Source organism: Phyllobates terribilis, unplaced genomic scaffold (genome assembly GCF_046119375.1).
Source record: "Phyllobates terribilis strain yellow unplaced genomic scaffold, ASM4611937v1 Scaffold_4__5_contigs__length_816908805, whole genome shotgun sequence".
Taxonomy (NCBI): domain Eukaryota; kingdom Metazoa; phylum Chordata; class Amphibia; order Anura; family Dendrobatidae; genus Phyllobates; species Phyllobates terribilis.
Genome location: NW_027362764.1, coordinates 596,394,548 through 596,538,726, shown reverse-complemented (window position 1 = coordinate 596,538,726; position 144,179 = coordinate 596,394,548). Strand labels below are relative to the sequence as shown.

Genomic DNA, 144,179 nt, shown 5'->3' with positions numbered 1-144,179 from the left:
ATTTTAGGCAATCATCTTGGTGATCTCATACATAAATTTGACTTGCAACTATTTAGCATATGATTACGCATTTGATTATGCAGATTCTTGTCATGTCACTGCATTGTTACTGCTTTGCTCCTAAAAATTTAAATGTTCATTTTTATTATTTTGTAAGGATTTTGTAAATCCACCTGTGAGGAGCTGCCCATTTACTAAAGACTTTTTCAGCACAGAACACCCATTTTCGTCGATCTTATTGTTGTGTTTTGTTAGAAATTTGCTTGCTGTGTTTTATTAGTGATTTGTTTGCTCATCAGGTTCAACCTCATGTATCAATGCTTCCATTCAGTGCCCTTATCTCAGGAGAATTAAACCATTGTTCTCTGAGAGGAGCCATCACCACAGGGGTCACCAGTGATGGGCATCTGAAAGATTTTTCATTCTTACAGCTAAAAGAGGGGGAGGTTTTTCAAGTCCCCAAGTACGGCCAGCATCAGGGCAAAGAGGGTTAAGCTGCCATAACTGTGGATGCATAGGACATTTTGCCTGGGAAAGCCTGGAAGGTTCCAGTTCACATCGCAGCCTAGGAGCAGGATTGGTGCGCCACTGGGCCAATGTCGTAACCCGAAGCCAAGGATCGGTTCACAATGCGTCAGACGAAAGGGAAAGGAGCAATTTCAACATGCCAATGACTAACCCCTTGCCAGCTGTAATACACAAAATTCAATGACTGTTACCATGAAGGAATGTGACCTGGAGGAGGTAAATTACATCAAGGAGGATGCCCAGGGACTTCGGGACACTAGTTCTACCATCACCCTGGCCAGCCCAGATATTGTGCCCCCAGAACACTATTTACCTGGCCCGCCAAGTGACCATCCCCCGAGCTGGGGGTCAACACTCTGGGGTTGATCGCAATGGATACAAGTTTCTCATTGGGTACGTGAGGAGTTTCCCAGAACAATCCAGGGATCAGGGGGAGGATCTGGAGGACCCATGGGGAGGTACAGACCCCTGTTCCAGAGAAATAAATACAGTCCTCATCTCAGGGCTTCCCCCATTGGGGAGTTTGCAGGATCTGAAAGATCATATAAGAGAAGCTGGAGATGTCTGTTATACTGATGTATACCAGGGTGGAATGGTGACATGGAATATGCTTTGAGGAAACTGGATGATGCAAAGTATTTCTCATAAAGGTGAGACCGCTTACATTCGTGTCCGTGCTGAAAAAGTGGGGGAGGTCTGTGAGGAGCTGCCCATTTACTAAAGACTTTTACAGCACAGAGCACCCATTTTTGTTGATCTCATTGTGTTTTATTAGTGATTTGTTTGCTCATCAGTTAAACCTCAGATATTAATGATTCCATACAGTGACCTTATCTCAGGAGCCTTAAACCAGAGTTCACTGAGAGGATCCATCACCACAGGGGTCACCAGTGATAGACATTTGCTTTTAACTGTAACAATGAAAAATCTTTCAGATGCCTAAGGGGGTGCTGATCCCTGGGAGGGAGAAAAGAGAAGCCACTTGTTTTAGTCGAGGAGTTGTGTTGAAGGACATTGAAGGAATAGAATCGAGACTGAGGACCTGGTCAATGAATGGATCAATGGTATATGGAGATCAGTACCCACTGGGCTTGATAAATGTGCTACAGATTGGAGATATGCTGTTGGAATTTAAACTTTCTTAAAGGATTGTACTACTGGATACCTGTGCTTCCATCGTTTTATCTGTCATATGGAGGATTGTGAACTGAGACAAATGCATTTTGGACATTTACCTGGAATTACTGTAGTACCATGGATGTAAGGAATAAAATATTGTTGCATCTTTAACCTGCCTAAGTGATTATTAAAACCCACAATCTCAGATCTTTACCCCACCTTTGCTCTCAACACTGCCTGAATCCTTCTGAGCATGCTCTTGATCAGATTCAAGAATGTCTCAACCAAAATCCGATCCCAGGTCTCCTCTACACATTCCCAAACTTGATACATACTGGACACCTCACTTGGGTGTATGCACAGTTTTTCTTCAATTCTGCCCACAAGTGTTAGATTGGGTTGAGGTCTGAGTACTGTGGGGGCCAATCCAGAATCTCTTCATCACTGAACCATTTCTTTGCCTATCTTGACATATGCTTCAGGTTATTGTCCTGCTGGAACACTATGTCATCCTATTTACACCTATAGTACTAGAGTGTACCAAGTAACTCATCTTGTAGGAAACTCATATATAGCTTATGCTATAGGCTTCCTCCAACGAACTTGACAGTTCCTTCAATTTCTCGATCAGTGAGCCCCTTTTACCCTTGTTTCTTCTAGAGTTATTTGCACCCATCATAGCCTAGTCTATTGACTTTCATCTCATCCTTCCAACTCACCCGTTTCCAATTTTCTATTGGCCACTTTTCGTATTTTCATACTTTTTTGGAAACTCGAGCCAATGCTTCTAATGACAATATTGAAGTTGAGGTTTCTTCACCTTTTTTTCTGGCCAAGATTCCAGACTTGTGCAAAGTGGACGTCTATGATCTCACCATTACGAAGCGCATATGAGCCACCTCCACAGCAGTGTTTGTCATGCCAAAACTGATAGACCTTCTGATGATTCGACTTGTTGACTCCAATATTTTGCCTGGACTTCCACCTCTTAGCTTTTGAATGGATGTATGGACACACTTTATTTTGTATTCTTCCAACTGTCAGGGCACTCACATAATGCAGTTTGGCAATTTTCTTGGCCGAGTGACTACTATTGATGAGCTGGATGATGCTGTTTCTCTTTGCTTGAGAAATCTTCATGGCTGCTCCTCGATTCGAAACAGTGACCTTTCATTTGGGAATCAGCATAATAACACACTGAGCTGGGTGAGTGGCATCAGACTGGTATCTAATGGGTAACATTTCTCCTTGCAGAGAGCGACATGTTAAGCATGTCACGGTGAGGAGACTTTTAAAGCCACAATGGTCCTCTGGGAAATATGCAAATTGTCTCTTCAGAAAGGAAGAGAACCAGAACTCTAGTGCCACCTACTTAAAAGTCAATAATGACCCTTTAACGAGCCTTATCACATGACTTAGGATATAAGCCAGAACCAGAAACTCTATTGACAGACACTGTGTTTCGGGGTACTGCATGCAAAGTGTGAGTTCTGGTCTGGCTGGGTGAGAGGTTCTCTTCCTGGTCCTCTTCCTCTCTGAAGAGACAATTTGCATATTTGCAGAGGAGCATTGCGGCTTTAAAAGTCTCCTCACCGTGACATTCTTAACACGTCGCTCTTCGCAAGGAGAAATGTTACCCCTTAAATATCGGTCTAACGCCACTCACCCAGCCAGACCAGAACTCATACTTTGCATTGACAAGGGGTAGTACCCCGAAACACAGTGTCTGCACACAATTTCTGGTTGTGGCTTATATCCTAAGTCATGTGATAAGGTTCGTTAAAAGGTCACTATTGACTTTTAATATTGCTACTTCCTGTAGGTGGCACAAGAGTTCTGTTCCTCTTCCTCTCTGAAGAGACAATTTGCATATTTCCCAGAGGAGCATTGCAGCTTTAAAAGTTTCCTCACTGTGACATATGAATCTGATGACAGTAGTAGCCATCAGCTAATGCCTGACCAGTGGTAACTTAGCCACCGCCAGTCACAGCCGCTAGCTCACATGCTGTCCTCTGCGTGACAGCGTGGGAACACGAAGCTGTCCACAATATCCAGCGACTGTGACCGGCGGTGACTTCAGTAGGTTTTACCGCTGGTCAAAGCTGGTGTTCCCCATTATGTCACACAGATGACAGCGTGGGAACCACCAGATGTTTGGGCCACCCATTCACTTAAGGATCAAACTCGGTACTGCTCTGATACCTGAACCAAACTTTTTTATAAAGTTCGGCCGAACCTGCCGAACCCGAACATGCACGGGTCTACCTTTCCCCACTGTTCATCAAAGTAAACCATCTAACTTGAAGGCGCTGTAGCGATTTTGCCTTGAGGAATGGGCAAAAATCCCAATACAAAGGTGTGAAAAGCTCAAAGAGACTTATCCAAAGCGACTTGCAGCTGTAATTGCTGCAAAAGGAGGCTCTACAAAGTGCTGACTTAAGGGATTTGAATAGTTATGCACACTGAAATTTTCAGTTATTTTGTCCTATTTGTTGTTTGCTTCACAATAAAAAGAAAACCAAATGTTCACAGTTGTAGGCATGTTCTTTACTTGAAATGCTCTAGAGATGTGACTGCTCAATCTGGCTGCCGGCGATATATTGACAGGAGCGTCATCGCTCCTACAGTGTATAGTGCTGAGCTTCTGGGAGAGAGGTTACTTGAGTTCATCAGCTGATGAACTCCTGTGGCCTCTCTCACCGCAGCTCATTTGCATAGTCAGACACAGCCATTACACAAGGGAACATTTATAAGATTATCTCAGCACAGGAACATTTTATTTAAGCACATCCATTTGTGGAAGTTATTATTATTCCAAGATCTGTTGATTAAAATGAACTTTCATTCGTGGGTAAACAAATAATAAAGTAAAGTTATAACTGGGTGTTTCCAATTGGAAGTGTACCTCTCTACAATCTGACATTGTTACTACGGTATCAGCACTGACTGAACAAACTGTGTTGGGCCACATCCGTTTGACAAGCGAAATAGTATCACCTAGTTATTCACACATTTTCAGGAGGAATAGCAGAGGAATATCACAAAATACAGCTCTCAGAAAAGATGCATCAGCATTGTTTTTTTCGTGGAGAACACAAAGTATTCCCTAGCATAGATAGTCGCACGTCAAGCATTGTGATAGGTCTTATAGGCTGATGTGGTCTGATACTACTGTATGCTTAAATTGAATTTAGGCCAAGTCTGAGTTTTGCATAGATTCACTAACTAAATTTTATATTTTCCATTTTGGATCTGATATAATTTAAAGCTTTACTTAATAAACTATTTTTTTAATAGATATTGTGTTTTATAAATCACTACTAATTTGCCGTACAAACTTTAATGTCCCATATCTCAGATAATTTTCCATATTCAGAAATGTTGTAATGATCAGCCTGAGGAAACTGTTCCTAAATGATTCCAAAATAATTGCATAACCATTAATAATCTCACAGTTGGTGGTGTGCCATAAGCATTAATATCTTCACTTTATTTCTCATTGTCAAGTCTCCTTTTTTTGTTTTAAATTTCTAATTTGCTAAAAATGGACATAATGTAGCTAATTCTTAAAGTAAAATCACGAGCAGCAAGAATCAGACACTGGCTGCATCATTTTAGCCAGACATGTTTTACTCTGAAATGCAACAGACAGAGAAGACATATATTTAAAAAGGGCATGGGGATAATGCAACGTGGGTGACTAGTCCAAAAAGTCAGGTTGCTTCTCCCTGTTCCACTCTCCTTGGTAACAGGTGTTTCACTATACAAATAAGGAAATGAGAGACCTGGCACTTAAAGGGAATCTGTCAGCAGGTTTTTGCTCCCTCATCTGAGAGCAGCCTGACGTTGGCAAAAAGACTCTGGATCCAACAATATATCACTTACATTACTGGGAGCAGGCATTCTGACACAATCAGAGTTTTTAAATTTAGCAATGAAGCAGAGCTGAAAAAATTCCCCCGCCCACACAAAGCTCTTGGTATGCAAAGTCCATAGACAATGAGGTGGTTAGTTGCCTGACTAGTCCGACAATGTTCTCCTGATGGTGGACTAATGAACATTACCTACATATCTTACCAACATATGCCATACTGGTATGTCATATGCCAGCTCCTGACTTGGCATGTGAGCCCACATATTCCCCAGTACATGATGATTGATTTAATCAACCATCATTTGCTTTTAATTTATCCGTGAGTGGGGCAGAGCTGTTACCTTGTTAAATGCTGCTGTTAATCTCTGACAGCGGCATTTAACACGCAGTGGCAAAGTGGTGCGTCATTCTACGCACCCATCAGTGTAACCATAATGTAATCGCAGGGTGCCGATAGGTTGCTATGACAGCCATGGATCTGCTGATGACCCCTATGCCTGCCATTACGATAATCTTGTGAAAGACAGCGTGTAGCTGGCGTTCATAGGATATATTGATTTTCACTATACATAGCAATGCATATGTATAGCACAAGCCATCAGAGGATTGCAGGATCACAGTAAATACAGTAAAAAGTGAAAAAGTTTTTATAAATATGAAAAAATATCCCACAAAAGTTGAAATCACTCCCCACTTGCCACATTAAAATGAAAACAATTAAAAATAATAAAAAAATATACATATTTTGTATCGCTGCGCTCATAAAAGTCTGCTCTATCAAAATATTAAATAAATTAATCCGATTGGTAAATGGTATAACGAGAAAAAATATTGAAACAACCAAATTATGTTCTCTTTGTCCTCTGCAACATTGATATAAAATACAATAAGAGGCGATCAAAACATCGTATCTACATAAAAATGGTATCAGTAAAAACGTCAGCTGAGGGTACAAAATATATGACACCACTCAGCCCCATATTTCAAAAATCAAAAATGATACGGGTTTTGGGAAAAGTAAAAAAAAAAGCAAAAAACTTTTCTGTTACAAATTTACACATTTTTTCACCAGTTAAATAATAAGAAAAATACATGTTTGATATCTATATAATCATATTGACCTGGAGAACCATTTTGCCAGGTCAGTTTTACCATGTAGGGAGTATGGCAAATGAAAAAAAACAAAGAACAATTGTGAAATTGCACGTTTTTGCAATTTCAAAGAACTTGGAATATTTTCTGCTTTCCAGTACATCACATGATAAAATTAATGATGTCATTGAAAAGTACAACTCATTCTCCAAAAATCAAGCCCTCATATGGTTATAGGGATGAAAAAATAAAAAAGTTATGGCTCTTGGAGGAGGGAACCGAAAAAACGAATATGAAAATAAGGAAAATAGTCCCGTTAGTAAAGGGTTAAGATTAGATTGAGAGTTAAGATTTGCTATGGGAGAGATACAAGAGAGGCATTTAATTACTTCATGGTTACCTTGTGTTCCTTTGTGATATTTTACAGACTATTATGCACCTTGCTCTAGGAGTGATCATTGTTGGTCGACCACTCATGGGAAGTGTAATAATGGTCTTGAAGTTCCTCCAGGCTGTCTGACTGTGTAATGGTGGAGTCCAAACTCTTTAGAGATGATTTTGTAACTTTTTTTCAAGCATAATGAGAATCCACATTTCTTCAGAAAAGTGTTTGTGACATAGTGACATAGGTTGAATAAAGACCTAGGACCATCCAGTTCAACCTTTCTCCCCCAATTGTACTCCCTACACTAACATACTAATTTACTGGGACTAGGCCTCACAAATGTATTATTACCATTTTTATTATTGCTGCACTATTACAATTAAAATTGAACCCGTTTATAATTTTTGATTAGTTTTATATTTTGTATTACTGTTATGATTCTAATAATGGCATTACTAAAATCCCTATGCGTAAATCTGTTGATCCAGAAGAAGGCAAAAACCCTAGGACACATTCAGCCAATTTGCATGAGGAGGAAAAATTCCTTCTTGACCCCGAGAATAGGCGATCAGTCCAAGAACCCTGGATCAAACGTAATAATGATACTAGTTATGTAATTACTATTATCGCATTAAATGTACTACTATAGATATAACATTTTGTCTAATTTATCTGTAACCCACAATATTATGTGTATCGAAGAAATCTTCCAGACCTTTTTTGAAAGCTGTTATGGTGTCTGCCATTACTACCTCTTGTGGTCGGCATTCCACAGTCCAACTGCTCTGACTGTAAAGATTCCTTTCCTATTTAGGTGCCCGGAATCACCTTTCTTTCACCCGCAAGGAGTGCCCCCTGGTCCTTAGTATAGCCTTTGAAAGGGATAAGTCATGTGCTAGTTTGTACTGACCCCATATATATTTATACATGTAAATGAGATCTCCTCGTCATTTTTCTAAGCTAAACAGACTCAACTTTTTCAACCTCTCATCATATGAGAGGCCTTCCATCCCTCGTAACAATCTAGTTGCCCGTCTTTTAACTGACTCTAACTTCTGAATATCCTTTTTTAAAGTGTGGAGCCAAAACTGGATCCCATATTCCAGATGTGGCCTCACCAATGATTTATAAAGGGGTATATACTTTGGGATCACATTATTTTATTTATTTTTTTGTACATCCTAAAATCTTGTTTGCTTTTGCGGCTGCTGCTTGACATTGAGTACTGCTGCTCAACTTACTTGTAACCAGAATACCCAAGTTTTTCTCCTGTTCTCTAGTCCCGAATATACTCACATTTAATGTATATGCAGCAATAGGATTATTCCTTCCTAGGTGCATTACTCTACATATACCTACATTAAACCTCATCTGCCAAGTGTTTGCCCATTCAGTCATCTTATCCAGATCGTTCTGCAATATCATAAAGTCAAAATGTGTTGAATATTGAGCGAATTTGTTCGGCGAATGTTCGAAAGTTTCAAATTCGGCAGGAATATGGCACATTTGGATTCGTGATCGCAAAGGCGGGCAAATTTTCTTAAAATCTGAAAAGTTCGACGAATTTGCGCGGGACCGCGAATAAAGGGCAACCACAGTGTTTTGAACAGTTTTGTTAGCATAGTGCAAGTGTATGATGAGCGGTGACATGTGCCAGGTGAGTGTGGGGGCTGTGGAGAGCTTAGAACAGGTCAGATCAGCGGCGCACTGTTTTTTTGTTTTTTCTTCCTGTGGGCGGTAACTTAAACTGAGGAGAGCGCGGCCAGGCAATCATAGCACAGGAAGCATCTACACTGTCCAGACATAAGGGCTTCTGCAATTGGCTGCAGAAATCGCATGTCTTCTCAATATAAAAAGCGGCCATGTTCCCTCAGTGCCATTATATCCATGTCACTGCAGGAGACAGAAGCAGCTCAGTGTTCTCCTGTTTAATGAGAGATATTAGCTAGATAGATAGGCGCTTGTGCTGTAGTCAGATAGTGTAGATAATTTCTTGCCTCTGTACCTCTGCAACCGCTGGTGCAGCACATTTTTGGTGTTCTTGTGCAAGTAGTGAGATTCTGACAGAAACAGAGGGCCCATGCCATACAATAGTGCTATGCACCGCTGGTATAGAGCTCCATGTCTCAATATACCTTAAGGCTATGTGCCCACGATGCAGAAATGCTCAGGATTTTTTCCTGAGCGTTTATGCATCTCCCTGGCAGAAAAAAACGCATGCGGATTGTACATGCGTTTTCCTGCCAGGGACATGCGGAAGTGAAGCGTTCTTCACTTGCTTTTCCGCATGCGGGTTGACAAGCGCTTTCCAAGCAATTTTAGCATCACTTGGAAAGTGCTTGTCAACTTGGTCACACTGTATAAATCCAGGCAAACGGCATGGATCTATATACTGTGACCGAAAGAATAGTGAAAAAAAAAAAATATATATATATACTTACCTTCTGATGGCCCCCCGGTGTCTTGCTTCCCTCCGTCCTGGCTGCAGGCAGCGGTACACTGAAGCACCAGCTGACGTCAGCGTCCTTCAGTCCATCGCGATGTGCTGGAATGAAAGGAGGAGTGCAGCGGGGGCCGTTAGAAGGTAAATATAATCTTTATTTTTTATTTTATTTATTTTTTCACAGTTTCTATGGTACCCGGGTCCGGAGTAGAGTCTCCTGTCCACTTGACCCGGGTACCATCCGCACATTAGAATGCGTGCATTCTGCATGTTCTTATCTAGTGAAGCGGAATGCATGCGTTCTAATGCAAGTCAATGGCGGCGAAAACGCAGCACTTCCGCAAAATAATTGTTAGTGCTGCGTTTTTTTCCGCAGTGATAATCCGCATGGGGAACATGGCAGGCCTTCTACCATGTGTTTTTTAAGCATTTCTGCAGCGTTTTTGCCACTGCAGAAATGCTTAAAAAACGCATCGTGGGCACACAGCCTGAATCTGTTTTTGCACTTGCTAATGGGATCAATCAAGCGCAGTGCACCTTTTCATTTTGTGGGGTTGAAATTGTGCTCTGCACAATCTGCAGAGCTTCTTATTGCAGAGAATAAAATCAGTTTTTTTTTCTGTTGCTATTGTGACATTGCAAGCTGCGTGCACTAAAGTTTTTTGTGTCAGATACTATTTTAGTGGAGTTGAACTTCAGGTGTTTTCAGAGTAAAAAAAAATACATTTTTTCTCTTGCTACGCCCAGTCCAAAAAATATTTTTTCCTGTGCCAAAAGTCATACAGTGCTATAAGCCAGCTACTACGTCAGTAGCGGTCAAATTTAGCTTGTACGCACAGTCAAACCTAAATATATTTTTGGTTTTCAGACAGAGTCCACCAAAGGTGTTTTACTGTGGCAAAGTTGGTCCAGTCTACTAAAAGGCAGATTTTATTTTAGTGGCATTGAACTTGTCCTGGTTTCACAGTAAAAAAAAAAAACCTTCTCTTACTAGGCCCAGTCCAAAAAATATTTTTTCCTGTGCCAAAAGTCATACAGTGCTATAAGCCAGCTACTACGTCAATGGCGGTCAAAGTCAGCTGGACGCAGAGCTTATGCAGAGTAACCCAAAAATATTTTTTGCTCTGAGTAAAATGATACAGCTGGCTAGATCCAAGTTTGAAATATTTTGGAGCATACAGTTATATGAAAAAGTTTGGGCACCCCTATTAATCTTAAGCTTAATGTTTTATAAAAATTGCTGTTTTAGCAACAGCTATTTCAGTTTGATATATGTAATAACTGTTGGACACAGTAATGTTTCTGCATTGAAATGAGGTTTATTGTACTAACAGAAAATGTGCAATCTGCATTCAAACAAAATTTGACAGGTGCATAAGTATGGGCACCTCACCAGAAAAGTGACATTAATATTTAGTAGATCCTCCTTTTGCAAAAATAACATCCTCTAGTCGCTTCCTGAAACTTTTAATGATTTCCTGGATCCAAGATGAAGGTATTTTTGACCATTCCTCTTTACAAAACAATTCCAGTTCAGTTGAGTTTGATGGTCGCCGAGCATGGACAGCCCTCTTCAAATGATCCCACAGATGTTCAATGATATTCAGTTCTGGGGACTGGGATGGCCTTTCCAGAACATTGTAATTGCTGTTGCAAAAACAGCAATTTTTATAAAACATTAAGCTTAAGATTAATAGGGGTGCCCAAACTTTTTCATATAACTGTATATTCTATGTCATACTGGCCTCATCCACATTCAAAAAAAAAATTTCTTCTGTTCCTAAAGTAATACAGCAGGGGACATCTCAGTTTGAAATTGTTTGGAGAATATCTCGTTGGTTTTATCGGCCTCATGCACACTAACAAATTTATTTTGTCTGTTAGTAACGTTATACGGTATGCCATATCTTACCTTGTCATTTAGTGTCGCTGAAATTCAGATGTGTGCTGAGCTTTTGCACAGGAAAAAAAAGTAATTTTCTTTAGATAATTGCGTGCTTCTACCACTGTATCTGACCAACATGAGTGGGAAAACGAGAGGGCGTGGTGGAAGGGGAAATAGGCTTGGTGTTCAAGGTGTACGTGGGGTACATGGTAATGTTAGTGAAAGCACTAGTGAACCTACACAAACAGGTCCTATCCAAAGACAACTGACAAGTTATGTCAGTGGATGGCCTACTGCACTCCCTTCCTTTGGCAGCCGCACAGCGATACGCCTTGTTGATAAGGCCCAGAAAGAGCAGGTGCTCCAGTGGATGGGAAGCTCTGCTTCCAGTGGCCTGTCCTCTTCTTCCTCTACCTCAACATCACGCGCAGTACAGTCCACAGAGGTGGAACCCCAATTACCCATGCTTCCCCCCGCATCACAACTGGCCAACTGCCCAACTGACTGTAGCGAACCACAGATGGGCGAGTCTGTAGAACTCTTCACCCATTCTATACCATGTGCATCAGAAGTGTACTCCAAACAGTCAGAGTCAAGGGGAGGAAAGCATCTGGACTGATGCCCAAATTTTTTTTAGCTTGGATTCGGGGCAGGACGAAGTAGGGTCTGAGCAGGTTCCTGACCATCGTCACCAGACGTTAACCGCAGGGGAGGGAGGTGATCCCGATGAGAATCAGATAACTGAGGCTCATGCGGACTGTACTGTGCTGTCAGGGCAACAAGAGGAGAGGGGTCACTCTGAGGGCGAGGAATGGGATAACACATTGGATGATGACGAGGTTGAAGATCCTACTTGGTGTGAACCCAGAGTCATACAGACGAGTAGCTCATCTGAGAAGGTGGAGGAGGAAGAAGAGGAGATTACATTTCGCCCTACGGCACAGACACGGAATGATGCAAGCACGAGGAGCACTGCATCCTTTGCCACAACTGTGGCTGTGACCAGCAACAGTCATGGGTCTGTAGCTCACAGGGGCACCAAGGGTCGACTAGCTTGGGCCTTTTTTGTCACTGCAAAAGATGAGCCAACTCACGTTATCTTCAAAGTTTGCGATAAAAACTGCAATAATTTGACTACTACATGCACGAAGGTTCACATACTCAAACATTCTTTACGCTGGGAATCTTACCACTCTGAAATGCGGACCAGTGCACCTCAACAACCATCAGCTGCCCTATTAAACGCATCAGCTGTTTCTTCCTCCTCCTCTGTTACCATGCCAAGTATTGTCACGCAGGTCTTCCATCTCAGAAACCCCGTTTCTTTACCCGCTCCAGTCAGGCTGAGTGACAGCCTGTCAGCTGTAAAGGAAGCGGACACGCTTGCTGTGTTTGTTTCACCGAGCACACCGCATGTTTCTTAGTCCACCGTAACATCTGCACCTCACTCACGCTCCACCAGTTTTTCCAGTTCACCATAATCCACCCTCTCTCAGCACCTTAGCCAGCCCTCGGTCCCGCGGTTGTGGTCAAGTAAAAGATTGTTTCATCCTACGCATGACTAAGCTAAGAGGTTCAACTTCACCATCTCCAATCTGTTGGCCACAGAAATGCTGCCTTTCCGCCTGGTAGATACAGACAGTTTCCGAAAACTGATGGCCATCGCAGTCCCCCAGTACCAGTTGCCCAGTCGCCATTATTTCTCTAAGAAAGGCGCGCTACACCAGCATGTCGCAGACAACAACAACCATTCCTTGACTAAATCTCCGTGTGCCAGGGTGCATTTCACCACAGACACCTGGACGAGTAAGCATGGCCAAGGACGTTACATCTCACTGAATGGGCACTGGGTGACTCTGGTGGCTGTGGGGGCAGGCGGGGAAGGGGATGCTCCACAAATCTTGGAATACCCATGGCTTACAGTAGAAACCTCTGTATTTCCCACTTCCTCCGCTGCTTCTGCATCCTCCATTTCCTCTAGGGCCTTCACCTTCGCACTCAACCTCTGCCTTAACAAGACATGCGTTCTAAGGGTGCGGAGCAAATACACACCACCTCTGTACTGCACTGTCAGGGCTCACCGTAATCAGGCAGTCTTCAAATTAATATGCCTTGGAGATCGCAGTCATACAGCTGAAGAGTTGTGGGCAGCTCTCTTGGCTCAGTTTGAGCAATGTCTGTCTCTGCTGAACCTAGAGCTAGCAAAAACCGTGTGCAATAACGGTGCAAACCTGTTAGCGGCCCTAGGCCGAGGAAGGCTCGCACATGTGCCTTGCATGGCTCACGTCCTCAACCTGGTGGTACAGCAATTTCTCCGCCACTATCCTGGCCTGGTTGAGCTACTTCACAAAGTACGTATGCTGTGTGCTCACTTCCGACTTGCATCGATACAGAGGTCTTTGTCCGTGCCAGTTAAAAGGTTGATCTGCGATGTGCCGACGCAGTGGAATTCCACTCTGCACATTTTGCTTGCAGCAACTGTGCCAGCAGCAATGAGCTCTGATGCAATATATCATGACGTATAGCTTGGGGCAACGCGGTACGGACTTAGGGCATATCACGTTTGCGGAGTGGGAACAGATTAAGTACCTCTGCACCCTTCTGCATGGTATTGAAATGGCTACTAAGCTGGTTAGCGCTGACGTTGCCATAGTCAGCATCACTATTCCGTTCATATACATACTGGAGCAAACTTTGAATAACCTGCGGCAGGATGTGATGGCCCCAGAAGAAGAGGAGGATGCAGAAGGGATACCAATGTCTCAAATTTCCAGACTGTCGTCAAACAGGTGGATGCCAAGTGACGGTGGATTACAGAGAACAAGGGGGTTTGGTGATACCAGGCAAACTGTTAGTGAAGGTGCAAGAGCCGAGGAACTAATGGAGGAGGAAGAGGTGATGGGCGAGCAGCTGTCAGAGGATGAAGAGGATAATCATCCTCTCTCGTTTGAACGTGGTTGGCAGGAGTGGATGGAGGAAACAAGCATCAGTGTTACGCAGCCCACAATACAGCCTGGCTTTGGACCTTCTGGAAGAGCCCGACATATGAGGGACTTCTTGATGCACTATCTGTAACATGATCCCCGAATAGTTAGGATTCGAAATAATGCTGACTACTGGGTTGCCACTCTGTTAGATCCACGTTATAATAGTCAATATTGCCAGATGCTTCCCGCCCTGGAAAGGGACCCGCTTATATTGGAATATCGAAACAAGCTTTTAAGCAACCTTAATAGAGGTTTTCCCCCCAAGATAACAGTGAGGCACACAGTGTGCATCGCAGCTGTAGTCTTTCAACCTCCGGCACGTCAGTTTGTCAACGCCAAAATATTAGCAACAACAGCAGAGTAAGTGGCAGAAGCAATTTCTGGGAGTCGTTTCACACATTTTTTGAACGAGCTCATGCACCTGCACAACAGAATACAAGTCTGACATGTGGTGGTCTAGAGTTCAATATGAATACCATCAGGGAGGGTTTGGACCGTTTTACATTTTGGTCTTCTAAAATGGATGAATGGCCTGAGCTCGCCTTGGAGGTTTTATCATGCCCGCCAGACAGCGTTCTCTCTGAACATGTCTTCAGCACTGCTGGTAGTATCTTGACGGATAAGTGCACCCAGCTGTCCCCTGAAAGTGTAGACCGCCTAACTTTCATCAAGATGAACAAGTCATGGATCTCCAAGGACTTTTGCACCCCAATTGCAGACTGTACAGAGTAGGCGATGTTGTCGTTTTGAGTGTGCTGCATTGATCTCTTGAAATTGCAGTCTGTGATATGGCTTCTGTGCCTGCTCTTGCTGCTGCTGCAGGTTTTAGGCCCTAATTTTGGTAAATGTGGAGAATTCTGATTATGTCTCTATCCATTGGGTTTGCTGTAGTGGAACTGATTTAGGCCTCCTTTGCAATACTTATACTCTAGTGAAATTGATGCCACTTTGGTGGTGTTAGGCCCTCATTGAGGGCAATGTGAACACTCCTGGTTAGGTCTTCATCTCCTGGGTTGACTGTACTGGAAAAGATGTGGTTCTTATTTACACTATTTCTAATGTAGTGAAATTGATTAGACATTGCTAGTGTCTGCCACTAATGTTTTGAAATGTGGAGAATAATGATTGGGTCTCCATCTATTGGGTTGGCTGTAGAGGAACTGGTTTTGGCCTCCTTTGCAATAATTATACTGTACTGAAATTGATGCCACTTCGGTGGTGTTTGTTAGGCCCTCATTTAGGGCAATGTGAACACTCCTGGTTAAGTCTCCATCTCTTGGGTTGTCTGTACTGGAAGAGATGTGGGTCTGATTTACACTATTTCTACTGTAGTGAAATCGATTACAATTTGCTGGCGTCTGCCGCTAAGTTTTGGAAATGTGGGGAATCCTGAATGGGTCTCCATCCATTGGGTTGACTGTAGTCGAAGAGGTTTTAGTCTCCATGCATTTCTATAGTTATACTGTAGTGAAATTGAGCATTTGGTGCAGATATTATCCTCCCCAAATGGGTACACAAACATGATAAACTCTAAATTGATTTTCAATAAACAACCATTAGCCGCCCCATCAAACACCTCTGCTGCTTCTTCCTCCTCCTCTGTTACAGTGCCAAGTTGTGCCACGCAGGTGTCCGACAGAACCAGCTGTATACCGGCTGCAGTTAGGCTGAGTGACAGCCCGTCAGCTGTAAGTGAAGCTGACATCCCTGCTGTGTTTGTTTCTCTGAACACACCACACATTTTTCAATCCACCGTAACATCTCCGCCTGCACCTCATTCATGGTCTATCGGTTTGTCGGTTTCACCGTACTCTGCCTTCTCTCAGCTCTGCAGCCAGTCCTCAATCCCGCTGTTGTAGTCACGTAAAAGATTGTTTCATCCTACACATGACAAAGCTAAGAGGTTGAACTCCACCATCTCCAATCTGTTGGCCACGGAAATGGTGGTCTTAAGCCCTTTTTTTTTTATGTAAACACTTCTGATTGAGTCTGCATCTCGTGGGTTCACTGTAATGGGACAGGTATGGGTCTGCGTTAAACTATTTGTAGTCTGATGGCATTGATGCCACTTCGGTGGTGTTAGGCCCTCATTTAGGGCAATGTGAACACTTCTGGTTAGGTCTCCATCTCCTGGGTTGGCTGTACTGGAAGAGGTGTGGGTCTTATTTACACTATTTCTACAGTAGTGAAATTGATGCCACTTTGCTGGCGTCTGCCACTAATTTTTTTAAATGTGGGGAATCCTGATTGGGTCTCCATCTATTGGGTTGGCTGTAGTGGAACCTTCCTGTTCTGCAGTCTAAGTTGTGTAAGGTTGCGAACTAGTCTTTCCTGCACTCCTCATACAGACTCTGCCTGCTGCACTCCTCATACAGACTCTGCCTGCTGCACTCCTCATACAGACTCTGCCTGCTGCACTCCTCATACAGACTCTGCCTGCTGCACTCCTCATACAGACTCTGCCTGCTGCACTCCTCATACAGACTCTGCCTGCTGCACTCCTCATACAGACTCTGCCTGCTGCACTCCTCATACAGACTCTGCCTGCTGCACTCCTCATACTGACTCTGCCTGCTTCATCATCTAGCCTGTCCTACTTGGTCCAGCTGCTGTGTGTCCATTGGTCTGTCCTGGAGTGCCACCTGGCCTTCATTGGGAGCCAAGTCTAACCTCACCATAAGAGGCTCTAGTGAACAGTCCGGTGCTCGCTTAGTCACGCCCCTCCAGGCTCTCCGGAGTCCGTGGCACAGTGCTTCCACAAACCACGTCCGTGACAGTGCGCCCTCACAGGCAGCGTCCTTTCTCCTATTGTACCAGTCAGTGACCCCTTTTGACATGTAAAGCGCAACTGAATAAATGTCGCTGTCACAATAATAATAATTATAGTTCTTGTACTCTGGGTCAATTGATTGTACTTCCTTGGTGTCTACACCTAATTTGATGTGTTTTGGCAGCTTTTGGTCCCATTTCTAGCTGTTGTATATGCATTTTTTTGGTCCCCCCCATAGACTCTGGGATTTGGAAATGTTCGATGAACATTCGGCGAATATCAATTTGTTCGGTGAACTTTTCCGAACCGAACATTGATATGTTCGCTCATGCCTAGTCAAGATAAGATTTTAATATCCTACATAGTTTGGGTGGGATAATCTGACACTTTACTCTCAATCCCATCCCCAAGGTCAATAATAAAGATGTTGAAAAGAATCGGTCCTTGCACAGATCCCTGCGGTCCCCACTGCTGACTATATCCCATTTAGAGAACGTACCATTTATGAAGACTCTTTGCTTCCTATCGTTTAGCCAATTCCTTACCCATTTACATATCGTTCCCCCAAGTCCTTGCTTCTGTAGCTTCAGTATAAGGCTGCTTTGAGGTACAGTGTCAAATGCTTTTGCAAAGTCGAGATAAATCACATCAGCTGCATTACCAACATCCAGATTTGCATTTACCTCCTCAAAGAACCCCACACGACCTATTTTTCATGAATCCATGCTCATAATCATTTATTATATTATTCTCTATGATATAACTCTGCAGGTCATCTCTTATGATGCCCTCAAAAACCTTGCACACTACTGATGTCATACTTACCAGACGGTAGTTACCTGGATCCACCTGCTTACCTTTCCTAAATATTGGTACCACATTGGTTATCCTCCAATCCTGTGGCACTACCCCTTTTACCAGAGAGTCTAAGAAAATGAGATTCAGTGGTTTGTCAATTACTGAGCTTAAATCTCGCGCTATCCAAGGATGGATACCATCTGGGCCGGGGGATTTTTCAACTTTTAATTTGCACAGATAAGGCGTACTTCTTTTTGTGTTAAACTAGGTATATTCTGTGGTGAACTTTGATTTTTGCCATGTTGAAAGATCCTTGGAACAGATGATTTTTTGGTAAACATGGATGAAAAGTGCCTGCTTAATATCTCAGCCTTTTCTTTGTCATCTATAATTATCTTGTTATCATCTTTTAAGGGGCCGATACCATCAGATTTTTATCTTTTTGACATTGATGTACAGTACAGACCAAAAGTTTGGACACACCTTCTCATATAAAGATTTTTCTGTATTTTCATGACTATGAAAATTGTACATTCACACTGAAGGCATCAAAACTATGAATTAACACATGTGGAATTATATACTTAACAAAAAAGTGTGAAACAACTGAAAATATGTCTTATATTCTAGGTTCCTCAAAGTAGCCACCTTTTGCTTTGATGACTGCTTTGCACACTCTTGGCATTCTCTTGATGAGCTTCAAGAGGTAGTCACCGGAAATTATTTTCACTTCACAGGTGTGCCCTGTCAGGTTGAATAAGTGGGATTTCTTGCCTTATAAATGGGGTTGGGACCATCAGTTGTGTTGTGCAGAAGTCAGGTGGATACACAGCTGATAGTCCTACTGAATAGACTATTAGAATTTGTATTATGGCAAGAAAAAAGCAGCTAAAGAAAAACGAGTGGCCATCATTACTTTAAGAAATGAAGGTCAGTCAGTGCGAAAAATTGGGCAAACTTTGAAAGTGTCCCCAAGTGCAGTTGCAAAAACCATCAAGCGCTACAAAGAAACTGGCTCACATGAGGACCGCCCCAGGAAAGGAAAACCAAGAGTCACCTCTGCTTCTGAGGATAAGTTTATCCGAGTCACCAGCCTCAGAACTCACAGGTTAACAGCAGCTCAGATTAGAGACCAGGTTAATGCCACACAGAGTTCTAGCAGCAGACACATCTCTTCAACAACTGTTAAGAGGAGACTTTGTGCAGCAGGCCATCATGGTAAAATAGCTGCTAGGAAACCTCTGCTAAGGACAGGCAACAAGCAGAAGAGACTTTTTTGGGCTAAAGAACACAAGGAATGGACATTAGACCAGTGGAAATCTGTGTTTTGTTCTGATGAGTCCAAATTTGAGATCTTTGGTTCCAACCACCGTGTCTTTGTGCAACGCAGAAAAGGTGAACGGATGGACTCTACATGCCTGGCTCCCACCGTGAAGCATGGAGGAGGAGGTGTGATGGTGTGGGGGGTGCTTTGCTAGTGACACTGTTGGGGATTTATTCAAAATTGAAGGCATACTGAACCAGCATGGCTACCACAGCATCTTGCAGCGGCATGCTATTCCATCCGGTTTGCGTTTAGTTGGACCATCATTTATTTTTCAACAGGACAATGACCCCAAACACACCTCCAGGCTGTGTAAGGGCTATTTGACCAAGAAGGAGACTGATGGGGTACTACGCCAGATGACCTGGCCTCCACAGTTACCTGACCTGGACCCAATCGAGATGGTTTGGGGTGAGCTGGACCGCAGAGTGAAGGCAAAAGGGCCAACAAGTGCTAAGCATCTCTGGGAACTCCTTCAAGATTGTTGGAAGACCATTTCTGGTGACTAACACTTGAAGCTCATCAAGAGAATGACAAGAGTGTGCAAAGCAGTCATCAAAGCAAAAGGTGGCTACTTTGAAGAACCTAGAATATAAGACATATTTTCAGTTGTTTCACACTTTTTTGTTAAGTATATAATTCCACATGTGTTAATTCATAGTTTTGATGACTTCAGTGAGAATGTACAATTTTCATAGTCATGAAAATACAAAAAAATCTTTAAATGAGAAGGTGTGTCCAAACTTTTGGTCTGTACTGTATGTATAAATTTTGGGGGGATTTATTTTAATGGCTATTTGTTGCTCTGTAGATAATTTTGCTAGCTTTATTTCTTTTTTACATTTCTTATTTAGGTCTTTATACTCCTGAAATGCTATTTTCTCGGCCTTCAAGCATAGCCAGAACAATAAACAGAATTTTTAAAAAAAAAGTCAAATTAGAAAACAGCAAAAAGGCAATGGTACTCACCAGCCAAGATGTCAAGAAAAATGCACACCAGGACGCAGCTGGTCCCCTTTTGTAAGAAGAAGGTAACACAGGTGCAGAATGCTGATGAACAATCACTCTCATCCCCTCTCACTAGAGAAGCGACTGCCTAGCACTAAAACTGGACACAGATGAAACTTGCAATAGGTTGCAAATCACACACTCGCGGCACCGTGCCTAGTCAACATCCTATTACACGCCCCTACTATTCGATTAGGAGGGATGCCCGGCACCCTATCGGTGCATTGCAAAGGTGCTGAGCCCCTAATTCACAAGGTCACCATTAATGGGCCTGGCTACGCCCTGGCAGATAAAAAAAAGTGCAAAAATATAATATGAGGTATTAGTTAATATTTTGGCCAAAATACATAACCCGCAACCCAAACGTCAATGGTCCTCACGATTTTGCGAGTCCCTACTCTATCATTAAAAAGAAGCATCACAGCCAGAACAATAAACAGAATTTTTAAAAAAATTCCAAAGTCAAATTAGAAAACAGCAAAAAGGCAATGGTACTCACTAACCAAGATGTCAAGAAAAAAGCACACCAGGATGCAGCCGGACCCCTTTTGTAAGAATGAGGTAACACAGGTGCAGAATGCTGATGAACAATCACTCTCATCCCCTCTCACTGGAGGAGCGACTGCCTAGCACTAAAACTGCACACAGATGAAACTTGCAATAGGGTGCAATTCACACACTCGCGGCACCGTGCCTAGTCAGCATCCTATTACACGCCCCTACTATTCGGTACTAATGAGTACCATTGCCTTCTCTCAGGAGTGGAAGCCAAAACCAGAAGAGGAGCAATCAGTGAAAAGGTATAATAGAAACAAGTGCACCAATTCTTTATTTATCACTGACTCCTGACTTTGTCTACCACTCTAGAAAGAAAATACTGACCGAATACTGGCCAAATACTGATAGCGGGGCTGTGGACTTTTTCGATGATTATACATAGTTAAAACACTTCATTTAAAATTCTAGTTTTTCATCATTTTCATGGCATGGCATTTTTCTCTGATTTTTTGCAACATGTTTGAAGCATTTTTTTGCTGAGTTTTTAGAGTGTGGATTAAATATCTGCTTTGTCCAAAAGTACTTTAAAAACGCAGCAAAAATTACTGTTCCGTTTTTTGCAATATTTCTTAATTTTTTAATTAATTTCTGAGGGTTGAAAAATACTCCAAAACTGCTGAAAAAATTAACATGCTCCAGATTTAAAAAATGCTGCAGCTTAACAATCAAGACTTCGTTCCCATGAGCTTTTGGTGTGTTTGTGACGCTGCATGTTTTTTTGTGGCAAAAATGCAGCGTGTTACAATTCCAGCAAAGTGGATTGGATTTATAGAAATCTCATCCCTATTGTGCTTCTTTTTCACGCTGCGTAAACTCACCTGCAATGCATTTTTCAAATCTGCAGCATGTCAATTTGTCTTGCTGGTACACTGAGTTTTCTGTGCTGTTTTTCCCCATAGACTTGCATTAAATGTAGAAAATCCGCAGCAAAAAGCACACATACATTTTTAGTGCGTCTCCGTGGCAGAAAAGCATCAAGAACACATGTGATCCTCACCTAATTATGTTAACAAAGTTTTGTCAAAGCAAAATAACAGGAAGTATCAACCACAAAGAAAGTACTCTCAAGTATTCGGTACTCGCCCGAGCATCTCAGTACTCGAGATGCTCGGAGCTCGCCGAGTACTTGCGAGATGCTCGGGCGGATGCTCGGCTCCCCTCCATGCATGTTTGGCGCTCTTTAGAGCACCAATCAACTTGCAGAGATTGTCTGCCACACACTGTAATGCCGCAGCCATGTTGGTTGTGGCATTACAGTGATTGGCTGGCCGCACAGCGTCATCATGTCTATGTCAGACCTGGCGCCGCCATGCTCGTCACAGTCTACTCCGCAATCAGGCAGTGTAGGAAGAGGTGCTGCTCAGCTAGGGAGAGATTTGGTTGTTTATTAGTTAGTGTAGGTATTTCACAAGATTCTCTACATATCCATCTCAACTAGCAGTCCTTCTGAGAACTAATCCAGCTGCAGATATATCAGTGCTAGGCATGCAGGCAGGGTTTATAGCAGACTGCAGTGCATAGAGCAAAAGGGTCCATTCCAGTTCTGTCTGCTGATGCTTTTACAGATATTATATTTGTAGAAATAACCCCTGGTATCAGGGGCCAGGAATAATTTTTTTTTATCTTAATCCTGATTTTTGCTTAAAAAGCAATCCAGAGAACACCATTTTTCTGTGCCATTTGCTTGTTGCACTGCAGAATACAGACAGATCCTTTCCATATTACAGTGCTAAAAATCCAGCTATTTAAAACTGTGGTTTCTCTGTCACATGAATCACATATAATTGCACTGAAAATTCTGCCATTTCCGGCCTCCATTGAAATTTTGCTGCAGTTTGTCAGCGAAGTTATTGACACGAGGTCGCTGTTCAAAATAGTTACCTACAGGCCAGCTATTTAAAACTGTGGTTTGTCATCACACGGATCATATATAAGTTCACTATTTGTAGTGAGCGTGGAAGATATTGTCCTCCATTTAAATTGGTAAGGCGAGTGGCAAGGAACGGGGAACTGGACGTGATGGTGATGGTGCATGCAGAGGCCGAGGCCTGAAATTGTGCCACAACAAACACCCACATCTTCTCGCCTGACCATCCTGTCCCAATTACTAGGGGACCGCAGCACAGCACCCAAAGCAGTGTCAAAAGGTTGTTGGTTGCTTCCAGTTACTTTGCCACCACCATCACCGTCTTCCACACGGTCAAATCTCAGTAGCCGTGAGTCTAGACTGCATATTCCTCACTCATATTCCTCACTCTGATCCTCCTTCCTCCCACCATGCCGAGTGCCCGTAGACAACTGATCCCACACTTGGACACTCCGAAGAGCTGTTTACTTTTCCATTTATAGATTTGGGCCTCTCGCCTGGTCCACTTGAAGCGGGGCAAGAGGAAATCGCATGTAGCAAATATTTGAGCAGCAACGGTCATACGAAGGCGACGGTGGGAAAGTGTCACAAGAGGTGGACGATGATGAGACACAATTGCCAGAAAGTTAGGAGGAGGACAAGGGTGTGGAAGTGGAAGACGAGGTGGTGGATGATATATTAAGTGACCCAACCTGGCAGGAGCAAATGCAGAGCAAGAACAGCAGCACACAGGGGGGAGGCAGAGCTTCCCAACAGACAGGAAGAATAGGTGTGGTGACTGCAGACAAAAAGCGGGCAAGCATTCCCCGTAACACCAACACGACGGAAGTTGCCAGAACAACTGTTAGGTCTTCCCGAGTCTGGTTGTTTTTTAAAGACTCTGCCGATAACACCAAAAAGGGCATTTGCATCACCTGCAAGGCCAGAATCAGCAGGGGTAGCAAAACTACCAGCCTGACCACCACCAGCATAATTAGTCACATGGCAGCAAAGCACCCAACTTTGTGGGCCGAACCCCAGGGTCCAGGAACAATGTCTGTGGGTGACACCACTCTTTCTTCCGCTGTTGTGCATGCAAGCCAATCCCCTGTCCATAGTGCATGCGAAGATTCCTCCCGCCCTGCACCTGTCGTTGCACTCTCTCAACTAGCACCATCAGCAAGCACGTCCTTGACCCAGCACAGCGTTTAGTTGTCCATACCCCAGTCCTTGGAAAGCAAGCGCAAATACGCAGCCAACACTCCACAGGCCACACTACTAAGTTCCTACATTTCGTGACTGCTTGCACTCGAAATGTTGCCTTTTAGGCTTGTGGAGACGGAAGCTTTCTGCAACCTAATGGTGGTGGCCATCCCTAGGTACTCGATCCTCAGCCGCCATAATTTCTCCCGGTGTGCTGTCCCCACATTACACAAGCAGCTGTCCCACAATATTAGCCGTGCCCTCAACAATGCAGTTACTGAGAAAGTCCACATAACCACGGACACGTGGACAAGTGCTTGTGGGCATGGATGGTACATCTCACTGACGGCACACTGGGTTAACATATTGGAAGCTGGGACCCAGTCTGACACATCCTCCCGACGCCGAGGATTGCGGGCCATAGGTCAATCAGGGTTGCCCCCACAGTCTACAGCTCCTGCACCTCATCCTCCTCAGCCTCCTCCTCCTCTTCAGCCTTCATCTCCAAAATGACCACATCAGTCACAAGCTGGAAGCACTGCAGCACTGCCTCGGCCAAGCGGCAACAGGCTGTGCTGAAGCTAATATCCTTAGGTGACAAACTGCACAATGCTGAAGAATTGTGGACAGCTCTGAAAGAGCAGGCAGATCTGTGGCTGACAATGCTGAATCTACAGGCAGGCATGGTCATGTGTGACAATGGCTGGAACCTGGTGGTGGCTCTGAGGCGAGGCGAGCTCACACACGTACCATGCCTGGCCCATGTGCTTAACCTCGTGGTTCAGCGGTTTCTCAAAACCTACCCGGAGCTGCTGGATCTCCTTGTCAAAGTATGCCACCTGTGTGCCCATTTTAGAAAGTCAGCAACAGCTTCCACTGCCCTTGCCGTTTCAGCAGTGTTTGCAGCTTCCGGCTCACTGACTGGTGTGTGATGTCCCCACACAATGAAACTCTAGACTGCAGATGTTGGGAAGGATTTGTGAGCAGAAGATGACAGTTGTTGACTGCCAACATAAACAAGGCCGTCGGTATTCAGTTCAGACTCTACACATAAGACCTCAGGAGTGAACATGGATGTCAGACATCTGTACCATCCTCCAAAACTTTGAGGACTCCACCAAGATGGTGAGCAGTGATGATGCCATAATTATCATCACCATCCCGCTTCTCTGTCTTCTGAAATGGTCTCTGCTCACAATTGAAGAGGATGCATTGCAGGCGGAGCACGATGAGATGGAGCAAGGAACCATACCGGGTGATTACACACAGCCAAGCCTCATATCATCCTAACGTAGATTGGGTGACAATGAGGAAGAGGAGGAGGAGAAAGAACAGGAGCTAGTTTCATATGCTATAGACGGTACTACCTGCACAACTGTCATACCATCTGTTCAGCGTGGATGGTCTGAGGACAGGGAGGAGGAGGAGAGCATGGTCTGTCATCCTCTTGGAAGTCTTTCCTGTTAGCAGTCTGGCACGCATGGCTGAGTTTAATTTACGCTGCCTTTCCCGTGACCCTCGCGTTCTCAAAATTTTGGGTGACAGTCATTACTGGTTGGTGACACTTCTAGACCCACGCTACAAGGAGAACTTTCTATCTCTTATTCCCAAGGTGGACATTATTGGGTATCCAAGCTGGACATGTGGAATGAACTGGCTCTCTACGCCATGGAGGTCCTTGACTACCCTGCCGCTAGCGTTTTATCAGTGGGTTTTTAGTGCCGCTCGTGGAATTATAAATGATAAGTGCATCCGTCTGTCAACTGCTGACAAGCTGACTCTTATAAAAATGAACAAGGGCTGGATTGGGCCAGACTTCTCAACACCACCGAATGATAGCAACGTAACATAAACTCAAATCCTGTTGTTTTTTTTTTGGGGAGGTGTATTTCCATGCACCTTTTCACACCCACACATGGGTATACGCTCCCTGATTTTGGCTATTTGCTCTTGTCCTTATTCTCATCCTCCACCACCATATCACCAGGGTGACTGTGGTCCTTAATGCAACACCCACATAATTTTTTTAAAAGGTGTTTATGATGCCAGTATAAAAAAATTTATATGCAGTATGTTCATGTATACCCCCCAGGGGTACATGTTTGTCAGCCCATACGCTTAGTGCATGGGCATTACAAGTATAGGAGACCCGCTCTTTCTAATGGGAACATTTTTTTATGAGGCCCTCCTCTACGTCTTTTCCAAGGAGCATTGGAGTGCCTCTCAATTTTTGGCAACCGTTGCATTCACTGCATAGGCCAACACTATGGGAGACCCACTTCCTAATAATGGGAACATTTTTTCATGAGGCCCTCTACGTCTGTTCCAAGGGGCATTGGAGTTGGTCAAAATTTTGGGCAGCCCTTGCATTCACTGCTTAGGCAAATACAATGAGAGACCCACTTCCTACTAATGGTTACATTTTTTTTCAGGAGGCCCTCCTCTACGTCTCTTCCAATGGGCATTGGAGTAGGTCCAAATTTTTGGCAACCCTTGCATTCACTGCACAGGCAAACACAGTGAAGACCCACTTCATTATAATTGGGACATTTTTTTAAGGAGACCCTCCTCTATGTCTCTTCCAAGGGGCATTGGAGTAGGTCCAAATTTTTGGCAGTCCTTGCATTCACTGCAGAGAAAAACAGTATGGGAGACCCACTCGCTAATAATGGGAACATTGTTTTCAGAATGCCATCCCCTAAGTCTCTTCAAAGAGGTATTGGAGTGCGTCCAAATTTCCAAGGGGTATTGGGCTGCGTCAAAATTTTGGGCAACCCTGTCACTCCCTGCATACACAATAACAGTATAGGAGACCCACTCTTTAGGAATGGGAACAACAAATCATAGCCGGCTGATGGCTCTCTAAGAATAGTGAGGGCCGACTGCTGGCCCCTTAAGAATAGTAAAGGCCACCTGATGGCCCTATAAAAATAGGCTTTGTTACTTTCAGAGTCCATCCTTCATAAATGAAACATGATGTGTCTGATCATGTCTCACACACCACATGGCCAGATAAGGTTGTAAAATGTTAAAATGACATTTCCCCATGATTGCATTTGTCATGATTGAAAGCAATGCAAAAGTGCAAAAACGTATCAAAAATGCTACGTGTGAACATAGCCAAAGGTGTGAAGGAGTATTATTGTTTTTGGTTATTTATTTTGCCTGATATACAAATCATTACCATGGAAAGGATGTTCCTTAACATATTTCCCAGGAAAATCCATTTTGGTTTCGTTTTTGTATGTTTTATTTTGAGTCCGTAAAAGTGGCATAATACCTCTGACAACATTGTTCACAGCAGTGACCTGGGAGTCAGAAATGCTTCCAGGGGTCTTCCCCATGCTGTTCCCATGTCATTTGAGCACTGTTCCCATAGTTTTCGGCAATTTTTAGGCCCTCTGCAGACCGTCGGGGGGAGCCGCCTGAAAAATGCTCGAGTTTCCCAAAGACTTACATTGGGCTCGTTGCTCGCCCATCACTATACATTATCCAAAGAGTTCTATACTTCACTCTCTACTGTAATAATATTATTTGGTATGAAGGTATAAAAGCTCTGATTGCTCCTGTTAACCATTTAGATGCAGTTGCACCTGATAATCCGCTTCCATTGGTCTCAAGCAATGTGGTCGTGTGGCAATGATGGGTTTCTGGGATTGCTGCTGTTAACCATTTAGATCTGTTCAAGGCCCAAATCTTCTGATGCTCCATGGGAACAGATATATGTGTTCTGCATCACTGTATTATACACTACTCAAAAAAACAAAGGGAACACTTAAACAACAGAATACAACTCCAAGTAAATCAAACTTCTGTGAAATCAAACTGCCACTTAGGAAGCAACACTGATTGACAATCAATTTCAAATGCTGTTGTGCAAATGGAATAGACAATTATTGGCAATTATCAAGACACCATTAATAATGGAGTGGTTCTGCAGGTTGGGACCACAGACCACATCTCAGTACCAATGCTTTCTGGCTGATGTTTTGGTCACTTTTGAATGTTGGTTGTGCTTTCACACTCGTGGTAGCGTGAGACGGACTCTACAACCCACAGAAGTTGCTCAGGTAGTGCAGCTCATCCAGGATTGCACATCAATGCGAGCTGTGGCAAGAAGGTTTGCTGTGTCTGTCAGCATAGTGTCCAGAGGCTGGAGGCGCTACCAAGAGACAGGCCAGTACACCAGGAGACGTGGAGGGGGCCGTAGGAGGGCAACAACCCAGCAGCAGGACCGCTACCTCTGCCTTTGTGCGAGGAGGAACAAGAGGAGCACTGTCAGAGCCCTGCAAAATGACCTCCAGCAGTCCACAAATGTGCATGTGTCTGCACAAACGGTTAGAAACCGACTCCATGAGGGTGGTATGAGGGCCCGATGACCACAGATGTGGGTTGTGCTCACAGCCAAACACCGTGCAGGATGCTTGGCATTTGCCACAGAACACCAGGATTGGCAAAGTCACCACTGGCGTCTTGTGCTCTTCACAGATGAAAGCAGGTTCACACTGAGGACATGTGACAGACGTGACAGAGTCTGGAGACACCGTGGAAAGTGATCTTCTGCCTGCAACATCCTTCAGCATTAACGGTTTGGCAGTGGGTCAGTAATGGTGTGGGGTGGAATTTCTTTGGAGGGCCGCACAGCCCTCCATGTGCTCGCCAAAGGTAGCCTGACTATCATTAGGTACCAAGATGAGATCCTCAGACCCCTTGTGAGACCATATGCTGGTGCAGTTGGCCCTAGGTTCCTACTAATGCAGGACAATGCCAGACCTCATGTGGCTGGAGAGTGTCAGCAGTTCCTGCAAGATGAAGGCATTGAAACTATGGACTGGCCCACCCATTCCCCAGACCTGAATCCGATTGAGCACATCTGGGACATCATGTCTCGCTCCACCCACCAACATCACCACAGACTGTCCAGGAGTTGGCGGATGCTTTAGTCCAGGTCTGGGAGGAGATCCCACAGGAGACCAACTGCCACCTCATCAGGAGCATACCCAGGCATTGTAGGGAGGTCATACAGGCACGTGGATGCCACACACAATACTGAGCCTCATTTTGACTTGTTTTAAGGACATTACATCAAAGTTGGATCAGCCTGCAGTGTGTTTTTCCACTTTAATTTTGTGGGTGACTCACAATCCAGGCCTCCATTGGTTAAAAAATTTGATTTCCATTGATGATTTTTGTGTGATTTTGTTGTAAGCACATTCAACTTTGTACAGAACAAAGTATTCAATGAGAATATTTCATTCATTCAGATCTATAATGTGTTATTTGAGTGTTCCCTTTATTTTTTTGAGCAGTGTATATATATATTCTTCAGATTTTTTTTTTGTAATTTGTATTGTATGGGAATTTGTGCAGTGTTAGCTGTGTATGTACATGCATTTGCAAATTGATGCGCTTAATGCTCTTTATTTTGATTGGGGTACTCTACTTTTGAACTTATTTGCTTGTTATAGTATTTTGAGATTTGTCTAGCAAATGCTCCATTAGAATTATTTCCATGCATTTATTTTTTGCTAGACTGGAGTTTGTTTAAAATAGTTATGTGCACTCCATGTCTATCTAATTATATCTAGTTCCTCCTCCTTTTTTTTTGCAGACTCCACCTCATTGGGTGACTTATATATGTATATATTGTCCCAGTCTTACTTGCCTGTGTTTAATGCATTTCCTCTATTGTCGGAACACACACACACACAAAAAATGGAGCCTCCCATGAGCTTCAGTAAAATGTAGTTGGCTGTGCGCATGCGCTCTGAAGCCTGCACGCTGGTGCTCTGCCTCCGGTGGTCATGTGGGACGCGTGCTGACATGTCACGGAAAGTACACCCCCTGACCGTGGGCGTCACTGCATGATCCGGACGCAGCACAGGATTCAGCGTTGGTGCCGATACGCATGCGCCATGTTCAACCAGCTTATTTTTTACGCTTGGTGTGAGTACTATATAAACATGCAACATTGATATATGTCACATCTCCCCCCTCCCTCGAAGAAGATGTTTGTACTGAAACATGCGCTGGGGCACGGGGTCCACATTGGAATATAAGAGTAAGGCATTTTCTTTCATCATTATGCTCTTGATCATGTAGACATTGCTGTATGGTGGTTTCTCTATGGTCCCAGTGGGACATATACTATGCGGTTGCGGGTGACCTAGTTTAACCTCTATTTATGCATACTAATGCTAGACTATGTGTGCTGGTCATTTTTGTATCACTGGATACTTATTATCTGTTGTGTTGAATTATACACCGTTTGTCAACAGAAGCAACAGAGACATAGATTTAACTGGCGTGCATCTGTTGACATATATGGATTTTGTTACATGCCTTTGTAATCGCGTTAATTACTTCTACCGGGATCAATTTTTCCTATATGTTCCCTTTCCTTTTTTTAAGCTTATCCTGTTACTTCATTGGATCTATATTTTGGGAAATAATATTTCCTTTTCTTGCCAGTGCTAATTAGCACAGCTCTCTTTAATATTGAATGCATTTTGGTTATTTAATAAAATTTGTATTTTGGTACTATCTGGTGATACCCCGACTCTTTTCCTGTTCTTTGTAGGTTAAATTGTTATTATTGAGTCTTTTTCACCAAGTATGATTATTGTAGTTCAGAAATCTTTTTTCTATTAACCATTTAGATGCAGTTGCACCTGAGAATCAGCTTCCATTGGCCTCAAGCGATGTGGTTGTGTGGCAATAATGGGTTCCCAGAGACCTGCAGTAGGCAATCTTGGTACTCCTGAGAAGATTAGTTACAGGAAAAAGCAATTTTCACATAGTACTACAATATTGTGGTAGAAAATGCAATATAAACTGTTGAAAGTATCATATGTATCCCAAATTAGTATTCAATAAAACGGTCAGTTCACCAACCACATAACAAGCCGTCAAAAAGCTCCATTAGTGAGAAAATGAAAACAGTATGGGTCTCTAAAAAAAGGCAAAAAACATGTGGTCTGATTTTCACAAACTTACAGAGCTAAGAAAATCTGATCAAACTATGATCACACTCTGATCAAACTCTGATCAGAGTCTGATCAGAGTGTGATTAACCTAATGGGACAGATCAGAGAAAATACGGTTGTGTGAACCTAGCCTTAAAGTCATGATACCTTAATGCGCCATTTCCTGCACAAAGAATATCTGTTTGGATGTCTGCCTGACAACTGCGCATACTGGTGACATGACTGGAAACCTCCAAGAAGCCCCTGCTTTCTGGAAGGTTCTGAGAGACCATTGTTGAACAAAGTATATTGGTCAAATCTAACAGGATTCCATGCGGACTACACTTTTACCAAGAGCTTTTTAGACATTGTAGGAAAATTGGCAGACATGCATTATGGTCACATTTTAGGATCTGTATTATAGCCCCTAGGTGGATCTACAGAGCATTCAGATCAAGAGTTTTTCAGTTCTGTTAAATCTCATAGAGTCTAGGTCTTATATGACATATAGCCATCTAAAAAAGATGTCAAGGTTTGTGTTGCCATTGTAAGGTTTGTATTTTTTCACATCTATTTCAATATAATATTTTTCAACAGATTAAACACAGGAAAATATATAGTTCATATTAGAAAGCTTTGTATTTTTTAATAGCAATTTTGTTTTTTATCAGAAAAATATGCAGCTTTTATGAAAAATATAGTTGTTTGAAAAGCATTATTCACTTCTAAATGTTACATTATATGCTATAGCCTTCAAGTATATAATAATAATAATAATATTTTTTATTTATATAGCGCCAACATTTTCCGCAGCACTTTACAATTAAGTGGGGATATGTGCATATGACGCGCCCCTGGGCCTGTGTCGCGCTGCGTTGCGCACGCGGGAGCTTACCCGGAGCCGGATCTCTTGAGGGTTGTAGTCTCGTGGCGGTGATCCGGTCCGTGCCCAGGGAGTCAGACTAAGTGGCGCTGTATCAGCGGTAGATGATGGACGACTACGCCACCCGTTGAATGCAGCTATGGAGCTGCCGCTGCAGGGCAGACCGCTGAGGCCGGTGGAAGGATGGTGCAGCGTGGATGGTATAACCCCCAACGGGAGGGGTATGGCCTCAGGGCAGCCGACGTGGATGATGGGGGTAGCAGGAACCACTCAGAGACGATGCGGTGTAGTTCAGGGTCTTTACTGGTGACAAAGATTGACCCTCCCGGAGTACTGGCTAGCGATTGGGGCCTGGTCAGTCCTTGAGCAGATGGGATCTCCCCTGGCCAGGCGGAGTTATAGGCCTCCCAAACTAACGATACTCTTCTGGCTACCTTGCTAGAGGCGGATATAAGTAGCCCACGTCCCTGAGTGTACCGTGTGGTGCTCACCCGTATGGCCGGTGACTCGGGGCCTTCTAGTAGCTTCCGCTCCACGACGGCAGTGCTGGTCCCATGCGTGTGACCGTGCCTTCGGGTTTCTTGGCCAGAGGACCTGAAATCCCCTGCCTGACGGATTCTGCTGCTGGGTAGGAGTTAGTCCCCACAGCCTCGGACTCCGGGTCCGGTAAGAAATCTTCTCAGTCAGGGCGAGCTCTGCAGCTGCCAGCCCCTGACTCTTTGTAACACTGCTCCCACAGAGCTCCTGTTGTTTCTTCCTATGCTGCTTCTCTTCTCTACTTCTGGCATGGCCCAGGAGCTGGGCCCAGCCGGAGCCACAGCTCCCTGTCAGCCCTCCTGGCTGAACTCTCCCTCTGAACTCTCTAACCCTGCCTCAGCCCCAGGTTTATATAGGGGAAGTTCTTCCCCTCCCAGGACTGGGCAGGAGGTGTGGCATGCATGGGATTCCTGACCAAGAGACTTCCCACCTGCTCTCAGACATAACATTGCCGTTACTGTGGAAACCAGACCCCTGGGGTGTCACATTCCCCCCTAGTGAAATTTAGTACTCCGGGACTAAACATATTTTTAGAAAAACATAACAAGGTATAAACAATAATAATACAATAAGAAAAACACATAAAGAGGGTTACGGCGTGTCCGCAACCGGGTGCAGTCTTTGAAGAAAAGTAAGGTGTCCATTTCACCAAAACAGGGAGACGTAACCAGGTAGGGGTCTGTCCTGCCCCGAGTCCTTAACAGTCTTTAGTCCATTCCTAGGTTACGCTCCAACCATGTACAAGGATTCCCGGTAAATCCACCAAGGACTCCTATAAATAACTAGAAACACATAATTATTTACAGGATATGGCCGCTCTCAGTCCTCGGCCAGGTAGTGTTATGTTCTGCTACCAGAGCTAAGGAAAGAGAGGAGATCTGTCCCTACGATAGAACTCAGCTGAATCCCTACGATGTAACAGGGAACCTGATCCTGCGATCAGACCTGCTAAAGTCCTAAGCTAGTCTGTACGAAGACCTATAGATGTGGGGGAGGAATCCCTACAAGTACTAAGGACTGGGAGGAATATGGGACACCTCCTAACAGAAATAGTAGCAGACAGACGAACAAACAAAATATATAGAACATAGAGGTCAGTAGACCAAGCAAACTAACAGAGCAAGACACAGAGCACAGGCTAGCTAGAAAGTAGATATACAATGAAGTCCAGCAAAGCCAGAAGGGCGGAGCAGGATTAAATAGGCCAACAAGGTCATGTGACCAGCAAAGGAAAAAAAACCTAACAGCAAGGTTCTAACAGTACCCCCCCTTCTAAGAGGATCCTCCGGATCCCCTAGGACCAGGCTTATCAGGAAATCTCCTGTGAAACGCTCTGATAAGTCTGGACGCGGAAACATCATCTGACCTCACCCAAGAGTTATCCTCGGGTCCAAAACCTTTCCAGGCCACAAGATACTGCAAACTACCTCTATACCGTCTAGAGTCAAGGATGCGAGAAATTTCATATTCCCCGTCCTCCACCACCGGAGGAACAGAGGCAGAGGCGTCACCATCCGACACAACAGCTTTTTTTAACAGAGAGACATGAAAGACCGGATTAATTCTCCAGGAGGTAGGAACCTCCAACCTAACAGCAGATTGGTTGACAACCTGAAGCACCTTAAAGGGCCCTACAAACTTGGGACCCAATTTCTTAGAAGGAATCCTCAACCGCAGATTCCTAGAGGACAACCAAACCATGTCACCAACAGCGAACAAAACCTCCTGTCGTTTCCTATCAAAGTAGTCTTTAGATTTTCTGTTGGCCTCCTGAAGATTACCACGCACATCCGTCCAAACTCTTTCCAAATCACCGGAAAAATTCTCCTCCTCAGGCACGGCAGATCCCAACTTGGAGAACGACCCAAACGACGGATGTCTCCCAGAACAACAAAAAAAAGGCGAACAACCAGCAGAAGAAGATGTATGATTGTTCAGAGCAAATTCGGGAAGTGGCAGAAACTCAGACCACCCCTCTTGATTGTCTGCCACAAAACAACGCAAGAACTGCTCAACATCCTGGTTTTTCCTTTCTGTCTGGCCATTAGATTCAGGATGATATCCGGACGAAAACGACAAATGAATTCCCAACCTGTCACAAAAGGCACGCCAAAAACGAGCCACGAACTGAGGACCCCTATCAGAAACAATGTCAGTAGGAACGCCATGAAGTCTGACAATTTCCTTGACAAAGGCCTTAGCGAGAGTTTTAGCGCAGGGCAGTTTGACGAAGGGAACCAAGTGACACATCTTGCTAAAACGGTCCACGACCACCCAGATGACAGTAAAACCCTCAGAGGGGGGAAGGTCAGTTATAAAGTCCATAGCCAAATGTGTCCAAGGAGCACTGGGGACCTCCAAAGGACAAAGCAACCCCGCAGCAGGAGTATGTGAGGACTTAGATCTAGCACATACAGTACATTGGCGTACCCACTTAATGACTTCCTTCTGCCATCCAGGCCACCAAAAACTGCGACCCACCAGTCTCTTGGTCTCAGAGATTCCGGGATGACCTGCCAACCAAGATTCGTGACACTCAACAAACAAATCTCTCCTAAAGGTCCCAGGCACAAACAACCTCCCATGAGGAGTGTTAGATGGGGCATTCTCCTGAGCTTTAAGAATCTCATCTTCCAAAACGGAGTCTAAAGCAGCTATCACAACACCTTCTTGTAAAATGTTTTCCTCTTTCTCAGCACCGACTATGGGAGAAAAACTGCGAGACAAGGCATCCGCCTTAACATTCTTAGTACCAGGGATGTAAGTAACGGAGAAATTAAACCGCGAGAAAAACAGTGCCCACCTAGCCTGACGGGCATTCAGGCGCTTGGCAGCGTCAAGATATATCAGATTTTTATGATCCGTAAGAACCTGAACGGGAAATTCCGCACCTTCCAAGAAGTGGCGCCAGTGTTCAAATGCGAGTTTAATAGCCAATAATTCCCGATTACCAATATCGTAATTCAATTCAGTCTCCGAAAATTTTTTTGAAAAAAAGGCACAGGGATGTAATCCATCCCCGTTATCCTGAGACAATACTGCGCCAACCCCCACAGAGGAAGCATCAACCTCAACCAAAAACGGCCTAGTAACATCAGGCTGCATAAGGATGGGAGCAGAGGTGAACCTCTCCTTGAGATACACAAAAGCTTCAATGGCCTCAGAAGACCACTGAACCGCATCAGCACCTTTCCTGGTGAGATCAGTCAGAGGTTTGACAATACTAGAAAAATTTTTTATGAATTTTCTATAGTAATTGGCGAAACCCAAAAACCTCTGTATCGATTTCAAACCAATTGGCCTAGGCCATTCCTGCACAGCCTGAACCTTAACCGGATCCATCTCAAAACCTTTGCTGGAGATAATGTAGCCCAAAAAACTAATTCTCTGTACAGCGAACTCACATTTCTCCAGCTTAGCAAAAAGCGAATTGTCCATTAATAACTGTAATACCTCACGCACGCTCCGCCAATGAGACTCCAGATCTGGCGAATAAATCAAAATGTCATCCAAATACACAACCACATTTTTACCGATCAAAGGTCTAAGGATGTCATTAATCAGATTCTGAAAAAATGCAGGAGCATTAGTAAGACCAAAAGGCATAACCAGATTCTCAAAATGACCCACAGGAGTGTTAAAAGCAGTCTTCCATTCATCACCCTCCTTCATGCGCAACAGATTGTATGCCCCCTTAAGGTCAATTTTAGAGAACCACTTGGCCCCCAATAACTGGTTAAACAGATCAGGAATCAATGGCAGTGGGTAAGGATTGCGTACCGTAATTTTGTTAATCTCACGAAAATCCAGACAAGGACGTAAACCGCCGTCCTTTTTTTTTACAAAAAAAAATCCAACCGCCACAGGAGACTTAGAGGGCCTAATGTGACCGGCGGCCAAACTTGTCTGTATGTATTCCTCCAAAGCCCTCCTCTCAGGAATAGTAAGGTTAAATAAACGACTTTTAGGAAGAGTCGCTCCAGGGACAAATTCAATAGAACAATCATAGTCTCTATGGGGAGGCAAAACCTGCGATTCTTTCTCAGAAAAAACTCTCCAAAAATCCTGAATAGGAACAGGCAATTCTCCCCTATCCAAAGCTGCAATACGCCCGTTACAACACTTGTCATAACATTTATGGCTCCAGGATTTAATTTCACTGGTAGACCAATCCAGTACAGGATTGTGAAATTTTAACCAGGGCAATCCCAATATTACTGGAGAAGGCAAGTTATTCAACACTACCAAATCCAATTTCTCATGGTGAACACCATTAATAGTGAGAGGAAATTCACAGACCTTGAGAGTAATATTCTTCAAAGGGGAACCATCCACAGAAACCACAGCAATGGGGGATGATAAAGGTTCAGGTTTTAAATTGAGTTTTTCCACGAATCCCCCATCAATTACATTCAGTGTAGACCCGCAATCAACAAACACCCGAAATTCCATTAATTTTTCCTGAGCAATCGTGGAAGCAGCTAAAAATATACCCTTGGAATTTAAACAGGCAATACGGGCATGACTGACCATTTTTTTTTCTTTCTTCATACGAAGCTCACAGCCTTTAATCAAATGACCAGATTTTCCGCAATAGAAACACAAGCCTTTCGAAAAACGACGGTCTTTTTCTTGAGAGCGAGGTGCCACCGATCCAATCTCCATCGGTTCACCACTGTTAGTACACACATTATCATAACCAGAAACTGACATAGCAGAGGATTTGCTCTCATTAACCCTAGCACGCAGTCTTCTATCCACCCGTATAGCTAATTGCATAGCCTGTTGCAAATCCTCAGGTGTAGGATAAGCACTTAGCAGGTCTTTAACCCTTTCACTGAGCCCAGCAAGAAATAGACTTTTCAGAGCAGAATCGTTCCACCCTGTTTGAGTGGACCAACGACGAAAATGAGTACAATATTTTTCGACATTACCTGATCCTTGTTTTAAACGTCTCAACTCAGTCTCAGCTGATGCGACACGGTCAGGATCATCATATAATAGTCCTAAAGCAGAAAAAAAACTATCCACTGATCTGAAGCATGTATCACTAGGTTGCAAAGAAAAGGCCCACTCCTGAGGCTCTTTGCGCAAAAGTGACATTATGAACCCTACGCGCTGGGATTCATCCCCAGAGGACTTGGGTCTCAAACGAAAATACAATAAGCAAGCATTTTTAAATGAAAAAAATTCTCGATGTTCACCAAAAAATAAATCCGGCAAACATACCTTAGGCTCCAAGAAATATGCTCCAGGACAGTTACTCACGTGCTGACGGAGCTCGGCCACTTCCAGAGAGAGTCCCTGCAGGTGTTTAGCCAAATCCTGAACCGACACCATGATGGAACAAAAAAAATCTTTCCTTAGAGAATTTGCTGGCTGGACTTACTGTTCTGTTCTGCTACCAGAGCTAAGGAAAGAGAGGAGATCTGTCCCTACGATAGAACTCAGCTGAATCCCTACGATGTAACAGGGAACCTGATCCTGCGATCAGACCTGCTAAAGTCCTAAGCTAGTCTGTACGAAGACCTATAGATGTGGGGGAGGAATCCCTACAAGTACTAAGGACTGGGAGGAATATGGGACACCTCCTAACAGAAATAGTAGCAGACAGACGAACAAACAAAATATATAGAACATAGAGGTCAGTAGACCAAGCAAACTAACAGAGCAAGACACAGAGCACAGGCTAGCTAGAAAGTAGATATACAATGAAGTCCAGCAAAGCCAGAAGGGCGGAGCAGGATTAAATAGGCCAACAAGGTCATGTGACCAGCAAAGGAAAAAAAACCTAACAGCAAGGTTCTAACAGGTAGAGGGAAAGAACGACCGCTCTCAGTCCTCGGTCAGTGGGGATAAGGAATGGCTGCTCACAGTCCTCAGCCTGGTTTAAGATAGGGGCACATGGGGAACAATTCACTAATCCCAACGGGGACCATATTTTAATTAGCAGCAGTCCTTGTACCCTTACGGGTAACTATTTACAGCTCTTTATTCACGCTACTTCCCTTCAGTAGCTATGTCCTCTTTGTGCTCCCTCCTGAGGGTAGTCCACAGACCCGTCCGGGTCCTCTTGGCTTTCCTCGTATTGGTAGTACTGCAGCTCCTCCTCGGTTAGCTGGGTTAGTATCTCTGCGACAGTCCTCCTCCCAGGTGGCCAGGACTTTACCTCCCTTTGGGCTGCCCCGGTTAATTGGGCCACCAGGATGCTCACTTTTTGCTCCTCTGTGAGGGGGTACACCTGGAAGAGGCTATCCAGCTTTTCTCTAAAGTCATGCAGGGTTTGTGACTCCCCTGAGTACTGGGGTAGCCAGGCTGCCCCCGGGATATAGGGCATGGTGAAAGGCATGACCGCAACAGCGGTGGCGCTGGCGGGGATTGAAGCGGTGAAGCTCTCCTCCGTATCCGGCATCCTTCTCCCCCCTAGTGGACCGTGGCCTACCTTGCGATGATCCTCTTCCGTAGGCCGCAGCTCCGCAGTGGATCGTCAGGGTTGAGGACCTTCCGTCGCGCTCTTGTGATGTCGGCGTCTGCTGGGCTCCTTCCAGGACCTTACGCAACATCCGGACGTGAGGCGGGGCTTCAGTTCTCGCGCGCTTTCGGAGTCCACGCCCCTCTTCTTCCCGCGCGGCGTCCTCAAGATGGCGTCCAATGGCGGGAAAACTCCACGTATGGCGGGAAGAAGGCTGAAGATGGCGCCGGATGGCTGGAAAACTCCACCGATGGCGGGAAGGAAGCGAAGATGGCGCCGGATGGCGGGAATCTTCACCACAGGAAAGTTTGAACAGTCTTTTTCAGGCACGCAGTACCCGGTGGTTGCGGGCACGAGATCCTGCCGACTACGCCAAAAGTTGACGCGCCCCTGGGCCTGTGTCGCGCTGCATTGCGCACGCGGGAGCTTACCCGGAGCCGGATCTCTTGAGGGTTGTAGTCTCGTGGCGGTGATCCGGTCCGTGCCCAGGGAGTCAGACTAAGTGGCGCTGTATCAGCGGTAGATGATGGACGACTACGCCACCCGTTGAATGCAGCTATGGAGCTGCCGCTGCAGGGCAGACCGCTGAGGCCGGTGGAAGGATGGTGCAGCGTGGATGGTATAACCCCCAACGGGAGGGGTATGGCCTCAGGGCAGCCGACGTGGATGATGGGGGTAGCAGGAACCACTCAGAGACGATGCGGTGTAGTTCAGGGTCTTTACTGGTGACAAAGATAGACCCTCCCGGAGTACTGGCTAGCGATTGGGGCCTGGTCAGTCCTTGAGCAGATGGGATCTCCCCTGGCCAGGCGGAGTTGTAGGCCTCCCAAACTAACGATACTCTTCTGGCTACCTTGCTAGAGGCGGATATAAGTAGCCCACGTCCCTGAGTGTACCGTGTGGTGCTCACCCGTATGGCCGGTGACTCGGGGCCTTCTAGTAGCTTCCACTCCACGACGGCGGTGCTGGTCCCATGCGTGTGACCGTGCCTTCGGGTTTCTTGGCCAGAGGACCTGAAATCCCCTGCCTGACGGATTCTGCTGCTGGGTAGGAGTTAGTCCCCACAGCCTCGGACTCCGGGTCCGGTAAGAAATCTTCTCAGTCAGGGCGAGCTCTGCAGCTGCCAGCCCCTGACTCTTTGTAACACTGCTCCCACAGAGCTCCTGTTGTTTCTTCCTATGCTGCTTCTCTTCTCTACTTCTGGCATGGCCCAGGAGCTGGGCCCAGCCAGAGCCACAGCTCCCTGTCAGCCCTCCTGGCTGAACTCTCCCTCTGAACTCTCTAACCCTGCCTCAGCCCCAGGTTTATATAGGGGAAGTTCTTCCCCTCCCAGGACTGGGCAGGAGGTGTGGCATGCATGGGATTCCTGACCAAGAGACTTCCCACCTGCTCTCAGACATAACATTGCCGTTACTGTGGAAACCAGACCCCTGGGGTGTCACACATACAATGAATTCAATACAAGGTAAGACAGTTTAAACAGTTACATTAGGAGTGAGTTCCCAGCTTGCAAGCTTATATTCTACAAGGAAATGGGGGGACACAATAGGTGTACACAATAGGTGAAAAGTGCTTGTTATTTCAGGTCTGGCAATTATAATAATATAAAGCATATTTAAATACATTTGTATAATACGATGTGCATTGAAGCAAAAAAAAATAACCTGTGCCTGATTATCTGTATTTTGCATCATCTGTAGCATTTTTCATCTTATCTGTATGTTACCCTTGCTGTAAATGTATCTTAAAGACATTTTATCCTTTAAGCTATTGCCGTCAAAAGCATATCATTCTGATATGAATGCTGTTTTGTACTGGATTCCACATATCTCTACAGAGAGCATTTTAAGGAAGGTGTGATGTGAATTGATTCACCTTTGAATCTTAACACAATGAAAAAATTTAAATTAGAAACAATAAAATTAAGTCAGGGATCATTTATAATGTAGCAATAAAATACCATTACTAAGTAAAGCCTGTTGGCAGAGAAGTTCTTTTAGCACATCTGGTGAAGCAGCATCTTTAAATTGTGATGCATTAGATGGATGAGTTTAGGACAGGCCCTGCCTGCTTCCGGCTGCATGTGCCAGCAGGAGTCCTTGCCAAGCCCACTAGGCTCATTAAACTCAATAGAACCCTGCAGGAAAAAACAATTTCTTTAATAGCCTTTGAAATTTCCATGGGCTTACCAGCCGATTTGCAGAATCATTTTTATTCTACTTGAAATACAAAACATTTTATGTACTAGAAAATACATCTGCCGTACATTACAAAATATGGGCAAAGTATTACAGTCTATCCTACAAAAACAAGTCACTTATTATTTTATACTGAATAATTTATTACAATTCACGCTGATTTTTACTTGTTTCAGCTGTCAGCAGGGATCTTTTTTTCTCTTTTTGCTATTGAAATGATATGTAATATAGGCTACTAATTCAAACTCACATATGAAGTGTCACTCTTAAAATGTATCCAAATATTGGAGTTTATTTTTATAATGTCGTACCATTTAAGTATACTCCGAATTTATATGCATAAATGGGCAACTGTAGTAAACTGAAATCTGCAGGTGCTAGCAAGAAGACAGCAATTTGCACATAATTATGTGTATATTTAAACATAATAAATGAGTATAAAAATGTTAATGTTAATGTGAATAAAATAGAAACATTCAGCTTTTGTTGCTTTTTTATGTTTTATGTGCATTAGACTATGCTAAATATATAGCATGCTTCATCTTAACATCTGCAAACTTACAGCCAAGGTACTGGACAGGATTAATGCAGGACATGGTCACAATTACAAGGCATGCTATATTTCTTCTTTGGATTGACACTGTAAAATAATAACTTGAGCTTGAAGATGGCATTTTGCTGTGTTTTTACAAAACTGTATGACTGTTGCTCCTCAGTAGAGATGAGCCTCTGTCCACCATATTTCTGTATTGTGAAGGGCCATAAAAAGGTTAAAAAAAATAAAAATACGCTGCGTTATTTTTCATTCATTTATTTAATAACTTGTTAATAAAAAAATTAAAAATACGACGTGGGATCCCCCTAATGTTGATAACCAGCCAAGGTAAAGCAGACAGCTGGGGGCTGATAATATCAGGCTGGGAAGGTCCATGGATATTGGCCCATTCCCAGGCTACTAAAATACCAGCCTGCAGCCGTCTCAGAAATGACGCATCACATTAGATATAATAAAATTCTAATGCTTTGTCTGCCTATTCCCCATTGCCCTGTTACGTTGGCAATCAGGGTATTATTTTTGGTGGTTGATGTCAGCTGTATAGAGTGTAGAGTCAGCTGGCATCAAGCCCAGGGGTTAGTAATGGAGAGGCATCTATCAGGCAGCCCCAATACTAACCCTGTAAGTTCAAAGGAAAAAAACACACAGACAAGAATATTTTAAAAAATATTTAGAAAAACACTCCCAGACTGCCTGGTTCACCAATTTATTAATAAAAAAAAAGAAAAATAATGATTGTCCAAAGTTGTTCAAGGATTCCAACATAGTCCACAAACGGCAACCTGAAAAACAGGAGCCTCGTTCTAAGAACGATGTTTCGTAGGGCACTCCCAGTCATACTGCATTCCTTGAGACCCAGTGACAGCAGTGATGACATCAGTGATTTTACTGACTTCAGTGATTTTGCTGGGTCACTCAGAGCGCAACCTCACTGAAAGTGACCTATGAAGCTTAGTTCTCAGAACGAGGCTCCATAGGTTGCTCTACAGAATCAGTGGATATTGTGGGAATGCCATGGATTACATCAGAGCAGCAGGGTTAATAAATTGGTGAATGAAGGACTGTCTCTTGTCCTTATTTATTTAATTCTCTCTTTTTATGTCTTTTAGATTGCCATTTGTGGACTACGTCAGAATACTTGGACTATATGGGACCAGAATTGCTTTCTTTATTTTTTTATTATTAATAATTTGATGAACCATGGAGTCAGGTTTTTTTTTTTAAATAAAATATATTAATTTTTTTCATTTAACTTACTGGGTTAGTAATGGAGGTCTCTGATAGATGTCTCACCATTACTAACCCCTGGGCTTGATCCCAGCTTGCACTACACAGCTGACATCAACCGCAAAAAATATTACCCCAATTGTCAACGCTCCAGAGCAATCGGGAAGAGCCAAAGTGCCTGAATTGGCACATCTAATGTGACATGCCAATTTTGGGGTGACTATGGCTGTTTTTTTCATCATTATTAAACATTGTTCAACAATTTGATAAATCTAGTGCAAATAATGACAATGCAGCCACAAGTAAAAGCAATAACTGTTCCCCATGATGTGAAAAAGACAGTGAGGAAGAACTACTAAAACTGATTTTTATATAGTGTAACCTGCTGTTGTGCTAAAAATTTACTGAAATGTAGGCTAATAAATTGGCATACATTGCAGCTTAAATCTAAGTCAGCTCATAGCTCAAATAGATTTCAATTACTGGCACACGGACAGTCCAAAAATTTGCATGCCAGAATAGGCTATGGGTTCAATCTAGCATTTGAAACATTTTCATTTTGTTTCAAATTCAGCATACACTGTGCAACATTTTGATAAATTTGGGTCTAAGCATACCATCTAACAAAAAGAGACTCACAATCCAAAAAAATTACTTTAAACTCCCCACAAACCCAAGAATATAATATAACTATTTCTTGCTGTTATAAACAAGTGACTTTGAAAATGGCTCTGATAACATGTTATAATATATTTCTGTTAGATCTCTGTGGCTCCATTGGGACCTCCATCTCATGACTTGAAAAATTGTATTTAGAAGGATCCCAACTACCTTATTGAGAGAAGCTCCAAAAACCTGACTTCAATGCTACATTACAAATACAGATGAGTGGATCAATCACCTGTGAATTGAATTTGAGTCAAATTTCTTAAAATTCGAAGGTCTTTGTCAAATCAAACAATTGTGATATAATGATATGGGTCTGCATTGGAGTCTTAGTATTGCAAGCACTAGGGATAGCAGGGGAAGGTAACGTAGTCAATGGGAAACCAGAGGTTAGTACACAGGAATAGCAATATAGATGAGCAGGAGGTAGCATTGTCAGTGGGAAGCCAGAGGACAGTAGACAGTAACAGAAGTATAGTATGGAGTAGCAGCAGGTCGAGTGAGAGAACTTGATTAAAGGCTAGGAGCTCCATTATCTCGCAAAAAAGGAAGTGCCAGGACAGGTTTAAATATGACGTTCAATCAGGAAATCACAGGGCACATCCAATCAGGAAAAACAAGGATTAACTAAAAAAATCCTGATGCCATTTCACAAACTACTAAAGACTTGAGGAGCCAGAGATGTGGTTCATGACATCAGGTACAGCCTTGTGGGCTTCTGTATTAATAATGTCTTGCAGTTATCACATTTGATCACATAGTCTAGCACAGCCTGCCATGGGGAACTATCACAGCCACTATAAAAGATGAGAGTCATTTAAGGATTTTACAGCCTAAGGAGGTGGAGGACCTGCAGAGTCAGTGTGACTGTGAAATGATTGATTTGTGAAATAGTGCAGTAAAAGCACTTTAATAACAGCATTTTTTAACACTAGAACTACTGATGGAGTCATTTTGACTCCTTTCGTTTTTTATTTCTCTTCTGTGACTACATTTTTCAGAATTCCGGCTTGAAACTCGGTGACTTTTCCTCAAATATGATGTGAAAAAAGATTTTGTGAGAATAAATAATTTTGGTGAAAAATTTGTGCGTTTTTTTCAAAATTTACCAAGAACTACTGAAGGGAGTCATTTTGACTCCCTACTATATTTTGAGGTCCTTTTGTCACTAAATGTTGGTATAAAGTTTTGTGCATAATTTTTTCACTCTGTCTTATTTACCCTGATGTTCATATAGATGTAGTTCAACTTACATGTCAACTTTTCACATTTTCCTTGTGTTTTACCTGCTTGTATTACTGTGTAATGCTGAACAAAATAGCTTGTTTACTCTAGGCTCTTATCTTATGCTAATGAAGGGTGGTGTTTTTCTAAGGTCCTAGCAGGAGACAGTATTCTGGATAGTAACTTTACTTTCAGTTCAGCTGAAGAGACAAAGAGAACAGACGCAGACATACGAGCTCTGAAGACTCATACAGGTATGAATTGTTATGAAATAGTTTAGCTGTCTGTCAACTGATTCAGCCCACCTACTTTTGAAGGTGGCAGAACAGTTATTATTTCTTTTAGTTTTCATTTCATTTCTATTTTTCAGCAGGGAACTATATAGAATTATGGAATTTGTGAGGAATATGGAGAGAAGACGTTTGATAAAGCCTCAGGATATTCTGGCTACTTTGCAATCCATACCGGAGGATGAATCGGAATCCGAATTGCAGGAACATGTATTTGATTCTGACAGTGATGAAGATTTCATTCCTCAGAACATATCAAGTGAATCTGAAGACTCAGAAGGAACAAATCCAGAAGGTAAGTAGTTATGTGTATTTATTTGTTCTTCCACACACTGAGTTAGGGCCTGTGCACACTAGCAGAATTCTGGCTGAATAGCCATCTGGATATTCTTGCCGCAATACAGGCCGTACCTGCCCGCTCATGCCTGAAGCTCCGCTCCGAACCCCGGGCTGGAGCCGCTGTCAGGGACAGAGCAGCGCTTGCTTACGCGCGAGCACGGCTCCGTCCCAGACAGCGGCTCCAGCCCGGGGTTCGGAGCGGAGCTTCAGGTATGAAACTCCGCTCTGTACCTGAGCGGGCAGGTACGGGCCGGATTGTGGTGAGAATATACGGACCCTTACAAAACAAAAATTCTAAATATTCATCAACTTTTTTACAGATATTCCAAGCACATCAACTGGGGATCGGGCTCATGCAGTTATGTTGCCTCGTGACCATCCTCCTGGTCGTGGACAGAAAAAATCAGCAAAACGTCCCAGAAATGAAAGAACAACAGATAACGATGGCGGCGAAGGTAATGCAACAACAAACACCAGAGAAGGCGAATCTGAAGGAATACTAGTTTCAGCGGATGGTATTCAATGGAAACCTGTTGAAATTGGAGAACACTTGCCTGGTAGGCGTGCCAGCCAAAATATTCTTCGAGAAGCACCTGGCCCTACAGGATACGCCAGAAGAAATATCATTATCGATAGTCCTTTGAGCGCATGGCGTTTATTTTTTGATTCATATATATTGACACATATAAAGAACTGTACGCTTGCAGAAGCATGCAGGAACAATAATTTACAGTTTACTCTATCTGATGAGGAGCTAGATGCATTCATTGCGATATTCTATGCTCGTGGAATATCTGGCACGAACCGTCACTCGATTAGCAGTATTTGGTGTAATGACTGGGGAATACCGTTTTGCAAAGCGACAATGTCTAGGGACCGCTTTGTTGAAATTATGAGGTTTCTCAGATTTGATGAGAAATCTACTCGATCGGAGAGACTGCAAACGGACAAGTTTGCTCTATTTTCTACTGTGTGGGACAGGTTTATTGAAAATTGTATTGCGTGTTACAAACCTGGCCCATACATAACGGTGGATGAGCAACTTTTCCCAAGCAAAACTAGGTGTCCATTCACGCAGTACATGCCTTCCAAACCAGATAAATATGGCCACAAATATTGGCTAGCTGTTGATAAGAGGAGCAAATATCTGGCAAATGGCTTCCCTTATCTAGGCAAAGATGACACACGCCGTGCTGAGGACCGTTTAGCTGACCATGTGGTAATGAAGTTATTGGACCCGTTTTTGAAAAAAGGTCGCAATGTTACAACCGATAATTATTTTACTTCAGTAAAATTAGCTAAACAGCTAAAAACCAAAGGAACAACCATCGTGGGAACACTGAACAAGACAAGGCGAGAAGTGCCTAAAGAAATAAAATCCATGAAAGAGGAATTGTACAACACTAAAGTGTTTAGAAATGAAGACAATTTTACACTTACAGTATATCAAGGAAAGCCCAACAAAAATGTTGTCATTTTGAGTTCCGTCCATCCAGATGTTGTTGTTGCGTCTGATTCCGCTAAAAAAACTCCAGAAACAGTAAAGTTTTACAATGAAACAAAATATGGAGTAGATGTAGTGGATCAGATGGCACGAAAATATACCACACGAACATGCACAAGGAGATGGCCTGTTCATGCATTTGAAAATGCCTTAGACTTTGCGGGTATAAATGCATGGATAATATTCAAGGAGATTACCCACCAAAAAATGTCACGCAAGGCATTTTTGCAAACGCTTGTGAGAGAGTTGAGTGGTCCTTATGTCACAGATAGGGAAAAGGGTTCCACGTCCCAAGTTTCTACATGCTCAGAAGTGATGGTTCAAACAAAATTTTGCCAGATCAAAGAAAAGTGCAAGAAAAATAGATCTGTCGGAAATTGTAAGACTTGTGGTAAGTCTTTGTGTGGGCAATGTACTGCCATAAATCAAAGGCAATGCCTAAAATGCGAAACACCAAATGTTTAGAAGGTGAATTCTGCGCCATATTTTCATTTTTATGCTCCTCCACCTACATTTTCTCTGCTTTTTGTTCTTCAGTTGTTGTTTATATGTGTGCACTTGAATAAAAAAAAATGTTTGAAAAACGTCTATTATAATTATTGTTATTTTCTGTAGAAAAATAAGAAAAGCAGAAAAAAAACAATCAAAAGCATTACTGTTGGATCTCACAATAATAATACATTACAAAAAATATAATTATTAATAAATAACCACAAATGAAACTCTAAAAATAAACGAAAACAAGCAAGGAGTCAAAATGACTCCTTTCAGTAGTTCTATGCGGGGTCACGAGTCCAGTAGTCCTAGTGTTAAGAAAACACCTCTGTTCAAATTTTTCTTCTGAAGAAAAATTCTGAAGGTAAGTCCATGTGGGTCAGAGAATGTGTACTTCCTGGATTGTGATCTGGGCAAAAAAAATCAATAGAGGCTGGTTAGAGATGAGCCTATAAATTTGAGTGGAATTGAATTCTTCTTGAATTTTACAAAAATCCTTATTTGCAGAATTTTTTGCAATTTGCTCCTCGCGGTTTCAGCAAAATTGTTGACATAGGCCGCCATTTTTCTGAGCCATAATGGTCCATCAAAAGGTTAAAAAAAAAATCGTTATACCCATCTCACCGCTTACATCTCCTGCCCTTCTGCTACTCTTGGAGGGGTCATAAATGCCGCTCAGAAGATTTCACGCTTCCTGCCCTAGCTGCATCTTCTGATCTCCCACTGTTTGTGATGAAATATTCAGGCCACTTGCACTGTTCTATGCTGGTAAGCAGGAGGCCACAGCGCACGTCATGACACCGTAGACCTCCAAAGCTCCTGTGCAAAACCCTTGTGGGCATTATGACAGCTGCAAGTCTGTCACACTGCAAGAAGACCGAAAGCACCAATGTGAGCAGCAGGAAATCTGAAGATACGGTGAGGACCAGAATTTCCCAGGAAAAAACATGCAAACAGGAGAATTTGAATTTTACCCAATAGGCTCATCTCTAATGCTGACGCTGACCTCTATGTCAAATTTGGTCTTAATGTGTGGACTTCAGATCAAAAGGGAGATACAGCGCTCCATGAAATTTTGGTAATGTAGAAGGGAAGGTGAAAATTCACAAGTTTTTCAAATGGTAAGTTACTTGGAATCCTATTGTTATTAATAAATTGATAAATGTAGAACAGATTCAGAAGGTCCTTGATGACAACTTTCGTGTTGAGTATTGTATTAGGGGAATTTTATGTCTTGTGTATTTGTGTGGCACTTTTTAGTCTTACTTTGTCTAGAAAACCTTTAGTACCTCATTAAACAAGATGGTTTTTAGTATAATTATTTAGCAGTTTTAAAATCATTGTATTCAATTAATTATAGAAATTGTAGGCAAAGTGAAATACAATTATGTGTAACCTTTCTGAACGCTAATATTATTGCTACAGTGAAGTGGCACTATAATATACAGAATGCATTCTTTATTTCTAAACTTAATTATGTTTACTTGAAATGAAGTTAAAGTTTTGAATTTTGTAAACAGGTGGAATTTTGACATTTTTTTTGTGGTTAAGTCAAATTGCAGTATTAAGACCAGTTATTTAAACTATAATTATTATAATTGTTTTTATTCAATTTTCCCTCAGTCCTGGGAAAAAAAGAGTCAAAGATCTGGTTGAAAAACATGTATAAAATGTGTATAATATAATTTTGTATGTAAAAAGAGACAACCTAAGTATACATGATTTGACTTTTAAGGTGATTTTCTCTGCTTGTGTCTCTTTCACCCCCATCTCTATAGACTTGTTTAGGCAGCAACTGTAATCTAATTCTTCAGGGAGCTGAAAACCTGTCTACACTAAGTACAGTTTTGAGCAGTGAATTCCGAGAAGTCTGAATGGTGAGAACAGATGGTAATTTTCTTGATTAAGATATATTGCAATATTCCATATCACTTTTGTAGGGGTAATTTGAGCATTGGTTATTTGTGACTTCCTGGGTCATCGAGTCATTGGTATATGGCGGGTAGCCCTGTGTGTCAAGATCATTAAGAAAACAGATTAAAAAGTACAATTGGAAAGACAGATAAGCTCACTCACTGCCAAATAGAAGATGGTGCTCTGAAGAACAATGCTATCATAAGTAAATATAGAATAATTTGCCACTGAAGTGATGAAGAAGAGAAATTTGATATATAATATTTATTTTGACTTTAACCGACTCATGAAAAACAGAAAAGATCGACATGTTGGCTAAAATAAACCATTTTCAACAAAAATCTGAGTATATACATAAAATAAAATGAAAACAAAAATCATAAGTTCAATCATAACGAGCAAAATTAGTGACACAAATTTAGTATATACAAAATATATGAAACAGAAAACATCATTAGTACATATAGCAATGCATAAGAGCATCTGGGGATTCTATATGAGGGCATATTTCCCTATTAAATAATAATAGGGTAATATTTTGTTAAGGATATGTAAGAAGTCATATAGGAATCCGGTTTCTAAAAGCTGTTAAACAACTCTCTCAGAGACTGATTGTATGTTTTTCTGTGAGGAGAGAATACAAATACAAAAATAGAGCAATTAACTTATGAGGCCGAAATAAAATTGCAAAACTTTATTTAGACAGAATAAAATCAAGGTATGGCAATATATATGTTAAAACAGACACAAACAAGAGATGAGGCAATTGATGAGAAGACCTGGACCATAAAATATAAGAGATAATATGTGTAAAGCAGGTGTCAGAAATGCAACACGTAGAGACACAAAGTGAGGGCAGTCAGAGAAGTGTAAAAACAATTTAGATATACTGTATATATAATCCTACTTTAAACAAAGGGTTGGTAACAAGAATGAAGAGGTAATTTACAATAACAATGAACAATCTCCCAAAATAATGTGATCCGCCCTGGCGTGGGAGTCACCACAGCAGTACTTTAACTCTGTGAATGGCCCTAGTGGGGGTCACCGGTTATTCCCGCTAGGCCACAAGTCTTTTTCTAACAAAGTCAATTAAATCTAGTTTGGCTTTTTCCACTTCGCCCGTTCCCCTCCCAACCTGACATCCTAAACCCCACAACCCCTGGTACTGTGAATGATCATTTGAAGTGTCGGCCCTGTTCAGCGATGCAGCTCCCCTGTTTCTGCTGGCGTGACTCCTCTGACACAGTTCTCTCTTATCTCCTCTTTGCTCGGCCATTGAAGGCGGTCTCTCGTGCCTTGCATAGTGGGGTCCGGACCTTGTCAGTTGATGGGCAATGTCGGGTACTGTGAAGTCACTCAATACCACAAGCAGATCCCGGCTCTCCTCTGCGGTGAATCCGGCATTTGTTCACTGGCGTCCACTTGTGCTGCCTTGTAAGTCTATGCCTCTGACCTGTCAGGCTGCTTTCCTCAGCGCGTCTACTTCTCTCTGCAGCTCGGCGCCGAAATCACCTCAGGTTTGGCGCTCTACAGTTATATTTAAAAACTCCTCACTGGACATCATCTGACCGGGTCTCATGTTCAAATCTGTTCCCCCTAAGGCATCTTGGTTCCGTTTGATTGAGGTCAACCAGCAGATGACAATAAGTCTTTCTGACTTCAGTTACATATGCACCATGTACACTATATGAGCAATGATTTCCTTCATTCTCAACATGCAAATTAAGAGATGCTGTACACAGCTAATGCCACTGTGAATACATATTCCAGATATACTGTATCATAAAGGGAGAAAGTGTACATATATCAAGCTATAATCAAATTGTATATATTACCATATTTTTCGGACTATAAGACGCACCGGACCATAAGACGCACCTAGGTTTTAGAGGAGGAAAATAAAAAAATAAAAATGTAAGCAAAAAATGTGGTCATGATGCACTTTTAAGAGAGAGGGCGTCTTGTACTGACACTGGTATAGGGTAATGTCCCCCAATTCTGACAATATCCCCCATCCTGGTATATATGCCGCCCCCCTTCCTTTTATATATGGTCCCCATCCCCATCCTGGTATGCCTGGCATCCCTCCATCCTGGTATGCATGGCACCCCTCATCCTTATCCTGGTATGCATGGCACCCCTCATACCTATCCTGATATGCATGGCACCCATCATCCCTGTCCTGGTATGCATGGCACCCCTCATCCCTGTCCTGGTATGCATGGTACCCCTCATCCTTATCCTGGTATGCATGGCACCCCTCATACCTATCCTGATATGCATGGCACCCATCATCCCTGTCCGGGTATGCATGGCACCCCTCATACCTGTCTTGGTATGCATGGCACCCCTAATCCCTGTCCTGGTATGCATGGCACCCCTCATCCCTGTCCTGGTATGCATGGCACCCCTTATCCCTGTCCTGGTATGCATGGCACCCCTCATCCCTGTCCTGGTATGCACGGCACCCCTAATCCCTATCCTGGTATACTTGGCACCCCTAATCCCTGTACTGGTATATATGGCACCCCTCATCCCTGTCCTGGTATGCATGCCACCCATCATCCCTATCCTGGTATGCATGGAACCCCTCATCCCTGTCCTGGTATGCATGGCACCCCTCATCCCTGTCCTGGTATGCAGGCACCCCTAATCCCTATCCTGGTATGCATGGCACCCATCATCCCTATCCTGGTATGCATGGCACCCCTCATCCCTGTCCTGGTATGCATGGCACCCCTCATCTCTGTCCTAGTATGCTTGGCACCCCTAATCCCTATCCTGGTATGCATGGCACCCTTAATCCCTGTCCTGGTATGCATGGCATCCCTAATCCCTGTCCTGGTATGCATGGCACCCCTAATCCCTGTCCTGGTATGCATGGCACCCCTAATCCCCATCAGGCTGCACATTAAAAAAAAAAAAACACTCATACTCACCTTTCTTCTCTCTCCTCCAGCGCTGCGTCCGGTCTGCCTGCACTGATCTCTCCATGTGAGCCGCGCATGACGTCCACCGATACCGCTACCCCCACACCACAAATAAATATACACCCCTCCGAACATTCGGACCATAAGACGCACGCCCCATTTTCCTCCAAAATTTTGGAGGAAAAAAATGCATCTTATGGTCCGAAAAGTACGGTACCCCATTTAATATAACATGATCACTAACTTATATGTACAATCAAGCAGGTGAAATCAATGAAACTCAGATAGTAAGTGCAGGCATATATGTTTCGGTATCCATTCAGATATATAATTCACATGTAGCAATGAAGTACATATGGGAATGCATACATTATTGGTATAAATTATCAAGAAAAAAGAGAGAAGGGTGGGCACTGCTACAAGTATATATAATGGGGTGCAACACTAGCCTGATGGGACTAGAACAAAATAATACAGAGAAAAAGCACAGGCTATAGAAACTATGCACACCCACAATATTAAAAATCACAATATCTTTATTAAAGTTTTATACAAGACCATCTACCACAGTACATAGAGTAAAAACATTTAAAAATAGGCAAAATATTGCTCTATACAATATCAAAAAAAGGGGGAGAAAGATATCAATGTGTTCATTCAAAACAATGAATCTCCTTGAACCCGCAGGTAAATGGTATACTGCTTATCAAGTCCCATAGTATAGGGCATGGTCTTAGGTAACTTAGGTAATAAAGTTAGCCACTTAGGTAATAAATTGATCAGTGCTCGAGTCGTATGTGCCGCTTCATGCTAATGGTGATAAAAGTTCCACATTCCGCAGATCGGTGCAGGTTCCAGCAGTTGCCGTCAACCAATGAATAACTTATCATTTATCCTTTGGCCACATTCACACATTTAGTATTTTACCTCAGTATTTGTAAGCTAAGACCAGAAGTGAAACAATCAGAGAAAAAGTATAATAGAATGTCACCACTTCTGCATTTATCACCCACTCCTGGTTTTGGCTTACAAATATTGAGGAAAATATTGACCAAATACTGAAAGTGTGAACGTGGCCTTAGAATAGGTAATTACTTGTTTTTACTGTAGAATTCCTATAAGTTCATATTTGCTACTGTGTAATAGTCACAGGACAGGGAAGGGTTAAACGTCCAAGTAATTAATCTCTATTGGAAATCAAGAATCTTTCCCTTATTGATATCAGACAAGGGAGAAATACCACCACACCATGACCAGATCACATTTTACCACCACATAGTGACCTAATAATACCTCTTACAGGGGATAAATACCACCACACCACGACTAGACCTCATATTACCACCACATAGTGACCTAATAATACCACATACAAGGCCAAGGAACAAATACGACCACACCCCAACCAGACCACATAGTGATCGAATAATATCACATACAAGAGAGAAATACTGCCACACCATGACCAGACCACATATTACCACAATATAGTTACTGAATACTACAATACTAATAACATTATATTACCACTGGTGACATTATACACAGGAGCTCTTTATATAGTGTCAGTGTACATGTAATACAGTGATCACCGGTGATATTACACTTTATGCAGAGCTCCTGTATATAATGTCACTGGTGATTACTGCATTACTTGTACACTGACACTACATACAAAGCTCCTGTGTATATAGTATACAGTGATCACCAGTGCCATTATATACAGGAGCTCTGTATATAGTTTCAGTGTACAGGTAATACAGGGATCATCAGTGACATTATACACAGGAGCTCTGTGCATTGTGTCAGTATACAGGTAATACAGGAATTACCAGTGACATTGTACACAGTAGTTCTATATATAGTGTCAGTGTACAGGTAGTACAGGGATCACCAGTGACATTATACACAGTAGCTCTGTATATAGTGTCAGTGTACAGGTAATACAGGGATCACCAGTGACATTATACACAGGGGCTCTGTATATGGTGTACAGTGTATAATGTCAGTGTACAGGTAATACAGTGATCGCCAGTGATGATATACACATTCCACACTCACCCCCCCAGCTTCTACACTACATTAGATGAAGAAAAAAGTGACATAGTGCCGCCCTGCACAATAAAAGGACCTCCCTTGTGGTGCCTCCATTGGAAAACAATATCCTCAAACGTAAATTAGATTACAGCAGTTATAATGTCCCCTGAGTAGCCCCTACAGTAGTTATGTCCACCACTTGCCAAAATAAACGAATAATGTATGTTCCTCCTCCTGAACCCCATACAGTAATTATGTCACCCCTTTAAAAAGGTCTCAGATCCTGGGACCCTTTATTTAATGCTTCCATCCTGGACCTCTATGTCCACTTTAATAAGGTCCCCATCCTGTGCCCATTTATTTAATAGTGTCCCCATCCCAGGCCCCTTTATTTAAAGGGAACCTGTCATGTGAGTTGGAGCATGTAAACTGCCCACTGTAATGTTCATCACTAACACGCTTTTTGCAATAATATCGGTGCTATAATCTTTAGTAAAAAACACTTTATATACACTGCTCAAAAAAAAATAAAGGGAACACTTAAACTACCGAAAATAACTCCAAGTAAATCAAATTTCTGTGAAATCAAATTGTCCATTTGGGAAGCAACACTGATTGACAATCAATTTCACATGCTCTTGTGCAAATGGAATAAACAATAGATGGAAATTATTGGCAATTATCAAGACCCACTCAATAAAGGAGTGGTTCTGCAGGTGGGGACCAAAGACCACATCTCAGTACCAATGCTCTCTGGCTGATGTTTTGGTCACTTTTGAATGTTGGTTGTGCTTTCACACGCATGGTAGTATGAGACGGACTCTACAACCCACAAAAGTTGCTCAGGTAGTGCAGCTCATCCAGGATGGCACATCAATGCGAGCTGTGGCAAGAAAGTTTGCTGTGTCTGTCAGCGTTGTGTCCAGAGGATGGAGGTACAACCATGAGACAGGCCAGTACACCAGGAGACGGGTAAGGGGCTGTAGGAGGGCAACAACCCAGCAGCAGGACCGCTACCTCCGCCTTTGTGCAAGGAGGAACAAGAGGAGCACTGCCAGAGCCCTGAAAAATGACCTCCAGCAGTCCACAAATGTGCATGTGTCTGCACAAATGGTTAGAAACTGACTCCATGAGGGTGGTATGAGGGCCCGGCGTCCACAGATGGGGGTTGTGCTATCAGCCCAACACCGTGCAGGATGCTTGGCATTTGCCACAGAACACCAGGATTGTCAAAGTTGCCAATGGCGTCCTGTGCTCTTCACAGACGAAAGCAGGTTCACACTGAGCACATGTGACAAACATGACAGAGTCTGGAGACGCCGTGGAGAGCAATCTTCTGCCTGCAACATCCTTCAGCCTGACCGGTTTGGCAGTGGGTCAGTAATGGTGTGGGGTGGCATTTCTTTGAGGGGCCGCACAGCCCTCCATGTGCTCGCCAGAGGTAGCCTGACTGCCATTAGGTACCGAGATGAGATCCTCAGACCCCTTGTGAGACCATATGCTGGTGCGGTTGGCCCTAGGTTTCTCCTAATGCAGGACAATGCCAGACCTCATGTTGCTGGAGTGTGTCAGCAGTTCCTGCAAGATGAAGGCATTGAAGCTATGGACTGGCCCGCCCGTTCCCCAGACCTGAATCCGATTAAGCACATCTGGGACATCATGTCTCGCTCCATCCACCAATGACACGCTGCACCACAGACAGTCCAGGAATTGGCGGATGCGTTATTCCACATCTGGGAGGAGATCCCACAGGAGACCATCCCCAACCTCATCAGGAGCATGTATAGGCATTGTAGGGAGGTCATACAGGCATGTGTTGACCGCACACAATACTGAGCCTCCTTTTGACTTGTTTTAAGGAGTTTGCATCAAAGTTGGATCAGCCTGTAGTGTGTTTTTTCACTTTAATTTTGGGGGTGACTCCAAATCCAGGCCTCCATTGGTTAATAAATTTGATTTCCATTGATGATTTTTGTGTGATTTTGTTGTCAGCACATTAAACTTTGTATAGAACAAAGTGTTCAATGAGAATATTTCATTCATTCAGATCTAGGATGTGTTATTTGAGTGTTCCCTTTATTTTTTTGAGCAGTGTACTTATATCTTACTTGCAATTTTAGTCATAGGGTTGTTCATTTCTTTATTCAGTCTGGCTTGTCCCCGCCCACTCAATTTGAACTGTCCCGGATTGTGCCGACGTCACATGATTAAGCTTGTTGTGGTCCCGCGCTTTCGCATTGTATGCCATCACCCACACTTGTGCAATGTGTGCACCGCTGCAGCCCGCATTTATCTTGATGTGCGTTGCCGCGATGGGTCAAGTAACCCTGCGTGCGCGCGCCCCTGCCTTTGTCTTTAAAGGGCCAGTGTCCTGACAAACTTTTCTTTTTTTCCTTTTTTTTCCTTCCCTCCTTCTTCTTCTCTGAGGGCGGGGCCAACCGAGCATTTAACTGGTACCCCGCCAGACCAGTCCGACCCTGTACAAAACCATCTAATGAAGTATTTCACATTCTCTATCCAAACCATGTGGTTGCAATGTTTGGAGAACATGGATCCAGTAAGTCTCTCACTCTTTTTCTTTGTGGATTCTGTCGCCACCATGTCTTGCCCTGGGTACATAGTAACCTGAAATCTGAGTTGTGCTATAGAATGTCCTGCAGATACAGTGGGTACGGAAAGTATTCAGACCCCTTTAAATCTTTTACTCTTTGTTTCATTGCAGCCATTTAGTAAATTCTAAAAATTTAATTTTTTTTCTCGCTAAAGTAGACTCTGCACCCAATCTTGACTGAAAAAAACAGAAATGTAGAATTTTTGCAAATTTAATTAAAAAAGAAAAACTGAAATATCACATGGTCATAAGTATTCAGACCCTTTGCTCAGTATTGAGTAGAAACACCCTTTTGATCTAGTACAGCCATGAGTCTTCTTGGGAATGATGCAACAAGTTTTTCACTCCTGGATTTGAGGATCCTCTGCCATTCTTCTTTGCAGATCCTCTCCAGTTCCATCAGGTTGGATGATGAACGTTGGTGGACAGTCATTTTCAGGTCTCTCCACAGATGCTCAATCGGGTTTAGGTCAGGGCTCTGGCTGGGCCAGTCAAGAATGGTCACAGATTTGTTCTTAAGCCACTCCTTTGTTATTTTAGCTGTGTGCTTAGGGTCATTGTCTTGTTGCAAGGTGAATCTTCGGCCAAGTCTGAGGTCCAGAGCACTCTGGAAGAGGTTTTCATCCAGGATATCTCTGTACTTGGCCGCATTCATGTTTCTTTCAATTGCAACCAGTCGTCCTGTCCCTGCAGCTGAAAAACACCCCCATAGCATGATGCTGGCACCACCATGTTTCACTGTTGGGATTGTATTGGGCAGATGATGAGCAGTGCCTGGTTTTCTCCACACATACCGCTTAGAATTATCACCAAAAAGTTCTATCTTCGTCTCATCAGACCAGAGAATCTTATTTCTCATAGTCTGGGAGTCCTTAATGTGTTTTTGAGCAAACTCTATGCGGGCTTTCATATGTCTTGCACTGAGGAGTGGCTTCAGTCGGGCCACTCTGCCATAAAGGCCCGACTGGTGGAGGGCTGCAGTGATAGCTGACTTTGTGGAACTTTCTCCCTTCTCCTTACTTCATCTCTGGAGCTCAGCTACAGTGATCTTGGGGTTCTTCTTTACCTCTCTCACCAAGACTCTTCTCCCATTATTGCTCAGTTTGGCTGGATGGCCAGGTCTAGGAAGACTTCTGGTGGTCCCAAACTTCTTCCATTTAAGGATTATGGAGGCCACTGTGCTCTTAGGAACCTTGAGTACTGCAGAAATTCTTTTGTAACCTTGGCGAGATCTGTCCCTTGCCACAATTCTGTCTCTGAGCTCATTGGGCAATTCCTTTGAGGTCATGATTCTCATTTGGTCTGACATGCACTGTGAGCTGTGAGGTCCTATATAGACAGGTGTGTGCCTTCCAAATCAAGCCCTATCAGTTTAATTAAACACAGCTGGACTCCAATTAAGGAGTAGAACCATTTCAAGGAGGATCACAAGGAAATGGACAGCATGTGACTTAAATATGAGTGTCTGAGCAAAGGGTCTGAATACTTATGACCATGTGATATTTCAGTTTTTTTTTTTTAATAAATTTGCAAAAATTTCTACCTATCTGTTTTTTTTCAGTCAAGATTCGGTGCAGAGTGTACATTAATGAGAAAAAAATGAACTTTTTAGAATTTACCAAATGGCTGCAATGAATCAAAGAGTGAAAAATTTAAAGGGGTCTGAATACTTTCTGTACTCACTGTATGAAATGGGCAGGAATAGGTAATAGAGTGTGTTTACACCTAATGGTGGATTTGTTTTAAGAGATGAAGTCACAGATACAGTACAGACCAAAAGTTTGGACACACCTTCTCATTTAAAGATTTTTCTGTATTTTCATGACTATGAAAATTGTACATTCACACTGAAGGCATCAAAACTATGAATTAACACATGTGGAATTATGTACTTAACAAAAAAGTGTGAAACAACTGAAAATATGTCTTATATTCTAGGTTCTTCAAAGTAGCCACCTTTTCCTTTGATGACTGCTTTGCACACTCTTGGCATTCTCTTGATGAGCTTCAAGAGGTAGTCACCGGAAATGTTTTTCACTTCACAGGTGTGCCCTGTCAGGTTTAATAAGTGGGATTTCTTGCCGTACAAATGGGGTTGGGACCATCAGTTGTGTTGTGCAGAAGTCAGGTGGATACACAGCTGATAGTCCTACTGAGTTAACTGTTAGAATTTGTATTATGGAAAGAAAACAGCAGCTAAGTAAAGAAAAACGAGTGGCCATCATTAATTTAAGAAATGAAGGTCATTCAGTCCGAAAAATTAGGAAAACTTTGAAAGTGTCCCCAAGTGCAGTGGCAAAAACCATCAAGCGCTACAAAGAAACTAGCTCACATGAAGACCGCCCCAGGAAAGGAAGACCAAGAGTCACCTCTGCTTCTGAGGATAAGTTAATCCGAGTCACCAGCCTCAGAAATCGCAGGTTAACAGCAGCTCAGATTAGAGACCAGGTCAATGCCACACAGAGTTCTAGCAGCAGACACATCTCTTCACAACTGTTAAGAGGAGACTTTGTGCAGCAGGCCTTCATGGTAAAATAGCTGCTAGGAAGCCACTGCTAAGGACAGGCAACAAGCCAAAGAGACTTGTTTGGGCTAAAGAACACAAAGAATGGATATTAGACAACTGGAAATCTGTGCTTTGGTCTGGTGAGTCCAAATTTGAGATATTTGGTTCCAACCACCGGGTCTTTGTGCGACGCAGAAAAGGTGAACAGATGGACTCTACAAGCCTGGTTCCCACCGTGAAGCATGGAGAAGGAGGTGTGATGGTGTGGGGGTGCTTTGCTTGTGACAATGTTGGTGATAAATTCAAAATTGAAGGCATACTGAACCAGCATGGCTACCACAGCATCTTGCAGCGGCATGCTATTTCATCCGGTTTGCGTTTAGTTGGACCATCATTTATTTTTCAACAGGACAATGACCTCAAGCACACCTCCAGGCTGTGTAAGGGCTATCTGACCAAGAAGGAGAGTGATGGGGTGCTACGCCAGATGACCTGGCCTCCACAGTCATCAGACCTGAAGCCAATCGAGATGGTTTGGGGTGAGCTGGACCGTAGAGTGAATGCAAAAGGGCCAACAAGTGCTAAGCATCTCTGGGAACTCCTTCAAGATTGTTGGAAGACCATTTCTGGTGACTACCTCTTGAAGCTCATTAAGAGAATGCCAAGAGTGTGCAAAGCAGTCATCAAAGCAAAAGGTGGCTACTTTGAAGAACCTAGAATATAAGACATATTTACAGTTGTTTCACACTTTTTTTGTTAAGTATATAATTCCACATGTGTTAATTCATAGTTTTGATGCCTTCAGTGTGAATGTACAATTTTCATAGTCATGAAAATACAGAAAAATCTTTAAATGAGAAGGTGTGTCCAAACTTTTGGTCTGTACTCTATGTTGGGTGGCCTCAAACACATGTTCGAGCCCACAGGGGCACCAGGTGTTGCATATTATAAATGCAGAGTCACAAGTGGAAAAACCATTTATTGAGCAACATTTGCCAGACAGTGGATGTGTGAAGCAACTACCTTTGCTGACATTCGAATATTGAATACATAAAAGACATAGGAACTTACCCTTCATATGGTTAGACAAGTTGCTCTTGACTAATCTACTCATTTTTGGGCTTATATCTGCTCAAACCATGTGATTTTTTAGATTGTCTTGCAGCGGCTGCTAGGAAACCACTGCTAAGGACAGGCAACAAGCCAAAGAGACTTGTTTTGGGCTAAAGAACACAAAGAATGGACATTAGACAAGTGGAAATCTGTGCTTTGGTCTGGTGAGTCCAAATTTGAGATATTTGGTTCCAACCACCGGGTCTTTGTGCGACGCAGAAAAGGTGAACGATGGACTCTACAAGCCTGGTTCCCACCGTGAAGCATGGAGAAGGAGGTGTGATGGTGTGGGGGTGCTTTGCTTGTGACAATGTTGGTGATAAATTCAAAATTGAAGGCATACTGAACCAGCATGGCTACCACAGCATCTTGCAGCGGCATGCTATTTCATCCGGTTTGCGTTTAGTTGGAACATCATTTATTTTTCAACAGGACAATGACCTCAAGCACACCTCCAGGCTGTGTAAGGGCTATCTGACCAAGAAGGAGAGTGATGGGGTGCTACGCCATATGACCTGGCCTCCACAGTCATCAGACCTGAAGCCAATCGAGATGGTTTGGGGTGAGCTGGACCGTAGAGTGAATGCAAAAGGGCCAACAAGTGCTAAGCATCTCTGGGAACTCCTTCAAGATTGTTGGAAGACCATTTCTGGTGACTACCTCTTGAAGCTCATTAAGAGAATGCCAAGAGTGTGCAAAGCAGTCATCAAAGCAAAAGGTGGCTACTTTGAAGAACCTAGAATATAAGACATATTTTCAGTTGTTTCACACTTTTTTTTGTTAAGTATATAATTCCACATGTGTTAATTCATAGTTTTGATGCCTTCAGTGTGAATGTACAATTTTCATAGTCATGAAAATACAGAAAAATCTTTAAATGAGAAGGTGTGTCCAAACTTTTGGTCTGTACTCTATGTTGGGTGGCCTCAACCACATGTTCGAGCCCACAGGGGCACCAGGTGTTACATATTATAAATGCAGAGTCACAAGTGGAAAAACCATTTATTGAGCAACATTTGCCAGACAGTGGATGTGTGAAGCAACTACCTTTGCTGACATTCGAATATTGAATACATCATAGACATAGGAACTTACCCTTCATATGGTTAGACAAGTTGCTCTTGACTAATCTACTCATTTTTGGGCTTATATCTGCTCAAACCATGTGATTTTTTAGATTGTCTGGTCTTTTGTTGCATATCAGTCGTGGGACTGAGAATTCAAGGATAGTGGGGTAGGATTTATTTTAATGTACCCAGTATTTTCTGATATACTGGTTGATCAGAAACATATATCAAGAATTTATCTCTTCTTCAGTGCCAAAGTATTCTCTACCTACTTAAATTTAAACAGTACACGTACAATAGATGTTTTTTTCCAGCATATTTGAACCATGCAATAGCCATATAAAGCACAAACATAATTATTTATTTATGTAAGAACCCCATCAAAATAGAAAGGACCTAAGGGACAGAAGCAAAAGATATACTAGCAAAATATCAAATTTGGAGGCCAAAGTGAAAGAAGTGAAAATTTGGAGGCCAAAGTGAAAGAAGTGAAAGAAAGTGAAAGAATTGGGAGCGCATGTGGTCTTCTCATCCATCCTCCCAGTGGATGGCCATGGAACAATGAGGTGGAATAAGATTCTACAGGTGAACAACTGGCTACGTCGATGGTGCCGTCAACAAGGATTTGGATTTCTGGATCACGGAATGAATTACCTATACGATGGACTACTTGCTAGAGATGCGGTGCACCTTACGAAGACTGGAAAACATGTATTTGGAAGTTGCCTTGCTACACTCATCAGGAGAGCTTTAAACTAGAACAATATGGGAAGGGAAGCAAAAGGCCAGAAAAAGCTATACAGCTGACAAATACTATTGAGATCTCTGCTACTGGAAGTGGAAAGGAAGAACAAAGACAAAACAATTTAAATGATAAAAATATGGGAGGAAGAGAAACCAATCACAAACTAAAATGTTTTTATACAAATGCACAAAGCATGGGCAACAAACAAGGAGAATTGGAACTACTAGTGCAGGAAAAGAAATATGATGTCATTGGAATCACTGAAACTTGGTGGGACGATACACATGATTGGAATAAAAGGCTAAAAGGATACAACTTATTTGCAAGAAACAGACTTGATAAACGAGGAGGAGGTGTCGCATTGTATGTTAGAAAAGCGTATATCTGCACAGAGATTGAATCTTCAGAGACTGGGAGTTCTGTGGAAACTGTTTGGGTAAGAATACAAGGAGAGAACAACGGAAAGGACACCATTGTAGGCATTTACTACAGGCCACCTGGGCAAGCTGAAGAAATGGATGAACTCTTTATGTATCAAATGACCAAGTTCTCAAAAAAATATGACGTAGTGGTCATGGGAGATTTCAACTATCCAGACATTTGTTGGGAATCTCTCTCAAGTAAAACTAACAGGTCAAGCAAATTCTTATCCTCTCTTGCTGACAACTTTATCTTCCAAAAGGTAGGGGAGAAAACAAGGGGATCTGCTACTTTGGATCTAATCCTTATAAACAGGGAGGAAATGGTTGAGGAGGTAAAGGTGGCTGGGACCCTAGGAGGCAGCGATCATGCTATTATAGAATTTTGGATAACTAGAGGAGGAAGACATGTGAAGACTCAAACTTCAAGGTTAGATTTTAGAAAGGCTGATTTTAAGCGACTCAGAAAGAGAATAGGAGGGATCCAATGGCTGGATGTCCTTAAGGACAAAAATGTCCAGGAAGGATGGTAAATTTTTAAAAATGAGATTCTCAAAGCACAATCGTTAACAATCCCGAAAAGTAGGAAGAATGGGAAGCATTTAAGGAAACCAGGATGGATGAACACAGAGCTTAAACACATGCTAAAAAGAAAGAAAGAAATGTTTATTAAATGGAAAGAGGGAGGAATATCTAAAGAAGACTATAATGCAGTCTGCAGATCCTGCAGGGCACGTATCAGGTTAGCTAAAGCTGACAATGAATTAAGGCTTGCAAGAGATGTCAAAAGCAATAAAAAAGGATTTTGGGGTATGTCAAAAATAAAAGAAATGTCAAAGATGCTATAGGATTTTTACAGGATGAAAATGGAGAAATGGTAAGAGAGAATGTTGAGAAGCCCAAACTTTTTAACTCCTATTTTGCATCTGTTTTCTCTCAGAAAGAAAATGTAACATCAACTGATCTTCACTGTCCTTTTAAAGGAATAGAAGAATCCAAGTTATCTGTAAACAGAAAGATTGTGAGGGAATATTTAGCTAACATAAATGAGTTCAAGTCTCCAGGTCCAGATGAATTACACCCCAGAGTACTGAAGGAGATCGTAGAAGAAATTTTAGAACCGCTCTCCATAATCTTTGAAAATTCTTGGAGAACAGGAAAAGTCCCAGAAGACTGGAGAAGAGCAAATGTTGTTCCTATCTTCAAAAAGGGGAAGAAGGTGGACCCAGGGAACTATAGGCCGGTGAGTCTGACTTCTATACCAGGAAAGATCTTTGAACAAATTATTAAACAACGTGTATATAAGTACATGGATAAGAATGAAGTGATTAACCAGAGTCAGCATGGGTTTGTAACTAACAAGTCATGTCAGACTAACATAATTTCCTTCTATGACAGAATCACTGACTGGGTGGATCAGGGAAATGCTGTAGATATAGTATATCTTGACCTCAGCAAAGCATTTGACAAAGTATCTCACACCATCCTTATTGAAAAAATGACCAAGTATGCAATGGACCATGCAACTGTTAGGTGGATTCATAACTGTCTTAGTGATCGGACTCAAAGGGTGGTTGTAAATGGCTTCACATCCAGCTGGATGAATGTCTCAAGTGGGGTACCACAGGGCTCCGTCCTGGGACCTGTATTGTTCAACATCTTTATCAATGATTTAGATGAAGGAATTGAGGGTAAACTGATTAAATTTGCTGATGACACAAAGCTAGGAGGGATAGCTAACACTAGAGAAGAGAGAGAGAGACTTCAAAAAGACCTAAATAAACTGGAGCAGTGGGCAGCAACCAACAGAATGTTTTTTAACAGGGAAAAATGCAAAGTACTACATCTGGGCAATAAAAATGAAAAAAGCATATACAGAATGGGAGGAATAGAGCTAAGCAACAGTACATATGAAAAAGACTTAGGTATACTAATAGATCATAGACTGAACATGAGTCAACAGTGTGATGCAGCAGCAAAAAGGCAAATACAATTCTGGGATGTATTAACAGAAGCATACAGTCTAGATCACGTGAAGTCATTATCGGTCTTTACTCCTCTTTGGTCAGACCTCACCTGGAATACTGTGTACAATTTTGGGCACCACATTTTAAAAAAGACATAGACAAACTGGAGCAAGTTCAGAGAAGAGCGACTAGAATGGTGACTGGTCTGCAAACCATGTCCTATGAGGAACGGTTGCAGGATTTGGGAATGTTTAGCTTGCAAAAATGAAGACTGAGAGGAGACTTAATAGCTGTCTACAAATATGTCAAGGGCTGTCACATTGTAGAAGGATCATCTTTATTCTCATTTGCACAAGGAAAGACTAGAAGCAATGGGATGAAACTAAATGGGAGGAGACACAGATTAGATATTAGAAAAAACTTTTTGACAGTTAGGGTGATTAATGAGTGGAACAGGCTGCCACGAGAGGTGGTGAGTTCCCCTTCAATGGACGTCTTCAAACAGAGGCTGGACAGACATCTGTCTGAGATGATTTAGTGAATCCTGCTTTGAGCAGGGGGTTGGACCAGATGACCCAGGAGTTCCCTTCCAACTCTACCATTCTATGATTCTATGATAAGTTATTGCAAACTTGATCAGTCAGCACTACGAAAAGCTCCAACTCCAGCAAACTGATTAGCATGCTCATAAGAGAATAGTATAGCACCATACAGAAACATAAAAAAGACAAAAGTAATAAACAGCACAACTTAAATACATTGATCTCCTTATTCCTAAGAAAATTAACATGGAAATTTTCTTCATAGTAAGTTTAGTACAGCTCACACATCAAGAAATACAGCAGGCAGCAGCTTATTGGAGGATGTGTCCTATGTAACTAATAAAAAAGGCCAAATTATAAAATATATATTTTTAGGATTTTTAATTTATGAATAAATGTTTTTATGTGTTGATCGGGTCACATGAAGTATTAGTGGATGCACTGCTGAATAAAACTTTTTTATTTTTAATTTCACCTCTTCTTTGCGAAGATATTAGCAATCAAAGTATTTGACCTCTAGTTTGTTAATTTTTGTTAAGTAAGTGAGCATAGTTAGACAGTTTTGATTGATGGATGTAGTGCTTTCCCCTGTATGAGCTTAACCATTTATAAACAGGTAGCAGCACACAGGATAAAAAGAACATGCTCCAGAATAGATTAGAATAGGTTTTTAAGTGTACAGTATGAGATGTATAATGTCAGACAGCCCTGATCTCTTGGTCTAACCTCCTGCATGAGTCAGAGTGGTGGGAGGGGTAGTGTAGCTGAGTTTAGCTATATCACATTACAAACCATTCTATTCTCTCTCTTTTGCACAGCACTGTTCCCTGTGCTGCATTCCCCTTCTGCCTGCACTGCCTGTCCGAGATGTGTAAACTACCACACTTATGTCCACTGTGCTCAGGCAACTTGTAATAGCTCTGCAGTGAGATCATGGTTGTTGTTATATCTCACACAGGAGTAATCTGTTTGTTCTGGATTATTTCTGTGTGAGATGAAATGACACCCTGCTCTGATCTCACTGTAGAACAAATACAAGATAAACACAACAAACATAAGTTCTGATACTGACACTTTGGGCTCTTAGGTCTGGGAAGACAGTATGGGGGCAGGGGCAGTACAGCAGAGGTGACCATGCTGAGAAATGATAACAGCTAGTGTTGAGCGAACACTAAAATGCTCGGGTGCTCGAAGCTTGGGCCGAGCTCACCGTGATACTCGGGTGCTGGACCCGAGCAACGAGCCCAATGTTAGTCTATGGGAGACCCGAGCATTTTTGCGGCGGCACCCCCGGCAGTCTGTAGAAAGCCTAAAAAGTGCCCAAAACGATAGTGACAGTGCTCAAATGACATAGGGATAGCATGGGGATCGCCCCAGGAAGCATTTCTGACCCCCAGGTCACTTCTGTCCACAACGTGGTCAGAGGTATTAAGCCACTTTTACGGGCTCACAATAAAACGTTCAAAAGCGAAACTGAAACCGCTTTCCTGTGAAATATGTTAAGGAACATCCTTTCCAGGGTAAAGACTTGTGTATGAGGTAAAATAAATAACCAATAACAAAAATACTCCTCCACACCTTGGGATATGTTCACAAGTAGCATTTTTTATGCGTTTTTGCACTTTTGTATTGCTTTCAACAGTGACAAATGCATTCACGGGGAAATGTCATTTTAACACTTTACAACCTTATCTGGCCATGTGCTGTGTGACACATGCATACGGTGCTGAAAAGACATGGGAACAGCATGGGGAAGACCCCTGGAAGCATCTCTGACACCCAGGTCACTGCCTAAAAGTGTGCCCATCAGAAGTGATCCTTGCCGCATCAGAAGATGCAGACTTGCAACTATCCCCGTGCAAGTCCTTGTCCCAGGGCAGTGATCAATTGTACCTCCCCCATTCCTTGCAATGCAAGCGCAAGTATGCAGCCTGCCACCCACCCACTCCCAGGCTGCAAAACCATACTGCTTGCTTGATTGCACTTGAAATTGGGCCTTTTAGGCATGTGGAGGCGAAATCTGGCCACCACGTCATGGCTGCGTCGGCGGCCTGGTATCCATACTCAGTCTCCAGCCACCCGGCGGCCGGGTGTCCACGGTTGGTCCCCAGCCACCGGGGGTGGCCGGGTGTCCATATCCTGTCCCCAGCCGCCTGGGGGCAGCCGGGTGTCCATAAACGGTCCCCAGCCACCCCAATTTGTCCCGGTGCGCCTTATACACAAGCACGCATACCAAAACATTACCTGTGCCCTTCCCAGTGCATTTAGTGGGAAGGACAGCCTAACCACAAACATGTGGAATAGTGAATGTGGCCACGGATGGTCCATCTCACTAACGCCTTCACATTGGGTTAATATTGTGGAAGCCGGGACACAGTTGGACACTGTGATGCAACACGTCCTCAAGACATAGACAAACACAAAATTCAGAAGGTAGACAGCAGCAGTGGTCGGCCTCCTACACAACGAGTAAATTATTTATGATCATAAGGCCATCCATCTCCTTAGCTTTCTGTTCCTTGGAATTCAAGCGCATGTATGTAGTAGCGGCTAGACCTGAGGTGGTCAGCGTTTTGGCGCATATCCTACCTCCTCTGAGGATTGCTGGATGTTTTCCTGCTACTATCCCAGTTCTATGACTCCCGTTAAAACAAAGCTTCAGGTGATGAATGATGGATTAGGTGGTGGCAAAGGAGAAAGAGCAGGAGGATCAGGGATCATTCACATCAATATCAGGCCAGTCAGCCACACATGTCTTGTAGGATATATTTCTGTACCAAAAGGAGCGGTTCGGCTACACAGTTATAGGGCATACAGTGAGTGCAATGCCTACCAAAAATTTTGAGGCACTCCAATGCCCCTTTGAAGAGACGTGGAGTTCAGAGTGGTTTAACAAGACGGTTTTAATGCCCCTTAAAGAAACGTGGAGCTCAGAGTGGTTTAACAAGACAGTTTTAATGCCCCTTGGTAGAGACGTGGAGTTCAGAGTGGTTTAACAATACGGTTTTAATGCCCTTGGAAGAGACGTGGAGGTCAGAGAGGTTTAGAAAGACAGTTTTAATGCCCCTTGGAAGAGACGTGGAGTTCACAGTAGCTCAACAAGACGGTTTTAATGCTCCTTGGAAGAGAAGTGGAGTTCAGAGTGGTTTACCAAGACCGTTTTAATGCCCCTTGGAAGAGACGTGGAGTTCAGAGCGGTTTAACATGACGGTTTTAATGCTCCTTGGAAGAGACTTGGAGGTCACAGTAGCTTAACAAGACGGTTTTAATGCCCCTTGGAAGAGACGTGGAGTTCAAAGTGGTTTAACAAGACAGTTTTAGTGCCCCTTGGAAGAGACATGGAGGTCAGAGTGGTTTAACAAGATGGTTTTAATGCCCCTTGGAAGAAACGTGGAGGTCACAGTAGCTTAAAAAGACGCTTTTAATACCCCTTGGAAGAGACGTGGAGTTCAGAGTGGTTTAACAAGACGGTTTTAATGCCCCTTGGAAGATACGTGGAGTTAAAAGTGGTTTAACAAGACATTTTTAGTGCACCTTGGAAGAGACGTGGAGGTCAGAGTGGTTTAACAAGATGGTTTTAATGCCCCTTGGAAGAGACGTGGAGGTCACAGTAGCTTAACAAGGCACTTTTAATACCCCTTGGAAGAAACGTGGAGTTCAGAGTGGCTTAACAAACCAGTTTTATTGCCCCTTGGAAGAGACGTGGAGGTCAGAGTGGTTTAACAAGACGGTTTTAATGCCCCTTGAAAGAGACGTGTAGTTCAGAGTGGTTTAACAAGATAGTTTTAATGCCCCCTGGTAGAGACGTGGAGGTCAGAGTGGTTTAAAAAGATGGTTTTAATGCCCCTTGGAAGAGACGTGGAGGTCACAGTAGCTTAGCAGGACGCTTTTAATGCCCCTTGGAAGAGACGTGGAGGTCAGAGAGGTTTAGAAAGACAGTTTTAATACCCCTTGGAAGAGACGTAGAGTTCACAGTAGCTTAACAAGACAGTTTTAATGCTCCTTGGAAGAGAAGTGGAGTTCAGAGTGGTTTACCAAGACCGTTTTAATGCCCCTTGGAAGAGACATGGAGTTCAGAGTGGTTTAACATGATGGTTTTAATGCCCCTTGGAAGAGACTTGGAGGTCACAGTAGCTTAACAAGACGGTTTTAATGCCCCTTGGAAGAGACGTGGAGTTCAAAGGGGTTTAACAAGACAGTTTAAGTGCCCCTTGGAAGAGACGTGGAGGTCAGATTGGTTTAACAAGATGGTTTTAATGCCCCTTGGAAGAGACGTGGAGGTCACAGTAGCTTAACAAGACGCTTTTAATACCCCTTGGAAGAGACGTGGAGTTCAGAGTGGTTTAACAAGACGGTTTTAATGCCCCTTGGAAGAGACGTGGAGTTAAAAGTGGTTTAACAAGACAGTTTTAGTGCCCCTTGGAAGAGACGTGGAGGTCAGAGTGGTTTAACAAGATGGTTTTAATGCCCCTTGGAAGAGACGTGGAGGTCACAGTAGCTTAACAAAACACTTTTAATACCCCTTGGAAGAAACGTGGAGTTCAGAGTGGCTTAACAAAACGGTTTTATTGCCCCTTGGAAGAGACGTGGAGGTCAGAGTGGTTTAACAAGACGGTTTTAATGCCCCTTGGAAGAGACGTGTAGTTCAGAGTGGTTTAACAAGATAGTTTTAATGCCCCTTGGTAGAGACGTGGAGGTCAGAGTGGTTTAACAAGATGGTTTTAATGCCCCTTGGAAGAGACATGGAGGTCACAGTAGCTTAACAAGCCGCTTTTAATGCCCCTTGGAAGAGACGTGGAGTTCAGAGTGGATTAAAAAGACGGTTTTAATGCCCCTTGGAAGAGACGTGGAGGTCAGAGTGGTTTACAAGATGGTTTTAATGCCCCTTGGGAGAGACGTGGAGGTCACAGTAGCTTAACAAGATGGTTTTAATGCCCCTTAGTAGAGACGTGGAGGTCAGAAAGGTTTAACAAGATGGTTTTAATGCCCCTTAGTAGAGACGTGGAGGTCAGAAAGGTTTAACAAGATGGTTTTAATGCCCCTTGGAAGAGACGTGGAGCTCAGAGTGGTTTAACAAGAAAGTTTTAATGCCCCTTGGTAGAGACGTGGAGTTCAGAGTGGTTTAACAATACGATTTTAATGCCCTTGGAAGAGACGTGGAGGTCAGAGAGGTTTATAAAGACAGTTTTAATGCCCCTTGTAAGAGACGTGGAGTTCACAGTAGCTTAACAAGACTGTTTTAATGCTCCTTGGATGAGAAGTGGAGTTCAGAGTGGTATACCAAGACCATTTTAATGCCCCTTGGAAGAGACGTGGAGTTCAGAGTTGTTTAACAAGACGGTTTTAATGCCCCTTGGAAGAGACGTGGAGGTCACAGTAGCATAAATGACAGTTTTAATGCCCATTGGAAGAGACGTGGAGTTCAGAGTGGTTTAACAAGACGGTTTTAATGCCCCTTGGAAGAGACGTGGAGTTCAGAGTGGTTTAACAAGACAGCTTTAGTCCCCCTTGGAAGAGACATGGAGGTCAGAGTGGTTTAACAAGATTGTTTTAATGTCCCTTGGAAGAGGCGTGGAGGTCAAAGTAGCTTAACAAGACGCTTTTAATGCCCCTTGGAAGAGACAAGGAGTTCAGAGTGGTTTAACAAGATGGTTTTAATGCCCCTTGGAAGAGACGTGGAGGTCAGAGTGGTTTAACAAGACGGTTTTAATGCCCCATGGAAGAAACGTGTAGTTCATAGTGGTTTAACAAGACAGTTTTAATGCCCCTTGGTAGAGACGTGGAGTTCAGAGTGGTTTAACAAGACGATTTTAATGCCCCTTGGAAGAGACGTGGAGGTCACAGTAGCTTAACAAGATGGTTTTAATGCCCCTTGAAAGAGACGTTTAGGTCAGAGTGGTTTAACAAGACAGTTTTAATGCCCCTTGGAAGAGATGTGGAGTTCAGAGTGGTTTAACAAGATGGTTTTAATGCCCCTTGGAAGAAACATGGAGGTTACAGTAGCTTTACAAGACTGTTTTAATGCCCCTTGGAAGAGACGTGGAGGTCACAGTGGTTTAACAAGACGGTTATAATGCCCCTTGGAAGAGACGTGGAGGTCACAGAAACTTAAAAAAACAGTTTTACTGCCCCTTGGAAGAGACGTGGAGTTCAGAGTGGTTTATCAATACGGTTTTAATTCCACTTGGAAGAGACATGTAGGTCACAGTAGCTTAACAAGACGGTTTTAATGCCTCTTGGAAGAGACGTGGAGGTCAGAGTGGTTTAACAAGACGGTTTTAATGCCCCTTGGAAGAGACGTGGAGGTCAGAGTAGCTTATCAAGACGGTTTTAATGCCCCTTGGAAGAGACGTGGAGTTCAGAGTCGTTTAACAAGACAGTTTTAATGCCCCTTGAAATAGACGTGGAGTTCAGAGTGGTTTAACAAGACGGTTTTAATGCCCCTTGGAAGAGACGTGGAGTTCAGAGTGGTTTAACAAGACGGTTTTAATGCCCCTTGGAAGAAACATGGAGGTCACAGTAGCTTAACAAGACTGTTTTAATGCTCCTTGGAAGAGACGTGGAGGTCAGAGTGGTTTAACAAGACTTTATTAATGCCCCTTGGAAGAGACGTGAAGGTCACAGTAGCGTAACAAGACGGTTTTTATGCCCCTTTTAAGAGACGTGGAGGTCAGAGTGGTTTAACAAGACGGTTTTAATGCCCCTTGGAAGAGACGTCGCGGTCACAGTAGCTTAAAAAGACGGTTTTAATCCCCTTGGAAGAGACGTGGAGGTCAGAGTGGTTTAACAAGACGGTTTTAATGCCCCTTGTAAGAGACGTGGAGGTCACAGTAACTTAAAAAAACAGTTTTACTGCCCCTTGGAAGAGACGTGGAGTTCAGAGTGGTTTAACAATGCGGTTTTAATTCCACATGGAAGAGACATGGAGGTCACAGTAGCTTAACAAGACAGTTTTAATGCCCCTTGGAAGAGACGTGGAGGTCAGAGTAGATTATCAAGACGGTTTTAATGCCCCTTGGAAGAGACGTGGAGTTCAGAGAGGTTTAACAAGACAGTTTTAATGCCCCTTGGAAGAGACGTGGAGGTCAGAGTGGTTTAACAAGACTGTTCTAATGCCCCTTGGAAGAGAAGTTGAGGTCACAGTAGCTTAACAAGACGGTTTTAATGCCCCTTGGAAGAGACGTGGAGGTCAGAGTGGTTTAACAAGACTGTTTGAATGCCCCTTGGAAGAGATGAGGAGTTCAGAGTGGTTTAACAAGACAGTTTTAATGCCCCTTGGAAGAGATGTGGAGGTCAGAGTGGTTTAACAAGACGGTTTTAATGCCCGTTGGAAGAGACCTGGAGGTCACAGTAGCTTAAGAAGACGATTTTAATGCCCCTTGGAAGAGACGTGGAGGTCAGAGTGGTTTAACAAGATGGTTTTAAAGCCCCTTGGAAGAGACGTGGAGTTCAGAGTGATTTATCAAGACGGTTTTAATGCCCCTTGGAAGAGACGTGGAGGTCACAGTAGCTTAACAAGACGGTTTTAATGCCCCTTACAAGAGCCATGCAATACAGCATATTAAAAACATTATTCACATTATTGGGGAGTGGTTCTCCCATAGTCTTTGCCTATGCCTTCCAAGCAAATGCTGCCAAAAATTAGGACGGAACTTTCAATTCTGGCTACACGGCCCACTGTCACCCAGGTGGTATAGTGGTGGTGGAGGCTGAGGATAAGGAGAAGAGCAAGAAACAGCCGAAATGAAGAACCGTATATCCATGTGTGGGTGTGAACACGTTGACAGTGTTCCCCTGCCTCTGCTGTATTGGAGTTGAGTCTCTCTCGCCTGTTCGCCTTGGTTGGGCAACGAACTGTGACCTCTGCCGCTAGCGTGTTCAGATGGGAATTTTTTTAACAGTTCTGCAGCAAGGGCCTTCTAGTACTGCCCCATTTTTGTAGACCTCTCCACCTCAGGAATAAGAGAGTGAAAGTTCTCCTTGTAGCGGTGGTCTAAAAGTGTCACCAACCAGTAATGACTGTCACCCAACATTTTGACAACGCGAGGGTCACGGTTAAGGCAGCGTAACATAAAGTCAGCCATGCGTGGTAATGGGCAAGTCTTCCGTGTCCTCATCAAGATGATGACTGACCATGCTCTCCTCCTCCTCCCCCCTGTCCTCAGGCCACCCACGCTGAACCGATGGTATGACAGTTGTACAGGTACTACCGTCTACAGCGCATGATACCAGCTCCTGTTCTTCCTCCTCCTCCTCCTCCTCTCCCTCATTGTCCCCCAATGCACGTTGGGATGAGATGAGGCTGGGCTGTGTGTAATCGCCCATTATGACTTCTTGATCCATCTCATCATACTCTGGCTGCAATGCCTCCTCTTTAATTCTCTGCAGAGAGCATTGCAAAAGACAGACAAGTGCGATGCTGATGCTAATGATTGCGTCTTCGCCACTCACCATCTTGTTAGACTCCTCAAAGTTTGTCAGGATGATACATATGTCAGACATCCTGGTCCACTCCTGAGGTCTTATGTGTGGAGTCTGACCTGAATTTCGATGGCCTTGTTGCAGCTGGTACTCCACAACTGCTCTCTTCTGCTCACAAATCCTTTGCAACATGTGGAGGGTAGAGTTCCAATGTGTGGGGACATCATACACCAGTCGGTGTGCCGGAAGCTGCAAACGCTGCTGCAACACAGCAAGGGCTGCGGTAGCTGTTGCCGCCTTCTGAAAATGAGCTGACAGGTGGCATACTTTGACGAGCAGATCTGGCAACTCGGGGTACGATTTAAGAAACCGCTGAACCACGAGTATAAGCACATGAGCCAGGCATGGTACGTGTGTGATCACGCCTCGCCTCAGAGCCGCCACCAGGTTACGGCCATTGTCACACACGACCATGCCTGGATGTAGGTTCAGCGGTCTCAGCCACAGATTTGCCTGCTCTTTCACTGCTGTCCACAACTCACAAGCAGTGTGAGGTTTATCATCTAAGCTTATGAGTTTCAGCACAGCCTGTTGCCTCTTGGCTGAGGCAGTACTGCAGTGCTTACAGCTTGTAACTGATGTGGTGATATCTGAGATGGAGGCTGAACATGAGGAGGAGGAAGAGGAGGATGCGCAGGAGTTGTACACTGTGGGGGCAACTCTGACTGACATATGGCCCGGAATCCTCAGTGTGGGGAGGATGTGTCCCAAGGTCCGACTGGGTCCCGGCTTCCACTATGTTTACCCAGTGTGCCGTCAGGTAGATATACTGTCCCTGGCCACAAGCACATGTCCCCATGTCCGTTGTCAGGTGGACTCTCCCAGTAACTGCATTGTAGAGGGCACAGCAGATGTGGACAAGTGCTTGTGTAGTGTGGGGATGGCACACCGGGCAAAATAGTGTCGGCTGGGGACCGAGTACCGAGGGACGGTCACCGCCATAAGGTTGCGGAAGGATTCTGTCTCCACCAGCCTAAAAGGCAGCATTTCCAATGCAAGCTGTCGTGAAATGTGCGAATTTAGGACTGTGGCCTGTGGAGCGTTGGCTGCAAATTTGCGCTTTTTTTCAAAGCTCTGGGATATGGACAATTGAAAGCTGCGGTGGGACGTGGACGTGGACGTTGATGCTGTTTCTTGAGAAACTGCCATAACAAGAGAAGACTGAGAGGAGGGGGCATCTTTGCATGCAGTATGGACAGGGTTTTGCCTTGCACACACAACAGAGGGTTCTCTTACATGCACAACAGCGGAAGAAGCAGTGGTGACACCCGCTGACACTGGTCGTGGACCATGGGGCTCGCCCCACAAAGTCGGGTGCTTTGATGACATGTGCCTGATCATGCTGGTGGTGGTCAGGCTGTTTTTTTTGTCACCCCTGCTATTGTTGGCCTGGCAGGTGGTACAAATTGCCTTTTTGGGGTTTACCAGCAGAGTCTTTAAAAAATTCCAGACTCTGGAAGACCTACCGGTTGTCCTAGCAACATCCCTCGTGTTGTTTCTACGGGGAGCGGTTGACCACCTTCTGTCTGCGGCCACCACACTGCTTATTCCTGCCTGTTGGGGTATTACAGGCCTGCAATTTAAAATCGTGATTCTCTGTCAGACGTATCACATATAACTGCGTTCCAAAATCAGCCATTTCTCGTGAACGTGGAAAATATTGTCCTCCATTTAAAATGGGCAAGTTGCTTGGCAAGGGACGGGGAAGTGGACTTGATGGTGATGGTGATGGCAATTGTCTATGCTGTGAAGATACGAGATGTGCAGCATCTGAAACGGATACTGGAAGCCTGTGCTAGCATTACTTCTGCGGTGTTGCTATCAGTGTGTCAAGAGTGGGAGAAGAGGGTTGCATTGACAATCCAACACAATGGGCAGCATTTTAAACACATTTTATAAGTGGTCATAAACTTGTAAAAAACTCATGAAAGAATAAAATTACGTTAAAATCAAGCACACCATTGTTTTTCTCATGAAGTTCTCAATAAGTTTGATGTGTCACATGACCCTCTTACCATTGAAAAAAATAAAGTTAGATCCAAAATGGCCAACTTCAAAATGGCCACCATGGTCACCACCCATCTGGAAAAGTTTTCCTCCTCCCATATACTAATGTGCCACAAGCAAGAAGTTGATATCACCAACCATTCCCATTTAATTTATGTGTATCCATATAAATGGCCCACCCAGTACATTGCAGATGTTAGGAAGGATTTGTGAATAGAATAGGGCAGTTGTTGACTACCAGCATCAACAAGGCCATCGGTATTCAGGGCAGACTCCACAAAAAGAAACCTCAGGAGTGGACATGGATGTCAGACATCTGTACCATCCTCTAAAACTTTGAGGACTCCACCAAGACGGTGAACAGCGATGACGTCATAATTAGCGTCACCATCCCACTTCTCTGTCTTCTGAAATGCTTTGTGCTCACAATTAAAGAGGATGCATAGCAGGCGGAGCACGATGATATGGAGCAAGGAACCATACAGGGTGATTACACACAGTCCAGCCACATCTCATCCCAACGTGGATTGGGTGACAATGAGGAAGAGGAGGAGGAAGAACAGAAGCTAATTTACTGCTCTTTAGAAGGTAATACCTGCACAACAGTCATACCGTCTGTTCAGCGTGGATGGCCTGAGGACAGGGAGGAGGTGGAAGAGGAGGAGGAGAGCATGGTCAGTCATCCTCTTGATGAGGACACGGAAGTCTTGCCTCTCTGCATTCTGGCACACATGGCTGAGTTTATGTTACGCTGCCTTTTCCATGACCCTCGCATTGTCCAAATTTTGGGTGACAGTCATTACTGGTTGGTGACACTTCTAGACCCACGCTACAGGGAGAACTTTTTGTCTCTTATTCCCTTGCAGGACAGACCTAATAAAATCTTGCAGTACCAAAAGGCCCTTGTTCCGGAATTATTAAAAAAATTGCCATCTGAAAACGCTGGCAGCAGAGGTCAGAGTTTGTTGGACAACCAAGGAGTACAGGCGAGAGAGCAACAAATGCAATCCAGCAGAGACAGGTGAACACTGTCAAAGTTCTGGGACAGTTTTCTCAGTCTCTCCCATCGTACAGGCCCTGAGGCGCGGGGTACTCTCCCAAGGAGTGCAAAGTTTCAGAAGATGGTGAGGGAGTACCTTGCTGACCGTACCAACATCCTCCGTGATTCCTCTGTGCCTTATAATTATTTGATATCCAAGCTAGAAACATGACATGAGCTGGCTCTATACGCCCTGGAGGTCCTGGCCTGGCCTGCTGCTAGCGTTTTATCAGACCGGGTTTTCTGTGCCGCTGGAGGAATTATGGAGGAATTATAACCAATAGGTGCACTCGGTAACGGGGCCGGGAGGTGGGAGCTGCAATACAAAGGGGAAGTCCTTGTAAGGAAGCGGGTGACTCCCAGGGGAGGAAAGCAGGTACCCACAGCAAGTGACGGGGACAGTCTCTGGGTAAGCAGGCAGGTGGTCACGGCAGGTGACGGGGACAGTCTCTGGGTAGACAGGCAGGTGGTCACAGCAAGTGACGGGGACAGTCTCTGGGTAGACAGGCAGGTGGTCACGGCAAGTGACGGGGACAGTCTCTGAGTAGACAGGCAGGTGGTCACAGCAAGTGACAGCAGGATCTCCAGGCAGGCTGGCAGAAAGCAAGCAAGTGCTCCCAGGAGAGCGGGCAGACAGACGAGGCGGATACCTGACAGGTAACTGGCGGGCGCTCCCAGGTGAGCGGGCTGACGGAGACAGCAGATAACAGGCAAGTAACTGGTGGACGCTCCCAGGTGAGCGGTCTGACAGACGAGGCAGGTGACAGGCAGGTAACTGGTGGACGCTCCCAGGTGAGCGGTCTGACAGACGAGGCAGGTGACAGGCAGGTAACTGGTGGACGCTCCCAGGTGAGCGGTCTGACAGACAAGGCAGGTAACAGGCAGGTAACTGGCGGATAACAGGCTGGCAGGCAGGACGAGAAGTCAGGCTAGCAGCGGGACCTGAAGGCTGAAGCACAGGAAGACACAGTGCAAACAACTTTGCTCGGGCACCTCCATTTTGGAGGAGGTGCCTTATATATGGGAGATCCTCCGGCAATTGTCCAGGGACTCCTTAGGACGGTGCGCATGGCCCTTTTAAGAGAGAGGGAGCGCGCGCGCGCGCCCTAAGAACAGTTCCTGGAAGCAGCGCGCGCTGCCAGCAGCGCGGGAGGAGGACGCCGAGCACGCAGCAGAGAGGTAAGGGGAACGGCGTCTCTGCCAAGCAGGGGGCACAGACGCCGATGCTACACACTCGCCTGTCAACTGAAAATGCTGACAGGCTGACTCTTATAAAAATGAACAAGGCCTGGATTGGGCCAGACTTCTCAACACCACCGAATGATAGTGTAACGGGTCTGGGAGGTGGAACCTCTGTGCAACTATACAAGGGGGCAGACCTTGTGAGGAAGCGGGTGGCTCCCAGGGAAGATGGGCAGGCAGTCACGGCAAGTGACAGGGACAGTCTGTGGCTAAAGGGGCAGGTAGTCACGGCAAGTGACAGGGACAGTCTCTGGGTAGAAGGGCAGCGGGCTGGTGGCTGGTGAGCGCTCCTAGGTGAGCGGGCGAGAGTCTCTGGACAGGCAGGTGGTCACGGCAAGTGACGACAGAACCTCCAGGTAGACTAGCAGACAGGTAGCGGGTGGACGCTCCCAGGTGAGCGGGCAAGAGTCTCTGGACAGGCAGGTGGTCACGGCAAGTGACGGCAGAGCCTCCAGGTAGGCTAGCAGGCAGGTAGCAGGTGAGCCCTCCCAGGTGAGCGGGCAAGTGTCTCTGGACAGGCAGGTGGTCACGGCAAGTGACGGCAGAGCCTCCAGGTAGGCTAGCAGGCAAGTAACAGGTGAGCGCTCCCAGGTGAGCGGGCAGGCTGGTCCATAGACAGACTGACAGGTGTCGGAGAGCAGACCGTCGGACCGCAGGCTTGCAAGCTGGTAAGTGGATATCAGGCAGGTATCAAGCAGGAATCTGGCAGATGACTGGCAGGTAACAGGCAGGAATCAGGCAGGTGACTGGCAGGTAACAAGCAGGAATCTGGCAGGTGACTGGCAGGTAACTGGTAACGGGACCTGAGGGCTGAAGCAGAGTGAAGGCTTTGCAACAACATTGCTCGGGCACTAACATTTTGAAGGAAGTGCCTTATATATGGAGAGGTCCTCCGGCCATTGGCCGGGGACTCCGTAGGACGGCGCGCGCGGCCCCTTTAAGAGAGGGGGAGCGCCCGCGCCCTAAGCACAGAGGCCGGGAAGCAGCGCGCGCTGCCAGCAGAGCGGGAGGAAGCCGCCGGGCATGGAGCGGAGAGGTGAGGGGAACGGCATCCCTGCCTAGCAGGGGGCAGGGACGCCGACGCTACAGATAGCAGCGTAACATAAACTCAAATACAGTGTTTTTTTTGGGAGGTCTAATTCTATTCCCATGCACCTCTGTCTTCACACCCAGACATGGGTATAAGCTTCCTGATTTTGTCTATTTGCTCTTCTCCTCCTCCTTCTCCGCATCCTCATCCTCCACCACCATATCACCACCATATGTACCATATCAACATATCTACGTCTCTTGCAAGGGGCATTGGAGTTCCTCCAAATTGTTGGCAGCCATTGCTTCACTGCATAGGCAAACAGTATGGTAGACACACTTTCTAATAATGGGAGCATTGTTTTCAGGAGTCCCTCCGACCTCTTTGTCTCTTGCAAGGGGCATTGGAGTTCCTCCACATTTTTGGCAGCCATTGTTTCACTACACAGGCAAACAGTAGGGGAGACACACTTCCTAATCATGGGAACATTGTTATCAGGAGGCCCACCAACCTCTACGTCTCTTGCATGGGGCATTGGAATTCCTCCAAATTTTTGGCAGCCGTTGCTTCACTGTATAGGCAAACAGTATGGGAGACACACTTCCTAATAAAGAGAGCATTTTTTGCAGGAGGCCCTCTGAGCTCTATGTCTCTTGCAATGGGCATTGAAGTTCCTCCAAATTTTTGGCGGCCGTTGCTTCACTGTATAGGCAAACACTATGGGAGACACACTTCCTAATAATGGGAGCATTTTTTGCAGGAGGCCCTCCGACCTCTACGTCTCTTGCATTGGAGTTCCTCCAAATTTTTGACAACAGTTGCATTCACTGCATACCCTACAACTGTATAGCAGACCCAGTCCTTTCTAATGGGAGCATGTCGTTACTGTGGCCCAGCTCTTTGTGTCTGTAAATTGTAATTGGTTTTTTTCCCAAATTTTGGCAGCCTTTGCAGTCACAGCATGGGCATTACCCACTCCTTTATAATGGGAACATTTTTTACTGAGACCCTCCTCTATGTCTCTTCAAAGGGGTAATGGGTTGCGTCCAAATTTTTGGCAGCCCTTGCAGTCACTGCATACGCAATAACAGTATAGGAGACCCACTCCTTAATAATGGGAACAACAAAGCATAGCCGGTTGATGGCTCTCTAACAATATTGAGGGCCGACTGCTGTCCCTTTAAGAATAGTAATGGCTGCCTGCTGACCCTATTAAAATAGGCTTTGTGACTTTCAGAGTCCCTCCATCATAAATGAAACAGGATTTGTCTGATCATGTGACACACATCACATGGCCAGATAAGGTTGTAAAATGTTAAAATTACATTTCCCTGTGAGTGCATTTGTCTTAAAAAAAACCATAAAAAAATAAATAAAAACACAGTAGGATCTTTGTTTAGTATAAAAACCAGACTCGCCAATGTAACCTCAATGCAATCACATTGTTCACCTCCTGCACCTCCTCCTCCAGTTCGGCGTCCATCTCCGAAATGACCACATCAGTCGCAAGCTAAAAGCACTGCAGCATTGCCTTGGCCAAGAAGCAACAGGCTGTGCTGAAGATAACATGCTTCATGCTTAGGTGACAAACTGCGCACCGCTGCAGAGTTGTTGAAAGCTGTAACATAGCAGCCTGATCTGTGGTTCTCACCACTGAACATACAGCCAGGCATGGTCATGTGTGACAAGGGGCGGAACCTGGTGACGGAGAAATGACAGCCGGAGTAGATACGGTTTCCCTCTATAACTAATAATACATAATAACTCATAATACAACTCCCATTGAGAAGCAGTTTCAAACTGAAAAACATTGGGCCCACCAGAGGATTTGATTCTGAGGGCTCACCTTTCTCCCCCACTCAAGAGCCCCATAGCTGCTGCAAAGTTTGCACTATCATGGACTCTCCTGATGGAGAAGCCAGAGCCCACCCGAGGATTTTCTGGTGAGCCCAGTCAACTCTGCTGAGAAGCAGCCCTGGCCACTCTATGGATGCTTTTTTAATGTGGATTGGTCGTGCTTATGCATGATATTTCTCAATCTGCATTGCAGATCAGGCCATTGCCCAACTCTGTAGTCATGAAATTAAAGGCGCAAAGAAAGATGTTTGTGTGTTGAAGCACCACCAATTGCGAGCTGATGTTGGACGGGCTGCCATTGCTTATGCAGCAAGCTGCATTAGAGGACTTCCTGGGAGAAATGACACCCAGAGTAGATAAGGTTTTCCTCTATGCCAGTCCTTTCATTGAGCTAAAGAATATGGCTGTGGTGGAAAACAACTGTCACTGAGAAGCAGTGTCAGACTGAAAAAATTGGGCTCACCAGAGGATTTGATTCTGAAGGCCCACCTTTCTTGCCCGCTCAAGAGCCCCATAGCAACTGCAAAGTTTGCGCCTATCATGAACTCTCCTAATGGAGAAGCCAGGACCCACGCGAAGATTCTCAGGTGGGCCCATCCAACCCTGCCGAGAAGCAGCCCTGACTAAGAAATCTGTTTGGGAAGGTTCCCAGACACTCTATGGCTGCATTTTTAATGTGGAATGGCTCCGTACCATCCCTGGCCACGTTTTTGTGGTTAGGCGGTACTTCCCACCTAAATGCACTGGGGAGTGCACGGGTAATGTTGTGGGACCCGTGCTTGTGGAAGGCGGAGACAACACCGGGAGAAATAGTGGCGGCTGGGGACCGAGTATGGACACCCGGCCGCCGCCGCCATGTGGTTGTGGACAGCCTCCGCCTCCACGAGCCTAAAAGGTCACATTTCATGTGCAAGCAGCTGCCCAGAAATCTGGCAGTTTACTATTGCGGCCTTTGGGTGGGTGGCTGGCTGCATACTTGCGCTTGCATTCCAAGTAACAGAAAACTAAGCAGATAGTGGCCTCTATCATCATCATGGCCTCACCTCGGCACTATAAACTCTCCCAATGGAGAAGCCAGGGCCCACCGGAGGAGTCTCCGGTTCTCTGCTGGGCCCGTCCAAACCCTGCCGAGAAGCAGCTCTGGCTAAGAAAAGTGTGTGGGAAGGTTCCCGGACACTCTATGGCAGATTTTCTACTGTGGACTGGCTCCAGCAGTCTTTAAGATTGCAATCTGTGATCCCTTCACTTTCTCCCCATTGGTCAGAGACTTCAGTTCAAAACAGTAACCATGACATGCAAAGCCATCCACAACCTGTCTTCTCCATATATCTGTGACCTAGTCTCCCGGTACATACCAGCACGCAACCTCCGATCCTCACAAGATCTCCTTCTCTTCTCCTGTCTTCTCTCCTCTTCCCACAATCGCATACTCGTGAACTGTGTACCCCAACATATCACACTCTTGTCTACTATTGAAACCTTTAAAAGGAAGCTGAAGACCCACCTCTTGCGACAAGCCTACAACTTACAGTAACGCTCGCTCCACCATACCTCTGGACGACCAGCTGTACCCTCACATACTGTATCCTCACCCATCCCTTATAGACTGTTTGTTCACCCTCACGGGCAGGGTCCTCTCTGCTCTTGTACCAGTCAGTGACTTCTTTTGAATGCCGCCTCTTTAATTGTGAGCAGCGAGCCATCTTGGTGGAGACCTCTAAGTTTTGGAGGAGGGCATAGAGGTCAGACATCCATGCCCACTCATCAGCTCTGATGCGCGGAGGCTGACCTGAATGCTGATGGATGTGTTGAAGCTGGTACTCAACAACTGCTCTCTGCTGCTCAAAATCATTCCAAACATCTGCAACGTTGATTTCCAACGTGTAGTCACATCGCACACCAGTTGATGAGCTGGAAGCTGCAAATGCGGCTGAAGCCCTGTCAGGGCGGCGGAAGCTGTAGCTGACTCTCTGAAATGGACACACACGCGGCGTACTTTTGCAAGCAGCTCTGGCAGGTCCGTGTAGAATTTGAGAAACTGCCGATCCACTAAGTTGAGCACATGGGCCAGGCATGGTGTATGTGCGAGCTTGCCTAGCTTCAGAGCTGACACCAGGTTCTCTGATACAGCTTTTAACAACTCTGCAATGGTGTGCGGTTTGTCACCTAAGCATACAGTCCTGCTTATTGTTATTGCCACACACAAAGTTTAAGTAAATAATCTGGAATATGTCCTGAAATAAATAATCAATTTATGGAGATGGAGGCTGCAGAGGGGGAGGTGGTGCAGGAGCTGTAGAATGTAGGGGTAACCCTGATTGATCCATGGCCCGCAATCCTCTACGTCGGGAGGACGTGTTCTGTACCAGGGTCCCACTGGGTCCTGGCTTCCACAATATAAATCAAGTGGAAAGCGTCAGTGAGATGAACCGTCCATGGCCACTTTCACTTATTCACATGTTTGTGGTTAGGTGGTCCTTCCCACTTAAGTGCACTGGGGAGGTAATGGGTAATGTTCTGGGATTCGCGCTTGTGGAAGGCGGAGACAATACGGAGAAATATTGGTGGCTGGGGACCGAGTATGGACACCCGGCCGCTGCCGTCATGAGGTTGTGGAAAGTTTCCGCCTCCACAAGTCTAAATGGCAGCATTTCAAGTGCAAGTAATCCAGAAATGTGGCAGTTTAGTATTGCAGCCTGTGGGTGGGTGCGTGACTGGCTGCATACTTGCGCTTGCATTCCAAGTTCTGTGGTAGGGACAACTGAACGCTGCAAAGGGTAAAGGACGTGGACGGTGATGGTTGCAAGTCTGCAATGAAAGGTGCAGGGCGGGAGGCATCTTCGCCTGCGTAATAGACAGGGGATTGGCGTGCACGCACAACAGTGGAAGAGTCAGTGGTGTCACCCGCAGACACTGTTTCTGGACCTGGGTGTTTGGCCCAGCTTGTCAGGTGCTTTGCTGTCATGTGCCTGAGCATGCTGGTGGTGGTCAGGCTGGTAGTTTTGGTGCTCTTGCTGATGCTGGCCTGGCAGATGTTGCAAATGGCCTTTTTGGGGTTATCTAAACAGCCTTTAAAAAAGAACCAGTCTCGGGAAGACCTAACAGTTGAACTGGCAACTTCCATCGTGTTGATGTTCCGGGGAGCAGTTGCCTGCCTTTAGTTTGTGGCCACCACACTGCTTAATCCTGCCTATTGTGGTGCTACGCCTCCCTCCCTGTGTGTGCTGTGTCCTCGCTCTACAAGTCCTCTCGCCAGGTTGGGTTAGTGACTTCATCGTCCACCACTTTGTTTTCCACTTCCGCGCCCTGGTCCTCCTCCTGACTTTCTGTCAATTGTGTCTCATCATTATCCACCTCTTGAGACAGTATTTGCACTTTCCCACCATCACCTTCAGGTGACCATAGCTCCTCAAATCACTACATGTGATTTTCTGTTGCCCTGCTCAAAGCTGGCCAGTCGAGAGGCCCAAATTTATCGATGGAAAAGTGAACAGCTCTTGGGGTAGCCCTGGACTCTAATCTCTCCTTCAAACAACATATCCAAGCTCTTTCCACTTCCGAGCTGACTGAGAAAGAGGCCAGAATCTATAAGATGAACAAAACAGCTCTTCATAGAGTCCAAATATGGGATTAGGTGCCTCAGGGCACTCGGAATGGTGAGAAGAAGGAGGATCAGGGTGAGGAAGATGCCAACTCCAAGTAAAAAAAATCTCCCGGATCCGCACATTCCTCAACCATGAATCTACAAAAACATTAGTGCATGCGCTCATCATCTCCCTTCTCGACGACTGCAATTTCCTGCTCTGTGGCCTCCCTTCTAACACTCTCGCATTCCTCCAATCTATCCTAAACTCTGTTGCCCGACTAATCCATCTGTCCTCTCGCTATTCGCTGGCCTCTTCTCTCTGTCAATCCCTTCACTGGCTCCCCATTGCCTAGAGACTCCAGTTCAAAACCCTAACCGTGGCATGCAAGGCCATCCACAACCTTTCTCCTCCATAAATCTGTGACCTAGTCTCCCGTTACTTACCTGGTTATTGTAATTGTTTTTGCTATGTATACCCCTTTTTCACATGCAAAGTGCCATGGAATAAATGGCGATAAAGCAGAGGCGTAGCTAGGGTTTTGATTCAGGGGGGCGAAACTTCTGAGTAGGCCCCTAACCAGGTAACCCTGATTACAAAAATAGTGGGGCACCCAGATAGTGGATGCAGGAGAACCTCAGCAGATGACAGCGCTATTACTGAAAATAATCTTTATACAAAGACCAGCACTGCAGTTACCGCCATATAGTGACATATGGCTAGATACCAGTCCTGCATAACATATAAGAGATCACAGCAGAGTTATATATAGTAACTTACAGCTGACGTTCTTTCTGATTAAATTGTTCACTTTTCCCATCTTTTCCATCTGGCCCAGACCGACACGACGACTTCTCCATCAAGGACTCAGAGTCTCAGGTCTGTAGAGATCACAACAAAAACACATTTGACTCCTTACATTTCAGGCCCCGTCCCCATCTATTCCCAACCTACAGAAACACCTCTTCTTGCTGATATCCCAATACTGAGCCTCTGTTGCTGTACGTGTCCATATTACTGCACCTTCTGCGTGCTCTCAAGATGGTAAAACAACCCTCTAGAATATAATAATGCAGTGTGCATGTGCCCTTGAAAACAGTAACCACATTTTGCACCCTAGAAAGTAATAATGCAATCTGTGTGCCCCTCTGACAGTTACAATAACCTGAGTTCCCCTATAATGATAAATGCCCACTTGACATTTAATAATGTCCTGAGTCTCCCCCCATGCACAGCTCCCCTATACACAGTATGATGCTCTCTTATAAACAGTATAATGCCCCCTCACTGTATAGTACCCAACACACAGTATACTGACCCCTTAGTAGCCTCCAAACTGATGTCTCCAACACTGTATGATTGACCCTACACTGTGCAAAGACCCCACATTATGTCCTACACTGTATCATGGCCACCACACTGTGCAGAGACCCCACATTATCTCCCACACTGTATGATGGCCCCCACACTGTGCAAAGACCCCACATTATCTCCCACACTGTATGATGGCCCCCACACTGTGAAAAGACCTCACATTATCTCCCACACTATATGATGGCCCCCACACTGTGCAAAGACCCCACATTATCTGCCACAGTGCATGATGGCCCCCACACTGCACAAAGACCCCACATTATCTCCTACATTGTATGATGGCCCCCACACTATACAAAGACCCCACATTATCTCCCACACTGTATGATGGCCTCCACAAAATACAAAGACCCCACATTATCTCCCACACTGTATGATGGCCCCTACGCTGTGCAAAGACCCCACATAATCTCCCACACTGTATGACCCTAACTGTAATCCCCACATTGTATAAATAACCTCCATATAGAATAATGCGCCAGATAGTCCTCAACATAGTATAATGCACTCCCCATGGGCAGAGTCTGTAGGATAATCCCCCCATAGGCAGTCTGTAGCATAATCCCCCCACCCTCCATAGGTAGTCTGTAGCAAAATCCTCCCACCCCCCAAAGGCCGTCTGTAGCATAATTCCCCCACCTCCCATAGACAGTCTGTAACATAATCCCCCCACCCCCATAGGCAGTCTGTAGCATAATCCCCCCACACCCCATAGGCAGTCTGTAGCATAATCCCCCAACAGGCAGTCTGTAGAATAATCCCCCCACACCCCATAGGTAGTCTATAGTATAATCCCCCCACAGGCAGTCTACAGCATAATCACCCCCACCCCCCATAGTCAGTCTGTAGCATAATCCCCCCACCCCCCATAGGCAGTCAGTAGAATAATCCCCCACCCCCATAGGCAGTCTGTAGCATAATCCCCCCAAACCCCCAAATGCAGTCTGTAGCATAATTCCCCCACCCCCCATAGAGAGTCTATAGCATAATCCCCCCACCCCCATAGGCAGTCTGTAGCATAATCTCCCCACAGGCAGTCTGTAGCATAAACCCCCACCCCCCATAGGCAGTCTGTAGCATAATCCCCCCACCCCACATAGGCAGTCTGTAGCATAATCCCCCATAGGCAGTCTGTAGCATAATCCCCCCCACAGGCAGTCTGTAGCATAATCCCCCACCCCCCATAGGCAGTCTGTAGCATAATCCCCCCCACCACCCATAGGCAGTCTGTAGCATAATCCCTCCCCCCCCTTAGGCAGTCTGTAGAATAATCCCCCCACCCCCCTATAGGCAGTCTGTAGCATAATCGCCCCACAGGCAGTCTGAAGCAAAATCCCCCCACCCCCCATAGGCAGTCTGTAGCATAATCCCCTCACCCCCATAGGCAGTCTGTAGCATAATCCCCCCCATAAGAAAAAATAAATAAATAATCACAATTCTCACATCTCTCTCTTCCTGGTTCCCCCACTGCTCTGAGCGCCCAGCGCAGCGAGCCGGGAGCCAAGTGATGACGTAAGTGATGTCAGACACAGAGGACGCTATGGGGACTCATGGGAGAGGAAGCATCGCTCCCTCTCCCATCACTGAGCTCGCAGTTGCGGTGAATGGGGGGGGCGATGCTGGCATCGGGGGCCCCCCTCCTGCTAATCCCCCCATAGGCAGTCTGTAGCATAATCCCCCCACCCCCATAGGCAGTCTGTAGCATAATCCCCCAACAGGCAGTCTGTAGCATAATCCCCCCACCCCCCATAGGCAGTTTGTAGAATAATCCCCCCACCCCTCTATAGGCAGTCTGTAGCATAATCCCCCCACAGGCAGTCTGTTGCATAATCCCCCCACCCCCCATAGGCAGTAGGCAGCATAATCCCCCCTACCCTACATAGGCAGTCTGTAGCATAATCCCCCCACCCCATAGGCAGTCAGTAGAATAATCCCCCCCCCTATAGGCAGTCTGTAGCATAATCCCCTCCACCCCGCATAGGCAGTCTGTAGCATAATCCCCTCACCTCCATAGGCAGTCTGTTGCATAATTCCCCCATAAGAAAAATAAATAAATAAATAATCACAATTCTCACCTCTCTTCTTGGTTCCCCCATTGCTCTGAGCGCCCAGCCTGCTCACATCTTCAGCGCAGCGGGCCGGGCGCCAAGTGATGACGTCAGTGACGTCAGACACAGAGGACGCTATGGGGACTGATGGGAGAGGGATCGTTGCTTCCTCTCCATTGCTTCCATTGCGGTGAATGGTGGGGGGAGCCCGATGCTGGCAAAGGAGGCCCCCCTCCTGCTCAAGGGCTCTATAGCGGCTGCCAGGCAGCGTAGGGACATCGAGTCTCCCTGCTCTGCCCGGAGTGTAACTGTAGTGGCGTGCTGCTCACGCCGCTACAGTTACAATAGTGTTGCTCCCGATGGGCCCCCTCAGCGCAGGGTCCGGGGCGACCGCCCCCTCTGCCCCTCCGGTAGCTACGCTACTGCGATAAAGTAATTATAATAATGTGATCCAGACTTATATCTACTGACACTGGATCATGTGGAACACAGGGTGGTGGTGGTGGCAAACTGACTGGAAACTGTATCTGCTGTCCAACCAACAACCTTTTCACATTGCTCTGGCTTCAATAGTGGAGTTCCACGGCTCCCTAGAAATTAGGACAGGAAGGTAGTTCGACATGACTTGGGTGTTCGTTGTGTTCCCTCAGCAGGCACAGTTTCATCTTGCCCACGGCCTCTGTGTACACTATCACCATCACCATAACATCCACTTCCCCGTCCCTTGACACACACCTTGCCCATTTTTAATGGAGTTTAAGATTTGTCACGTTGCCAAAAATGTCTGTATTATTACCACAGTAATATAGGATCACGTCTGATGAGATGACCACAGTTTTAGGCAGTGCCCTGGGAATGAGTGATGCTTCCAGGGGTTTTCCCCATGCTGTTCCCATGTCACACACCACATGGCCAGATAATGTGGTAAAATGTTAAAATGACATTTCCCGTTGAATGCATTTGTCTTGGTTGAAAGCAATGCAAAAGTGCAAAAAAACGCATAAAAAATGCTACATCTGAACATAGCCCAAGTTGTGGAGGAGCAATTTTGTTTTTGTATACTTATTTTGCCTTATATACAAGTCATTACCCTGGAAAGGATGTTCCTTAACATATTTCCCAGGAAAATCCATTTTGATTTCGTTTTTGTATGTTTTATTGTGAGTCCGTAAAAGTGGCATAATACCTCTGACAACATTATTGACAGCAGTGACTTGGGAGTCAGAAATGCTTTCAGGGGTCTTCCCCATGCTGTTCCCATGCCATTTGAGCACTGTTCCCATTGGTTTGGGCAATTTTTAGGCCCTCTTCAGACCGCCATGGGGTGCCGCCAGGAAAATGCTCGAGTTTCCCACAAACTTACATTGGGCTCGTTACTCAGACCGAGCACTCAAGCATTCCAATTTGCTCGACTAAAACAACGAGTACCCGAGCATTTTAGTGCTTGCTCATTACTATTGCTAATATCTCAGCAATAGAGTTGAGTCACCCCCGTAGTGTTCGAGTTCGGTTCGGTTCGTCGAACACCCGTATGTTCGCCGAACTGTTCGTCGAACACCGTCGAACACCGTTAAAACCAATGGCAGGCAAACATAAACACATAGAAACACATAGAAAACACCTTCAAAGGTGTCCAAAACCTGACAAACTGCTCAGAAGGCACAACTAACACATGGAAAAGTGACAAGTACATATAGTCATGCGAAAAGAAAAGAGGTGGAGGAGTAAAAGGAGGGGGAGACACAGATATAGGCATGTCATGCCCTTCGAAAACCAAAAAAGTGCGAAGCTGACACGGCCAGACCGTTCCTGCCCGTGCGACCTCCGTGTCGCCGGGTTTGTGCCAGAGCTGCGGTGGACCCAGACGGCCAGCCCCCCTCTCCCAATACTGGTGTCTGTCCGCTGGTGGGTCGAGCGAGCCCCCCTGTGGTGGAGGCAGGTCTAAGCTTTTTAATTTAAATTGTCTCTGTAATTTGAATGAGTACACTTTAAATCCTTTTACAATGATCTATTGGAGGGAAAGTCTGATGCCAGCAGCCTCTGGAATTCCAGCTCCAGTAGCGTCCACTAAAGCTGCTGTAGTTAAAATGCTTTTATAAGGATCGAGCTTGGCGGTCCACCGCAAGGCGTCCTACAGCCAGTCCCAGCCCCTGTCCCTTGGGGTGCCTCCCCGATGCTCTTCACTGAGTGTCCCGGGGGCCCGAAGCATTTCCTTTGAAAAATTTAAGTGTCCAAACTATATGTGGTGTAGCTTGCTTAACAGGTGGGATAATCCGCTGACTAGCAGACACTGCTACTAGGTCCAAAGTATTTCCTGGGCTAGATGCAGTTAAACATTTGTAAGTAGATCTACAGGCGGTGGCTACTCCGATGACTAGCAGACACTGCTACTAGGCCCAAAGTATTGCCTGGGCTAGATGCAGTTAAAAATTTGTAATTAGATACTCTCTTTGGATGCTGAGAAATCATTCCATATAGTCTCCTGGCACGTCATATATTATTCTCTTAAAAAGCTTGGGGTAGGGATCTAGGGGACCCTTTTATAGCCAAAATCATGGCCCTGTATCACAATCCGTCAGCTAGGATGAAGATAAATGGAACATTTTCATCACCTTTCATAATCACCAATGGGACAAGGCAGGGATGTCCTCTGTCCCCTCTCTTATACATCCTAGTGATGGAGCACCTGCTCTTATCAATTCGCGATAACCCCAATATTAGGTGGATTGAGGTGGGAGGCATCGAGTACAAGTGCTCCGCATTTGCTGATGATGTCCTAGTATATATCACTCAATCACATATATCCATCCCTGCTGTTATGGCTGAAATAGATCACTTTGTTACATGGTCAAATTTTAAAATCAATGCAGCGAAGTCTGAGGCCCTCGATGTCTCCCTCCCCAAATCCATGCAGGATTCCAAGCAGTCCAACTTTCCCTTTGCCTGGCCCTCACAGGGTTTCAAATACTTAGGAATTTGTATTCATAGAGACCTCTCCCGTCTATTTTATCTTAATTTTGGGCCCTTTATTGAACAACTCCATAAAGATCTTACTTCTTGGACGGTGAAGGATTTTTCCTGGTTCGGCAGAATAAGTATACTAAAAATGAACGTCCTACCTAAACTCTTATACCTCTTCCAAACCATTCCTGTGGTAATTCCCTCAAATTTTTCGAAAAGACTACGCAGTAGCTTTTAGTCTCCCCAGGATGACACAGGTGGGGCAGATGGTGGTTTTCCCGGCCCTCTAGGCTGCATTGTAGCACAGTGAGCTTCGCACTGCAACTTATGCTTCATATTCATGAGACGTTTCATGCATGAAGTACTCAAACTATGTATTTTTTGGCCTCTACTTAGCTTTTGGTGACAAATGTTACAGATAACACGAGTTGGGTCATCCTTAGCGATCTGAAAAAATGCCCAGGCAATGCAAGGTTTAGAGCCCATGCGACTCTGCTACTAGCAATACTATCAAATGATTGGCTGGGTTAGATGCAGAGCGTCTGGGTTTGGTTGGTGGTCCCCACAGTCTGCCTAGGCTAGATGCAGTTAAAAATTCTCATTAGATACACAGGCGGTGCAGCTTGCTTCGCAGCTGGGCTAATACGCCCAAAGTATTGGTTCTCTATACTAAATAAGGAAGGATTCACTGACTGTGGTGGCCCCTCCGTGGGCCGAGGCGATTGGTGGAGATTTGGTGGATGATTATAGGAGAAAGCTCCTTAATAGAGAAAGTTGGTGGATTTATACTTTAAATACACGTGTACCAGCGGGTTTAAACATCAGACATGATTTGATGTAACATTATGAGTGATCACTTATAGATTATTATTATATATATGTTCCTTTTTTCTTCTTTTCTTTTTCTTTTTGATTATTTAAATTTATATGCATTGTTTCTATGCTATACGATTTTAACATGGTATGTGTGTTTAAATTTCTGATTAACTCAGCCTTGAACAGGTGCATAGCAGGACATGACATATAAATACCACTTCCTTGCTGTTTTTTTGCTATGCAATGATTAAGAACTCGTATATATATTGTGCAGAAAGAAGGGTGAAAGTCCACCCAGGCGGGAGGAAATTGGTTTGTTTCTTTTACAGGTGACGCAAAGCCAACAGTGTGGGTGATAGGCCACTCGTATATATATTGGGCATAAAAAGGGCGAAAGTCCGCCCAGGTGGGAGGAAATTAGAGTTTCATAACACATATTTGAACTGGAGAGGTATTAGAGGCCTGCAATGGCCACAGGTACTAATGGAGGTAATCAAGGTAGGGAGAGAGGCAAGAGGTCCAGTCATCTTAGTTATATAGGCCGGGGGAAACGACATAGCTTATCACAGAGCGCATAACTAATGGCAATAATGAAACTAGAGACTGAGCGCATCAGAGAATTTTTCACAAAACTAACTATAGTATGGTCAGAGATTGTGCCGAGAATGGTACGGCAAGGTGCGTGAGACATCACGGCCATCGAACGGACAAGGCAGGTAATAAATATTCGGATGGCAAAATTTATAAGAGACAGAGGCTGTGTAGTGATACGACACCGACAACTGGAAGGAGATAAAGCAGGCCTCATACGGCCCGACGGTGTTCACTTAATGGATATTGGACTGGACATATTCCTGTCAGGGCTCCAGGACGGAGTGGAACAAGCGTTAAGAGTGATGGATGGGAGTCAGAGTCCTGCATACGAGTAAGCAGGATCCTCCGTGGCCTGGAAATAGAAAGGACATGTTGGAGAGTTACACTTGTTGGCCAACTTGCCGTTGTGGAGACTGGAGACACAGGGCATGCTGCAACAAGCAGAATTATTTTAGAAATAAAATGAATTTCTAATGGAATGAGTATAAACAGTTAATAAAGCTGTGACCGATCCTCACCCATCCAGTTGTAAGAGTTACATGATTGTATTGTCAATGAAAGGGGGGCGTTAGGAGGCTGAGCGTCTGGGTTTGGTTAAGGGTCCCCACAGTCTGCCTAGGCTAGATGCATTTAAAAATCATTATTAGATACACAGGCGGTGCAGCTTGCTTCGCAGCTGGGTTACTACGCTGACTAGCAGACACTGAAGCTTTGGAGCAGACCTCTGAGTAAACAGCTCTTCAGACTCAACCATCTGTATTACCCCAAGCCATAGTGTATGTATTTTCTTACGGTTAAAAGGGGGGGGGGGGACCCAACTCACCACTAATTGACGATGGCAACATCACGTAAAACAAAGCTAGGAGACTCCAAAAAGAGTCTCCATTTTTTCCAAAAATTTGTGGCACAGACACCACTTAAGTGGCATCAATTGCCCCAGAGTTGCTTAAAACGGTTGGTTAGAATGAGTACCACACACTGCTACTATGCCCAAAATTATTTTCCAGACAAGATGCAGCTAAAAATTATTAGTAATTTGCAAGCTGGTGGAGCTTAGTATAGATGGCACAATAGAATGTGTACCGCACACTGCTACATGCCAAAAATTATTTTCCAGACAAGATGCAGCTAAAAATTTTTAGTAATTTGAAAGCTTAAAACAGTTGGTGAGGTGATTTTACAAAATCCTCAAGCTTTTACTCTCCCCAGGATGACACAGGGGTAGAAAAGTCCTTGCAGATCCATGATTTGTTCATCTTTATGAACGTGAGTCTGTCTACATTCTCAGTGGACAGCCGCGTGCGCTTATCTGTCAGCACACCACCAGCAGCGCTGAACACACGTTCAGAGAGAATGCTGGCTGCGGGGCATGACAAGATCTCCAAGGCGTAAGTGGCGAGCTCCGGCCATTTATCCAGATTGGAAGCCCAAAAAGAGCAAGGGTCCAGTGACACAGTCATGTCTTCAATGTTTACTTGGAGATACTCCTGTACCATCGTCTCTAGGCGTTGACTATGTGTCAGACTTCTTGTCTCCTGTGGCCTTGCAAAGGATGGGCTAAAAAAGCTGTGAAATGCTTCCGCAAAATTGCTGTTACCAGCAGATACTGTGTTTCTGTTACGGTTTGAGTGCTGAACACTCGACAGTCCCACGGTTGGCAAGTTAGAACTGTGAGATTCACTACGTGCACCACTGGTGTTTTGTGGAAAAGCACATGTAAGATTCTGCAACAGTCTCTGCTGATACTCCTGCATGCGTGAATTCCTTTCTATGGCAGGAATTATTTCGGCAAATTTACATTGGTACCGGGGATCTAAGAGTGTGGCAACCAAGTAGTCAGGATTATTTCGAATTCTGACAATTCAAGGGTCATGTTGCAGGTAGTGCAGTAAGAAGGCACTCATGTGTCTTGCACATCCAGGAGCACCAAGTCCCTGCTGTGTTGGTGGCGAGGTAACAATCATGCTTCCTTCCTCTGCCCTCTCCCCCCAACCTCGCACAACAGAAATGTGATCAAGGTCTCCCTCATCTGATGAGTCTTCCATCAGTTCATCCTCCACTTCTTCCTGGGCTCCTGCACCATCCTCACTAGTTTGGCTGCTACCATGCGCCCTGGTAAATCCATCTCCCCCACACTCACATGCCTGCCGCCTTGGTGCTGTCGACCGTCTGGACCTTGCAGATGTTAGCCCTTCCGCATACAATTCCTCCTCCTCTACTTCCTCCACCTCCTCTTGTCGCACCACCTGACTCTGAATTCTGTTTAACATGTGCTCCAGCATGTAAATCGCCGGAATAGTCATGCTGATAATAGCATCGTCAGTGCTAAACATCTTCGCCGCCATTTCAAAACTGTGCAGAAGGGTGCATAGGTCCCTGATCTGAGACCACTCCTCCAGTGTGATTTGCCCCACCTCTGGATCCCGTTGGCCCAGGCTATACGTCAGAACGTATTGCACCAGGGCTTGTCGGTGCTGCCACAGTCGCTGAAACATGTGCAGAGTTGAATTCCACCGGGTAGGCACATCGCATTTTAGCCGGTGAAGTGTCTGGCCCAACGACTTCTGTAGATATGTAAGTCGCTGAGCTGCGGGATGCGAATGGCGGAAGTGAGCACACCGTGCACTCTGCAGAAGGCCATCTAGTCCAGGATAGTGGGCTAAAAATTGCTGGACAACCAGGTTCAACACGTGAGCCATACAAGGCACGTGTGTGAAATTGCCCCGGCGAAGGGCCGCACCGAGGTTTGCAGCATTGTCACACACGACCTTCCCTGGTTTCAGGTCCAGTGGAGACAACCATTCATGAAACTGGCTCTCCAGAGCTGACCACAACTCCTCAGCTGTGTGACTCACATTTCCCAGACATTTCAAAGTAAAAACTGTCTGATGACGTTGAGCCCTGCTGCCAGCATAGTAAGGAGGTGTGCAGGATCCCTTCTGCGCAGTTAGAAAGCGTGTGGCATGACCAGACAGGCTTTGGGTGCAGGTGGAGGACCGAGAGGAGGTTGAGGAGGCAGAAGCAGTGGAGGAACTTCAAGATAAAGAGGATTGACGCACAACTCGTGGGGACGGCAAGACTTTGACAGCAGCCCCTTGTTCTGCTGTCACCATAGTTACCCAGTGCCCAGTCAGCGACATGTAACGCCCCTGTCCATGCCTACTCGTCCAAGTGTCTGTGGTGAAATGCACCCTGTCACACACAGAGTTTCTCAAAGAAGCGGTGATGTTGTGTGCGACATGCTGGTGGAGCGCAGGCACACCTTTTCTTGAGAAGTAGTACCGACTGGGCATCTGGTACTGGGGCACTGCGACGGACATAAGGTCTCGAAAATCCTCTGTGTCCACCAGGCGGAAAGGCAGCATTTCTGTAGCCAAGAGCTTGCAGATGGTGAAATTCAACCTGTTAGCTTTCTCATGGCTAGGAGGAAATGGTCTTTTACTTGACCACATCTGAGGGACCGAGGGCTGGCTGTTGTGCTTAGACGGGGTTGAGAAGGGTGTCTCCGGCAAACTGCCGGTCTGTGAGGAAGATGCAGGCGGACATGTTAGGTTGCCTTGATCCAAAGGTGGTGCTCTCGTTGTCGGAGAGCGCTCAACACCATCTGGTGTTTCCACCTCCAAATAAAATGATGACCTGCCAATCACGCTGGCTGTTGCGGGTAAAGAGGTGGCAGGTCTGCACCCCAAAACAGGTGTGACTGCTGTCCCCCAAGTCACAGAGGATGAAGAGGCCGTGGATGCCCAAGATGGGGCAGACGGTGGTTGGCCCGGCCCGCTAGGCCGCATTGTAGCAACTTATGCTTCATATCCATGTGACGGTTCATGCATGAAGTACTCAAACTATGGATTTTTTGGCCTCTACTTTTTTGGCCTCTACTTAGCTTTTTGTGACAAATGTTACAGATAACTTGAGTTGGGTCATCCTTATCGATCTGAAAAAATGCCCATGCTATGCAAGGCTTAGCACCCATGCGACCTGAAGAGCCACCACGACTTGTGGTCAGAGGCAGAGTTGTGTTTGAAGATGCAGTTGTTGACGTGCTTCCAGTACTACGTCTCTGTACAGGAAGGCGCAACCTGACCTCGTCGTCACTAGCATCCTCCTCCACCTCCTCTGCTGACCTCATCGACTGGCTAACTGTGGGTTGACAGTAAGTGGGATCTGCAGCCTCGTCATCATCACCCTGTGTGTTCTCACACCCGTCGTCCTCAGAGCCAACCTCTTCCTGCCCTGACAAAAAACTCAAGTTGTCGCTCCAATCAGGTATTTGAGTCTTATCATCGTCTTCCTCATTGTCTCCACCAACAGGAGTTACAGTTTGGGAATGAGGGTCTACATTATGGTCAGAACCTTCTGCGTCTGGTCCTGGATCCGACTCATAAAGATTCTGGGCATCAGTGCAGATCACTTCCTCGTCTCGATTCACAGAAGCTCTGGAACCGACCTCTGATTCCCAGGTTATAGTATGAGTAAACAGCTCTGCAGACTCAACCATCTGTTCTACCCCATACTCAGACGGGCACCTGGTGACTTGGGAGCTGTGAGGAAGCAAGTGCCATTGGGGTGACACCTCTGAGGCCTGGAGTATTTGTGATGTTGAAGTTGAGGTGGAGGAGAGCCCACTTTAAGGAGCACTTCATATCCATTGAAGCACCTGCTGCTTTTGTGCCTCATCTGGAATTTGTAGCGATTGGCATGGCCATAAGAAAGGGATCGTATCACATTGTCCGCTACAAGAAGTAGACATCTTAGTTTGGCTGGAAGATGGTCTTTCTTCTGCAGATGTTACTGTTGCTTTAACACCTACCCCACGGACACAACCTTTTTTTCCCTTCCCAACACGCCTATTCCCCTTTTCACCAGAAGCAGGCCTTTTTCCACTCATTTTGGTGGTTAACTAATTGACAACTCTGGAGATGTTTGCACAAAAAACGATGGATGGGAACCGAGCAGAGCTGAGTGGACAAAGATGCAGTAAAACAATTTTATTACACACACAGGTGGTGAGGTTAGTATAGATGGACTAATAGAATGAGTCCCACACACTGCTACAAGCCCAAAATTATTTTCCGAGCTAGATGCAGATAAAAATTATTTGTAATTTGCAAGCTTTTGGAGCTTAGTATAGATGGATTAATAGAATAAGTACCACACACTGCTACAAGCCCAAAATTATTTTCCGAACTAGATGCAGCTAAAAATTATTTGTAATTTGCAAGCTGGTAGAGCTTAGTATTGATGGACTAATAGAATAAGTCCTACACACTGCTACAAGCTCAAAATTATTTTCCGAGCTAGATGCAGATAAAAATTATTAGTAATTTGCAAGCTGGTGGAGCATAGTATAGATGGCCTAATAGAATGATGCTATTCCCAAAAGGTTTTACTTGGTTAGGTGCAGTTAAAAAAAATTGTATTCTATATACAGGTGGTGTAGCTTGCAACACAGATACGCTACTCCACTGACTAACACACACTGCAAGAGGGGAAAAAGGATTTGCTTAGCTAGATTTAGCCAAATGCTGTGAAAAACACTTGCACAGCACTGGCACAGACCTGCCAGGCAAAAAGTCCTAGGAAATGCTGTAACTGTTATGTTCTGCTACCAGAGCTAAGGAAAGAGAGGAAATCTGTCCCTACGATAGAACTCAGCTGAATCCCTACGATGTAACAGGGAACCTGATCCTGCGATCAGACCTGCTAAAGTCCTAAGCTAGTCTGTACGGAGACCTATAGATGTGGGGAAGGAATCCCTACAAGTACTAAGGACTGGGACGAAAATGGGACACCTCCTAACAGAAATAGTAGCAGACAGACAAACAAACAAAATATATAGAACACTGAGGTCCGTAGACCAAGCAAACTAACAGAGTTAGATACAGAGCACAGGCTAGCTAGAAAGTAGTTATACAATGAAGTCCAGCAAAGCCAGAAGGGCGGAGCAGGATTAAATAGACCAACGAGGTCATGTGACCAGCAAAGGAAAAAACCTAAGAGCAAGGTTCTAACAGTACCCCCCCTTCTAAGAGGATCCTCCGGATCCCCTAGGACCAGGCTTATCAGGAAATCTCCTGTGAAACGCTCTGATAAGTCTGGACGCGGAAACATCATCTGACCTCACCCAAGAGTTATCCTCGGGTCCGAAACCTTTCCAGGCCACCAGATACTGCAAACTACCTCTATACCGTCTAGAGTTAAGGATGCAAGAAATTTCATATTCCCCGTCCTCCACCACCGGAGGAACAGAGGCAGAGGCGTCACCATCCGACACAACAGCTTTTTTTAACAGAGAGACATGAAATACCGGATTAATTCTCCAGGAGGTAGGAACCTCCAACCTAACAGCAGATTGGTTGACAACCTGAAGCACCTTAAAGGGCCCTACAAACTTGGGACCCAATTTCTTAGAAGGAATCCTCAACCGCAGATTCCTAGAGGACAACCAAACCATGTCACCAACAGCGAACAAAACCTCCTGTCGTTTCCTATCAAAGTAGTCTTTAGATTTTCTGTTGGCCTCCTGAAGATTACCACGCACATCCGTCCAAACTCTCTCCAAATCACCGGAAAAATTCTCCTCCTCAGGCACGGCAGATCCCAACTTGGAGAACGACCCAAACGACGGATGTCTCCCAGAACAACAAAAAAAAGGCGAACAACCAACAGAAGAAGATGTATGATTGTTCAGAGCAAATTCAGCAAGTGGCAGAAGCTCAGACCACCCCTCTTGATTGTCTGCCACAAAACAACGCAAGAACTGCTCAACATCCTGGTTTTTCCTTTCTGTCTGGCCATTAGATTCAGGATGATATCCGGACGAGAACGACAGATGAACTCCCAACCTGTCACAAAAGGCACGCCAAAAACGAGCCACGAACTGAGGACCCCTATCAGAAACAATGTCAGTAGGAACGCCATGAAGTCTGACAATTTCCTTGACAAAGGCCTTAGCGAGAGTTTTAGCGCAGGGCAGTTTGACGAAGGGAACCAAGTGACACATCTTGCTAAAACGGTCCACGACCACCCAGATGACAGTAAAACCCTCAGAGGGGGGAAGGTCAGTTATAAAGTCCATAGCCAAATGTGTCCAAGGAGCACTGGGAACCTCCAAAGGACAAAGCAACCCCGCAGCAGGAGTATGTGAGGACTTAGATCTAGCACATATAGTACATTGACGCACCCACTTAATGACTTCCTTCTGCTATCCAGGCCACCAAAAACTGCGACCCACCAGTCTCTTGGTCTCAGAGATTCCGGGATGACCTGCCAACCGAGATTCGTGACACTCAGCAAACAAATCTCTCCTAAAGGTCCCAGGCACAAACAACCTCCCATGAGGAGTGTTAGATGGGGCATTCTCCTGTGCTTTAAGAATCTCATCTTCCAAAACGGAGTCCAAAGCAGCTATCACAACACCTTCTTGTAAAATGTTCTCCTCTTTCTCAGCACCGACTATGGGAGAAAAACTGCGAGACAAGGCATCCGCCTTAACATTCTTAGTACCAGGGATGTAAGTAACGGAGAAATTAAACCGCGAGAAAAACAGTGCCCACCTAGCCTGACGGGCATTCAGGCGCTTGGCAGCATCAAGATATATCAGATTTTTATGATCCGTAAGAACCTGAACGGGAAATTCCGCACCTTCCAAGGAGTGGCGCCAGTGTTCAAATGCGAGTTTAATAGCCAATAATTCCCGATTACCAATATCGTAATTCAGTTCAGTCTCCGAAAATTTTTTTGAAAAAAAGGCACAGGGATGTAATCCATCCCCGTTATCCTGAGACAATACTGCACCAACCCCCACCGAAGAAGCATCAACCTCAACCAAAAACGGCTTAGTCACATCAGGCTGCATAAGGATGGGAGCAGAGGTGAACCTCTCCTTGAGATACACAAAAGCTTCAATGGCCTCAGAAGACCACTGAACCGCATCAGCACCTTTCCTAGTGAGATCGGTCAGAGGTTTGACAATACTAGAAACATTTTTTATGAATTTTCTGTAATAATTGTCGAAACCTAAAAACCTCTGTATCGATTTCAAACCAATAGGCCTAGGCCATTCCTGTACAGCTTGAACTTTAACCGGGTCCATCTCAAAACCTTCGCTGGAGATAATGTAACCCAAAAAACTAATTCTCTGTACAGCGAACTCACATTTCTCCAGCTTAGCAAAAAGCGAATTGTCCATTAACAATTGTAATACCTCACGTACGCTCCGCCAATGAGACTCCAGATCCGGCGAATAAATCAAAATGTCATCCAAATACACAACCACATTTTTGCAGATCAAAGGTCTAAGGATGTCATTAATAAGATTCTGAAAAAATGCAGGAGCATTAGTAAGACCAAAAGGCATAACCAGATTCTCAAAATGACCCACAGGAGTGTTAAAAGCAGTCTTCCATTCATCACCCTCCTTCATGCGCAACAGATTGTATGCCCCCTTAAGGTCAATTTTAGAGAACCACTTGGCCCCCCATTAACTGGTTAAACAGATCAGGAATCAATGGCAGTGGGTAAGGATTGCGTACAGTTATTTTGTTAATCTCACGAAAATCCAGACAAGGACGTAAACCGCCGTCCTTTTTTTTTACAAAAAAAAATCCAACCGCCACAGGAGACTTAGAGGGCCTACTGTGACCGGCGGCCAAACTTGTCTGTATGTATTCATCCAAAGCCTTCCTCTCAGGAATAGTAAGGTTAAATAAACGACTTTTAGGAAGAGTCGCTCCAGGGACAAATTCAATAGAACAATCATAGTCTCTATGGGGAGGCAAAACCTGCGATTCCTTCTCAGAAAAAACTCTCCAAAAATCCTGAATAGGAACAGGCAATTCTCCCCTATCCAAAGCTGCAATACGCCCGTTACAACACTTGTCATAACATATATGGCTCCAGGATTTAATTTCATTGGTAGACCAATCCAGTACAGGATTGTGAAATTTTAACCAGGGCAATCCCAATATTACTGGAGAAGGCAAGTTATTCAAAACTACCAAATCCAATTTCTCATGGTGAACACCATTAATAGTGAGAGGAAATTCACAGACCTTGAGAGTAATATTCTTCAAAGGGGAACCATCCACAGAAACCACAGCAATGGGGGATGATAAAGGTTCGGGTTTTAAATTGAGTCTTTCCAAGAATCCCCCATCAATTACATTCAGAGTAGAACCACAATCAACAAACACCCGAAATTCCATTAATTTTTCCTGAGCAATCGTGGAAGCAGCTAAAAATACACCCTTGGAATTTAAACAGGCAATACGGGCATGACTGACCATTTTTTTTTCTTTCTTCATACGAAGCTCACAGCCTTTAATCAAATGACCAGATTTTCCGCAATAGAAACACATGCCTTCAGAAAATCGACGGTCTTTTTCTTGAGAGCGAGGTGCCACCGATCCAATCTCCATCGATTCACCACTGTTAGTACACACATTCTCATAACCAGAAACTGACATAGCAGAGGATTTGCTCTCATTAACCCTTGCACGCAGTCTCCTATCTACCCGTATAGCTAATTGCATAGCCTGTTGCAAATCTTCAGGTGTAGGATAAGCAATTAGCAGGTCTTTAACCCTTTCATTGAGCCCAGCAAGAAATAGACTTTTCAGAGCAGAATCGTTCCACCCTGTTTGAGTAGACCAACGACGGAAATGAGTACAATATTTTTCCACATTACCTGATCCCTGTCTCAAACGTCTTAACTCAGTCTCAGCTGATGCGACACGGTCAGGATCATCATATAATAGTCCCAAAGCAGAAAAAAAAACTATCCACTGATCTGAAGCATGTATCACTAGGTTGCAAAGAAAAGGCCCACTCCTGAGGCTCTTTGCGCAAAAGTGACATTATGAACCCTATGCGCTGGGATTCATCCCCAGAGGACTTGGGTCTCAAACGAAAATACAATAAGCAAGCATTTTTAAATGAAAAAAATTCTCGGTGTTCACCAAAAAATAAATCCGGAAAACATACCTTAGGCTCCAAGAAATGTGCTCCAGGACAGTTACTCACGTGCTGACGGAGCTCGGCCTCCTCCAGAGAGAGTCCCTGCAGGCGATGAGCAAAATCCTGAACCGACACCATGATGGAACAGAAAAATCTTTCCTTAGAGAATTTGCAGGCTGGACTTACTGTTATGTTCTGCTACCAGAGCTAAGGAAAGAGAGGAAATCTGTCCCTACGATAGAACTCAGCTGAATCCCTACGATGTAAAAAGGATACAACTTATTTGCAAGAAACAGACTTGATAAACGAGGAGGAGGTGTTGCATTGTATGTTAGAAAAGCGTATATCTGCACAGAGATTGAAGCTTCAGAGACTGGGAGTTCTGTGGAAACTGTTTGGGTAAGAATACAAGGAGAGAACAACGGAAAGGACACCATTGTAGGCATTTACTACAGGCCACCTGGGCAAGCTGAAGATATGGATTAACTCTTTATGTATCAAATGACCAAGTTCTCCAAAAAATATGACGTAGTGGTCATGGGAGATTTCAACTATCCAGACATTTGTTGGGAATCTCTCTCAAGTAAAACTAACAGGTCAAGCAAATTCTTAACCTCTCTTGCTGACAACTTTATCTTCCAAAAGGTAGGGGAGAAAACAAGGGGATCTGCTACTTTGGATCTAATCCTTATAAACAGGGAGGAAATGGTTGAGGAGGTAAAGGTGGCTGGGACCCTAGGAGGCAGCGATCATGCTATTATAGAATTTTGGATAACTAGAGGAGGAAGACATGTGAAGACTCAAACTTCAAGGTTAGATTTTAGAAAGGCAGATTTTAAGAGACTCAGAAAGAGAATAGGAGGGATCCAATGGCTGGATGTCCTTAAGGACAAAAATGTCCAGGAAGGATGGGAAATTTTTAAAAATGAGATTCTCAAAGCACAATCGTTAACAATCCCGAAAAGTAGGAAGAATGGGAAGCATTTAAGGAAACCAAGATGGATGAACACAGAACTTAAACACATGCTAAAAAGAAAGAAAGAAATGTTTATTAAATGGAAAGAGGGAGGCATATCTAAAGAAGATTATAATGCAGTCTGCAGATCCTGCAGGGCACGTATCAGGTTAGCTAAAGCTGACAATGAATTAAGGCTTGCAAGAGATGTCAAAAGCAATAAAAAAGGATTTTGGGGGTATGTCAAAAGTAAAAGAAAAGTCAAAGATGCTATAGGATTTTTACAGGATGAAAATGGAGAAATGGTAAGAGAGGATGTTGAGAAGGCCGAACTTTTTAATTCCTATTTTGCATCTGTTTTCTCTCAGAAAGAAAATGTAACATCAACTGATCTTCACTGTCCTTTTAAAGGAATAGAGGAATCCAAGTTATCAGTAAACAGAAAGATTGTGAGGGAATATTTAGCTAACTTAAATGAGTTCAAGTCTCCAGGTCCAGATGAATTACACCCCAGAGTACTGAAGGAGATTGTAGAAGAAATTTTAGAACCACTCTCCATAATCTTTGAAAATTCTTGGAGAACAGGAGAAGTCCCAGAAGACTGGAGAAGAGCAAATGTTGTTCCTATCTTCAAAAAGGGGAAGAAGGTGGACCCAGGGAACTATAGGCCGGTGAGTCTGACTTCTATACCAGGAAAGATCTTTGAACAAATTATTAAACAACATGTATGTAAGTACATGGATAAGAATGAAGTGATTAACCAGAGTCAGCATGGGTTTGTAACTAACAAGTCATGTCAGACTAACTTAATTTCCTTCTATGACAGAATCACTGACTGGGTGGATCAGGGAAATGCTGTAGATATAGTATATCTTGACTTCAGCAAAGCATTTGACAAAGTATCTCACATCATCCTTATTGAAAAAATGACCAAGTATGCAATGGACCAGGCAACTGTTAGGTGGATTCATAACTGGCTTAGTGATCGGACTCAAAGGGTGGTTGTAAATGGCTTCACATCCAGCTGGATGAATGTCTCAAGTGGGGTACCACAGGGCTCCGTCCTGGGACCTGTATTGTTCAACATCTTTATCAATGATTTAGATGAAGGAATTGAGGGTAAACTGATTAAATTTGCTGATGACACAAAGCTAGGAGGGATAGCTAATACTAGAGAAGAGAGAGAGAGGATTCAAAAAGACCTAAATAAACTGGAGCAGTGGGCAGCAACCAACAGAATGGTTTTTAACAGGGAAAAATGCAAAGTACTACATCTGGGCAATAAAAATGAAAAAAGCATATACAGAATGGGAGGAATAGAGCTGAGCAACAGTACATGTGAAAAAGACTTAGGTATACTAATAGATCATAGACTGAACATGAGTCAACAGTGTGATGCAGCAGCAAAAAAGGCAAATACAATTCTGGGATGTATTAACAGAAGCATACAGTCTAGATCACGTGAAGTCATTATCGGTCTTTACTCCTCTTTGGTCAGACCTCATCTGGAATACTGTGTACAGTTTTGGGCACCACATTTTAAAAAAGACATCGACAAACTGGAGCAAGTTCAGAGAAGAGCAACCAGAATGGTGACTGGTCTGCAAACCATGTCCTATGAGGAACGGTTGCAGGATTTGGGAATGTTTAGCTTGCAAAAAAGAAGACTGAGAGGAGACTTAATAGCTGTCTACAAATATGTCAAGGGCTGTCACATTGTAGAAGGATCATCTTTATTCTCATTTGCACAAGGAAAGACTAGAAGCAATGGGATGAAACTAAATGGGAGGAGACACAGATTAGATATTAGAAAAAACTTTTTGACAGTTAGGGTGATTAATGAGTGGAACAGGCTGCCACGAGAGGTGGTGAGTTCCCCTTCAATGGACGTCTTCAAACAGAGGCTGGACAGACATCTGTCTGAGATGATCTAGTGAATCCTGCTTTGAGCAGGGGGTTGGACCAGATGACCCAGGAGGTCCCTTCCAACTCTACCATTCTATGATTCTATGATTCTATGATTCTATGATCCTGCGATCAGACCTGCTAAAGTCCTAAGCTAGTCTGTACGGAGACTTATAGATGTGGGGAAGGAATCCCTACAAGTACTAAGGACTGGGAGGAAAATGGGACACCTCCTAACAGAAATAGTAGCAGACAGACAAACAAACAAAATATATAGAACACTGAGGTCCGTAGACCAAGCAAACTAACAGAGTTAGATACAGAACACAGGCTAGCTAGAAAGTAGTTATACAATGAAGTCCAGCAAAGCCAGAAGGGCGGAGCAGGATTAAATAGGCCAACGAGGTCATGTGACCAGCAAAGGAAAAAACCTAAGAGCAAGGTTCTAACAGTAACCTAGTCCTCAAAAGGACAGCAATTACAACTAGTCCCTACTCCCAAGCTGTCTATTTAAGAGCACAGACCTGCCTGCTAAAAGTCGTAGGAAATGCTGTAACCTAGTCCTCCAAAGGACTGCAATTACAAGTAGACCCTACTCCCAACGTATCTATTTAAGAGCACAGACCTGCCTGCTAAAAGTCATAGGAAATGCTGTAACCTAGTCCTCAAAAGGACTGCAATCACAACTATTCCCTACTCCCAAGCTATCTGTATATTTCTGAGAAAATTGGCTTGAATTTAACACTGAATGTATAGCACACACAGCAACAGCAGTGCCGTCTAACACGCAGCAGCAGCAGTGAGAAAATGGTGGGGATGGGGAAAATGGCTGGGTCTTATAGGGCAAGGACATGTGACATACACAGCCAATGACACATGCCCTTGCTTGTGTGAAAAAAAGCAGTTCGCTCCGTGTGTGCGCTGCTGATAGGCTGACACATTGCACCTCCCCACTGCAAATGCGGGAAAGAGAAAAAAAAATGAAGATCTTCATTATTTCTGCAGAGATCCATCCCCGGCCCCTCCCCCCGCCCCGCTGTACACTCAAACTGCGTATTAACATTGATTATCAGCATTACTGTGAAAAAATCCAGTTATGATTTTGGTGCATGAACAGTTATCGAACATAACCTCGAACAGTCGGATTTTTTTCAAATCGTTCGTGTTCGCCGAACGGCTCAAACACCGCTCAAAACAGCTCGAACTTGAGATTGGCGAACAGTTCGAGTCGAACACCGCTCATCTCTACTCAGCAATGGATAGGTGAAATGAAAAAATAATGCTTTATTCAGCTCTGTAGCCATTATTACATCCTATGTCCAGTTCAACATGAAAAATATGGGGAAATGTCCTCTTTAACCGCTTCCTGACTGTCCACTGTACATAAACGTCGGTGCTGGCTGGGCTCTGCACAGCGCCGATGTTTATAAACTGTCAGTGGTCCCACAGCGCTCAGGACTCCCAGGGTGCGGGTGTGGTGCAGAATAGTAGCTCTGACAAGGGACATTACCGGGACCTGATTGGATCAGGTCCCAATGATGTTAATCCTTTGCTATCTTCTAGATGCAGCGATCTGGTATCGCTGCAATCGCACCGACCTGAAGAATAAAGTCGTCTAATCACATACACTGCACGAGTAACAGCGTAAAAAATAAATAAAACCAATTCTTCACCTTCTGCTGATTTGTTCATTCTGCCTCCCTAAGATCTCAGTAAGCCACATTTATCCTGTGCTGAGTGCTTACACTGGGATGTCGTCTAACCTATGATTCCATGGTGTCAGATTTTTAAGGCGTGCATAAAAGTGCGGTTGTCCACAGTTTTGTGCACTTCTGAAAAATGGACACCGCTAAACAGAGGCTAGACTGAGTCCAGAATAACTCTGCTGCCTCATTATAGTGAATGAATCCCTCGGGGGTTTCATCTGAATTACATCACTTGGAGATTTAGATGGAAATCCCGATGTAAGTGCTCAGTGTAGAGCGCCGGATAAACGTTATGTAAAATGTTCCCAATAAAAGCTTCAACGCAATCCTCAAAAAAAGCAAATCCCCACTCAGTTCCATCATCTGTTAACGAAAATATAAGGGGCTTCCACGTTACTGGTAGCACAAAGGGTCTGGAAAAGCAAAACTGCCCTTGCCTCCAAAAGAAATTCAGAAAATTCTGTGCTCCCAAATCCAAATGTCCCCCTCCCTTTTGAGCCCCACAATGTGCCTAAACTACATTTAGGGTCCACATGTTTGCCATTCCTGTAGCGATGAGAGCTCGTCTGATTTACAGGTGCATATCTCTAGAAGTATGAGCTGGACACAATGTACTGGTCACTTCAATGTCAGCTTGAAAGTCTCACTCAGCAACATCCACTGCTGTTTGTTTCTGGAAAACACCCATGAAGTCAAAATTGTCAACTACACCTGTAGGTAAATTCCCAAATGGGTATAATTTCCAAAATGCTGTCACTTGAAGGGGCATTCTGCTCTTCTAGCACTTAGGGGCTCTGTATATGGAGTCCACAAACTAGTCTACAATAATTTGTTCTCCAAAAGTCAAATAGCGCTTCATCCCTCCTGGGTCTCGCTGTATGGCTAAGCGGTACTGTACAGCCACATATGGGGTATTGACACGTTTAGAAGAAATTGTGTGACACATTTCAGCACCATTTTCACGCCCTGTGTGAAAATGTAAAATATGTGGTTAAAACTATTTTTTCGTGGTAAAAAAATAATTACTTTTTCTTCACTGCCCAATGGTATAAATTTCTGTGAGTCACATGTGGTGTCAATATGATCACTGCACCCCTAGATGAATTCATTGAGAAGTGTAAAATGGGGTCGCTTATGGAGGGGTTTCTGCTGTTCTGGGACCGCAGGGGCTTTCCCAGTGGGTCATGTCTCCTGCAATCCACAACAGTAAAATCTGCACTGTAATATGGCGCTCCTTCCCTTATGAGCTTTGCATTGTGCCTAAAAAGTAGTTTTCTACCACATATGGGGTATTGGCATACTCAGGATAAATTGCACAACAGTTTTTGGGGTACATTTCTCCTCTTATCCTTGTGAAAATAAAAAAATTGGGGCTAAAAAATCATTTTTGTGGAAAAAGTTTGATTTACTTATTTTCACGGCTCTACGTTATAAACTTCTGTGAAGCACCTGGGGGTTTAAGGTGCTCACCACACATTTAGATAAGTTCCCTGAGGGGTCTAGCTTTCAAAATGGTTTCACTTTTGGGGGGTACATCAGGGGCTCCCCAAACGCAACATGGGGTCAGCTAATTATTCAAGCAAATTTTACATTCAAAAAGTCAAATGGCAATCCTTCCTTTCCGAACTCTGTCGTGCACCCAAACAGTGGTTTTCCCCTACAAATGAGGTATCGGCATACTCTGGAGAAATTGCACAACAAATTTCATGGTGCAATTTGTAACATCCCTGGCGGCGTGCTGGCATGGCTTACCACCTCCCACCATGCAAGACCGCCATCTTAATTATCAATCCAGGCTGCACACTTTGCTCCAGTACCTGCTGTGTCTTTTGTCTGATTGATTAGGGCGGCGGCGTGGTTACTGCCTGATTCTTATAGTTACTGTGTGCGCACTCCTAATGCCTCCCCAGCCTATTGCTGTGAGTCACTGAATATTTAAACCCCCTCCACCCAGTAGGGGGTGCCTGAGCAACACTTTTCTTCAGTGTGTTCCTTGCAACTGAGTTGCCAGGTCCTGTCCTGTTTCTTGTCTGTTCCGCCCTTGGGGGCTGTGTACCCAGGCCTGTTACCTGTATCTGTGACTTCTAGTCTGTCTCCGCCACCCTGGGGGCTGAGTTCCCAGGCTCTTTCCTGTATCTTGTTCCTGGCTCAGTTCCTGTCTGAACTGTGTCCTAGCCCATTACTCATTTGTCTCTATGTCTGAACCTTCCCTTTTCCTGCAGTGTCTGAAGCTGCACCTAACTCCAACTCATTGTCTCTGAACTTCTGTTTGTGAGTTTTGTGCACACTCGCTACTTCATTTTAAGTAACTTGTGTGTATCTGGTTCTGCTTGTTCTCCGCACCTGCGGGTTTTGCTCTGCTCTGCTTGTTCACCGCACCTGCAGTTTTGCTCTGCTCTGCTTGTTCACCGCACCTGCGGTTTCGCTCTGCTTTGCTTGTTCACCGCACCTGCGGTTTTGCTCTGCTCTGCTTGTTCACCGCATCTGAGGGTTTTGCTCTGTTCTGCTTGTTCACCGCCCCTGCGGTTTCGCTCTGCTCTGCTTGTTCACCGCACCTGCGGGTTTTGCTCTGCTCAGCTTGTCTACCGCACCTGCGGGTTTTGCTCTGCTCTGCTTGTCTACACCATCTGCGGGTTTTGCTCTGCTCTGCTTGTCTACTGCATCTGCGGGTTTTGCTCTGCTCTTCTTGTCTACCTCAGCTGCGGGTTTTGCTCTGCTCTGCTTGTCTACCGCACCTGCGGGTTTTGCTCTGCTCTGCTTGTCTACTGTACCTGCGGGTTTTGCTCTGCTCTGCTTGTCTACCGCATCTTCGGGTTTTGCTCTGCTCTGCTTGTCTACCGCACCTGCGACTTCATTCCTGTACAGGTCCCAGTCTGTCCCAGTCTGTACTGGTCCCTATCCTACCTGCGTTCCTACCTGCCAGTACCCTCCTGTCTGCATGCCAGCCGTGCCTGCCAGTGCCCACCTGTCTGCATGCCAGCCGTGCCTGCCAGTGCCCACCTGTCTGCATACCAGCCGTGCCTGCCAATACCCACCTGTCTGCATACCAGCCATGCTTGACCGTACCCACCTGTCTATATGCCAGTCTAACCAGCCTGTTCCTGCATTCCCCGGTGTGGGTCAACAGCTGTGACCGGGGTCTGACCTGGAGTAGCACCTGGTCCCTCTGCTCGGTTCCTCCTTGGTTCACGGAGTCGACTGAGCCGCCGTGTGACCTTGGTCGGACCTGGTTGATACTTAGCCACACCCCTCCAGGCACTCCTCGGTTCATGGTCCAGTGGGATCACTAATCATGCTCACGCCAGTCAGTCCGGGCGTGTGCGGAACACAATTTCTCCTGTTACCCTTATGATAATGCAAAATTGGTGGCTGAAAATATATTTTTGTGGGAAAAATGTGAAAAAATTTTTTTACGGCTCAATATTATATACTTCTGTGAAGCACCTGGGGGTTCAAGGTGCTCACCACACATCTAGATAAGTTCCCTGAGGGGTCTGGCTTCCAAGATGGTGTCACTTGTGGGAGGTTTCCACTGTTTAGGCACATCAGGGCTCCCCAAACGTGACATGGCGTCCGTTAATTATTCAAGCAAATTTTACATTCAAAAAGTCAAATGGCGCTCCTTCCCTTACGAACACTACCGTGTGCACAAACAGTGGTTTTATCCCACATATGGGGTATCGGCGTGCTCAGGAGAAATTACACAACACATTTTGGGGTCCATTTTTTCCTATTACCCTTGTGAAAATAAAAAAATTTGGGTCTAATTAACATTTTTGTCAAAAAAAGTTAAATGTTCATTGTTTTCTTCCACATTCCAAAAATTCCTGTGGAGCACCTCAAGGTTTAATAAACTTCTTGAATGTGGTTTTGAGCACCTTGAGGGGTGCAGTTTTTAGAATGGTGTCACTTTTGGGTATTTTCTGTCAAAAAGGCCCTTCAAAGTCAATTAAAATAAGATCTGGTCTCTAAAAAATGGTTTTGTAAATTTTGTTGGAAAAATGAGAAAACAATGGTCAACTTTTAACCCCTATAACGTCCTAAGAAAAAAAAATTGTTTCCAAAATTGTGCTGATGTAAAGTAGACATGTGGGAAATGTTATTTATTAACTATTTTGTGTGACATATCTCTTTGATTTAAGGGCATGAATATTCAAAGTTTGAAAATTGCTAAATTTTCTAAATTTTCTCCAAATTTCCAATTTTTTTCATAAAGTAACGCAAGTCATATCAAAGAAATTTTACCACTATCATGAAGTACAAGATGTCACGAAAAAACATTCTTAGAATTAGTGGGATCCATTGAAGCGTTCCAGAGTTATTACCTCATAAAGTAAAAATTGGCCTGGTCACGAAGGCGAAAACAGGCTCAGGCGCGAAAGGGTTAAATGATGCACCATGCGCAGGGATTTTTTGTTTTATTATAACTTTTTTTGTCATCTGCTTTGAAACTAATGGGTACATTTGTCAGAAGAAATCAGGTTCTGAAACAAATGAATGCTTTGTAATCATTTGCAAACATTTCTGTATTTCCTGTAGCTCTGAAAACATTTTGTTTAGATAAAAAAAAAAATGTGAGTTCCTGCTACACATTTTGAAAATTTTAACAACTTTATAAATATTTAAAGTATTTCATTGCCTGTCACTAGGATATAGAAGCAATATTCAGATGGCTGTTTTATTCTTTCCTGTATCCTCAACATAAAATGAAGATGAGGATGAAGGTTAAATGTTACATCTCCTTCACAATTTTCCCTTGCACAGTACAACATTTTCTATTTCAACTATATTGACTGCATCCTTGGGACAAGCATTCTGAATTCATCAAATTCTAAAATTGCAAATAGTTATACATTAAATCAAAACACTGTATACAGCAAATTAGAAGTTGATTGTTGCCCAATTTCCATCTCAGTTAATGTAAAGTATTTTATGTATTTTATTTAACAAAACATAATAATGTACTTGGTGAAGCAGTTCATATGTTGTGTTTGAAACATTTGAGGCAAAATAAAAGATTTACTTCTCATAAAACATATTTCATCAAAAGTTTTAACATCACTCGATAAATCATTAGACAGAAGCTCAAGTGGTTTAAAAATGTCAACAAACAACCAAAATATGATTACCTATCTTGCTTACCATCTGCTGCTTTGTTAATTTGTAACTCTGGGGCATTGCAAGCAAAACTTGAAATTGAACCAAATAATTGTTTCCCACTTATAACAATAACAAAATCTTATTAATGTCCCTGGTACTATCTTACATATATTTATATACATACAGTACATTTGTGTTTCTGAGTATGTCGATGAATATAACTTTTCTTAGCACAATTTTTAAATTGCAATTTTTAAGAATATGTGCTTATAATTAGAGATGAGCAAATTATTAGTCTGAAAATCAACTTTAAGTCAAATTTAGTGAAATTTGCAGGTCTATGCAACTCGCAGTTTGATTAGCAAAAAATAATGCCTATTAGGAGGGGGGGGGGGGCTCATGATGTCAGCTGACACGATGCAGGTTTCCGCATAATGCCTTGCTATAACAACATATGGTCTTAATAGTGCATGCAGGGGGGCTATCACAAGGACTATGAAAGATGAGGGAAAAGTGGCCATTTTAGGATTGGAAAGCATAGGGATGAAGGGTCAAAGTGAACAGCTCATTACACATAGGGATAGAAAAAGGCCTAATCTGGTTGTGCTGTATTTGCAGTTCTGATGCACTATGCAAATGGGAGTGGTAGTTTTAATCTGTGAGTAAGTATGATAATAATGATGCACAGCAGAGCCGGCTGTCAGGCAATGTCGGGGTGTGCTTACAGTTGCTATTCTCAAGGCTGTGAGAGATGACTTTAAATCCTTCTGGTATGCCTGCATTACTAGAAGCCGGTGGCTCCAGGGAGAAATAAAATTAATTTTCTCATGTGTGTTGCACTTTCAGTACTGTGGCCGAGCACCTTCACAACTCTATTAAAGATTAATCCTACATCTGCCGGTTAATGGCATTATTGGACATGACAAGTTCCATTTAAACTATAAATAAATAAATAAATAAAATACAGGAAAAGGTTAAGATTTTGCAACTGTTTTACTAGTCCAATTTAACAGCCACATGTTCCACTGTTTTACTAGTTCAATTTAACATCCACATGTCGGTCCCCGCACCCAGATATTATATTATCAGAACATTATATTATAATATCAGAATCTCCTGCCCGATAACAGCAGGAGCTCAGCGCTGCCAGTGGCTGAGCTCCTGCATGAAACAGCCAGAAGCAGTGTCAGCAATGCCCCTGACTATTATCCCCCTAAATGGTGTGATCGCGAACGATCACAACATCCAGAAGGCAATCAGAGGGACAGGAGCTCCCTTTGCCTTTACATCGGCACAACCGTGATGTCATCGCGGTGAGCCCGATCATTGCCATGGTGACCAGGGCTGTTATGTCTATCCCCGGGTCACCAAGCTATGGAAAGCTTCTGAGAACATGTTCAAAGCATCGTCTCAGAAGCTATCTGTACAGGTATAATACCCTAAAAAAATGCATTATACCTGTGAAAAAAAGTGAAAGTCTCACAGAGGGACTAAGTAACATTTTTTAAAAAGAGTAAAAAAAATTGTAAAAATATTAAAAAATATATATAAATAAAAAAATTAAAAATATAACACTAATAAATACATATTTTTATGTAAAAAAATAAAAGTAAACAAACAAAGTGCACATATTTGGTATCGCCGCGTCCAGAACGACCTGATCTATAAATGTTTCACACTTCAGTGTTCGCTTAAACCCTTCAATGAACTCCGTAAAAAAGAAATAGAAAAAAACATGGCAAACAATGCTTTTTCATCATACTGCTGGAAAAAAGTGTAATAAAACGCGATTAAAAAGACGAATGTAAACAAAAATTGCTATAAACGTCATCTTGTCCTGCAAAAAACAAGCTGCATTACAACTCTATCAGCAGAAAAATTAAAAAGTTACAGCACCCAGCATACAGCGATGCAAAAATAATTATTTTTTCTCTAAACGTTTTTATTATGTAAAAGCGCAAAGTATAAAAAAATGACATAAATGTGGTATCGCTGTAATCGTACTGATCTTGAGAATAAAGCTCTCTTATCACTTTCACCATATGTGAAACAGCATAAAAAAAAAACAAAAAAAAATTCCTGAATTCCTAGCTATTGTTCATTCTGCCTACCAAAAATCGGAATAGAAAGTGATGAAAAAATGTCATGTGCCGAATATGGTACCAATAAAAACATTAACTCGTCCCTCAAAAAACAAGCCCTCACATGACTTTGTTGGACGAAATATGGAAAAATTATAGCTATCAAAATATGGTGATGCAATACCAAACAACAAAAAAAATTGCAACAAAATTTGCAACAAAAAAAGCATCTTTTAGTGTTTCACGGCATCCAAACATAAAAACCCGATATAAATCTTGTATCTCTGTAGTCGCACCGACCGTAGAATAAAGTCGTCTAGTCACTTATACTGCACGAGGAATGGCGTAAAAAATATATAAAACCAATTCTTGACCTGCTGTTGATTTGTTCATTCTGCCTCCCAAAGATCGCAGTAAGGCTCGGCTCACATCTATCCTATGCTCTGAGCTGAGCACTCACACTGGGATTTCTATGTAAATCTCTGAAATACGTGATACAGACGGAACCCCCGACGGAAGATTCCCTATAATGAGGTACATGGAGGGACTGTGGACATGGTCTGGCCTTTGATCTGCTTATGTCCGTTTTTTAAGACGTGCATAATAGCACGGTTGACCACAGTTTTGTGCAACTCTGAAAAGCTGGATACCACCACAGAGTCCAGAGTAACTCTGCTGCATCATTATCCCCTTCAAGACATGCATACGGCGCAACTCGAGTCTCCCCCTCAGCGCCAGAGCAAGCACCTTTACGGGCACCAGCGGTCGGCGTTCATAGCATATGAGTATTTGGCTGAAACCCTGCTATGTGTAACACAGGCAATTGGAAGATTACAGCTTCTATTCTCTCATGGAGACTATTGAAGCAAGTAAAAAGTAGAAAAAAATGTTTTTAAAAATAATTACAATTTTTTAAAAATATATAAATTTAAATCACCCCCAAAATAAAAAATAAAAAAAATCAAATATGCACGCATTTGGTATCGGCGGGTTCAGAAATGCTCGATCTATCAATATAAAAAAAAATTAATCAGGTCGGTAAATGGCGTAATGAGAAAAAAATCTAAACTGCAGAATTATGGTTTTTTTGGTCGCCGCAACATTGCAATAAAATGCAATAAAAGGCAATCAAAAGTTCATATCTACATCAAAATTATATCAATAAAAACGTCAGCTTGGCGTGCAGAAAATAAGCCCTCACACGGCCCCAGATCCCATAAAATGGAGACGCTATGGGTCTCGGAAAGTGGTGCCATTTTTTTTTTTTTTTTTTTTACAACTTTTGGATTTTTTTCACTGCTCAAATAGAAAAGAACCTATACATGTTTGGTATCTACAAACTCGTAATAACCTAGGGAGTCAAATTGGCAGGTCAGTTTTATTATTTATTGAACATGGTGTCAATAGATGAATTCATTATGAATTCATTGAGAAGTGTAGTTTGTAAAATTGAATCACTTATGGAGGGTTCTGCTGTTCTGGTACCTCAGGGCCTCTCTCAGTGGGTCTTGGCACCTGCAAACCATGACTGTAAAATCTGTACTATAATATGGCGCCTCTTCCCTTCTGAGCTTTGCACTGTGCCTCAAAAGTAGTTCCGGATTACATGCAGGGTATTGGCGCACTCAGGAGAAATCGCACAACAAACTGTGAGGTCCATTTTTTCCTATTAGCCCTTATCAAATTTAACATTTGGGGCTAAAACAACATTTTAGCAGGAAAAATGTAATTATTCTTTCTTCACCGCCCAATGGTATAAATTTCTATGAGGCATATGTGGTGTCAACATGTTCACTGCACCCCTAGATGAATTCATTGGGAGTGTAGTTTGTAAAATTATGTCACTTATGGGGGATTTCTGCTTTTCTGGCACCTCAGGGGCTTTGCCAATGTGACATGACACCCTCATACCATTCCAGCAAAATCTGAATTCCAATGTGGTGATTTTTCCCTTCTGAGCTTTGCACTGTGCCTTAAAAGTAGTTTTCGACCACATATGGGGTATTAGCACACTCAGGAGAAATTGAACATCAAATTTTGGGGTCCATTTTTGCCCATTATCTTTGTGAAAATAAAAAAAACAGGGCTAAAAAACATTTTTGTGGGAAAATTTTGATTTTTTTATTTTCACATCTGTACGTTATAAATGTCTGTGAAGCACCTGGGGATTTAAAGTGCTCACCACACATCTAGATACATTCCTTGAGGAGTCTAGTTTCTAAAATGAATTACAACAATATTACAAAGATGAGTGTGCCAAAATTCCTCCAGAGCATTGTAAAAGACTTGTTGCAAGTTATTGCAAATGCTTGATTGAAGTTGTTGCTTCTAAGGGTGACCCAATAAGTTATTAGGTTTAGGGGCAATCACTTCTTCACAAAGGGCCCTGTATATTTATATTTCTTTTTCCCCCAATCCGACCTGCAAGACAAGAAAAAGAGCTTTTTTTCTATTCACCTGGGGGCCGGTTGAGTCCGAAGGGTGTCGCTCGTATTGGTCCTGAGCCTCCCTTCGTCTTGCTATGCCATCCTCCTTCTTTTAATTCTTTAAGCATCTATTGCAGGGAAAAACTGCTGCCAGTTGCTGTGGGAGGAGCATGTGTGGCAGGTGTGGCAAGCAAGCAGTGCCTTTGGTGTGGAGGAAAGAGCTCTCTCTGGGCAGCAGGAGAAGAGACCAGGACCTTGCCTTTTTGTTTCCCAGGGAGAGGCAGTGTTCTGGGGTTGTCGGACCAGAGTCTCGGGCCCCGGCACCCCCTCTCTGGGCTGGTTGGGGACAGGAGTACTATGGAGCCCTCTGAGGATAGCATCCAGAGGTCTGAGAGGCTGTCACAGAGGGAGGCAGCCTCGGCAGAAGGGGTCCCGGCTCATTCATCAGGAAAGGCGTTAATGTCTGGCCCCAGCAAGCTTGGTGAGGTGAAGTAAAAAGGGAAAGGAGAGGCCTCATGGGCAATGAAAAAACTCAAATCTCAATCACTCTACAGATGCCTTCTCATCAAGAATTGTGGACATATTGAGGAGCTATGAGGAGACAAATGGGTTCCTGGTGAAGCTAAGAGAAGAGCTGCACCAGACAAGGATCCTGCATAACAATGCATTCCAAACAAATAGCTCCTTTACCGTGGCCCAAGTAAAGCAAGTGATGGCGAGGATCGCTGAGTTGGAGGCTCACCAGGAGGTTATTGTAAAAAACGCAGGTCCCTTCTTGGAAAAGTTTCCTAATGAAAAGCGTTTTTTGGTCAAGAAGGGGTTAACCCCACAGAGACATGGGGAGGTGTGCACGGAAGGCCTGTTTGGTAGGGTATTCCTGCTCAGTGTCAGTGTCTTGTCAGGTGGTGCCCTGCCCAATGTAGAGGAGAAAGGGCAGGGTTCTGAAGGGGTCACTAGAGGATCTCAGCAAGTGGTGAGTGAGACTCAGGAAGAGGAAGTGAGTGCTGGGCTATGTCCAGAGCAGGTGGCCCGGCCAGAATCATCTACCTCATAAGGGTCCTCTGAAGAGGAGGATGAAAACTTGGAGGTGTTGTTCAGATGCGGAAGCTCCTGAGGGCTATCAAGCATTTAGAGTCTCTTGTGGATCTCCAGCATTTTTCTTTCAGCAATGAAGGTCCAGATCTGGAAAATGGGTGGAAGAAGTAAAAGGAAAACAAGATGGCGGTATGAGAGGTGTTAAGTAGGGTTGAGCGAGTATGTTCTGTCCGAGTATGCTCGGGCCGAGCTTCGAGTATTTAAGCTGCTCGGTGATATGGTTGAATCACTCCCTTGTGCATGATTTGCAACTGTTTGACAGCTTTATTACATGTGAGGAATGTGTAAGAAATAGACATTCCTCTCATGTAATAAAACTGTCAAACAGTTGCAGGAGTTCCCGTCCCTGTCTCCAGCCTTGAAGTCAGTGGTCTGCAGGTCGCTGGGTGGGCTGAAAGAAGGTGGGGCCTTGTGGCACCGTGACGGTCATGGTGTCCATTTGTGTTGGTGCTGCGGCATCTGGGCCTGGGGGGACTGGACATACTGGTGGTCTCACGGGACCTCTAGTTTCCAGTAAAAAAGAGGATGTGAATTAAGTTCTTTTAAAGGGCCGCTACCTATTATTTCTGTGGTGGATGTGTGTACTGCGGCAAAAAAAATGGTTGATGGGCAGAGTGCTGATAGTAGGGGTGTAAGGGATAAGCAGGTTAACAGGCTTACTCTCAAAATGCTTGAAAGACCTGTCACCCTGAATTCAGGCCCTTGTGAAGCCATTGCTGCGTGCAATGGTGCAGAGTCCAAAATGGTGGAGGGGAAGGTCCAGAGTAAGGGCAGTTCTATACAGAGGAAAAATCCTGTGGCAGCTGCCCTGACACCCATTTCTGATGATGCCAGGACCATTATAAATTATGTAAATTTTGATATTGATGATAATGGTGCCCCACCTGTCCTGACAAGTGTGAGTGAGGTGCAGGGGGTTGTACAGATGAGGTGCATGAGGGTGGAGAGGACATGGAAGTGGTGCATGGTGTGGCTGGTCCTGGTATATGGACCAAGAGATGTGTATGAAGGTGCAGAAAATGTTCTGGATAGCAAGACATGGCTTATCCACCTTCCAAGGGACAAGGGCAGAGACTGTCAAATGGTCTCTGCTGTCAGCGGGGCAAGGTGGTGCAACTAGGAATGTAGTCCGTCTTCAGTGGGTGAGCAGTGATACATGTCCTTCTAGGGACAAGGCGGTGGAGCTATTTCTGAGGATGGGTTCATGGCACATGACATCTATGCCTTGATTAATACCTATGGTACTGCCTTCTTTGATGTCAGCTTAGTGAGGCCAGGCTGCTTTGAGCTCTTTTCGTCTCAATATGATCTGACTAAGGGCCACCTCGAATGATGGGGTTTCGTTGTCCAGGCGCTCACCTGTCAGAATGCAGTGAAGAAAGTCACCATGCTAACCAGTAATGAGTCTCTTTCTGGTATGGATATCATGACTTGGAGTAGTCACTTGTGCGGTAGCCCCTCACACTTCAGAGCAGGGTGAAAGGTGGAGAAGTGCGCTATGTGTGGGGGGTCTATGTCATCTAGCAGCAACCTGCGGTTACATTCAGTGTAACCTGTGTGGTGACCTAGGTTAACGGTTTAGCCGCTTCCACGCTCCTATGCCAATATGGGCCTGAATCCTGGGGGTGTTGGTCAGGATGAGGGGGGGGACCAACTCTGCCGGTGAAGGAATGAGCAGTGCCAGGAGAAGCAAGGGACAAGTGAAGAGCAAACCACCCCCTAAGGTGAAAAGGCAGGAACAGCGACTGGGAGAAAGCGAGAAGGAGCAAAGGGTTATGTCTCTGCCCTTGGTCCCTAGCTTGGGCGAACTTGCAGCTGAGGTCCCAGATGGTGAGCTAGACGAGGAGGTCAAGGGATGGTCAGAGAGGAAGAGGCCGATGCTTCCCAGGCTTCATCCAATGAAGGTCTGGATGAGGACGAGAAGAATAGGTGGCTAGAACAAAGAAAAAAAAGTGGAGAAAGTAAAAGAGTAACAAGGGAAAAGAAAAAGCCATTCTGTATCAGATGTCGAGGGAAGGTTCATCCACACTTCCTCCGGTGGATCTCACCAATTGGAACCAGGGCTTGGGAGAGGAGGGGGGTCAAGTGCCGAGTGCAGCGGACAAGGAGACCGGAGCTGCAGGGGACGCTGGGCCTTCTGCAACAGCGGCTGAAGGAGGGCCCCTTGTGAAGGGGGTCACCCCAAGACAACCTCACAAGGGTAAGAGTGTGCAGAAGGCAAAGGAGGGCATGGATGTATCTGTGTGCCTAAAGCATGTAATTTCTTTATCAGAGGAAGGAAATGCTGGGGGGGTGGTGGGAAAAAACTTGCTTTGCAACCTGATCATCCATGATGGCGGCACTCACCCCATTGAGGCTAGCAACCATTAATGTTGCCAGCATAAAGTCTGATGCGGCTCGGTTTACGACCTTTGATTTTCTAGGTCACCTTGATGCCGACATTTTGTTTTCGCAGAAGACCAGGTGGGCAGATCTCATGTCCCTGGAGAAAGCAAGAAGGGATTGAATGCATGTGCCTTCTATTTGTCTCGTGTGGCTTAGCTGTATAGCGGGGTTTTGGTTCTTTTTAAAACTGCAGATGTAGTATGTGGACTGGTTATCGAGTTCTAAATGAGGAGGTGCTTGATTCTCGATGTACTCTTGAAGGGACAAGAGCTTCAGCTCATAAACATCTACGGTTCTCAGACTAAATGGGGTCGTTAAAGTCTCTTTATGAGTATTAAACCCTTTCTGTTTTGTAGCAGACAGGTGATCTTTGGAGGGGACTTCAATAATGTCCTGAGCTCCAAGGACAGAGGAGGTTCCAGAGACCAATTAGCCTACGACAGTGTTGCTTTGAATAGCATAGTTAGCGAGGTTCGCCTGGTGGATATCCACATCCTGAATACCTCACTCCACATGGGTTTAACTTACTTTAGAGGTAGCCAGTGCAGCTCTAGGATAGATAAGTTTTATTTAAAGGAGGAAGCCATCTCTTCACCGATGTCGGTGGTGGAGGTAGATTTCTCTGATCACTATCTAATTATGTTTTCTGTGAACGTCGCAGAGACCCCTCAGATGGGAAGAGGTTTGTGGAAGCTCAATTCATCATTCCTTGAGAAAGCAGCTGCATGACCGTCCTTTGAGGATTTCTTTCAAAGCCAGGTACCATTGTTGGGAGCTAGTAACTCTAAATAAGTCAGAGTGGTGGGAGATGTTTAAACACCGGGTAGTGAAATTCTTCTGCCAGTTTTCTAACCTCAGGAGCATAAACAGGGAACGCCTCTATCAGAGTCTGAGGAGGAAACTCAAGCAACTTGTCTCGACTGGGGGGTGACCAAAAGGATATCTCCAGAGTGAAAGCCTTGCTGAAGAGATGCCAGTATGACACACATTCTTAGTATTTGAGAGGGATTTCAGGAAGTAGCACTTGCATCACCCCTACAGAAATCGTAGGATGTTAGTGAATAGTAAAATTGTGGTGGGTCTAAAGGACAGTACGTGGTCGATGGTAAGGTCCAGATCATCAGATCCTTCTACTTGCATTTCCTGGGAAGGAGGAATCTATATCGGGATAGAATGTCGGCTATCCTGGCTGAGGCTGTTCCTGTACCAGGGTAGCCCACCCGCTTGGCGGGTTAATTAATACATGTTATTTATTAACTGTTTTGCGTGACATATCTCTGTAATTTAAGAGCATGAAAATTCAGTTTGAAAATGTGAAATTTTCAAAATTTTTGTGAAATTTCCATTTTTTTCAGAAATAAACACCAGCCATATCAAATAACTTTTACCAATGTCATGAAAAAACAATCAGAGAATCAGTGGGATCCATTGAAGCATTCTAGAGTTATCACCTCATAAAGTGACACTGGTCAGAATTGTAAAAATTGGCCTGATCCTTAACATGCAAACAGGTGGTAAAAGGGTTAAAGAAGTAAATATACATAAAGAAATGTGATATCCAGCATCTGTGTTAACTGTGAACGCAAAGCACAAAAGTGATAGAGAGAGTATCATGGGTGTTAGGCCCAGCAGAAATGGGAGAGTAAACTGTGTGGTACAAACCTACAATCCCTTCACTTACATTTTTCACAAAAAGATCTATCAACATTGGAGCATTCTTAAAGCAGCCTATCCCTCAGTACTGAAATTTAATCAACCATTTTTAACATGTTTCAAAAGAGCATCCAACATTAGGCACCGACTAGTTTATGCCGATTTTGGCACTTCTCGTATCTCCTCACGACAAAGATTTCTTTCCCTTTTCTCCAATGCCGCCAGTGCAGTAATATCCTACGATGCAAACTAATACATCATCCCTACTCTAGATAAAAATGCACTATCAAAGATTATTGCACCTGCAACATGGCACACGTAGTTTACTTAATCAAGGGTCCACGCAGCCTTATATGTATTGGCGAAACGACCCAACCAATTAAGGACCGCATCTCGAAACATAAATCCACAATCCAGTGCAAAAAACTTTCACTACTAGTGATGAACGAGTGTGCTCATTTAACCCTTTAATCGAGCACGCTCGAGTGCTCCCCGAGTATTTGCGGCATGCTCGGCATCTGTGTTTGATCCGCTGTGGTTGATTAAATGGTTAAACGAGCACACTCGATCATCACAATTTACTACCACTACCTCTACCACACCACTTTTTAACAGCTAGAAATAATGTTTCCCAGTTGAAATTTTAGGTGATCGAACATGTTTCTCCCCTGGGGGTGACCATATATGGATGCTCAAATAGGGGGAGGCCTAGAGTATTCACGAGCTGCAATCTCTGGCTCGAAAAGGCCTCTATAGGGAGTATGACCTCCTATCGTTCATTTGAATAATTACGTCTGTAGTCTCATTGTTATGACATAGAGGTAATTTATTGTCCCCTCCATTATTTGTTCCACATCATGCCTTCCTATATGTAACTAGATTATATTATTAGCTGCGTATTTTTTGGATTGTTATACATTGTTATCTCTGGGCTGTAACCTGTTGTCAAAAATTATGTATACTTATATACTCACCTATAGAGTTTTTTAGCCAATTTGATGTTTATATGTTTTTTTGCAAGATTAATTACTAACTACTGTCTTCTTTTCTTTAGAACCAGACCTAGATCCTCATTCCCTCTGAATGGTTCCTATCCTCCTGGTGTTCTCCCACTCGGACCTTCAATTGCTACACCTTACTTCATTCAATTTACTATTCACCAGCCTGTCCAACATCAAATCCACTGTGTAGCGCATACACTGTGCTGCTGGAACGCATGTCTCACACCGCTAACGTGACCTTAGGTCTTTCATTATATTTACAGGCCTTCCTGCGTCACCAGCGACGTTACTTCCGGCCCTGCAGGTCCTACACCATATCTTGTCTTTTCCGGCGCTTACCGCCATCCGCCATTGGCGCACAGCTCCACACTGAGCTCACCCATCTAGGATTAAAGTATTTTCAGCCTTCTACTCTTGGCGCTTCTTTGAACAAGCGGTGGATGCCGCATTCATACCACTGTATCTTTCCCTCTCTGAAACCGTTAATTTGGTACGATCCCCTGCTGCACAGTTTACTCTCCCGTTTCTACTGGGCCTAACACCCATGACAGTCTCTCTCTTTTGTTCTTTGCGTTCACAGTTAACCCAGATGCTGGATAACTCATTTCTCCATGTATATTTACTTCTTTAAGAATTGCAGTATGTCTTTATTTTGCTACCTCCTCTCTCATATCTCTCTACATTGGTTAGCATGTTGGTTTGAATACTCAGCATATTATATCTACAATTATAAATATCCTTTGTGACAGATGTTATTTTTTGTTATGTCTATATTATCACTTACTATATATCTTCGTTGATATATTATTTTTTGAATTCTAGTACACTGATGAAGGTTTTAATAGACAAAACGTCTGTACCTTTGTACTATATTATCACCATAAAAAAATCCAAATTTTCTGAGTTTACCTGAGTGCCAAGTTCTTCTTTACATATTGCTGGTTTAATGTAGCATCACCAAGGTCTGTTATGCAATCAACCCTGCTCTAAGTGTCTCTAATACATTCTTTCTTCACCAGCTGTTAATCATACCCTAATTGCGGATAATTGCAGTATTATAGAATAGATTCTTTTTGAATTAGCCTTAAAAAGGACTGGTGGTTTAACGCAGCAGCACTAAGGTCTGTAATGCAATCAACCCTGCTCTAAGTGCCCCTACTACACTCTTCCTACTCCAGCAGCTGATCCTACCCTAACTGCAGCTAAGAGCGGTCTTATAGAATAGAATGTATTTGAATTTGCCCTAAAAAGTGCTGTAGGCTTAATGTTCCACCAGCAGCTAAATAAACTCTGTAGAACACACTGTCCTTTCTGCAGCAGTAACTGTCCCTACACTATGTCCGGTTACAATGTGCTGAACATGGCATCACTGATTATTATATAGAGACGCTGACACAATGCGTGTCACGGGTGTATTAGGTTTGACAGGCAGTCGTTCTGGATTCTGCTGTAGAAGGTCACTGCTCTTGGCTTTGCAGACACCTTCTTGATCTTTTCATCATCCTTCTCTCACTAGGACCTAGCAATGATCTCCAGCTTCTGCTGTTAATTAACACACCCTTGATTGATATTTAAAAACCCTCAGTGTCTCCAGAGAGTCACCAGTGATATAAGTATCTTCCTCTGTTCAGGCCTGGAGTTCTAGCAGTCAGCTAGTTTCTTCTTGGAGTTCCTTGGTGGATTGTTGTCGTGATCTCTCTGGTGTCTTCTCAAAGCTAAGTGTAACCCCTTGTCTGTTTGCCTTGTTTGTCTTTAGTTGCAATGGGACTGACTAGTGCTCACTCCTCCCACTCCCTACCTAGGGCTTAGCTCTAGGGTCAGTGAGGGATTAGGTATTCTGCTCAGCGATAGGTGCGGAACCCATTAAGGGACGATAGGGCAGTCAGGGTGTTGTTAGATCTGCCTAGAGGTCTCCCTTTTCCTAGTTGTTTAAATTCCCCATTTTCCCCATAGTCATACACTGGGTTTTTCCCATACCTAGCATGGCAATGCAGCCGGCCAATCACAGTATGGCATGATCAAGATTGGCAGGCAATCCCCACATATTTACTGAAAATCAGGCACCAAATATGCAGAGCGGGGAGTTGAGCATGGTGCCCGAGTACCCAGATACTCGATCAAGTACTGGGCATTTTGAGAACCAGGATGCTCGATCGAGCCCAAAGCAGTGCTGAGCATGCTCACCCATCATTATAGTCAGCCAATAAACATGTGGGAATTGCCTGCCATACTTGGTAATGCCGTAGCCATGTTGGCTACTGGCATTACTGTGATTGATCGGCCGCATTGCATCATCGGGTCTTACATAAGACCCGACGACGCGACATTCAGGACACTCTCCTCTGGAAGCTTTTCAGTGAATGTTGATCTAAGAGGGAGAGCTTAAATTAGAGCAGACATTTACTTGCAGTACTTCTATGCGGCTTCTACACCATTAAAATAAAGTCCTTTACAGGGCTACATACTGATCTTTGTCTAGTAAAACTGCTGTTACTTGCATTAAATGTAGTGATAGCTGGTGAAGAATGCATAGTTTTTGATTAGAGGCATAGAGTCAGGGTTTATTGCCTTACAATCCTTCTATAGGTATACTGCTGCGGAGACCTAAAAACAAAAGTCCTTTTCAGGGCTACATATTTTCGGTTCCCTATTGATGCCAGAAAGTTTTCAGGCATATATTATATACCTAATTTAAAATGCGCAAGATGTGCTTTAAGGGATGGGGAAGTGGACGTGCTGCTCATGGTTCGTGCAGAGGCCGTGGGTCAGGTGAATCTGTGCCTGCTGCAGGAGCACAACTAACACGCTTATCCGCGAGACGTAGCTTCTTGTTCCACTTTGCAGGGGGGGCACTGGACAGCACTCTTAAAGCCAGAAATTTTTAGAGTGTCATCTTGCGGCCCTTGCCCATAGTTTTTAGAGAGTCATCAGGGGGCCATCACTTATAATTTTTAGAGGGTAAACAGACATCCCTCGCTCATAATTTTTAGAGGGTCATTATGTGACCCTCGCTCTTAATTTTTCCAGAGTGTGTATGATGCCCTCCTTCATAATTTTTACAGGATGTGTACCTTTACAAATGGGTGTATTTCAATCCCTCCATCTAATTTTTGGCAGCCCTTGCACTTGGTGCATAGGCTTTATGAGTCTGGGAGTCCCACTACCTAACAATTTTAACAAAATGTTTATGAGGCCCTACTTTATGTGTAGTACAGGGTATATCAGAGTCCCTTTTCTTTCTAATTTTTCGCAGTTCTTTGTGAGTTCCAGAGTTCGTTCTTCATAAATTTAACAGGGTATATCTGATAATGCCACACACACCACATGCCCAAATAAAGTAGTAAAATGTAAACCCCTTCATAACCTATGACATATAAGTACATCAAGGGTCGTTTTCCTGCATTTGATGCAGTCAAGGGTCGTTCCTGCATTTGATGCAGGCTTCAGCGCTGAGCCCGCATTTTTCTCAGCTTATGTGATCAGCTGTCCTGTGCCTCTAACAGCCACAGGTAAAAACGTGATCAACAAGTGTAGGTTAACATGTTGCATGCTGCTGTCAATATCTGACAGCGGCATTTAACTTGCAAACCGGACGCACGTCATAAGACCCACCCATCACACCCCTGTCACATGATCTTGAGGCGCCAATGGGTTGTGAAGACAGCAGGGGGTCTGTAGAAGACCCTCGTACTTGTCATTAGAGATCTCCTATGAATATGAGATGATGATTTCTGCTACACGTCTCCCCATCTTTTGTAAGGAGAGGACAGCACTCTATTCCCCTCCTATGAATATCCACCACTGTGGGATTTGCTTTTTTCTATTTTGACACTAAGCACTTTAAAGCTGTAACATTCCTGTCGGCGTGCTTGCATAGTGCACCACCTCCCACCATGCAAGACCGCAATCTTACCTGTCAGTCCATGCTGCACTCTTTGTTTCAGTTCCTGCTGTGTCCATGTCTCTTGTCTGATTGATTAGGGTGTCAGCGTGGCTTTCTGCTTGCTTCTTATAGCTACTGTGTGCACAGTCCTAATGTGTCCCCAGCCTATTGCTGAGAGTCACTGGATACTTAAACCCCCTCCACCCAGTAGGAGGTGCCTGAGCAACACTTTCACTCAGTTTGTCTTTTTCAACTGAGGTGCCAGGTCCTGTCCTGACTCTAGTCTATCCGCCACCCTGGGGGCTGAGTACCCAAGGCCTTTTCCTGTACCTGTGACTTCTAGTCTGTTTCTGCCACCCTGGTGTCTGAGTTCCCAGGCTCGTTCCTGTATCTTGTTCCTGGTTCAGTTCCTGTCTGAACAGTGTCCTAGCCCGTTACTTGTTTCTCTCTATGTCCGTACCTTCCCTTTGCCTGCAGTGTCTGAACTTGCACCTAACTCCAACTCGTTGTCTCTGTACTTCTGTTTGTGAATTTTGTGTCCACTCGCTACTTCATTGTAAGTACCTTGTGTGTATCTGGTTCTGCTTGTCCCCTTTCCCTGCCTCCGTATCTACCTCCTGTGTTTTAACCATCTTCCTGTATTTTCCAGTCTGTTCCATGTGAGCAGAGCCCTGTCCTGTCTGCCTTCACCTTCTGCTCTGCTTGTTCACCGCTCCGGCGGTTTCGCTCTGCTTCGCTTGTTTGCTTCACCTGCAGTTTTGCTCCGCTCTGCTTGTTCTTCCGCATCTACTGGTTTTGCTCTGCTCTGCTTGTCTACCGCATCTGCGAGTTTTTCTCTGCTCAGCTTGTCTACCGCATCTGCGGGTTTTGCTCTGCTCAGCTTGTCTACCGCATCTGCGGGTTTTGCTCTGCTCAGCTTGTCTACCGCATCTGCGGGTTTTCCTCTGCTCTGCTTGTCTACCGCACCTGCGGCTCCGTTCCTAGTCTGTACAAGTCCCTATCCTGCCTGTGTTTCTACCTGCTAGTACCAGCCTCTCTGCATGCCAGCCATGCCTGCCTGTGCCCACCTGTCTGTATACCAGCTGTGCCTGTCAATATCCACCTGTCTGCATACCAGCCATGTTTGCCAGTACCCACCTGTCTACATGCCAGTCTAACTTGCCTGTTCCTGCATTCCCCGATGTGGGTCAACAGCTGTGACCGGGGTCTGACCTGGAGTAGCACCTGGTCTCTCTGCTCAGTTCCTCCTTCGTTCACGGAGTCGACTGATCCGCCATGCGACCTTGGATCGGGTTGATACTTAGTTACGCCCCTCCAGGAACTCCTCGGTTCAGGGTACAGTGGGATCACTAATCACGCTCACGCCAGTCAGTCCGGGCGTGAGCGTAACAGTTTGCTCAGGCCATGGTTTCCGTTCAGCCCCACGGCCCTTCGCTCTCAGAGACATTTTGAATCCTTGTCTGGCGAATATGTGCACCAAGAAAAAATTTTATTTTTTTTCTCAAGCTGTGGCCCAGGCGATTTACACACCAGCCCAAATGGATCTATCAGCACTCATTCCTGCAGATCCACCACGGTACTACGGGGATCCAAAACAAAGCCGTGCATTTGTGGAGCAATGCATGCTGCATTTTCCTACTGATCGGGTTAAAGTAGCATTCATGATGTCCTACCAAGCGGGTGATGCCTTGAAATGGATCACCCCCCTATGGGATGCATGGGATCCTATCGTCTCTTACCTGAAGGCCTTCCTGTTGGCCTTTCTAATGGTCTTCGATGACCCTAACCCTGAGGCTTCTGCTAAAGCTTCCCTTCCCAGTATCCCGGAACAGCCCCAATGGGTAATGTGTGTAGGTAGCCTACCAGTTCGCCAGCCTGAAGAGACTGCTGCCCACACAGAATCCACACAGGATGACAATGCTCCACAGAATACTTTTCTTCCCAACCTCAAGAGGCAGTCCAGACTTGCAAGGCGTAGAGGTAAACCGTCACGCCAGGTTCTGTCCTCCCAAAGACCTCCTGTTCCCCAGCCTGAGGCAGCTCTCTGCACAGAATCCATGAGGGATAGCTGTGTTCGTCGGGCAGAGCAGAGGCCAGAACTCAGTCACAAAATCGGATTGCGGCCCCGCTGCGGTTGTTTGGGACCCACTGACGGTCTTTGTCCAGCAAAGGTTGGAAAATCCCAAGACATTAGGCCTGTAGGAGAGGCTGCCCTTGGCGTTAGTGTTTCCTCTCCACAGATGACCATGACTGTCTCCGTGGCAAGTGAAGGCCTCAGATTAACCAGAAGTTTAGGGCCTAAAGACTTGAAGAGTCAGTGTCTGATTCCCGCCCGACAACTCCAGAAGCCGGTTTGGGCATTGTCAGCAGAAGGACGAGCCCTACTCAGAAACAGTCAAAATATGTCTGTACAAATTAAGCTCCAGATTGGAGCATTATACATGAAGAAGTTCACATTCCAGGTGCTGTCTGGTTTACCCACAGGTCGTCCAGAGCTGATAGATCTAGTGCCCGCTCAGGTCTGGAGATCCTGTATGGTGTTTCCTGGGGGACTGCTGAGGTGCAAGAGGTGTCCAGTCCCCATATCTTCAGGACAGTCAGCAGTTTCTTCGTCTTCTTCACCAGATCTTCTAGTCGCTGACTTGCTGTGCACTGAAGTCTCCGAAGGAAGGGAAGCGGAGGCATTGTCCCCACACAGTCTCGACGATTGTACCAATGATCTGGCATTAGGCACCACTCCGCCTCGCAGACGTGTTATCTCAGAAGCCAGACTGAAGTTGGTCCCTAATCTAGGATTCTCCGACTCTAACAAATCTGGCAATAAGTCCATCAAGGCGGTGGCTACCTCCAGGCCTCTGCACCCCTCCAACCAGGTGGAGGACCTCCAGTTGCCTCCTGAATCCTCCGGGGTGCTATCTGATAACAAATGGAGAGAGACTTTTCTGCACCCTGTACCTCGTCCTTCACCCACTTCATTCAGTAAGCTTGGCAAAGTGTAGGTCAAGGCAGTGGTTGCCCCCGAGTCTCTGCACTCCTCCAACCAGGCAGAGTACTCCCAGTTGTCTCCTGTATCCCCTGGGGTGCTACCTGATAACAAATGGAGAGAGACTTTTCTGCACTCTGTACCTGGTACTTCTCCCACTTCATCCAGTAAGCTTGGCAAAGTGCATGTCAAGGTGGTGGTTTCCCCCGAGTCTTTGCACCCCTCAAACCCGGTGGAGGATTTCCAGTTGTCCCGTTATTTCTTTGGGGTGCTACCCACTATTAATAAGTGGAGAGAGACTTACCTGTGTCCTGTTCCTGGTACCTTGCCCACTTCATCTGTTGCTGAGGATGGCCCAATGGAAGGAAACATCCTAGTTACTAAGATGATGAGACCAGCTTTGTTCCCTCTAGTGGACAGAAGAGGAAATCTTCTTGAGGATAAGGATCGGCCTCCAAATTCTCTGCAGAAAATCCTTGCTGGCTGGAGGAAGAGGGGGCGTAAAGAGGGGGGGTACTGTAACATTCCTGGTGGTGTGCTTGCATGGTGCACCACCTCCCACCATGCAAGACCGCTATCTTACCTGTCAGTCCATGCTGCACTCTTTGTTTCAGTTCCTGCTGTGTCCATGTCTCTTGTCTGATTGCTTAGGGCTTTCTGCTTGTTTCTTATAGCTACTGTGTGCATAGTCCTAATGCATCCCCAGCCTATTGCTGTGAGTCACTCGATACTTAAACCCCCTCCACCCAGTAGGAGGTGCCTGAGCAACGCTTTCACTCAGTTTGTCTTTTTCAACTGAGGTGCTAGGTCCTGTCCTGACTCTATTCTCTCCGCCACCCTGGGGGCTGAGTACCCAGGGCCTTTTCCTTGTACCTGTGACTTCTAGTCTGTTTCTGCCACCCTGGTGTCTGAGTTCCCAGGCTCATTCCTGTATCTTGTTCCTGGTTCAGTTTCTGTCTGAACAGTGTCCTAGCCTGTTACTTGTTTCTCTCTATGTCCGTACCTTCCCTTTGCCTGCAGTGTCTGAACTTGCACCTAACTCCAACTCATTGTCTCTGTACTTCTGTTTATGAGTTTTGTGTCCACTCGCTACTTCATTGTAAGTACCTTGTGTGTATCTGGTTCTGCTTGTCCCCTTTCCCTGCCTCAATATCTACCTCCTGTGTTTTAACCATCTTCCTGTATTTTCCAGTCTGTTCCATGTGAACAGAGCATGGTCCTGTCTGCCTTTACCTTTTGCTCTGCTTGTTCACCGCTCTGGCAGTTCCGCTCTGCTTCGCTTGTTTTGTCACACCTGCGGTTTTGCTCTGCTCTGCTTGTTCTACCGCATCTGCGGGTTTTGCTCTGCTCAGCTCGTCTACCGCACCTGCGGCTCCGTTCCTGTACAGGTCCCAGTCTGTCCCAGTCTGTACACGTCCCTATCCTGCCTGCGTTTCTACCTGCCAGTACCCGCCTCTCTGCATGTCAGCCGTGCCTGCCTGTGCCCACCTGTCTGCATGCCTGCCGTGCCTGCCAGTGCCCACCTGTCTGTATACCAGCTGTGCCTGTCAATATCCACCTGTCTGCATACCAGCCGTGTTTGCCAGTACCCACCTGTCTACATGCCAATCTAACCTGCCTTTTCCTGCATTCCCCTGTGTGGGTCAACAGCTGTGACCGGGGTCTGACCTGGAGTAGCACCTGGTCCCTCTGCTCGGTTCCTCCTTGGTTCACGGAGTCGACTGAGCCACCTTGCAACCTTGGTCGGATCAGGTTGATACTTAGTTACGCCCCTCCAGGCACTCCTCGGTTCATGGTACAGTGGGATCACTAATCACGCTCACGCCAGTCAGTCCGGGCGCGAGCGTAACAGAAGCACTGAGGCACTTTTGCTCCATGAAATAAATAGCAATATGGACCTGATGAGCTTCATTGTTCAGAAGTCCCCCTAGCAAGTACACTCCCCTGAAGACATCTCCATACTGAGAAAAGAAATGTGTCAGGGGGGAATTTTTATGGGGTACTTGGGTACTGCCCTTGTCAGGGCGGGAGCAGCAACAAAAGGCATGACAGGGAAGATAGATTCTAACATCTGCTCCTGAACATCCAGAGGAATCTGTTGGATATGGTAACCCTCTACAGTTAAAATATGTGAGATTAACACTTTTTTGCACTTTTTTCTGCACTGTAACACTTTAATATTATTGTTTGTCCTATTTGGTTGTGGTACATATTACTAAGGTGACCTCTTTGCAAGCAAGATTGTTTGCTGTTTGTACTAGGAGTGTCTATACTTTGTAATTAGTACTTATAGGTCCTTTTGATTATTATTTTGGGCCTCAAGAAACCCGCTTGTGGACGTAGAATTTATTCTGATATTATGTCCAGGGTTTGGGGTAATTGTTCATTTTAAAGCGTATCATTAAAAGTTATATTTTCATTGAATCATTCTATGACATAAAATACACATAGCAGGGGTGATGCCCTGCTATATGTAGTACAGGCAATCGGACGGTCACAGCATCAAGTCTCCTAAGGGGACTATTGAAGCAAGTAAAAAGTAGAAAAAGAAATGTTTTAAAAAATATTTTAAAAATTTGAAAGTTGAAATCACCCCCCTTTTGCCCCATACAAAATAAAACAATAAAAAATCATAGAAAATAGATATGCTTGGTATCGCTGAGTTCAGAAATGGCCAATTTATCAAAATATAAATTAAAACTTCTCCGATCGGGAAACGGTGTAAAGAGAAAAAATATCAAAACTCCAGAATCGTAGTTCTTTGGTCGCTACAGCATTGCAATAAAATACAATAACGGGCAAACAAAACATTGTATTTATCCCAAAATGGTATCAATAAAAATATCAGCTCGGTGCACAAAAAGTAAGCCTCCACCCTGCCCCAGTTGCCGAAAAATGGAGACTCTACATTTTTTCTTACAAAGTTTGGATTTTTTTCTTCGTCACTTAAAAAGGACCTATACATGTTTGCATTGGTGAACTCATAATGACCTGAAGAATCATAATGGCAGGTCAGTTTTAGCATTTAGTGAACATGGTAAGTAAAAAACACAGAAAACAATTGTGAAATTGCACTTTTTTTTGCCATTTCCCTGCACTTTGAATTTTTTGATGTTTTCCAGTGCACTGTATGGTAAAATCATTGGTGTCGTTTAAAAGTACAACTTGTCCCACAAAGATATGGCTCTGGGAAAAAGGGGAGCAAAAAACGAAAATGGAAAAATAGAAAATCGCAAGTCATTAAGGCGTTAAAATTACATTTATCGGTGACTACCGGTGGGTGTAGTTTTAATTTCCCCTCTATGTCATCTACTGTAGTCATAGGCGATGGGGAAATACGGTGATAGATGACCCGGCTATTCAGGGGTGGAGGAGACTTTTTTTTTCTCTTTTTAATTTTGCCTTATATACAAGTCATTATACAGGAAACAATATTTCCTAACATTTTTGCCTGTAAAATCCATTTTGTCTTCGGTTTTGTATGTTTAAAAGTCCTTAAAAGTGGAGTAATACTGATGCATCCAGGAGTCTTCCCCATACTGTTCCCATTCCATTTAAGTGTTGTTTCCAACCATTTCAGCGTTTTTCCTGCCTCCTCAGCACTCCTGTTAGGGTCTTCTGGAAAAATTACATTACACTCAATACTTGAGTCGAGCCCGTCCAAAAGTCTGACCTTCTCGATTCAAGCTCCATCATCACTAATCACCAATGTCATTATTTCCCATTATGCATAAATCCCAAAAATTAGTCAAACACTTATTTGTCTCAAATGTAAACTTTAAATTAAATAGTTTATTATTCATTTCTTTAATGAATTCTGGTATGGTCGCCACTCGCCACTTATAATGTATGAGCTAAAAATAAACAATATTTATATTAAAGTTAGAGGTTTTTTTACTTAAAAAAAACCAACAAATATGGCTTAAAACAATCATATTTTTGACTGCAAAGCTATTTTTTTTCTTCTCAAACCTTTAAAGAAAATGTACTGCAACAAACAATTTTCTGTACTTAGAAGTAATAATCTTGGACACCAAGTTACATCTCTGCCTATAACTCAATTCACTGTAATTGCTCAGCAGATATTGATCTATATACAGCAGGATCTGACTTACATTGAAAATTCACTTTAAAGACTTTATCTGGATAGTCAAAACTTTCTATAAAAAAGTTTTATAACCGAAGATATACTTTACACTATGTGTTAATATCGGTCTTGCTTTAGATACCATTTGCATGAATAAAGAATATTTTATTCAGACAGACGCACCGTAGCAGACACTGTTTTTACAGGACATTTTCTGTGAAAGCATTGTACAGCACGCAAGACAAAATAAAAAGGAAAATCTCTGACACCTTGTTGCTTTTTTTAATACCACAAAATTTTAGAACACATTTCCATATTATAAAGAGTAAATTTCAACTGCAAAGGACAATGTAAACCTGGAAGAGACCACTAATTATAATGAGTAGTGTTGAGCGATACCTTCCGATATCGGGAAATATCGGATCGGATTGGATCGGACCGATACCCAAAAAATATCGGATATCGCCGATTCCGATACCGGAAACGAATGCAAGTCAATGGGACACAAATATCGGAATGAAAATAAACCCTTTCTTTCCTTGTAGGTTAATTGTACATGAAGGAAAACAACTAAGAATAATGTAGAATGTATTGGGGGAGGTGGGGGAGACAATAAAGGCATAGAGGTTTAGCCCAATCAAATGGAAGAGCAGGAATTAATATTTTTTTTAAGATGTTCTGAGTTACAAAAATATTGACTATGTTAAGTTTTTTTATATTTTGTCAGATATTTATGTTTCACTGCTTCCATGCTCTTCACCTTCTTTTTTACTTCTCCCACACTTTCTCCTTCATCATCTTCAGCATCAGCATCTTTTTCATCAACTTCTTCTTCAGCTTCTTCATCTTCTTCTTCTTCACCTTCTTCGTATTATTCTTTTTTTTTACATTCTTCATATTCTTCTTATTCAACTATTATTCTTCTTCATATTCTACTTCTTCATCTTCTTCATATTCTTCTTCTTCATCATATTCTTATTTGTGACAGGCATTCCTGCAGTTGTTATCTATAAAAGTTTGAAGATTACACCTTTCGTTCTGCCTGTCACAAAAGATTTTCAACAGGATTTGTCAGCGTTCAGTTTGGCCTGCAGCAGCAGGTCTTTTCCAGGGGCACCACGAGGAGGAACGGACTCACCCCCATACACTGCTTAGTCTTCTTCTGCTTATAATTTAGATTATATCTTTTGCTCTGATTTTTAGTCTTATGCTTAATGTTCTTCTGCTTTTTGTTCTGCAACTTCTTGTTCTTCTGCTTCTTGGTTTTCTGTCTCTTGCTTTTCTGTATCTTGGTGGTTGTCTTCTAGTTCTTTGTACTCTTGGTCATCTTCTTCAGGGTCATCTTCTTGGTCTTCTTCAGGGTGGTCTTCAGGGTCGTCGTCTTCAGGGTCGTCATCTTCGGGGTCCTCGTCTTCTTCGGGGTGGTCTTCAGGGTCCTCGTCTTCAGGGTCGTCGTCTTCGGGGACCTCGTCTTCTTCGGGGTGGTCTTCAGGGTCCTCGTCTTCAGGGTCGTCGTCTTCGAGGTCCTCGTCTTCTTCGGGGTGGTCTTCAGGGTCCTCGTCTTCAGGGACCTCGTCAGGGAGATCCAGAGTGATTACAAAAACCATTTCAAAAGATTGAACTTGGAAATGTAGCAGAAGGTACAAGAAGGCTGAGGAACCGCCGAGAACCAGCTGACGGTACTGGAACCCGGATGGGTAGCAGAAGGTACTAGAGCCAATGGAACTACCAAGGACCAGCTGACGGTACTGGAACCCGGTTACTAAGCAGGAGGTCCCTGTGCCAGAAAGCACTACCAAGGACCAGCAGACGTTGGTGGAACTTGGATACCGAGAAGGAGGCACCTAAGCCAAAGGCACTGGCGAGAATCAGCTGGCGGTACTGGAACCCGGTACACATGAAAAAAAAAGTTGCAAGGCCGTGAGCCGGCCTGAGTTACCGATACCCACAGTCCTAGAAACATTAGTGTCTCCTGACTGTTGTGACACAAAAATATATCTGTTGAAAATAGTCTTGTGTAGGCCCGACATCCCAGTGTGGTTTCGCAGTTCCACGGGTCAAATCGCTGTACTATCCAGTTTTGGGCCTTTGGTATCTAAAAAAAAAGCAGTTTGAGTGTGTCGCTCACTGTTCAGCCGCAAATATCTCTATTTAAAAAAGTGTGGTATACCCCAGTAAACAATAACTGTGGTTTTGCCACCCCACGGTAAAAAATCTCTATTATTCAGCTTTTGGTAGTTTTTTCCGTAAGGAAAAACAGTAGTGTCTCCTGATTGTTGTGACACAAAAATATATCTGTTGAAAATAGTCTTGTGTAGGCCCGACATCCTAGTGTGGTTTCGCAGTTCCACGGGTCAAATCGCTGTACTATCCAGTTTTGGGCCTTTGGTATCTAAAAAAAAAGCAGTTTGAGTGTGTCGCTCACTGTTCAGCCGCAAATATCTCTATTTAAAAAAGTGTGGTATACCCCAGTAAACAATAACTGTGGTTTTGCCATCCCACGGTAAAAAATCTCTATTATTCAGGTTTTGGTAGTTTTTTCCGTAAAGAAAAACAGTAGTGTCTCCTGACTGTGGTGACACAAAAATATATCTGTTGAAAATAGTCTTGTGTAGGCCCGACATCCTAGTGTGGTTTCGCAGTTCCACGGGTCAAATCGCTGTACTATCCAGTTTTACGCCTTTGGTATCTAAAAAAAAAGCAGTTTGAGTGTGTCGCTCACTGTTCAGCCGCAAATATCTCTATTTAAAAAAGTGTGGTATACCCCAGTAAACAATAACTGTGGTTTTGCCATCCCACGGTAAAAAATCTCTATTATTCAGCTTTTGGTAGTTTTTTCCGTAAAGAAAAACAGTAGTGTCTCCTGACTGTTGTGACACAAAAATATATCTGTTGAAAATAGTCTTGTGTAGGCCCGACATCCCAGTGTGGTTTCGTAGTTCCACGGGTCAAATCACTGTACTATCCAGTTTTGGGCCTTTGGTATCTAAAAAAAAAGCAGTTTGAGTGTGTCGCTCACTGTTCAGCCGCAAATATCTCTATTTAAAAAAGAGTGGTATACCCCAGTAAACAATAACTGGTTTTGCCATCCCACTGTAAAAAATCTCTATTATTCAGCTTTTGGTAGTTTTTTCCGTAAAGAAAAACAGTAGTGTCTCCTGACTGTTGTGACACAAAAATATATCTGTTGAAAATAGTCTTGTGTAGGCCCGACATCCCAGTGTGGTTTCGCAGTTCCACGGGTCAAATCGCTGTACTATCCAGTTTTGGGTTTTTGGTATCTAAAAAAAAAGCAGTTTGAGTGTGTCGCTCACTGTTCAGCCGCAAATATCTCTATTTAAAAAAGAGTGGTATACCCCAGTAAACAATAACTGTGGTTTTGCCATCCCACGGTAAAAAATCTCTATTATTCAGCTTTTGGTAGTTTTTTCCATAAAGAAAAACAGTAGTGTCTCCTGACTGTTGTGACACAAAAATATATCTGTTGAAAATAGTCTTGTGTAGGCCCGACATCCCAGTGTGGTTTCGCAGTTCCACGCGTCAAATCACTGTACTATCCAGTTTTGGGCCTTTGGTATCTAAAAAAAAGCAGTTTGAGTGTGTCGCTCACTGTTCAGCCGCAAATATCTCTATTTAAAAAAGTGTGGTATTCCCCAGTAAACAATAGCTGTGGTTTTCCTCTTCCATGGTACTAATCTACTCTTTATTACCCTTTATCAATTGATAGTGCAAGTGTAAGCTATTTTACTTCATTTACAATGGGCAAGGCGCGTGGCAAGGGACGTGGAAGTGGACGCTCTGGTGATGGCTCGTGCAGAGGACGGGGCCGTGGCCAAGGTGAAAATGTGCCACAACCAAGAGCCACATCTTCTCACTCTCACTTCTTGGCCGAATTACTAGGGAAGCACAGAACAACACCAGTATTGAGAACTGATCAGTGTGAACGGGTTATTAATTGGATAGCAGATAATACTTCCAGTTACCTGGGCACCACCACCTTCGGTCTGTCTTCCACACGGTCAACTCTTAGTAGCCGTGAGTCTCGACCACATACTCCTCCTCACCCTTATGCTCCTTCCTCCCACCATGCCGAATGTCGTCAGACAGCAAGTGATCCCACACTTGGACACTCTGAAGAGCTGTTCACTGGTCCATTTCCATAGTTGGGCCCCTCGCCTGATACGCTTGAAGTGGTGGAAGAGGAGATCCCATGTTGCGATGCCCAAATATTTGAACAGCCACGGCCACAGGAAGTCGACGTTGGCAATCTGTCACAACAGGTGGACGATGACGAGACACAATTGCCAGGAAGTGAGGAGGAGGATCGTGGTGCGCAAGTGGAAGAGGAGGAGGAGGTGGTGGATGATCTAGTAACTGACCCAAAGTGGAAGGAGGACATGCAGAGTGAGGCCAGCAGCACACAGGGGGAGGGAGGCAGAGTACCCCAACAGACAGGAAGAAGCAGTGTGGTGGCCGCAGACAGAAGGCAGGCAACCGTTTCCCGTAACACCAACACGAGGGACGTTGCCAGTACAAGCGGTAGGTCTTCCAGAGTCTGGAATTTTTTTAAAGACTCTGCTGATAACCCCAAAAAGGCCATATGTTCCACCAGCCATGCCAGCATCAGCAGGGGTGACAAAACTACCAGCCTGACCACCACCAGCATGATCAGGCACATGGCAGCAAAGCACCAAACTTTGTGGGGCGAAACCCAGGGTCCACGAACAGTGTCAGCGGGTGTCACCACTGCTTCTTCCACTGATGTGCGTGCAATAGAACCCCCTGTTGTGTGTGCAAGGCAATCCCCTGTCCATACTGCATGTAAAGATGCCCCCTCCTCTCAGTCTTCACTTGTTATGGCAGTTTCTCAAGAAACAGCATCAACGTCCACGTCCACGTCCCACCGCAGCGTTCAATTGTCCATATCCCAGACCTTTGAACGAAAGCGGAAATTCGCAGCTAACGCCCCACAGGTCACAGTCCTAAATTCGCACATTTCACGACTGCTTGCATTGGAAATGCTGCCTTTTAGGCTGGTGGAGACGGAATCCTTCCGCAATCTTATGGCGGTGGCCGTCCCTCGGTACTCGGTCCCCAGCCAACACTATTTTGCCCGGTGTGCCATCCCCGCACTACACAAGCACGTGTCCCAAAGCATCAGCCGTGCCCTCAACAACGCAGTTACTGGGAGAGTCCACCTGACAACGGACACGTGGACAAGTGCTTGTGGCCAGGGATGGTACATCTCTCTGACGGCACACTGGGTAAACATAGTGGAAGCCGGGACCCAGTCGGACCTTGGGACAGAAAAAATCCTCCCCACACCGAGGATTGCGGGCCCTATGTCAGTCAGAGTTGCGTCCACAGTGTACAGCTCCTGCGCATCCTCCTCCTCCTCATGTTCAGCCTCCATCTCATATATCACCACATCAGTTACAAGCTGGAAGCATTGCAGTACTGCCTCCGCCAAGCGGCAACAGGCTGTGCTGAAACTCATAAGCTTAGGTGATAAACCTCACACTGCTTGTGAGTTGTGGACAGCTGTGAAAGAGCAGGCAGATCTGTGGCTGAGACCGCTCAACCTACATCCCGGCATGGTCGTGTGTGACAATGGCCGTAACCTGGTGGCGGCTCTGAGGCGAGGTGAGATCACACACGTACTATGCCTGGCTCATGTGCTTAACCTCGAGGTTCAGCGGTTTCTTAAATCGTACCCCGAGTTGCCAGATTTGCTCGGGAAAGTACGCCGCCTGTCAGCTCATTTTCGCAAGTCGGCTACAGCTTCCGCCACCCTTGCTGTGTTGCAGCAGCGTTTGCAGCTTCCGGCACACCGACTGGTGTGTGATGTCCCCACACGTTGGATCTCTACCCTCCACATGTTGCAAAGGATTTGTGAGCAGAAGAGAGCAGTTGTGGAGTACCAGCTGCAACAAGGCTGTCGATATTCAGGTCAGACTCCACACATAAGACCTCAGGAGTGGACCTGGATGTCTGACATATGTACCATCCTGACAAACTTTGAGGAGGCCACCAAGATGGTGAGTGGCGATGACGCCATCATTAGTGTCAGCATCCCACTTGTCTGTCTTTTGCAACGCTCTCTGCAGAGAATTAAAGAGGAGGCATTGCAGCCAGAGTATGATGAGATGGATCAAGAAGCCGTAGCGGGCGATTACACACAGCCCAGCCTCATCTCATCCCAACGTGCATTGGGGGACAATGAGGGAGAGGAGGAGGAGGAGGAGGAAGAACAGGAGCTGCTATCATGCGTTGTAGATGGTAGTACCTGTACAAGTGTCATACCGTCGGTTCAGCGTGGGTGGCCTGAGGACAGGGAGGAGGAGGAAGAGGAGGAGGAGAGCATGGTCAGTCGTCATCTTGGTGAGGACACGGAAATCTTGCCCGTTACCAGTCTGGCACGCATGGCTGACTTTATGTTATGCTGCCTTAACCGTGACCCTCGCGTTGTCAAAATGTTGGGTGACAGTCATTACTGGTTGATGACACTTGTAGACCCCCGCTACAAGGAGAACTTTCACTCTCTTATTCCTGAGGAGGAGAGGTCTACAAAAATGGGGCAATACCAGAAGGCCCTTGCTGCAGAACTCTTAAAAAAATTCCCATCTGAAGACGCTAGCGGCAGAGGTCACAGTTCGTTGCCCAACCAAGGCGTACAGGCGAGAGAGATGCAACTCCAATCCAGCAGAGGCAGGGGAACACTGTCAATGTTCTGGGACAGTTTTCTGACACCCACCCAGCTTACAGGCCCTGATTCGCGGGGTACTCTCACAAGGAGTGGAAAGTTTCAAAAGATGGTGAGCGAGTACCTTGCCGATCGTACCAGCATCCTCCGTTATTCCTCTGTGCCTTTTAATTATTGGGTATCCAAGTTGGACACTTGGAATGAACCCGCTCTGTACGCCTTGGAGGTCCTGGCCTGCCCTGCCGCTAGCGTGCTATCGGAGCGTGTTTTTAGTGCCGCTGGGGGAATTATAACTGATATGCGCACTCGTCTGTCAACTGACAATGCTGACAAGCTGACCCTTATCAAAATGAACAAGGGCTGGATTGGGCCAGACTTCTCATCACCACCAAATGACAGCAGAGTAACATAAAGTCAAATCCACTGTGTTATTTCGGGAGGTGTATTCACATGCACCGCTTCACACCCACACATGGGTATACGCTTCCTCATTTCGGCTGTTTAATCTTCTTCTCCTTATCCTCAGCCTCCACCACCACTATACCACAAGGATGCCAGCATTGCAAGTTCCTCCGTCCTTATTTTTGGCAGCTTTTGCTTGCAAGGCATAAGCAAATACTATGGGACACCCACTCCCCAATAATAGGACTTATGTTTGTAATATGCTGTACTGCATGGCTCTTGTAAGGGGCATTGCAAGTCGCTCCATCCTAATTTTTGGCAGCTTTTGCTGGGAAAGCATAATCAAATACTATGGGACACCCATTCCCCAATAATGGGACTTATGTTTGTAATATGCTGTACTGCATGGCTCTTGTAAGGGGCATTGCAAGTTGCTCTGTCCTAATTTTTGGCAGCTTTTGCTGGGTAAGCATAAGTAAATACTATGGGACACCCACTCCCCAATAATGGGACTTATGTTTGTAATATGCTGTACTGCATGGCTCTTGTAAGGGGCATTGCAAGTTGCTCCATCCTAATTTTTGGCAGCTTATGCTGGGAAAGCATAAGCATATACTATGGGACACCCACTCCCCAATAATGGGACTTATGTTTGTAATATGCTGTACTGCATGGCTCTTGTAAGGGGCATTGCAAGTTCCTCCGTCCTAATTTTTGGCAGCTTTTGCTTGGAAAGCATAAGCAAATACCATGGGACACCCACCCCCAATAATGGGACTTATGTGTGTAATATGCTGTACTGCATGTGACGCACCCCCTGGGCCGTGTGCACACGTGAGTGGGATACCCGGTGCCGGGTCTCTGGGGTCTGTAGTCTCCGTGGCGGTGACCCGGTCCTGTGGCTCAGGCTGGTCAAACCAGTGGCAGTCTTTCTTAGGTTTTGAGGTTAATTGTCCGACTGCGCCACCCGTGGATTGCGGTCAGGGAGTACCACCGCTGCGAGGCAGACCGCTGAGGCTGGTGTTGTGTGCGCAGCATAGAATGGGATAACTCCCCTCGGGAGGAGTATAGCCTCAGGGCAGTGAGTGTGAATGATGGGGGTGATGGTGCACGAGCGCAGCAGGAATGACTCAGAGTCTCTGCAGTGCAGTTCAGGGTCTTTACTGATGATTATAAGGTAGACCCTCCCGGGAGTACTGGCTAGCATAAGAGGCCTGGTCAGTCTGTGAGCAAGCAGGAGTTCCCCTGGCCAGGTGGAGTTGTAGGCCTCCCCGTCTGTCTGCACTCTTCCTGGCTACCTTGCTGTAAGTGGGTAGAAGTAGCCCACGTCCCTGAGTGTACCGTGTAGTGCTCACCCGTATGGCTGGTGACTTGGGGCCTTCTGTTAGCCTCCGCTCCACGACGGCGGTGCTCGTCCCTTGCTTGTGACTGAGCCTCTGGGCTTCTATGGCCAGAGGACCTGAAATCCCCTGCCGGCTGGTTTCTGCTGCTGGATATATAAGTCCTCACAGCTTCGGACTCCTGTGTCTGGTTCCTATTGTCTTCTGCCAGGGCGAGCTCTGCTCAGCTTCCAGCCATTGGTCTTTAGCTCCTAGCTCCCACAGAGCTCCTTGCTGTTACTTTCCCTTGCTCTCACTCTGACTCTGACTGTTCTCTGACTCACTCAACCCCGCCCCAGATCCAGTTTATAAGGGCAGAATTCTCCCCTCCCAGGATTGGGGCAGGAGGATGTTGCATGTTTAAGGGATCCTGACCAGGAAACCTCCCGCTTGCTCTCCGACGTAATATCTCTGTTACTGTGGTGACCAGACCCCTGGGGTGCCACACATGGCTCTTGTAAGGGGCATTGCAGTTCCTCATAATTTTTGGAAAGCCTTCCATTCACTGCTTAGGCCAACAGTGCACGGGAGAACCAGTTGCTATGAATGGAAAAAAAGGTTTAGTTAACGCCCTCTGACCTCCATGTCATTTCCAAGGGGCATTGGAGTGGCTCGAAATTTTTGGTAGGCATTGCACTCACTGTATGCCCTATAACTGTGTAGCCGAACCGCTCCTTTTGTTACAGAAACATATTCTACAAGACATATCTGGTTGACTGGCCTGATATTGATGTGAATGGTCCCTGTTCCTCCTGCTCTTTCTCCTTTGCCACTACCTAATCCATCATTTATCACCTGAAGCTTTGTTTTAATGGGAGTCATAGAACTTGGATATTAGCAGGAAAACATCCAGCAATCCTCGGAGGAGGTAGGATATGCGCCAAAACGCTGACCACCTCAGGCCTAGCCGCTACTACATACAGGCGCTTGCATTACAACAAAACAAAGCAGATGCTAACTTCTATCATCCTCATCATGCTCCTCACCTTGGCACTCTCAACTCCCCTGATGGAGAAGCCAGGGCCCACCGGAGGAGTCTGATAGTCCGGTGGGCTCAGCCAATGCTGCCCTAAAGCAGGCCAGGCTAAGAAAAGTGTGGGAAAGGTTACCGGGACAAGTAGGGGTGGCTGGGGACCGAGTATGGACACCCGGCCACCCCCTGGAGGCTGGGGAGCAAACGGGGACACCCGGCCACCAGGCGGCTGGGGACTGAGTATGGATACCAGGCCACCGAAACAGCCATGGCGTGGTGGCCAGATTCCGCCTCCACATGCCTAAAAGGCCCAATTTAAAGTGCAAGCAAGCAAGCAGTATGGTATTGCAGCCTGGGGGTGGGTGGGTGGCAGGCTGCATACTTGCGCTTGCATTGCAAGGAATGGGAGAGGTACAATTGAACACTGCCCTGGGACAAGGACTTGAATGGGGATAGTTGCAAGTCTGGAACGACAGGTCCAAGGTGGGAGGCATCTTCGCATGTACCATGAACAGGGGTTTGGCATGCACACACTACAGCGGAATAGGCTCTCCTTCCCACTAAATGCACTGGGGAGGGCACAGGTAATGTTTTGGTATACGCGCTTAATCTTATGTATAAGGCACACCAGGACAAATATGGGCGGCTGGGGACTGAGTATGGATACCTCGCTGCCGAAGCAGCCATGAGGTAGAGGCCTGCTTCGGCCTCCTCCAAAGTAAAAGGCCCCATTTCAAGTGCAAGCTAGAAGTATGGAATTGCAGTCTGGGGGTGGGTGGGTGGCAGGCTGCACACTTACACTTGCATTAAAAGAAAACATAGCAGATGCTAACTTCTGTCATCATCATCATGCTGCTCACCTTGGCACTCTCAACTCCACCGATGGAGAAGTTAGGGCCCACCGGAGGAGTCTGGTTCTCTGGTGGGCTTGTCCAATGCTGCCTAAAGCAGGCCGGGCTAAGAAAAGTGTATGGGGGGATGTTCCAAGGAGAAATAGGGGCGGATGGGGACCGTTTATGGACACCCGGCTGCCCCCAGGCGGCTGGGGACCGTGTGTGGACACCCGGCCGCGGGGCGGCTGGGGACCGAGTATGGACACCCGGCCGCCGGGCGGCTGGGGACTGAGTATGGATTCCAGGCCGCCAACACAGCCATGACGTTGTGGCCAGATTCCGCCTCCACATGCTTAAAGGCCCAATTTCAAGTTCAAGCAAGCAAGCAGTATGGTATTGCAGCCTGGGGGTGGGTGGGTGGGTGGCAGGCTGCATATTTGAGCTTGTATTGCAAGGAATAGGGGAGGTACAATTGAACACTGCCCTGGGACTAGAACTTGCATGGGGATAGTTGCAAGTCTGCATCTTCTGATGCGGTAAGGATCACTTATGATGGGCACACTTTTAGACAGCGACCAGGGAGTCAGAGATGCTTCCAGGGGTCTTCCC

General features: G+C 44.7%; 1 protein-coding gene across 1 annotated transcript; it reads left to right on the top strand.

Annotated features, from left to right (window-relative positions):
* Window positions 1–44,935: 44,935 nt before the first annotated feature.
* On the top strand, window positions 44,936–117,247 carry LOC141264696 (uncharacterized). Its single transcript, XM_073676961.1, has 4 exons — window positions 44,936–45,133; window positions 45,498–46,572; window positions 114,587–114,636; window positions 116,748–117,247. Exons 1-4 carry the CDS (start codon window positions 44,938–44,940, stop codon window positions 117,245–117,247), a joined length of 1,821 nt encoding a protein of 606 aa, XP_073533062.1. The 5' UTR covers window positions 44,936–44,937.
* The last annotated feature ends 26,932 nt before the right edge of the window (window positions 117,248–144,179 follow it).

Excerpts from the sequence above, each read along its gene's own strand:
- LOC141264696 (XM_073676961.1), top strand. The coding sequence starts at position 44,938 with ATGGAATTTGTGAGGAATATGGAGAGAAGACGTTTGATAAAGCCTCAG. Across the intron at positions 45,134-45,497 it reads AGAAGGAACAAATCCAGAAG|ATATTCCAAGCACATCAACT; the intron begins GTAAGTAGTTAT and ends ACTTTTTTACAG. Across the intron at positions 46,573-114,586 it reads AAATCCATGAAAGAGGAATT|GCAATTGGAAGATTACAGCT; the intron begins GTACAACACTAA and ends TGTGTAACACAG.